This window comes from Takifugu rubripes, chromosome 19, assembly GCF_901000725.2.
Source record: "Takifugu rubripes chromosome 19, fTakRub1.2, whole genome shotgun sequence".
Classification (NCBI taxonomy): Eukaryota; Metazoa; Chordata; class Actinopteri; order Tetraodontiformes; family Tetraodontidae; genus Takifugu; species Takifugu rubripes.
In genome coordinates, this window is record NC_042303.1 from 11,169,228 (window position 1) to 11,309,341 (window position 140,114).

A 140,114-nucleotide genomic window follows, 5' to 3' on the forward strand; every position below is an offset into this window, starting at 1 on the left:
AGCTGGTGGCCTTTCCTAACAGCACATTTAATGGATATGTGTGATTTCTATAAATAATTAAAGCTTATGACCTTTTAGTGGGCCACAGGTGAAAATGTTATCAGCACAGCCTGTTTCAGCCTCTTAGACGACGGGAAAGGGATTAAATATAGCAAAGCAATCGGCTGAAAAATGTCACTGTGAGTTGGAACTGCTTGTCTGTACGTTCAGAAACACTCACTCAACGTATCAAACCGGAGGGATGAACCATCGCCATGGCGTTTCAGGGGAACCGGTCGACATAGACTTCTCTTTAATACTTAATGTTCCAGTCTGGTTCGCCTGTGAAACCAGTCTGCCTGGAGCACGGAGACAAACCTCACATTTATCCATACTTCAGTGCCCCCCCCCCCTTCACACACACACACACACACACAATAACAACACCTGAGCAGGTGTGTGTGCGCTCACATAAACAATTGTGTTCTGACACAATCGTTCACACTTAAACACACTTAGATGCAGTGCCATAGTTGCCATGGTGACAGAAACGGAGCCGTGTGTGCGTTGTCACACTTCACCCTCTCCCAGATTGTGCTGAGTTTCTGATGTGTGAGGATTTCTTCGGTGCCTTGTGTGTGTTACCACACATCTTGGAGTGTGTGTGCGGAACAAAACAGAGGAAATACTTGAAGCCGTCTGTCAGCACTCTGGCCAGAAATAGGACGCACCAACACCTACTCATCAGATAAGGGCCTCTTTTCCATTGAGCCACAGACTGTACATCATGCTAACTTCTATGACTAAAAAATTACTAATTTCCCGTTACTGACCTCACCATCTGCGAGTTTCCGACTTCAGAGAAGGATTGATCAAGCCTGAAGAGTCACTGGTGATAAAGATTATCTTTGGCAGGGCTCTTATTGACGTATGACTGCTCCTATTGTTTGACTGTGAGCAGAATTGGTAAATTCTTTATTCATAGATGTGCAAACATGAGTGGATCGTTGTTAATGTGCCTTCATTTTTGGTTTTCCTCCAGTCATGTGTTGAAGTTATTTATCTTGGGTTTCATCTCACCAGGAGAATTTTAGTAACGCATACATGTGGCAAGTATTCGGAACTAAGATGATTTTCTAAATTTGATTCCATAACAGTTTCTGAGAATTGATTCGCTATTTACGCATTTAAAGTGATGCATTCTAATAATGATCCCTGTACGATACATTTTTCCACTCCACTGACTGCCAAAAACTGATATATTTCCGAGTACTGTCAAACAGGGATACTATCTACAGTGATGGACAGACTATTAACAGCAGACCATGACAGGAAGAAAAAGACAGACGTACTCATCACATAAAAACTGAAACTTGAGCATCTTATTTCTTCTCTTTCCTCCGGCGACTGCGGGGAGAGACGGCAAGACCCTGACTGAAAAGAAGCTGAAGTCAACAGAATATCTATGGATCCATTTAATCCCTGGACATCTGAGGGCATCCAGTGTGTGAAACCCAAAGAGCAGATCCAGATCTTGAGTCAGCACACTGACTGGAAGCTTAGCTACAGATACCTGGCTAACTCCTGGACCAACACAGGCAAAAACTCCAAGGGACCACCTGAGATCTGGATTCGGACTTTGAGCTTGAGTTTGTGATGTAACACTGTGAGGACAGCCGCTGATAGCCTTTAAACAAATATAAGACAGCTTTGTAAGCTGCTTTTCCCCATGATTTATGCTATCAACCTCACTGCAGCAAGTAAATGTCCAATTTCGAGGTAATGAAGAGAAGTTTCAGGTCAAGAAAAACCAGAATAAAAAGATTTCCAGGCAGGAGAGGCATCAAGTAACAGCAATTCCACCATTATTTACTGAGAAAATATAGCTGGACTATGGTTTTCACTAATAACTGGTCTTTATTGATATAGAGCTCGTTGCTAGCATTTTTACTGGAAATAATCAGTTTAAACTGATCCCACTGACTGAGAGGAAATCTGTCCTTATTTCTGAAAGTATTGCAGAAAATGTGTTTTCCTCACATTGATAAAATCTCTTGAGCCTAAATGTGCTCTGACAGGAAAACCTGCAGTTAGCTTGTCAGATATTATTGGCGGTAGTATCTATTTCCAGGCTGCTTTGCTGCAATTCGAGCCATGACAGCTGTGTGAACTGAGACTGAACCTCAGAACAGGAAGGCAGGTTGAGGGTTTAGGTGAGGGCAGGAAACAGACGTGGACACCTGAGTCGTCCACTGCGGACGGAATCTGTCACCCCTTGGTCACATGGCGAAAGCCGCGACACCACAAGACGAGCAAGACAGTCCCACGGGCGGAGGCTTAATCACAGAGAGGTCAGTGGGGTCAGCCTGGCCAAAACATCAGACAGAACCATGCATCCTGCTACATTAATATTGTTACTGTCAAGTCCTGGACAAGTCCTGGCCTACAGTTGTCCTGGTCTGAAGTGATTAATGAGAAATAAGTGAGGGGGAAAGTGCAGAAAATCTCAAACAGACCTCCTTCGCGAGACACTGGACCGACCGTAGAGCACCTTTGGCAGCACAAACACTCCGCTGCCTCGCTGCTGTCTGACTTTTTCAACTCATTATCCACCATCCGGCCTCTGACCGCTGAACTGGACCAAAATAATCACACCTTTCTGCAAATAAATGCAATTGTGCTATGCACCCTTCACAGTTTGTGGTCCCGGCCAGGTTTCAGCACCTTCCCATTTCATATTGTTTAAAGAAGACAGATTGAGGCTGCAGACACAGGTAGGTGTAACGTCTCCATTTTAATGTAGTAAAGGTGCAGGCAGCTGTGGCTGTGTGTGCTGCCTACCTGTAGTACGTTGCTGGATATATAATAAATAAAGTATGTGTGGCTTTTGTTGTACTTTATGAGGATTTTGTTGGGCTTTGACACATTAACAATAACTCTAATGCTCACTGTAGCATTGTTTACCAACTTGCAGGGGAAAATAAGGGTATTTATTCATCGGCTCTTATTTGTTAAAGATTGCGGGAGCACTTAAAAGCCAAGCAGAAAAGGTATCGTTTTCCACTTTTTGGAAACCGTTGAATTGTTGAAAAGACTGCAGCTTCCATGTCAGGCCACTAGTTGGGGGGGGTGTTTTGTTTAGTGCCATTTTTCAGGAAAATGGAGAATGGCGCATTTCAAAAATACTTCAAATAGTGCCCTTTTAAGGGACTGAAAAGGCCATTACCATGGAAACGGACAGCCAAAACATGACATGGTTCTGGTGTAAAAGAGGCTGAGAGTTGCACATATGCAGGCTTAATTCTTGGAGAGTGACCCTGTGGCACGGTTTCAATCAAAAAATTTAAACATGAACATAAAACCCTAAACAAAATGATCCAAAACAGATCAGACAGGTTTAGAATTGTATAACAACCGTGTCCTCCTCCTCCTCCATTAATGATCTGGTTTCCACTCACAGCGAATACTGTGTGTCAGTGTCACAAGTGTCAGGCTTGTTAGCAGAGAAAGTGAGAGGACAGATGTGGCTTGACCCTGTCATGTGTTAACACAGCGAGGCAGGAGCAGCAGTGGGCCCCAACCCTGACAGAGAGGAAACAGAAAGTCCACATTTGTGTATTTGTCAAATCAAAGAGCCAAACGGGCTGACATGTGCTACACAATGGGATTGTGTTTGTACATGTGTGTGTGTGAGTGTGTGTGTCTTCTCCTAGAAAATACAGCCTGGGCCCTCCCTTGCATTTATATTCCATTTTATTCTGGTTTTAGGAAACACATATTTTATATTGTGCTGGTTTGTATCATATATAATGTGACCAGTGTATTCAGACACACCGTGAGTTTTTGTGGCGACACATAAATTCCCTCCATCGTGTTAATTTCAGGCCCTTCAGTATCTCATGAAGAACCCTCTCAGTGAAGTTTCTGATTAGACACTGAGGAGCACATGTTCCCATCAGCACTTAAAGGTTTTGTGGATCCAGACAGCTCTGGTTAACTTGCAGCTGTTAGTTTAGCTGGTTGGATTCGGTATGGTGGATCGAGAGAAGAGATCTAACTTTGCTGATATGACAAGGATCAGCACATCGTTCCGTGACATTAGGACTTTAGATTTGTGCATAATCTATTCACAATTGTGACCAAATGTAACATTAGAGAATTTCCGATGGCTACGTTCACACTTCAGGCCTGAAGGCTCAATTCCCATTTATTGCTCGAATCCAATGTGGTTATTTGTTTGTTTGGCTGTCCGGATTACATGTTTGAATGTGGCCTGTCTACAGACCGCGATGGGGATGCTCCTGAAGTGACCTGCATGGACATTTGAATATTAGTGACATCGCGTACAGCATGTTGATTATGGCAGCAGCCATTAAAGCTACCTGTGATTATGATGAGACCCTTTAAGTTTGGCTAGCACCGAACCGTCGCCCAAATATTAATTAAGTCAAAGACTTCGTTATTCCTCCACTGGCGAACTTCATCTTCGCTGTCTTCCGTGTTTGTCATGGTGACTCCTCCTCCATTGTTGTCAACGTCGCAGAAGTGCAACGAACGTCGCACCAGAAAGACGACAAAGTCACATTAAACGTGACCCGTCTGTCTGTCTGTCTGTCTGTCTGTCTGTCTGTCTGTCTGTCTGTCTTAATTGTACTTTATTTTTTATTAACTGCATAATGTCAGCATTAATTATTGTGCAGATAAGATCCACACTATCACTGCGTACTTGCGTTCTCTGGTTTAACACCAATTAAGGCATGTATACATACATACACACACACACACACACACACACACACACATATATATATATATGCCAGAGAAAGTTGATTTTCAGTTGCATTATCCGCGTGTCTCAGTCAGACTAATGCATTTACAAGCAATTCCGTTGTCCAGTTACAGTCAGATTAAGGCAATAAATCGCTTTTTCACGTGTCATGTCAACGTACTGTGAGAGTCATGCTGAAAGGACATTTTGATGAGAGAAAGGGGAGGAGGAAGTGCGGAAAGGGGGAACTGATGCTGCAGCCACATGACAGAGAAACAGATATGAGATGAATTAGCCAAAGAGACAATTAACAAGGCTTGAATGAAACAAGAACACTATGTGAGCACATAATGAGATTACAATGTGGAAAGAACATTTATGATTACTCTGAATTCACTAGAGAGCTCTCGTCACACCGGCTGACACCCAAATGCGTGTCCTCCTGAGTAATAAAGCACTTGACATGCAGTTTGCACATGTCTGCTTCACCCGAATGCCGAAAGCAAATTAATACTGTGTCATTTGCTCCGAACTCAAAGTGATGAAAGCTTTTTAATCACATTTGAATTCTGATCCAACCCACTGGTGCTTCTTTGCATGCAAATGTCACTGTGCAACTTGTGCACACTCAGGTCAACACGTGGATGACCTAAGTTGACTGAGGCCACGTTTACACTGGAACAATCTTCAGGGACCGATGTGGGTCGCACACTGTCCTCCAAGAGTTACGCATTCTAATTGAAATGACCCGTAAACGAGCCTGGTGCTGACGGCAACCATAGTGCACATGTGCATGTAGCCACCATTTCACATTTTCCCCATTTACTTGAAAACGGAGGTGTATTTATGGAAACTCTGGAATAAGTCCCGTTTACACGGGGACACGCGGAATGCGGGAAACGCTGTAGTTGACATGCCAGGCCAGCAGGTGGTGGTGTGTTTGGAGTACCACAATAACACACACTCCTACTCGAGCATGAGCAGAAAATGCTCCACTCTCCTCTCTGGAAACAGCCATCGTTTAATATGTTAGTTACATTAGTTAGACTGAAGGTCGATAGCTTTATCAGCAACATGCAAACAAAATTTCAAGAAAGAAAATGTAAAAAAATATCATTCTTACAAGCATTTGTACCGTCTTCAAACTGAAAGCATTGAACGGGACCCCTGGTATTATGTGACACGAGTCAATGTCAAAGTCGAGCCATCCCTCAATAACCAGCAGAGCGTGGAGCTCCATACTCAGGTCATAGGAGGAATTCTCCTTTTGAATCCAGCACTTTAGGGAGAAGTGCTTATCGCAGGATTAACAAATAGCTGCTTCAGTCATTATTCAGGCAGCAAAGAGGCTGAGAAATATTTTTAACCCGGGGAATTGTTGCTGGTCGCAAAGCTTTCCGCACAATTGGCTTTTCTGTTTGTTTTTCTACATGTTCAGTGTGTAAAAATGGCAGAAAAATACACAGATTTCAAATGGAAATTATTACCACCATTATTATTTTCAGAGGAAACACAACTGATTTCTGATGGAGATTTGGGGTAATCTGTCTCGACTGGACGACCTTAGAGGTTGTGACAAATCTGATTGTTGGTGTAATTTCTGCCGTGTGCAACTTGGACTTGGAAATTGCTATTGCAGTGGAGTAAATAAACCACACCGAATTTATCAGAAATACCGGTTTCTGCTCGGCCGCTGTGAAAGTGTCACACACGTGAGTGTGTGACTGAATGGCCTGAGTTCTGTGATGTCCTGTCCTGGGTGTATTCCAGCCTTTTGCCCAACACTTCAGCACTTTTTGTGACCCAGATCAGGATTAGACGATGTGTATGTATAGATAGATGGTTGGTGTGGACGTTTCCTGCCCTTCCTGTCAGGATCTGGACAAATTATGCAGGAAGCAGGGTTGGACCCACGTGCTGACTGGAGAAGTGGAGGTTATTAAAAAAACAAGTGATAATCCGTATGACAGAATGTAAAGAGGAGAGGTGATCCATTAAAGTGGACATTGATTCAACAACACCAAAGTTTCAAATGATCTAATGAAACACCGGGAGCACCAGAAGAAAAACGTAGACTCAGCGACAAACTTACAGAATCTACTAATGACATTTGAACTCCCAGACATCCGACGATTAGAAGGAGGCTGAAAGGAGGGTCCAGCATTCAGACACGAGAGTAGAGATGGGACAGCGAGGCACAGGTGAGGCGGTGGTGTAGCTACAGTGGCGCTGCGGCTGTTAGCTACATGTGACTGGCTTTTTAAATAAATATTTGTTCCGCCCTCAAAGGGGAAATTAGCCTATCGAATGAGATCAAAGTACAGTTTCTGGTCGAGAATCACAAGACCTGAGTGAAAAGACACTTCAGCGGACTGCACTTTACCAGTGGTGGGAGGCCAGATCAATCTAGCTCCACGCTGACCACTTGTATCATCAGGATACGGGCTGCTGTGCACGGTCTCAGTTCAGCTGATTCTGGCTCAGCGCAGCACCATTCAGGTCATTCAGAGTTTGTGTAGGCTGATTATGCAAGCTGATAAATAATCTAATGAGGTCAGATAAGCCTGTCTAGAGTCCACAGCATGATAAGAGCACACTGCGGTTACAGCAGCGTGCTAGCGCGCTAATATGAAAGCCCTAGGACTTTTGGCCTGTGGGTATCACACTCTCACAAACCTTAGAGAACGATCATCCCTCTGCTCTAATCACTCGTCTGGGTTTCCGCCTGTGGTTTAGCTGACCCTGCTGAGCTTTGCAACAATTTCACTTCCTTCCTGTTCCAGTCACCATGGTAACAGTAAAGGAGAACTCTGCTATCAGCTGATGGATCGGTCGGCAAAATTATTTTTATCCGTTCTTCCCTGTCTTGCTGCTTCCCTGCAAGCAGGAGGGGAGAGAGCAGGAGTTTCAGAACGCCTCCATTTCAAATGAACATCAGTGCCTTTAGGAACACATAAAAGGCAGAGGCTAATTGCTGGCAGAAACACGCAAATATTTATCAAAGCTTTCAATGTGCCAGAAGGAAACAGCTGAGTAAAATTTGAAAAAAACATTAAAAATGCTTGAGCGGCAGCTGCAGAGCATCGTAGGAACGCATCACGTCTGATGCTCAGCACAGAAGATGAGGCATTTCTCAGACGGGAGACCGAGCTCCTTTGATTTGGAAATGAAAAACATCATTTTGTCTGGCTATAAAAAGCCACAAAGCAAAAAAGGTTGACCAAAAATGACAAAAAATGTACCTTTCCACACAGGAAATGGTTATTATTTTAATGAATTCTAAAAAATAATAACCCTACCAGATCTCGCAAGCTCATTAAAATCTCCACGTTATATTTAAAATGGAAGTTGGCTAAAATGGAAGTTTAGTAGTAGTAGTAGTTCGACTAGGATATATGTCACCAATGCACCAGTATCAACCATGTTTAGCCATCGCAACAAAACCCTGGCAACATGAAACATCTGCAGCTAAAAATATAAATGTTAAATCAGTCAAATCAATCTCTTTATTATTCAGAGGCACATTTAGTCTCCGCAACATATGTGGAGTTTTCACTTGACCCTGTCATCCCGTTTACATTTAAACAGTTTCATTTCATCTCTTGGTGGAACCCAATGGGAGCCGCATGGGACAGTGCCGTTTTCGACCATAACTAACCAGCAGGGCTGACGTTTCACAAGCTGTGTCCTCTCAAACTCTCGCAGCAAATGTCGCTTGCTAGTTTGCTCTGGAAACAACCCACAGCCAACTCCAAACTGAACATGTAGTCAGACGATCTACCTCCAGAGAACAGATAGCCGAGGAAGCCTGGTCCACCATCAAGAAGTTGAGTTCCAGCGCGATTCAAAGGCACACAAGGGGTGTAAAATAGCACATGCAGGTGGACATGAATACGGAACCAAAAGAATAAATTAACATACTAGCTGCACTATAAATTATGTGCTCGCAGGCTTTGCCTTTGCTGCCATCCGTTTCAGCCAAGGAACCAGTGCAGCTGCTCCCCAACAGGACTGGAGAAGGCCAATCTGTTTCTCTGTGTGCTAAACCTCAAAGCGTTCTTTAGCTGGTCAAGTGCAACCCTTTTAAACCATGAAGGCAGCACATTATCGATCCTTAATAGCCCCTAAATGTGACAAAAGGTGCATGTTCTAGGTAGCTAACAGATCTCCTGGAGTTTCTTTTTGGTGGAGCAGGAATAACCAACGAAGTCTCAGCAGCACCACATGAGCACTGCGAGGATTGAACAGTGAGAATAATTACACTCAGGGGGAAAACGGCATTACTTCATTTAATACACAGTGTGGCCCGTGATCATTTAATGCGTGATAGGTGAAAAACAATCAGATCTCTGTCCTGACATGAGTAGAGAATGAATAAGGGTCTAGTGAATTCATCTGATTAGACTGAAATTTGATATAACGATCCTGCAGCATTGTGGCCACAGTTTGAACGGCGCTCGCACAGAGGTGTGGTAATCAATCAGTTACTCTTTATCTTTGGAGCGGATGTGCAGTAAACTTAATGATCTGGGGAGAATTTCACCCTCGTGCCATCTGACCAGGAGCTGCTGGGCAAAAGTTCAGAGAGCGGGGGATCAAAAACATCACATCACTGAATCTCATTTAAACGTGTTTGTGTTTGAGCTATTAAAATATATATATGTTATAAGTTATAATATATATATGTTAAATATCCCAACATTTACCGGTTCCAGATCGGCCGCGCGTGTATGCATGCGTGACCGATGACATCATGCATCTTTTACCGAGTGTGGAGGCTGTATAAACCTACCAGCATGGAAACACTTTTTATCTGATGGTGTGTGATTCTGGCCCCGCCCCCGCCCCGGATCGCACAGGTACGCCCAAACCCCACCCCTGCGCTGGTGAGGTGAGCCTAGCAAACAAAGGTAGTCAGGAGCACTAACTCAATTCTGTTTTCTTGTAGAAGAGGTGACCACTCATTGAAATGTTACAGCTGAACGGAACACACACCTTGACCCTGACCCTTTCTACCCTGTTAGCCTTCTCCCTCTTCAAAAGGCTTTCTAATTTTCCAATGACCACATGATCTCCCTCCACCTCCCCCGCCCTCTCCCAGACCCCCCTTCCCCATCCCTCGCCTTCATTACTCTCTCGAAGCGGCACGACGTCGCAGAAAGCGTTGCTCCGGCTCTTTATGTAAGTGTACAGAGAAGAGCACAGCACCACTGACACAGTGGGAGGCCGCCGCTGGCCTAAGTGCGGCGGCTGGAATCACGGCGGCCATTTACCATAATTATTTGAGTCCATTAAAGGAGGCCAAGCTTTTGTTAAAGGAACCAGAGCCCAATGCCCTCTGTCAGTGTCATAACTGTTCCACCGGTAATGTCTCCGGCTGCGGGTTAGTGTGTGTGAAGAGAATCTTGTCAAATCAAGATGGACGCACAGGTTTTCTTCTCTATATCTGACATTTACACCGTACATAAATGCGTTGTTGCGGAAAAAAGGAAGGGCAAAGGTGAAGGAAACAAAATACAGGTCAATATTTATTCACTGGGTCAGTAAAATTTTATTCAATTTCTGCATTGTAATCTTTACGATAATATTACACTTTTAACAGCTGTTTTGTCTAAAATAGTATTTAGCTTAGCAATTGTCACATCTTTAAGTCTGTAACTGGACACTTGTGACCTCTAACCCCTGAGCAGATTTATTCTTGATTTCTAATTTATGACCTAATAAAGTTCCCTTTTCTGACGGGGCCCTTCAGACCTAGAATTCACCGCTGTAGTGTTCTTGCTTATGAACCAGTAGCATTAGCAGTAGCTTCCCTGGCTAACGCTAGCCTCTAAATAAATGCTAAATTCAACTTTAAACCTGAAAATGGTGTCCAAAATATTTTGCCGTAGAATGCCATAGAATTATCTGAAGTTATTTTTTAAATAGCTTTGGAGCACCAGAGAGATGTTTGATATGATGATGATGATGATGTAAATGGACAACTCAGCAGGAAGAAATGAGTCCTTTGTGTCCATCATCCTGTCCCATGTCTCCAAACAGTACGGAGGCCTTCATTTCTGTAATCCCACCACCACTCTCTCCGTCATATCCTTGCTGATTTACAATCATCTGAATGGCTCACTTGATGACGTGATGACACAGAGTCAAAGATGAAAAAAAAACAAAAACCCAAGAGCTGTCAAAGAGGAAGGGGAGGGAAGTGAGGGCAACAGGGTAGAGATGAGGGTGAGGTATTTATAGAAGGCTCTGCTCACATCTCGCCCTCTGAGATCCTTTTATTTTCCTTTAAATTCCAACAAGCCCTGTGGCATTGTCACTTCTCTGATTCTCTCTCCTTCACTGGCAGCTTTCAACAGCACACGAGCACCTGCTAACTTAAGGCTTTCCGCGTCACACAGAACTGTAACCCTCAAATGAGAGATAACAATTAACAATTGTTGTTTGTTGGAACATAATTAGATACATAAAGGCAACAGTGAAAATTGAGCATCATCTCAATTAAAACACGTTTTGTGTCCAAAGGTTGATCCGCTTCAGCTCTATTTCAGTTTATGTCAGACACGGACAACAAAAAATGCCTTTATTTACACAAACTCTCAGGATGCTTCCTGTTCCTGTTCAGAACCAGCTTGTCCAATTGTTCTGTTCGTGGACACACGTGACGTCCTTTAAAATGAAGGGCTGTAATGTAAATCCTGGAGTTGCACCCTAAACTTTAATGGTGGGTGGAATATAGAACCTTTGACCTCATCCAGTCACAGTGAAACTATGAATAACGTAGTCAAACACACCACCACGCGCAGTCATACACCATAAAAGTTTAAATGTGTTCAGGGTCCTTCACGTTTCACCACATATACAAAAAAAGGAAGCGGCTGAATTTCAGTTTAAGAAATATGACGTGGCCCAACGTTAAAACCTCAAAAAATACAAGCCTCGGCACAACTTCTATTGAAGGATTTTTAACAAAGCTAAATGTAAGTGTTCACTGTTCTACTGTCAACAATGATAAAAATACAGGTCATTCAATGTATATAGCTATAAAATCTCTTTGCTGCTGCCTATAAAAAGGCTAAAATGTGGGAATTGAGAGCAATAGAAATAGGGGTGGTTTACACTGATTGAAAACCTTTCCATTAAAGTACAAATGGTGTTAATTATCTCCAAAAAACGTTGCCACGGTCAGAACTATAAACACTTGCATTTTCTGCTTTTTCATACAAGGATTGACCACTATTTGGCAGTATTTTTTTCATACTACGTCAGCTAGCTACATTGCTAAATCCAACCAATTTTAAATAAATTACCCGGAGATTGTACACTCGAGATCGTGCTTCTATATCTGCGTCCAAATTGAGGAATTTCGACCAATTACTGAAACCCTACCTGCCTGAAAATGCTTTTTTTTTTAAACAGTGGTTTTATGTTTCCGGATACCGATAAAGAGGAGACCTTTGATAAAGAAAAAAATATTTCAATATTTATTTGTGGTATAAACATGTTTTGTGTCGTTTCCACACACTGTACAATACATAAGGGTCAATCATATTTCCTTCAGCAGACAGAACGGTGAGACTGTCCCTGTTCACACGCCCCTTGTTTTTACACAGACAGATTGCATCTTTTTCCATAAAAGAACTGTTTACAGCACAATACAAAACAGCTATTCAACATGTGTTTGAAGCTGTAACATGACGCAAGATGCATTGTCAAAAAAATCCCTGAAAAATTCCTCACTGAGGTAAATTTTTTTGTTGTTTTAACATCATTTGCTTTTTCTTTCACCGCTGCCGCCGCTCCTCGGCCTCGGCGCCGACCGGCGTCTTTCTCCTACCGAACACATTCTCACCAAAAATGTAGCTACAAATTTAAGGACACGGAAACTGCCGTTCCCGTGATCTGACAAATTTACAAACAGAGAAAGGACGCCATTTCTCTTTCGTAGTTACAAAGACACAAAAACACAAGAAAGCAGCTTTAACTCATATTCAGTTACAAAAAAAACAAACAAAAGTTCTGCACTGAAATATTTTTAAATCCTGGGGTGCGAGTAATGAAGTTGTCCATGTTCTGATATGGCTACAGACAAGGGCAGCCCATTCAAGCATGGTAGTAGTATCTTTGATGCTATACTAGAGAGGAACTTTTGCATATAAATTCATGACATACAGTATATATATATATGTATACTCAAATATATATTTATATCGAAAGGCCACAGGAATAGCATAGAGCACGTTATATCAAAACAATACAAGAAAAGATATTGTATGTTGTCAAAGCTGGGTCATAACTGGCATGCTGAAACACAGCTTTGGCTGTCAAAAATGTGAGTATGTGTCGGTTTTCCTCCACATGTGGGGTCGTTTGGATTTTACCCACTATGTGGGGACCATCTTTTGGGAGGACATATATGATGGATGATAAAAATTATGGTTGATTGGCTAGGTTTTGTGTTGGTCAGTCACAAATGAAACATGTATGTGAGTCAGTAGCCCCTCCACAAACAGACCCGTGGATGTGTGCGTGTGAATGTGTGTGTTATAACCACTCTGGTTGGTAACAGGCACATTGGCCCTACATTTTTGACACCCCAGGTGAAATGTTACCTCAGTTGACAAGCTGTATCACACTGGATATTGTATACGTATAGAGAATATATATAGTACAAAAAAATGATTTTTTTTTCAAAAACTCTGAGGTCTTGAATGTAGAAAATACTGCAAAAAGGAGTTTGAATATTGCAGAATAACAAAGAGGACCTTGTGTGACCCGTCAAGGTGAAAAAGACAGCTATTGCCCACTATTACCACGATCTGACTCAAAGAACAAACTTTCCTCTTTTTTTTGTTTTGTTTTTACACAAGGTTTCTTTTAAAGTGAGATACAAAGAATGTTGAACAGTCAGCATTACAAACAAGTTAGAAAGATTATGTAAGGCCAGTTAAAACCAACCCTGTTTGGATTCACCTGCCATTCGCTCCAAAATCCAGGTTCTCGTTCTGCACTTTGGAACATGTCCATTAAATGTTGCTATGGGTGTCAAGCTGGAACCAGTCTAGTCTGGTGTCACAAGGTTCTCCTTTTAGTTTCAGTAGTGACATTTCCCTCAAATACAGGCACCAACAGGCCTCGGGAAGATCTGAAGTTTACCAAAAAGTCATTCATCAAAAGAAGTTGCCACAATTTCCTTGTGCAGTAACTCCTGTCGACGTTATTTTATTGCTTCCTCCTTTTTCTAGTTCTGAAATGAGATGAATGTGGACACGATTTTAAGCTTTTTCTCTCACTGTAGAGAAAAAAAAAGATTATTATAATCATGATCATCCTACATTCTTAGTGTAGGATTAAAATATGTTGCCAATATAATCCAAGGTCTTTCTTTGACCTCTTGAATTAGTTAATTTATTTCTTCGTGAATAATTTCTGCCAGGGGATCCGTTGGGACACCTCCGTCTTTATGTCTCCCACTTTAGGCCTCTTCAAGGACGACACAAACACAAACAACCACGCTAACATGTCTGCGCTGTCCCCTAATACCTGAATTACACTTTCAGTTAGGTCATTTTACTGTCTGTTGATTCTCTTTGTTCTTGAATTCGCCCACAGCAATTTAAAAAAAATGGCTTCATAAAATAAAAAGTACACAGCTGCATCAAGGTGACACATTTAGGCATTTTCACTTTCAAATCCAAGGAACATGTTCTTATATTTGTCTGCAGGGTGTTGCTGTTATCTAAGTGCTGCCTTGAGAAACCAAATCCTCTTTCAGTTCTGACTTAACAGTGTGATCCAACCTCTCCTTCTCTGACATCAGGGGTAAAAACAACTTTTTCAGACCCTTGTTTCTCAAAATAATCATCAAATCTGATTTGTATTGTTTCTGATGTATTCAGGGACATCCTGCTTTAATTAGCTCTGTGCTGTTTATCTAAGGCATGTCCCAGGTCTTAACACTGCAATCTCAAAACCGGGATACAACCTCAGACCCTAATCGGATTTTTATTTGGCAAATTTATTCCTGGAAGTTGGAAGGAACCTGAAACATTACAGGAGAGGCAAAAAGAAGCAAGGTAATACGTGAGTATTGAGGCACTTCTTTGCCCAAGGGTGCTAAGATAAACCGCTCCTAAGTGGTAAGCAATGCCTCAGAGCCCCCCAACACCAGGCCTGAATATTAGGAGATCCGTCTCAGAGTACAAAAGTCAAAGCCATTACATGCTGAAAACAGCCACGGAAGTTTAAAGTTCACTCCAGGCTGAAAGAATCTAAAGAGCTGGTGGAAATAACTGGCTGAACAGTCACGCGGGGGAGGAAGTAGGAAGCAGGAACGTGTAAAACGTAACCATAATTCATCAGATATTCCCAGCCCTGTGCTCTAGTTTTGCTGAGGGGGGCTGGTTTGTGTTCCCTCCCTGTTCCGCTGTGCAGCTGCTGGGACTAGTCGCAGCCTGGGACTGGTCTGTCGCCTCCCCTCGTCTCTGAATGTGTCTTTATCCGCCTGTGTCCAAACACTGGCTCCAAGTGCCAACACGTCAATGGCTACAACACTGTGCAAACTGCATTAGGTCATTACTAACCTCAAAGGAAAAAAACGTAGGAATATCACAATAAGGTTCTTTGTTGGCGCAGCCAAACCCATTCCCCTTCTTAAGATTTACATTCTGTTAAGCCATTACTGGATTGATAGATAAGATTTCTATGCATATATATATATCTTTATATAAGGTATAGAATTGTGCGTAAATGTACACAAAAATATACAAAAAATGCAGGTAGACATGATAAACTTGGTAAGGACTGCTCATACACGTTCTGCTATGTACGTAACATATATACGGTAAAAACATTTGCGTGTTAATTCCTTGGTTTGTAAAACTCTACATTCAGTAGAGCGAGATTTCCTACAGGCAAATCCCAGATTCTCCACTTGGCAACAGTCAGCCCTGCTCCAGAGCTGAGACACAACGTGAACTAAAAGTCTCGTCAAATGAGTACCGTCGATTTTTCAATGTTACCATCTTTGTATGAAGCTGTCTGTCCCGCGACCCTCTGCCGGGTACGTCTCCACAACACGCTGATCCAGTTCAAGCAACATCGAGAACACCATGGCGAACCCGTATTTCAGTTCCCAAGTTTGGGTTGGGAAAAGAATAGCTTCCCTTTCGACGCGGCCTCTGCGATGTAGCCCGTCCTGCCAAATGCTCCTCTGCGGACGGGCTCTGAGACGACGAGCCGCCAGGAAGGCAAAAACATTCATCGAAACCGGCCGCTTGCTCTAGCGCGGCCATTTTGTAACGACGCCACCGCGTACCCCCCCTCGAAGGAAAAAGGGAAGGTCCAGGCCGGGCTCTCATGTGGACTCCAGCGTGTCCAGCTGAAACACGTTGTGATTGGTCGGGGTTGTAAAGAAGAGCTGCTCGTGCGTCGGGGAGGTGGAGTGGTTGTCGCAGGGGCTGTTCAGGCCGAGCGTCCGTTCAAAGTCCAGCAGCTGGCCCATGAAGTTGAAGTTCGGGGAAATGTTGGACTTTTTCCGCTTGACGAAGTCGTAGGCGTCGTTGAGGGACAGGTTGAGCTTCTGCATCAGGTAGGCCACCGTGACGGTCACCGAGCGGCTGATCCCCGCCAAACAGTGAACCAGGATGCCGCACTTTTTAGACCGTGCCTCATCTGAGGATGATGATGAGAGTGAAAAGATGAGGAAGAGCAGAGGAAAACAAATAACCATCAAAAGCTCCATTTTAGGCGGCTGACATGATTTTCCTCTACAGCTGAGGCTGATTAGAGTTCCCAAATGTGAATATGTTTGGTGTTGGATAAACCAAGGTCCTCCGTGATGTCATTTTCAACATTTGCTTCCCAATTTTCCACCAGACATCTTAAAATAATAGCAGAGCATCGCATTTAACACAGATATTTAATTTCGTACTTAATTGGGGAGGTTTTGGTTTCGTGCGCTGCATTCTTCCATTTTGCCAAGAAATTTGAATTGACAGATCTGTTGAAAGTCTGTTTTAATGTGTTCTACGTGGTATTCTTTTAAGTCCCGAATGACATTGAAGCACATTTCATTCTGCTTTCCACCTCTCACAGGACTGAATACAAAACATTCTGAATTATTAAGTGGCTACACCAACCGGTGTTCTATCAGGTTCAAACCTTTGCACTCACATCACTACAGGCCATTAGGGTGGAACGAAAGTGCTTCTTTATTTTTCTCTGCGCGCTTCCCTTCCTTCGTGTCTCTCTACGCTACCCGTATCTCTTGTTGTGGGATTGAGGTCAGCTGGCTGGCGAGCTCGCGCTGCCAAGTGGTTACCGAATGAAATTCATATGTGATGCGTGTGTTCGCGGCACAGAGGGACTGAAAACAACCAAAAATGGTCACTTTATTTCTTGCGAGCTTGGATACTGCAGCAAGAGGTCACCTCGGGACCAAACACTCAACCATTTGGGGTTTTTTTAAAAAAAGACAGAAATTTTTTCGTTCTGACTCACGCTAAATTTCAGTTATTCAAGGAATTTGTAGTTCACAAAGAGCGGTGCAAGGTCACACCTGGGCCTCCTTTGCAGCTTAAGATTCTCTCCCTCACCTATAATTAAGCGTCATTTCACGTCAGCCTGACCCGAATCTGCCGTGACCTCTGAGCTCTGGGATATGTCAGACATCCTCCTCCCTAAGCACAGTCGTTTATCTGAGGGGGGGGGGGGTCTGGACCACCAGTGACTCATGACTGAGGGACTGAACTCAGTCTGGGGGAAATCAGAGAGGGGACGGGACAGAAAAATCTGACCAAGTGGGACAAATGGGGCTAAAATGATTGAGAAACTACAAGAACCCACACCTGTGTCTCATCTCCATGTTCTAATAATGTTTTTCCTGGTTTGAATTGCATAAATCACCCCGTTATGTGCTGGTATATAGATTATTAACATATTTGTGCTATGTTTACTAATATAAATGCACCTTTAAATAATGTGCTGATAGTTTCTTTGATGAAATAACAGAAAATGGTCTTACCTCGCTCTTACTTTCTCAAACTTTTAAATATTTCAAAGTGACAAGTTCATCGATTCTACTCAAATCAACTTAAGGAATGATTTTTATAAAAAGTGGGTTTTCTTTACTTTTACTTACCAATGAATGAAATGGCCTCGGGGAAAAACTGCGAGAGGTTCTGACTCCAGTGATCTGAGATGGGAATCTGTTTGTATTTGAAGTCGCCCTCATGTTCGAACATGTTGGGCAGGTTTGGCGTCACGTTGAGGATGTACTTGATGTTGTACTTGCTGAGCACGTCCAGGTTGGTGGAGTCTTTGGCACAGCCCAGGTAGAGATATGGCAGGATCTGTACGGGAAATGCTGGCTGGTTGTTTGGGAGTGGGCTCCCCTCAGACTCCGTGGCGCTGCCCGGCTCGCGGTCTGATTCGCCGTCTGAGCAGTCGGAGCTGATGCGGAGTCCTCCGAGACCGAGGACAGAGGCCGGCGGGGAGCTGCTGGGGCAGGAACAGTCCAGATTGGTCTCGCAGTGCTCAGGATATTCTGACTGGAACTTGTTAAAGCCCCCTAGAGAGAAAATGAATGAACCTGCATTTAATCAGCTGGTACCAGTTGGCATTAGCTAACAATGCTAACAACAACAGCTCTTGGATGGGTAATCGTTGTTCATCATAAACTGATGATCAGCTCTCTGAACTCATCCAAAAGTCTATAAACTGCGTTCAGTTTAGGATTAGAGGGAAATTTACTGGCCTCCTGTGGAGATCAACATAATCCTCTGGCTGTTTAACGGAAATGAGAAACGTATGGGGAAATGATGATCAAAGTTTAGTTCAAGATTCAGTGATCGCCAGTGGTGGCATTTCCAGTCTCCCTTTTAGTGAGCTAAAACAAATCCTGCCCTCTGCTGGCCTGGAGTGTTATGACCTCTGACATAAGCTCTCTGACCGACTCGGCTGACTGGAAATCTTGGAGTTCTGTATTCAAGTTTCTGTGATAGATGGTTGTCTTTATAAGCAGTGCAGGTGTAAAAAAAAAGAAACAGAACTTTTTAAAAACATAGAACTTACTCTTTGTCTTTAACGACAGGCAAAATGTGACCTGGAGATGTACATGAATTTACAAAGCACAGACAGTTGTTCACTAATAAACAATGGCACATAGAGAACTTCAATTCCCTTTTAAAACAAATTATTTTAGCATTAAGAATGGCATGAAAATTGTCTCCTTCCACCCGGATTTACTCAATAACATGACTTTTACAGCACGCCTGGTGCAGCAGAAGGCTGGACAGATGTGCTCCATTGAGAAAAGCTGAGGCGTGCGAGGATGGAGCAGGACACTACAGCACTCACTACTCGGCTCAGTGGACTTTTTGTGAATGGCAGCTCAGCCTCTGAGTCCAGCGAGACACATTTCTGCTATAACGCAGCTCTCAAACACATCCGGGCCTTCCGTTGCCATCGTCTCATCGAAATTAAGCTGATTTCTTTCCCAAGGGATTTTTTTTTGGGTGAATCGGGGTTCCTTTAGAGTGCAATGGCGTCTACTCTTCATTCATGAAAAAAATAGAAAAAAAGCACTTTTCCTGAAGGAGGACAACATGGCGAAGCCATTTCTGCAGCTTTTAATTGAAAACATATTTAACCCAGATCTTTCTATCCAGACACTGGCTTTTGAGGAATTGCTTCTCACAGGGTTATGAATTAATAAGATTTCAATCAGAAATGTGACTTCAGAGTGAGAAACTATATCTGCTCTGATAAAAACTGAATTTTTAAAAACATATATCACAGATACATTTAAATTAGCAGCCAAATCAAAAGCTACCTCAAATGTCCCTATATAACATACAGGTAGGAAAATATCTGAATCATTCATCGTTATTTAGGGATATTTTCATCATTAAAAAGGCGTTTTGATCAAAATCAAGTGAACTTTCAGGGGCGTTCGGAGGATTTAAAACTAAAACTACTGCAGTTCATAATAGAATAATTATATGAGCCAAGTTTTAAAGGGAAGACTGTAAACCGGGGCTCACATGTAAAGCCCCCGTACCTTCCAGATAGAAAGCCTTGCAGCCGTCGTCCCGCAGCTTCTGCAGCAGCAGCCCCAGCACGGAGCTCCCTAAGGCGGACTCCTGCCGCTCCGAGGTCGCCTCGTCGTACAGGACCACCACGTCCGTCTTGCAGCGCTTGACAAATTTCTCCTTGTCCTCGTTGTTGGGGATGATGGAGCGGATGGGAAGGTTGCCCTTCTTCAGCCTCCGGAGCATCAGGCCCGGGATGGCCAGATTGATGGCCGACTCGATGTGCGAGGACTCGTACAGCTCATGAGATCGACAGTCCAGCAGGAGCAGAGAGCTGGCCCCGGACTCCAGCTCCTCCTGCAGCCACTCCACGCTCTTACTCGACATCATCGCTATAGTCACGATCACGGAGCCTCTCCGCGGATGATGGGTTTTCATCGGGGAAACGTTAATCCGGCCGCCGCCTGACGCGACATGAAAACAAGCCAACAGTAGCCAAAAAGGGAGGAAAGAACAATCGCGTAAATTTCTTTTAAAAAAAGAAAAAGAATCACGGCGCTAAACTTCCCGTGTCCACCGCCGCCACCGCGGGCGCGCACACACACGCACCCAACACACACTTCCACACGCGCACCCACATCCAATGCCAATGTGGTCGGAGGAGGAAACTTGAACATGCAGAGGTTTCTTCTCTCTCTTCGCCCGTCAAACCGCTGAAAGTCGGGACTTCACTGTAGTCCATCGACGTCCATCTGCCGACGACTCGGTCCGACTCCCCGCCGACGCCGAACGACCGCCTCGGCTCGCTACTGATCTGAGCTGCGGGTGTGGGACGAGCGGCCGCTGCCGAAGCGCATGATCGTTGTCAGGAGTGGGACATGCTGGCCAGCGGAGCGCCTCTGGATTGTCATCTCTACTGGAAGCGCTGGAGAGGCTGAGCGGGCTGGTCCTCCAGAGGAGGGCGGAGCGGCGGCGTTAAAGGCGCCGCGGCGCGGGGAGGCGCGCAGACGCCGCCGCCGCCGCCGCCGCCGCCGCCTGACATTCATGAGTGTTCATTGATGCTTCCGCAACATTCTGAATGACAACTGCACATGAACATCACTACATTCGCTAATTCAACCAGTCCGTTTCCTTTAACACGTTTTATTTGGGTTACCTTTATTAGCTGTTTATAATCTTGATTATACTTCATATAATAGGTTATCCATGTTTCTTAAAATGTTCCGACGCACTGGAATGAAAAGGAAACGTCGAACCTGCCGATTAGTGCGTCTGTTTGGTTCACACGCACATTATTAATAATACTTTGCGTTTAAAGTCTGCGTTTATTGATCAATGTGTCGGATTTAGTGGCACCTAGCGGTGAAAGTACAGATGGCAGGAACTGTAATATCAGTGAGCCTTGAGCATCTGTAGCTCTGGAATTTTAACTTTATTTTCCTATTCGCTTACTGCATAACTGTTACGAACCATTTGAGATGATTGTAATATGGCACACTGAGGACTCAAATCCATGAAACACAGCAAATACTATTTCAATAAGATGTTCTGATGTCGGCATGTTTTAGTTTTGGTTTTGTTTTGAGCCAGATGTTTTTATGGAACATTAATAATTATGGACAAATCTTTGAAAGAGTGTGAGGCGGATAAGTTCTTTCAAAATAATGTGGTTCCTCTCATTGCTTTCTGCTTTGTGTTGCTTTCTCTTTCCAATTCTGTCTATTGGAAATGGCCATTTGCAGTTTGAATTCACAATTTAAATATTCTCAGAAGAAAGAAAAGGAATTGAACACATATCAGAAACAAAAGCTGGATGCTTTTGTTTTTTTAAGCTTAAACTATTTTCTCTGTACTTATTATTCCTGTGATTCTTTTCTTTTTAACCAACTTGCTTCTGGAGGGTTGGTCTTAAAGTTAACTGTTCAAAAAGAGAGTTTCATGTAAAATATGATGGTTTTGATTAAAACCCTTTAGAGTCCAGTGATAACAGATGTAACCTGGAATCAATCCATTTCGGTCCAGACTGAATTGCTCAGTAATTGTGGTGTTCCAGTAATATATATACAGTAATTTGCCACAGAAGAAGTTTCCATCACTGGTCTCAGGGCAGAAAGCGCAATAAAAGCCTTATGAAGCCGTTTATTTGAATTTCATTTTTATGTTTTTGTTCAGGAAACAAGCTAAATCTGGGAAAACGCGCCAAGTGTGAGTCACAGAACACTTTCCATGCATGAAAAAAATGAATGTGATTTAAACCTCTGCAAGCAATTCTCCAACTTTATGACTCAGCAGAATGAAATTCTGGATCCCCCCCCCCCCCCCCTTTCATTCTTTTTTAAAGGATAAATCTGGTTCTCCCAAAGCTTAATCAGTTCCAGAATTGCCTGGATGAAATAAATAAAAGCATGCACTACTTGGATTTCCATAAGAAAAAAAGTTATATGGCTCTATTTAATTTGGACAAGCAGGGACAGAGCGTCACCATGTTGGACGTCCTTAGAAAAGCCTGGAATTGAGTCGCCAGTTAGAAAACCTTGTTTCTCAGTTGGGTTAGAGCCTAATGTCTGTCCCACTGACTCCTCACCGTTACATTTATTTAATTTTTGCCACGTTGGGCAGAATAATAAACTGACCCCGACGTGTTTGTGTATCGTGTGTGTGTTATGTGATGCCATGGTTGACAGCTGATGTCACCAGGACAATGTGGCAGCTCTGTGTCCAGGAGCGCCGCGGTTTCATCTGAGACCAACAGGAAATACAACACCCATCGCTGGAAGCTCAGGGATGGTGGTAGCTCAGCCCGTTGGGGACTGGGCTGAGACACGGAGGGTTCTTGGTTCAAGCCCCAGTGCAGACACAACATGGAAGGTGTTCTGGTAGTAGGGGAGGTGCCAGAACACCTTCAGAGCACTGCCGAGGTACCCTCGAGCAAGGCATCTTGAGCCCTGCGATGAACTAGTGCCTCATCCACCCTCCCCATGACCCCAAAAGGGGTAAAGCAGTTAAGACAATGGGACCAGAACAGACCAGATGTGTCCAACAAAGCTGTTACCTCATGAGCAATTACCTCCTGCAAGGAGGTTATTTGACAGCCGGCATTTATTTATGAACAAAATAACAAAAAGAGATGAAGAGTTTAATAAAATGATTAGAGCCGATTACACTTTAGTGATGTTCTGAATTCTGATATTGCAAAGATCTTTGGGGTCTGATCAGAAAGCTGTTACGTAACCTTGCACCACTGCTGTTATATACAGTATTTAGGCCCCACTAGTCAGTTCTTTTATCTTAAACATCCCCCATTAAAGGTTGTTTTGGCTGCTTGGCCGAGGTCTTTCAGGCAGCAACCTTAGCGTAGCGGCAGAACCAGGGAACACTTCTGCTGCCGTGTGGCTGAAGTCGCCGAAAACAAGTGAAGTTCTTGGTGTTTCAGCCCTGATGTGATATTTCCTGCCCAGTTCTTCATTACGCTTCAGCGTGGATGACATAATCAGCGGGCTGTGACAGAAGTTCAGAGGAGGGAAAAGAGGAGCGTTTGACTTCCTCACAGCTGCAGAGGGGAGCAGCGGGGGACGCACCAGCTGCAGACAATGGCTCTCTATCCCTGCCAGTGCCTTCCAAACACACACTCACTAACAAAATACAGACACCAACTTGCATGAATGCACACGAGCCCACAAACTTTGGAGCTCTTGTATTTCCACTCCCTTCATGGACAACAAAAGACGCTTAGAAAGTGTGTGACCGCGCTGTGCAGAGTGTGTGTGCGCGCGCACGTCCGTCGTCATCACCCCGCGCACAGCTGTCTGCATCACTTTCTCCCTTTTCCAGGAATTTGCCCTTTTTCAGACTGTATGCTTGCCCGTTTAATCCCAAACCTCAGTTTGTTTTCATTTCTTCATTGGTTATGACACTCTTTTGGGTGTCCGGTGCTTAATATCAGCTGGAACTGTTAAACCGATAATAAGCTTGTTATTATTAGAGACATATAGAGTTGTTCACAGTTAAATCTGGGAAAAAAACATAAATAAAACCAAACAAATGAAACCAGTTGCTTTAGTCACCCAGATGCTTCACAAGCACAGGGAGGAACTGTAGCACTAAAGTTCCTAGGTTCTAAAGTTCCTAAGTTCTAAGGTTCTAAGGTTCCTGGTCACTATTTGAGGTGAGTCGTTGATTCAACACTGTTCGGGCTCGGACGTCACTTGTTGGTTTGGGTCGTGGATTTCTAGGGGAACTACTCTGATTCATGTTTTTGTCTGTGGTCTCCTTCAGGCAGCCGGTGGCTTCAACCCACTCGGCTGGAAGACGGCGTGAGGGGTCCGCCCCTCTCCCACGCCGTCATCAGCGTTTCCCCCCGAAGTTTCCTTTACCCTCAAACGGGCCACCTCCATATTAGAGGGCGGTCCTGGAAAACCCCCTCGGTGCACTTATTGGGCGTCCACAGCAGCAGCACGGACCTGTCTTCCCCTGCAGTGATGCACCTGCACATCTGGGCAGAGGTTACGGAGGAGTTCTCAGGGTCCCGGAGAAGGAGAAGGCCAATGGTTTCTCCGGTGGAAATGGGCAAAAACCGTCTGCTATGAATTTTTCAGGAATCCAAGAGAAAGGCCTGGTTTGTGCACGCCTGTGCGCACGTGCCAATGCTCAAAAGTGTCTCTGGGCCACACAGAAGAGCCTCAGTGTAATCTATTATTAAAGGACAGACAGAAGGATGGAGGGATGACACAACACACAGAAGAGGAGAGAACCAGGCTGAAGAGTCACGAGAGGCCTTGACAGGGTGATTCTACTACTGAGGCGCTGCACTGACCTCTGGAGCCTCCGCTTGTGCGCCCTTCGGTCCTCCTGTCGCACGTGATTTATTTACAAGCGCACACAAACTTTATTTACGCGTTCGCAGCATCCGTTTCTCTTAACGGCGTCCCAATAATAACAATAATGCTCTAAAATGCACCAAGGAGCGAACGTGCGCTGCTCGTGGGGTTGGGGTCAGCCCCGCCCCCCTCAGGTGACCCCCGTCAGGGCTGAGCGAGCCTGGTGGCTCAACAGGATCGAGGTCGTGTTATCGCTGTCAAAGAATCATGTTTTAGTCACTTTTAGCTGTTTCTCAGCACTAAATGAGCCCCAATGAAATATGCTTTTACATCTCAAGTGTAAGTTACAGTTTTATTGCTGCTGCTACTATCTAAGTGATTATTTATGCCGCTTAAATAAAAGAACACTATTAATTATTTATAACACTATATTAATTTGCTATATTTAAGCTTTATTTTGTTGCAGCATTATATCCAACATTCTGTTTTTTTGACACAATTTTAAAGGAAACACCTGATGTCGGTCCTACCTGGAAACGCCTCAACTTTTTTTTTGGGGGGGGGGGGGGTTGCCAGTGAATCAGCGAAAGCCGTCGACTCTTTATTTGAGCTGTTAAATCTGTTTATGTCACCTATATCCGTCACCCACCTACCACATTTAATGAACCTGCAGAGCAAACAGCAAACCTACGTAAGGATGCTTGTGAGTCACAGTGTTGAAAAGTATACACACACACACACACACACACACACACGGGCGCGTGCGCCTCACCCTGGTACATTACTATGACAGCAGAGAAGCACCATCATAAAGACAGATGGTCGAGGGCGGCCAAGCGACTGAATAAATATCTGTCCTGCTTTCTTCTCCCGCTTCAGCTCGTTTCGGTCTGGCAGGAATTCACTCACAACGAAGTTAATCCAGATTATCTGAACTGTGCACAAACAGATCAAAGCTATCCGGCGGACTCCAGGAAGACTCCTAACAACAACAACAAAAAAAGGCGTGAATGTGAAAGAATCTGTCTGGGATGACATATTTAATAATCCAATTAAATGTAATAGTTTAAATTAAAAATCTCCGACCATTCACACAAAGTTAATTTCATGTGCCCAATTCCAACCTTTCTGTTTTTGTCTTTCAGGCTTGAAAGTTTGTGAAGCCTTGTTTCCATCTTTCATAATAGATTAAAGCAAAACCATGCATTTCTCAGTCTTAAAACTAGCCATGTCATTTTAACATCATACCTTTACTTACATTATTTATTCGGCAGGTGTTGGAGACTAACAGAGGCCGTCCGCTGTAGGTTCGTACGTGTCGTAGATGGAAACTCTGACTTGGCCTGGAGGAAAAGAAACACATGGATTCTGACCTCATATCTGCTGCTCTTGAATAAATAGAGACTTGAAGGTCTAATTCAGGAGTTAAGCAGCCACATGAGGAAGAAAAAAAAAAAGAAAATCGGAAATTGTTCTTTTTTCGGCTCATTTCACGTGGATAAATTTGTTGCCACGTTAGAGGAAACTGTCATTGCAACTTGACACATCAGAGCAGACATGGAGTGAAGAGTTAGCGTGTAATTAGACATAATTATGGTGGGAGCAACTGGCTGCATTTGCCGGTTATTACGCTGTAATTGGACCATATTATAAAAGCCATTTTCTGAAAATAGAATAGGATTACTACCAATAATAATAATAATAATAATAATAATAATAATAATACCTGTGTTGATCCCCATGGCCAAATGTGGTTCGTTAGGCTGACGTCAGCCCAAATGAAAGCTAGAATTGCAGGAGGAATTACTCAAAACCCTGCTAATGAAACAGAACAATGCAGGTGAATTAGCAATGACAAAAACAACAAAGCTGCATGGGTGAAGCACGTGGGAGCTCAAAAGGTCTTGAAATCACAGGTGTGCAGCAGATGTGAGCTGTGACAAAGGTCATCTTTAACAATCGGTGCACATTTACACACCTTTATGGCCGGGGAGGGTGCAAGGGTTTGAATTTGTGGGTGCTGTTAATGTTCTGGGATTACGGATTTTATCAGACTCTATCTGGAAGGATCCTTGAAACGCACCGTTCAGCTGGTCAGCAGGACTGAAGTGGCATGAAGACCCCATGACATGTTTCCACCCTCCACTCATTCCCATCAGGAGTGGATTGGAAAAAAGTGTGGGTTGGAGGTGCACCGCGCCAAAACCTCAACGCCCGCCGACAAGGCCCGGCTCGCTCTCAGGAGGGGAAAGAGTAGAAGGTGAGGAGGAGGAAGGGGCCTAGACACAATAAGTTCTGCCAAACGATCAACGAGGCAAACGAGGCACTCAACAAGCCTCCGCTCCTTAAAGAGATACATGTTTTCTTTCCCCCTTTTTCGTGGTTTAGAGGTTGATGTTTACCTTTCTTTCAACTGTTGTCACATGAAGGTCTCCTCCCAGGCGCTGCTTTAACTGGGACATTGACAGGGGTTGGACAGGGCTGTCCTGTCTCCTTCTATGGTCGCATGTTTCACTCCAGCACAGCATCATTGTGCTACCCTGTGTGTTTCCCATGTTAGGCTATTAATGGAGCGAATACATGGAAGAGGTCAATCGCAGGGCCAAAGGTCAAATTTTGTACTGTTTATTTAGCCGTTGAGGGTGTCATGAAGCCTTGTTGTTGGTGGTCATTAGATCATTTCCATTCGAAACAGGCCACAAGATAACTGTTAATAACCTCCAGTTAAAACCAGTAAGTATTTGCTATAGCTCATTTTCGCTACACAAAAACGTTCACCAAGACTTTAAAGGAATTCTGCTGACGACCTGCGTAATTACACAACTCAATGCTGGCGTTTTAAAGAGAAATCTGGCTTTACATTAACTACAAATATGTTAAAGGACACCTGCTGGTTAGCTTGATGGTACCAGTTATATAATGAAGAAACATTGATTAAATGCCAAATAACCAGCCAGTCATCCTCTCCAGCCTGGTAAATTGCACCTGCTTTGCTGTGACTCACTGGAAACTTGGACATGTCTATTACATGTTTTTTTCTTTCTGCCCTGTTCCTCAGAACAGTTGTATTTTGTGTTCTGAAAATGCCTCATCATTTTCTGAGAACCGCCGCTCCACGCTGACCACCAAAATAGAAAAACCAGTCTAAGAATATGCGCCGGTGCCAGAAGAAGAAAAAAAACTGCTTGTTTTTCCTCCATCTGCTGCAACATGGCTGAAAGTTCTGACGGCGGGAGGGTCCAGGTACCAATCTGTCGGAGCCGCGAGGAGGGGATGCAGTGTAGCGGGAGAAGATGGATCCCACTCCCTGACCACGCTGAGCAGTGGCAGCAACCACAGCGCACCAGGAAAAACAGATCCAGATGTTGTCCTCCCAGGATCCCCCCTCCTCCCACACAGACACACATTTATGGGCCACACGTGGGCTACATATCATGGAGGGTTGGTCTCAAAGTTCCCATTTCTTCACATGTCCACATTTGTTCGCCTACTGTACATCTGCCGAAGCCTCCCGTCAGAACGGAACCTTTACAGTGATTTAGCACTAGGTAGACAATAGCGTGATTAGAAATGGCTCTGTAGGGTCTTAGACTCTTAAGCTCTTAACTTCATTGTGTGGATTGATGAGAAAAAGGAAGGTTCAGCCCTAAACTGGCCCATTTATCTGCCTCTTCAAATGAACTTCACGGGGAATTACTTCAGGTAATAAGGAGGCAAAAAGAGAAAAATGGCAATCAAACTGTCTCCTGAGCTCAACCTATTGTCACCTCAGATGGAAAAACGGGTGCCAGCACGGTTTAGATGAATATTCAGTGCATCAGCTGGATTTGTTTGAGTGGTTTGTTTGGTTTCACCCAGAGAAGATTGGACCTAAATTCAATACAGGCAAATCTTGAGTCAAACAAATGAGGAACTATTGAACCCTCTGTGTTCAGCCCCTCCTCCCATCTAGAGCTCCGGGCAGGCCGTCTGGTTGAGGCCCATGGTAAAGGGAGCACGCACGTGGGCGTGTGTGTGTGTGTGTGTGTGTGTGTGTATGTGTGTGTTCGGGCCCCAGACAGGAAGGAAAAGAGTGGGCTCGGCAGCACAGTTCCAGAATTCCGCTTTTGTTTTTCTTCTTTTTCCATCAGTGCAGAGCCGGGTCTTAAAGAAACAGTCATTAATATTTTCTTTTTTTTTTTAGTGACGCCAGCGTGCTCTCTGAGACAGCCCTCAAAAACAGAACCCTGACGGATGGGTTATTTCAGTCTGGGAGCATAATGATGATGAAACGTGCTACCATGGTTTGGGTAGATCCAGGAGCAGAAACCCTTAATAATAATAATAATAATAATAATAATAATAATAATAATAATAATGGCTGGTTGTCGGTGTTTTCTCTTTTCGGAGCTTACTACAAAAGTAAAATATTTCAAGGCACATGCCGTATTTACTGGAACTCTAGACTCTGGTGCTTTTGGGAGAAATCATCAGTCTGGCCCTGGCAGAAACTGTAGAGCCTCTTTGCACATTTGAACCGGCTCACAGGTCATTTTTCTAATGTCTGCTGAGGATAATAAAGACAAGAAAAGCGGTGATTTATGGGGTGAGGACTCAGACAGTTTCCCAAAAGTAAACAGTGACATTGTGGATTTGGCCTTAGGAAGATCCTCGTTTTAAAAGAACAGTTCAGATACAGTAAGATTTTAAATAACATTTTATTAACAACATAAAAAAGGTATATTGTCTGTAACTTGCTCTGACAGAACCTGTGTGTAACTAGCAGTGAATCAGGACAGACAAACTACATATTTTTGTTGGATTAAAACATCCAGGAGAAAACAAGACAGACTTGTAGCACACGTATAACGTCTGCAGTTTGAGCCAGTCGTTGTTTTTCTTGAGAATCCGGAACTATAATGTATATAGTCACTTTAGAATGACTGTCTAAAACAGAGAAATCCAATTTGCTAGATTTTATTTCAACATTTTGCTATGTAGACCAACATTTCTCTCTTTTTAAAAAAAAACTGCTTTTAGTTTAAAAAAGCATCTCCTGAGAACAGCCTAATCAGTTCTGACTGTATATTTTGGTTTTATTAAAAATAGAAAATTTTACTGCAACCCTCCTGGCACAATTAAGTTCAACCAGCCAGCCACGTGTCCAAAGTTTTGCGGCCACGCATATGCTCGCACATGCACGCACACACACACACCTATGAACAGTCGTGTCTAGCAGCAGGCCCTTGGTCAGCAGAAAAGGTCCTGCGCTCAGCACTGCTGCCCTGAAACAACTTCTCTAATTTTTAATTCCTTGTTTGTCTTAGCAACACAAACAGACACGATATATTCGCAGTCAGTGGTGGAAAAAAAAAAACTGTTTTCTGAGTGCATGACTGTTTTTCTGTGAATAAAATCGCACGGTTTGAATAATATTCTTAAAACTCGAGTGTTGTGACCGTTTTGCCTTTAGAATTTGATGGGACCACTGTGTGATGCCTCCGTATTTACGCCTCCTCTCTTCTCTTGAGCTGGAGGACAATCTCGCTCTAATTGTCCATACACTCTTTGAGCTTGTTCTCCGTCAGTGTCAGCCGCTGCTCCAAAATTGAAACCGTCTGAAAGGAGGAGGAGAGAAAGGAGCAGAGGGCAGTGAGACAAAAGGGGGAAAAAAGGAGATAAGAGAGGAGCATGTTACAGAGGACTGTGCAGCATCAGGCTGACAGTAATGGCCGTATAATGGCTGTGTTTGTGTGTGAAAGAGGCAGTTTGTGTGTGCTTGAAGCAGATGTTGTGCATGCAACACAATCCAGCCAATTATGGTACAGAGATCTGCTGCCTGAGCCCAAAATCACCAGTGTTTCTGGGTCTGGCGCGCACTCTCTCTCGTGCTCAGAACACAAGAAAGTCCCTCTCCGAGACAGGGTGGACATGTGTGGGCAGTGAGCTCACACTGTGACATACTTTTCCTCTCAGCATCCTCCACAGCCACGGCATTCGTTATAGAGTGTAACGTGTTTGTGCCGCCGGAGGTGTCGTTTTCAAGGGTGTCCTGCTCTGAACGAGCGCACGGCAGAAGATGGTGCACGTCCAAATCACGCCGATGATGCCAAGAGCTAAAGCGGCCATATATCACCCTAAACAGTGAGAAATGAGGGATTCTTCTTATCTGGACAAAGCTGAGTAGAAGAACGCTGATGAAAAAACCCCTATTTCACACTCTCGTGTGATAACGGACCACCACTTCATCCATCCACGCCTCATTTCAGATCTGCTCCCCTTGCTTTCATTTAATGACCACCTGATAAAATCGTAAAATAGTTACTTCCCTTGTAACAGCTTCACTGACAAAGGGAGATCAGGACTGACATTTTGTTATTGCGTTTTCTGAATACCTGCCAATACTTCATTAGCCGATTTAACGGAAGACAAACGCCTCATTACATCTCAACCATGCTGCTGGATTTGGAGTCATTCAAGAATGTAATAGTAACGCTGATTCAATGGATACCTCAACAGCTGATGAGGAACTAAATATGGAGTTCATATTCTTCGGCTGGGAGATATTGGGAAGGATACCAAAGGAGTGGCTGTGATTTTTGAATGATGGGAAGGATCTGGTTTGATTCTGGCCCCACGAGCTATTAAAGCAAACACATAACTTCAGGTAATCGGATCCTTCTGCACAAACCAGAGAACTGCAGAACATTCAACAGGCTCCATCCAACAACCCAGATGTGTGTGCTACAGTAATTGGCCATCGAGGTCCTCTGTTGACCCCGCGCTGCCATATAAACAAACACACATAGCCAGGAAGGAATAATCAAACACGTAACAACAGAGGAATGTGCAACGACTCTTAGATAATCTCATCCTCCAACACATGGAGAGGACACAGCGATGTATGGGCAAGAGGTGTTTTCTTTTAGGTCATCAAAACAGATAACATCGCCTGCTATTTCATGCGCCACGGGAGGGAAATGACTTGTATTTCCTTCTTCCTCCCTCTCTGTCTCTCTCTACCAGCCTCTGTTTTCTAGATCAATATTGTCCTGTTTGTACCAACCTGATACATCCACCCAGTCTACAGAACGGTCAGCCATTGGTGTTATTGTGCACGGTTCTGCACGTGTCCCCCGGCAGCAGCAACATTATACAGGCATATAGTTTTCATCTAGAGTGGAGAACAAATCTTTCTGCTCCTAAAAATAGAGGGAGCTGCTTTTCTTTTCTCTCTACAACACATTACACCCTCCGATGCCTTAAGCATTACTGGCCTCGGTTACATGCTCTCATAGCTTTGGTATGGCCCACGCTACAAAAGTCTGGCAGTCAAAGACTGATAAACTGTTCAGTAGAATACAAACGACCAATGGTGTTACTACATGCGATGTGGCTAACGTGTGAAAAAGAATAACAGACAGCAACACTGATTCAATAAAGTCATTCTGGAGTGAAAAATGAATCAAAATGAATGCAAACATGAAGTGAAACATTGTTCCTGTCATGATCTTTAAGTCTCTGTGCTATAAGCTAGTCATCAAAATGAATTTTAAGAGTAAGCCGATGGTTATAAAGTCCATAAAATTCAGAAAACAGCCGACTTGAGCTGCTTGGAGTGGCGCAGCAAAATGCTAGAAAAGGTACGACCACATCCTCCACAATCACTGTCAACACTGGCGTCCCTCAGGGCTGCATGCTCAGCCCATTCCTCTACACACATTCCACCACACACAGCTTCAACAGTATCATAAAAGTTGCTGATGACCCCGCCATCATCAGTCTGATCACCAAGGTCAATATGGTGTATAGAGAGGAGTTGCTACAACGTCGTGCCAGTAGAACCAAGGAGCGGAGGACACGACCCCATCACCATCAACCGGACAGCAGTGGCGGGAGTCCTCACCTCCAGGTTCATTTGGTTCCTTTCCATCACCGAGGATCTGACCTGGGCTACAACAAAACAACAAACAACAAAACAGCAGCTCTTCTTCCACAGAAGACCAAGGAGACACGATGGCCTACAAGGTATTCTGTAAATTTACAGGTGCAATATGGAGAGTATTCTGCATCACTGCCCGGTACGGCAGGAACTCTCTATACATGTGAGCTTGGTCAAGGCTGTGTGGCCCATCACCAGACCAGAGCTTCCAACTATGGTGGAGCTCTACAACTAGGAATGCAGGAAGAAGGCCATTATATCAGAGCCTCATGAGCACAGACCACCAGGCTCAGGAACAGTTGTCCCACAGTCCATAATAATCCAGACTGATGACCCCTGTGGCCAAATGCACACAAACACGAACAGATTTTCCAATGTATATTTCTGCAAACATCGCACACTTTTGAAAATAGGTCTCCTTTTTGGTCTTTGTGGTTGCAATAATTTAATATTCGCACATTAGTTTTTAATTGTTAAAACCTCTTTGACCATTGCTCTGCATTTCAATTCCAATAATGACTAATCCTGTGATGGGTATTCTCTATGAGGAAGCATTCGTCGAAGAAGGGAGGGACGGAAGGATCAAAACTTGCCAACACAGCAAACTGTGGCTGTGAAAGCTTCAGTCCCACGTTGAATAATTCATCATCTCCCTTCTTCAGAAGTCTTCTCGAATCTCACAGTTAGAAAAAGAAGCCTGAAAGTGTTAGAGGGAAAGTCTTCACAAAGAGATAATATCCTGAATGGAGGCACAGTTTATATTTCGGGGGTTAATCAGTAAGTCAACTGTATAAAGTGTTTTAATATTTCAATAAGAGCCTGTCAGCCTTCACTGCACAAGAAGGATGGGTTGAAATGGTAAATAAGCATTCTAATTTACCACAAAATGATGCAATTATCAAATTACAGATTCAATGGTTTGGAATTTTCTCAATGCTAAAATGGCTCCACTGGGTAGATTTATCAGGAATTTCAAGGGATTTCAGGAATCTCTGCATCCTGGATTTGCAGATGTTACAAGGAATCAAAACATTTCATAGGGATGCTTTAAGGAGTGGTTAAGCCATCTAAATACAGCCACAGTGTCTCTGCATTTTTTTTCTTTTCTTCTCACAGTGGAACTCTCACTCCCTCTTTCACCGATTATCTTTTCTTAGAACAGAAAAGAGCATTTCCACCCATGAAGAATGAAACCAAACAGCAAAATCTGAACGATGGAGCCACGGACAGACAATCAATCCGCGTCCAGAGTGGAGGTACAGTGTGTTTGAAAGACAAAAGGTCATCGCCACCCCCCCACACCCCCCAGAGGGGCTACTTACAGCCCTGCTGCTCTGGGCCAGTGTTAAGCACTCCCACATGCTGAGCTGCTGTTTGAAAGAAGAAGTAACAAAGACGAAACGAAGGAAAATCACGGAAAAAAGACAGACACACAGATGCGAAGGGCTCCTACACTTCTGTATGTTCAGGAAGCAAAACAACAGTGCTGCGTTCCTGAAAGTGCTTCATAGACGTCCTTCTGACGACCTACAGCTGCATCTATAAAAGTCTCTGTAGGCCGGTTGTGCTTCTCTCATCCTATATCCCACTTCAACAATCATAAAGATTATACAATTCCGGTACAAACCCTTCATGTTTCAGTCTAGCGCTACAAATATTATCTGTTAGTCAATAGTTTGGCATTCAGTGAAACTGTGTGTCATAAGGGAACATTGGTTATCGGATGATTCAAACTAAATATTTAGCGATTGCTAAAAAAAAGCAAAACAGATGAGGATCAGCCTGACCCTTAATATTTGCTGGTAAGTTGCTAAAAGTTGTATGATAAAACTACAAGAACTACAGGAGATTGAGTGTTTACTACATGTGTGCTCTACAGCAATGGCTTCTTGACACTGTAGTGGTTTGATATCCAGCCAACATCACGGCATGAGTTCTGAAACATTTGTAAGAAGGAATTTAAATTGTCCTTACCTGAGTGAGAATATCCAGCTGACTTACAATGTGTTCCAGGGTGCTGGTCAGATGAGGGGGGATGCTTCCCTCTGGTGAATGAGCCTGACCTCGAGGCAAGGGCTGGGGTAAGTCCTCACTGAGTGTGTGCTGGGTGGTCGAGGGACTGGTGCTGGGGAAATGGGTCGTTCTGCTGTTGCTGCCCCTCCATGGGGGGGCAACCATGTGGTCCTCTGGTAGTTTAGAAACCTGGGAACACGAAAGTATCTGATTTAATAACAACAGCAAATCACACATTTTTTCCGCACATTCTCTTTCTTTCCATTTCCTCCTCATCAAAAGCACATTTTAGATCATTTTATCTGTATCCAAAATCAAACGTAAAACATATTCTGAACCATTTGTTTCGTTGCTGCCACATTATCACCAAGGGATGCCATCTATTAGCGTCATGGTGTGTGTGCACATGTGCATCACATGACAGTAATTTTTATCTCAAGGCACTTTTCCCATGCATAAATGGTAAAGCTTGGCTAAATGTGTAAGACTGTATCAAATGACCGTTCCCTAAATGGAGCCCGATAGGCAGAGCTGTCCGTGTGAACGGACACCCAACTGCACATTAATACAGATGTGGTCACACGTGTTGCCCCAGCGTAATGTGCAGTGAGGCCCTGTAGTCATGTACAACGGACTATCTTTTGTTCTACTTAAGAAGAAAGTCAGAATTTAACCCACAACAAAGCAAATACTACACCAAATACGGTACATGTGACCTCCCTTGAGACCGCGTTAACCTGAAGGACAAACGGTGAAGGAGGCTTAAGCGGCAAAAGACAAAAGGATTTGGTTTTGTAGCCCCACCTCAACCAGGACCTGTCTAAAAAATGGGATCATGCAGCCAGGATGAGAATCTGGAACAAACTGTGATTCCTATCAAATTCTTGCAACTTGCAGGTTACAGAAACTCCAAAAAAATGGCCCCAAACCACCACACTACATGCTCCACAAATGGGAAAATTTTGTAACGCAATCCTTAAAGCTCTGGCTTTCCTGTTGAACGGAATAATAAACAACAGCAGTTGCAGGTGGATTGTGCGTCTGACTTTCATTCAAAAACGAACATGTTCCCAAACCTTAGTCCCCGTTAGTTGATAAAACAGTTGCTCAATCACACCTGATTGTAAAGGTATCCCCTAGTTTAAATCACACCCATCTGTGATTCAAATGAAATAAATATGTGGATGTTTACTCCCAAACATTTCAAACTGTTCACTGCTGAGAGAGTCTGTGACATTCCTGCACCTGCTCGGACACTGGCTGATGATTGCAGTCAGTATTTTAATAAACTATTGAAACATGAACTTTTGGTCTTTACCAATTTATATATTGAGATATTTTTGTGTCGGATGTGTAAACATCAACCATTGGAAAAGCAGGAAAATAAGAAATATGATGTGCTAGAAATGTGTATTCAATTTCCCTTCAGGGATGAATAAAGTAAATCTTGAATCTGAAAAAATGCAAAGTCCATATGTGTGTGTGTGTGTGTGGGGGGGGGGGGGGGGGGGGGATCATGGGAACTTATAAAATGCACAGAAGTAGACGCATGCATGGGCATGAATCACCTGGAAAACCAACAGTGGAAAACATCCTGCAGCCCAAATTAAACTCTGTCTGACACTATTAGATACCAACATACCCCACATCCTACATCCAAAACTGTTTAATGCTATGTGCCCTAACACACACACACACACACACACACACACACACACACACACACACACACACACACACACAAACTTGAACAGCAGTTTTAGCACCTATCTGTTGTGTATGTGATTGTGTTGTTGTTGAGAAAGAGCAAGCGTCATGCCATCTACTCAACGTGCAGAAATGTATTCACCTGCACTTTTCCTCTTCCACAGTGACATTTACGTTCTGCTGTACTTGTACAGCAGAACTTTATAACACATATTAATTCAAAAGTATCCCAAACTTACACAAGAACCACAGTCTGAAAAAAATAGGCATGCATAATATATAATACCCCAGGAGGGAAGAGAAAAGCCAAAAGTTTAGATATAATAAATACATGAAATACGGAAAGAAATAGGAAACATAACTATCTATTTTAAAATGTGACATGGAGGCTCATTCATGGTCAGCAAATCATCAGAACCTCGTACAGCTTTGCACTCTCTTGAACCCACATTCTTCTTGCGTGCCGCCTCCGTCTCCCCCCAGATTGATTATTTCCCGTTCCCATATCTCGACTGTGTACGTCTGACTTTAGAATGCTGATGTTCACGTGCCGAGGCTGTTTTCTCCACTTTGTTACCTTTCCCTCCCTGTTGCTCAGCGATGCTCTCTTGCTCCACTAGACCATTAATCCCTTTATCTCTGCTGTTTTCTTGTCTAGAACGCATCCTTGTAGGGCAGTGATTTCTGTTTGAATTTTGGTTTGGCACACTTATTAATGTCTAAAAATCTAACTTGGTTGCATTTACGAACATATATGCAAAGAGGAATGACTGAAGTGGCCATTTTATGTTCAGCATATGATGTGGAATGTTGTTGGCACATTTATGATGCTAATTTAGGGTTTTTTAAAAATATTTTTTCCGTTATTACCCAGAAACTACACGGGCTAGTTTCCTTGTCGAATCTCCTGCCTTTTTCTCTTCCTCGTTCTCCCCCTGCTGTCAAATGCATTCAACTCCCGCTGTCAGAGCAATACTTCCTGCCTTTTATACGGTAGCAGCACTTAAAAGAGCACAGCAATCACACGGGGAATCTGCAGCTAATAGGTGCAGCGCGGTCTGAAATCACCTGGGCTTTGTGGAATTATATATTGCTTCTGTATTTTGTGCTACATGGTTACAGCTACTGTAAATAAACAAAATAATCACAAAGGGGAATGAGGCTCCTGCTCTTCAGCGCACGTCCTAAAGCTGCAGCAAGCGGTGCAGTGATGTGTGCGTGTGCCGAGCTGTGAAGGGAAGCCGTCTTCGAACGTGCAAGCTCATCTGTCTGCACACGTGAGTGGGAGAAAGACCCAGATGTGAAGCTGGAGACAGAGGGAGGGGGGGTGGATGGAGGGATTAGGGTGGATGTGATTAGAGGGAGCTGATGTGCCTGTCAGCAATGGTTGGCACTCGCACACATGCCCACACGCACACGTCGATACATCTATTCTTGCACACCGGAGCAGTGGCACTAAAAGATTTGCTCAGCTTTGTGGAGCACAGACTGCTTAACAATCCGTTTTAAAGCTGGTTAATGGTGTTTAACGAATAGGCTCAACATATTCCCGGAATAGTCCCCATCGCTGGGAAATTAATATGAAGCCTCGCATTCAAGTAGATTTAAGATCACATAATCACATTGGTTACTTATGAAAACGCTGTTGGACATGATTGTGAGAGGGCAGCAGCTACGGGTGGCCTGTGGATGGAAAGACAACATTAGTGCTTCATTACTCAATTTCCTCCTGGTGAACTGGATTCTTACCAGATGTGCACTATAATGGGTGAAGCAAGCAGGGGTAGTTTTAGCACCCATCTCATGTTAGATGATTCAAACTGATGTTCTATTCCTCTGTCTACTTCTTAAGCTGGGCTCTGCACCACAAGCTTCCTTTAAGAATCAATTTAGAGAATCTTTGCCTCTTACACAGTGTGATTCATGTACTTTCTAGGTATTTGTTTTCAAAAACCGCTTGAAGTAATACTATATATTAATAGTCAATGCTGCTGGTCAATATTCTCCTTTTAAACTCATAAATCCAAAAAGATCTGAGGGAGCTGGTGACATCTTTACTCTGCCGTCTCTTCAGCAACACGTGTCTGGGACTTGCAGCAGTTTACACGAGATGAAAGGGGCTGTATTAATAATATATCATAAATGGCTAAATTATAAATGAAAAGGAAAATCTTGGAAGATGCATACAGGTAGAGTTAGCGCAGCATCATTTTTAGCTGTGGTGTAAAGATGGACAGATCACTTTGCATATAAAGTACAAGACAGATCAAGTCCTGATGTCGACCTGCCAACAGCCAAATTCACCGCCACAACTGGCACCCGTCAGCCGTCGGAGACCCATGACTGCCAGGAAAAGCTTGGTGAAAATTACAGGCCGCAGCCACTTGTTCCCACTTCGAGGTCTAGACCTCCGTGCATGTTAAGTGTGTGAAGAGACCAAAGTTGCATTTCTTGTTTTGTTGTAAGAAAGGAATGCGAAACTGTCATTGACTTAAGTTATATGTGCCAAACTCCTGCAAACATCAGTGCACACAGACTTGAAGGAGCACTCCAGAATGAGATTGATCTGTATTAAATGTAAAAAAAAATCTAATTTATAAAATAATTTTAAACAAACTGCCTCTCTTTTACATTTCTATTTATGGCTATAAAGATCAATGGATACACACTTTTGCTTTTTGTTCGTGCTTTGTTGATGAAAAATCTTAATCTCCATATTTTCCATACAGCACAAAAGCAAAGCTGCATCATGGCGGGTGTGTCTCAACCTCCAACAGAGGTTGGATCAATAAGAGAAAGCAGACACCAAGTGTGGCTGCGATGAAGAGGAAGGATGAAGAGGAAGGACAAGGAAGATGGGGAGGGCAGCTTCTTGACTTTGCCCCTGTTGATGTAATTAAGACTAGAGGAGTCCTAATTAAAATGTCTGCAATGACAGCCGCTCCCTGATGTTCCAAAGCCAGACTGTGACATCCTGTCCTACCTGGAGCAGGTACGGTACCTGCCAAGGTCATTTAATATTCAAAAACAAACTAATATTTGTATCTGACTGAGCGTTGTTCTAAATTACTTTTGGTATATTGCTTCGCTCCCATACCCTCCAAGTCCTGCTTCAATTACACTCACAGGGAACTTAATAAGTTTGTATTTACAGAAAGCGGGTTTAGAAGACGATGAACAGCCATAGAAGACAATGCGGATACTTTTGGAACCAACCTTTTTCTTCTTGCGGGGATGCCAATTTTGATTTTATTAAACAAAAGAAATTAAACCATTTGGATGCATCACAAGAATCCATGTCTTCTTCAAACGTTTCTATTGAACATAATTACTCTGCACAATATTACAGAGCCTGATAAAGAGGTGAACCTCAGTTTTAGATGATTTGTAAATCTAAACAAATTTAAATGATAAACGTAATACACGGACAGAAATATCATTTTTAAAATTAATCGTTTAGTTTCATTCAATAAATGGAACTGAATTTACTGGATAAAGCATCAAACTACTAATTTAACAGCAGGCTAATAGAGCCAATTTAAATGTTCCCAATGTGACAAAAGCAGCGCCTGGAACCCATTACCTAATTATCAAAGCAATTATCCAACAATATCTTTTCGGAGAGATTTACAGCAGTCAGAAAGGGAGCGGTGGAATCGGTGCAGTTGGATATTTGTTTTGAAACACAGACAACAATCTTTTATTGAATCATCCCAATGAGAGAGGGGGGGTTCGTCCATAAATTCTGTTTTTAGAGTCTGGAAGTCTGGGCTTCAATCTGAATATTTTTTTTTTAGCGTAACTGATTTTGACATTTATGGAGTTAGAACATCGTTGAAATCCATTAGTTGTCAAATTAAATAAAAACAGCAGTGTCACATACACCACCGGAATATTTGGAATAAGCTATCAACTTGAAACTCTGATTAAATCAAACAGAATGAAAAAATAGTAAATATATCCCTTAAGTTAAACATTAAAGACAAATGTAAATACACAAATATGTATTATGACCCACAGCAAGAACAGTGAACACAGCCACAGTATTATCTGCCAGTGTTTTTGTGGGTGTGATATACATGAAATATAATATTAATATTTCATTTTTCTCATGTGGTCAAAAGGTTTCTCCTGTATTAAAGTGTGTCAGTGGGAAAAAAACGCAGCAATTTCTCACCCTGCGTGTGAGATATGAATGTAGCTTTGGGCAACGCTCCTGACTTCAAAGGATGGATCTGCATGGAGGAAAAGCTGCACTCATATCTGCACCACTGCATACTGAGAGAGCATGTTGCTGTTTGCTATATGTATTTTAGAGCGAGGCAGTTTATGTATGTATGTATGCACTTGCACGTTTCCTTTTTGTAGTGCAAATTTTCACGCAGTACCTCTGACAAAAAGAAGTTGGACGCAGTATTTACTCCAATAAAACAAATTCACATGAAAAAGAGAAGGAATGCAGAATGCTGTCTGAACTTGCCTGTCGGTGGTGCACAGATGGCGCCGTGCTAAAGGTGTCCTGGGCTGTGGAGCTGGCTGCTCTCGAAGGCATGTTGTGCACTTTTGAAGAAACTTGGTGCTGTACACTGACAGGATCACTACTCTCAGAGTCAAAATTGCTCTTCCACACCAATACCTGCAAAGTAGAAATTGTTCTTTAAGCCAAAGCCTCACTAAGATACACACATAATAATTAGATGCAGTGGACAAGTGGCGTTTCCCTCTCTACTTTAGTAATTTTTGAGAGAATTACTGTTCATAAAAGGTTTGAAAAAGACATTACAAGAATATCAAAAGGCATATCAAGTTCTTAAAATAGCCCAAAAGTTCCATAGTCATGAATAAAGCCCTTACCTGCTTATCAGATCCCCCAGAGGCAAAGAAATCTTCTGTCCTGGAGAAGGTTACACAGTTCACTGGGGACTAGAATGAAGCAAAGGAAAATCAAGTGAATAATGGAGGGCTTTGTCTTTGATGAGCAACTTTCTAATTTATCAATATATGAAAAGGATCTGCAATTCTGTTATCAGTCAAATCAAAACCATTGTGAAAGTGTCCTTGTTTACCAATTAACCTGTTTACCACAGGGGTGCTCAACACGTCGATCGCCAAGGTACGATCGGTAGGACGCGTGACAATAAAAACACAGACGTCAGCCTATCATCCGACCCATCACTTGATTGATCTGCAGGGCAGCTAGTCACATGACATCTGAAGTTTGTTAACGCTTGGGCAACTGCGCATGCACCAACAACGACAATAAGCGCAGTAAAGCTAACAAGCTAGTCAGTTTGTTACCGCGATTATTTCGCTTTTGTCTTTTTTTGGGGTAATTATAACGGGTATTATAATGGGTGGGGGAACTGGACCAAGTAAGAAAAATGAAACTTATCACTTTCATAAAGAATGGGTGCGTTTGCCTCATCTGCCAGTCTACCATCACAATACCAAAGATGGGAAATGTGGAGCGGCATTTCCACCAAAAGTCCCAGTTGATTTCACAATGGCGAAAAATGTGCATAGTTCAATGTACAATGTTCGTTATGTTGTGTGGTGCAACATTTGCGGTTATGCAACATACATCAACATAAATACAATTCGTAGCCGGAAAATGTTTAGGTTTATTATTATTATTATTATGAATGGCTAATTTGGTAAAATGTACATGTAAATCGGACACTAAAATTATCTACAGGGTAGCAGCTTGCACGTGTGTGGGAGTGTGTGAAGGAGGCGCACGTGAGACTGTAGCTCAAGCAGAGTGATCAATAACTAAAGACTGAAGTTGATCAAAAACACTACCTCCTCAGGATTTAGGGAGGCACAGAGAGTGTGTGTGTGTGTGTGTGTGTGCGTGCGTGCATGTGTAAATTCATGAAAATCATGGACATGCGCATGAATCCCACTTTACTGCACAGCGGTAAACAAGTCAACACCTAAAGCCTGACCTCTTATTTCCTTCAAAAAGAGGATGAAGAAGAAAGCAAAACACAACAGAAGAAAAGAGAACAGGGAGGCTGGGAAGGGAAAAAAGGAGCCGCGTCCTGCAGCTGACATCCAGACAGGCTGGTTGGGGTGAGGAATGGTTTCCCAGAAGCACCTGAGAGAAGCAGACAGCGTCACTATGGCAACGCAGCGGCCTGACAGACAGCATGTTCTGTCTCTGCTCTGACTAATGCCTGCTGCCAGGCGGGCACTTGCCATAGCCAGACACACACACGTATACAGTGAGTCTGACAGGCCAATGAGTCCAACACATTTTACGAACTGATACAACAACAGCCAAACAGGTCCCACATGGTACTGTTCAGAAAGTTAAATCAACAAAATAACACTCTCATAACCATCAACTCTAAATATGATCAGGTTGGATAATCGCACCACTGCCGTGCGCATCTGTTCTTTGGACGTCTAAGCATTTTTGCTCTAACTTCTCCCTTCTGCAGTACATCACAAATTAAAGCCAGGAGCAGATTCCAGTCATTTGATCGTGTTGGGGTGTTTGTGTGGTAAAATCTGCTTCTCTTTATCAGCATTATTGTGCTGGTCTATGATGTACAGAGCCAGATTTATGCATCAGCATATTAAACACTGTGTGTACCAACTGAGAAATGCTATGCTATGTTTACATGCACAGTGCGTGCTGAGTATGAAAATGAGCATTTCTGTGATGTCAGGAGAAATGCTTGGATTACCATTATGGAACATTGATGAGGGTACAGCAGGTGTGAACGCGGAAACACAGTTTTGATGGAACTTTCCAATGAGAGTCACAACACTGAAATCAGGTCTTTTATATAGGTTTTATATTAATGCAAGCTGTGTTTTATTCTTTCTGACAGGCTGGCTATTAATTCGATATAGATAACGCTCTCTTCTGATGTATCGTAATATTTATCTATAAACGACTGGATAGAAAAATAGCAGATTGAGAACTCCCTGCAGCCACAGATCGGTGGAATCACCAGCAGGCCAAAAAGAACAGCCACAGAGATAAAGTGCTAAAGATGCCAACTTTGGAGGTGTGACAACCAAAGATGAAATGAAGCGCAGGTGTCACAGGCACAAAAAAAGCACAAATTAAAAAGCGGGAGGCAACATATACAAGGGATAGTTAAACAGATGGATGCAAGTGGTGTTGGCAGGGCAGTGGATTCCACGAGCAGACAGCAAATTGGTCCATCAGCTAAACAAACAGGAGCAGTCGGAAAGCTGTCCAGCCAGACAAAATCTGACAGCAAGTCTGCAGAAGGAACGGGAGGTGGTTGGAGGAGACTGGAAAACAACGGTGCGGAGGCTGGAATATCACAAGGACACTACTTTGACAATGGGAGAAAAGGGGATGATATAAACCCAGGGAGGAGGTAGAAAGGTTCCAGAGGAACGGGGGCAGATCCAGCTTCCTTCCAACAGCCCTAAGAGGAGTCATCACGAGTGGGCTGCCCACTCGCCTGTCAAGGACTAAAATACACCACGTACAAAATGAGGTATTGTACTCACACACACGCTTCAGACAATCAAACGTGCACAAAAGAGATGACAAATACATAACTGTCCTCATCAAATTTCGGCTACACTCACCCACACAAGGAGTAAAGACTAAACACACAATCACGACTGAGGAAGCTGCATCACCTTCGTTCATTCCTCAGTTACTCTACTCCTTTTGTTCTCTTCAAAAGCAGGATGATCATTTCAGTATTTACACAACTGGCTTTGTTTTGCTGACTTGAACGTGTCTGTACCTTGTGCCCGTGCAGTGTGTACAACAGTTTCCCCTCAACCAGGTCCAGGATCTTCATTGTAGAGTCACTGGATGCAGTGATAAGGAAATGACCAGCAGGTTGGAAAGACAAGCTGTTCACCACACCACTGTGGACTGGAAACCACACACACACGCACACACGCACACACGCACACACACACACACACACACACACACACACACACACACACACACACACACAGTTACTCAGGAGTATCTCAGAATTAAAGAGCAGATTATCGGCCTGCAGTCATGTTGCATTTATACTCTCACCAGCTGCGTTTGACTAAATGTGACATCCATCCAGACAAATCAACCAGGATCTCATCATTTTAATCTTTTTCTGATATAAATGACGGGTATGGTGTGTAACTTGAAAGTGAGATCAATCCATTTCAAGTTAACTAAGTCAACTAAGCTTTTGAAACATCAACAAATGACATTTAACAAGCGATATGTTCCCTCTGGTGGCTGCATGATGGTAGGACTCTGCTGTGTTGTATATCTGATTGGAAAGCTCCCTAAATACATTAGGAAAAGGTATTATTACAGGCTTAACTTCTACTAATTGGATGTAAATAACAGCATAATAATTATTGATAATGACACTGGCTTTTTAACAGTAATTTTAAGACTTTTAAACCACAGGCTTAAGGCCAATTGTGTGGAGTGAAACACGTGGAAACTGAAAAGGGCAGAAGAGCAAAGAAGCTTTTAACGTCATCCTCCATCTCTTCAGACAAATGTGATTATCTGTTATTAAATCTTACAATTTAGATCCATTTTAAGGGCTTTTCAGATCAATCAGACTGACTGGCAGTCTAAGAAAAGGCTCGACATTTGATTTGTTGAACACAGCAGAAAGCATGAGTCTTGGTTATGACTAGAATTGAAAGCAGTTAAGTTAGGCCTCAGCTGTACTTTCCACAGTTAAAAGGTGAATGGTTTGAACTGTGCTGCAAAAGTGATACAATTATGACTCTTTCCATCCTTGTTTTAAGGTTTTTTCAATTCACCTATATATATTTTCTTTATTGCTATAAACTATTAAACTGTAGTAAATTCACTAATTCAATTAAGTGCCACCAATTAATATTTACTATAAATGTGACATTTCTTCACAACCATCCTACTTTGCAATGAAAATCTGGAGCACCTATAAAGCACCAAGTTGTTCACCAAAAGAACTGAAGCATATTAGCATATGTTGCATTATATGGATTGATATTCATCACACAGACAAACGTCTTGCAAAGCCTTTGTGTCAGGGGGTAAAGGGTTACTTCCACGTGTCTTGGGGGTGCGTACCTTGGTATTGTTGTAGCATCTTGTGAGTTCTGATGTCCCACACCTTCACAGAGTGGTCTGTGCTGCCAGAAGCGATGTATAGTCCACTTGGATGAAAGTCTACACAGGTTGAATAGCTTAAAAAAGGGGATTTTCTTTTAATGAGCATGGTATTTGGATCAGTTTTTGCATAATTTCAAATTAATTTAGAACACCCAAATAAAATCTATACTCAAAAATACCTAACAAATATCGAAACATCGTCAAAGAGCATTTTAAATATGAACACATAGAATTCCTAATCAATAAAGAGAACATCTTCTCCTTAACTGTTATCTATAAATTACCACAAGCGCAGCTTGTTGCTATGGATGATTGCAGCCTCAGGTACTCACCCTGTGTGCTCATAGAATGAATGAATACACTCTCTGCTGTTCATGTCCCACAGTTTAACTGTTTTATCATCACTGGATGACACAATCAATCGATCATCTGGAGAAAATCTATGAGAAATACGACCTAAATTACTTGATCAGGCCTCATGGCAACATTTTCCAGCCCCAAACAAGCACCACACAGACGAATGTGCATGTGAAAATGTGTCATTTGTGCATACTTGGCACAGCGGACCCAGTTGATATGCCGGCTGAGAGAGAAGAGAAACTTCTGCCTGTGGACCGTCCAGACTTTGATGGTTTTATCATCAGAAGCTGTGACAAGAGTCTGTCCATCACCTGAAAAGTTAACGCTGCGCACGGAGGCAGTATGAGCTCTGAAGGATGTAGACTCAGCCTTCCTGTATGTACATATAAGCACAGACACAACAATAAAACTGATATGTTTCATTTTCTATGCTGGCAGAAACAAAGAACACATCCCAACTAATCCTTTCATGGAAAATATGTTAGCGTTATATTGGAAATCAAATGTGTGACTCACAGACTGGGCACCCACAGACGTACAGTCTTGTCTCTGGATGAGGAGGCCACCAAGTGACCCGAGGGAGAAAACTGGACCGACAGGACTGCATCTTTGTGTCCATTAAAATGATAAGCTCGCATCTGAGGTTTCATGTTCCAGATCATGACGCAGGAGTCCATAGAGCCGGTGGCTATGAGAGGAGCGGACACAGGTGAGACAAGATGGTGTTTTGTAGCTGACCACAGGAATATACATCAGAGAAAATTAAATAAAAAGAGATTGGCAATGGTTACCAATCTGTTTCATGTTGTAGCTGATGTCCACACTTGTCACACTGTCCCTGTGGCCCTTGAAATGCCTTTCCAAAGTTGGATCAGGCTGGAGAACAAGGAGACAGACACATAAAAACTGTAGGAACATCCCTTTTTAAATACAGAATGCATTACATATTTTTTATAATTATTCTTAAAAATTATAGTTTTTCTGTACATATATTTGCTATCACTTTAGTCTTTCCTGTAAAATGCTCCAGCATAGGTTTAAACCCTAAGGATGGAGTCTCCCTGGTGTATAAAGAACCTTATACATCACACTGAGAGGAAACAAATCTGTGGTGGGTCTTAGAAGTGTATGCACTGGAAAGGATCCATGATTTTGTGAGTGTGGAGCCAACTGTCTGCAGTTAGAATAGTTAAAATAGGTGGTTTCCATTACCTTAAACCAATATATTGATGTTAATTCTACTGTGACAGAGAGACTGAGATGGAGAAACTTTTTTCAAACTTTTTTCTCACTGTGGGTTCATTTAAATACTTGCATCAAATAGTTTTAAGTAATTGGATGAAGTTGAAATTCTGGCATTAAATGTTGGCTGTATATTACTGAAGAGTTTTAGCTTAAAAGTCCGACTGTGTTGTTATAGCAATGCAATATCTTATTTATTTAATATACTGTATTAGTATATATTCCGTGACCACAGGATGGCGCTGTTTCACAATACGTGGACAATGGTGCGTTTTTTAAATAAATAAAATAAAATACAGAAAAATCAGTAGTTACAAATACAATTATATTCCAAAGCTGTCAAACATCGAGGTTTTTTTTTTTAAATACACCGTAATTTATCATTTGTCAGTACGAATTTGGGGAAACTACGTCATAAAAGCGTCTTTGATATTTCTCTTCCCTATGTGAGAACTGTCAGGACACATTTTTAAGTTTACGCCGCTAACAAAAATCGTCAGATTAGGATAATTATCATCGTGTCAAACGTGTAAGACTGATCTTTTAAAAATAGACTCGATGGTAGTTCGTTGAGTTTGAAAATAATCTACCGGAAGTGTAGCCTGTCAGACATTAAAGAGGGTACACAAAAACAGAAATCTCAGGGTTACCAAGGAAACGTGAGCTGTGGCCATGGTGCTCCTTAAGCCTTGCAACAACCGTAAAAGTCCGCCGGAATGAGCAAAGACTTCCTGGATGGTTATGTATAAATAGATGCTCATAATATGGCGGAGCTGCATATTATCGGCCAGATTGTCGGCGCTAGCGGTTTCCCAGAGAGCAGCCTTTTCTGTAAATGGGGCGTTCATACTGGCGGAGCATGGCGTCTTCTCTCGGGGCTTAAAGAGGGCCAGACCCAGGTGGATATCCCCCAGATTGGCGACATGGCGTACTGGAGCCACCCGATTGACCTGCACTACGCAACCAAGGGCCTCCAGGGCTGGCCCAAACTGCACTTACAAGTGTGGCACCAAGACTCGTTTGGACGCAGCCAAATGTACGGTTACGGCTACTGCCACGTCCCCTCCAGCCCCGGACATCACCGGATCAGCTGTGTAACCTGGAGGCCGCTCGGTTCCTGGCAGGAGCAGCTGGCGCAAATGTTTATCGGCGGAGGTCCCCAGCTCCGCAGCCCGGACATCATATACAGCGGGGCGGACAGATATAGGCTGAACACCGAAGCAATGGGAAGTGTGGAGCTGGAGCTGGGCATCATCATGAGGCACTTCGACAAATATGGCGTCGATGGCTGAGCCCAAACAATGTAACGCAGAATAGTGATGGACATGCATTATTCACAGAAAACTGGTTTATTTTGGACTAAAAATGCCAATTTTCCCCACACTTTCTTTGATATGTAAATAAATATTATACCTGCCATGTCTCTTCTGTTAACGCAGCCCAGCAAACATCACAATTTACACATTCTTTTGTGTTTAGAGATTCAGGAAAGTTGGAGTTACTTTTTAATGAAAACTTTTACATCATCGTGATTAGAATTGTTAAAATAAAGACATGTTCCTATAATTTAATGCTAGTGTGCAAGGTTCTAACAGTATTTTTCAACGTTAACATTTCAATGTTGGTATTATAAAAACGGATGGGTGGCCGTCGTAAAACACTACAGGCGTTCTTAAATAAAAATATATAACAGTGTGCATGTCATTGCGTATTCACTGTAATACTATTACAGACTTACGTAAATTTATAGTTGTAGGTAAAAATCTACGCAATATCCGTTGCACAACTTACGGTTTACCTGGAGAAAATTGTCACGTGTAAAATGTTAATTTTGTGCTCAGTGCATCACTTGTAAATACAAATGTATAATGAAAACAGATCTTTAGGTTGTAATTTAAACAAAAAAAAACGCGATGTATCTACATATCCGTATATTCGATGTCGCTCACGTACACTCACCATTATGGAAGACATTTTTCTTGGATTGTGAAATAGAAATATGTGGAATGTTTCTCACTTCTTCCAGAGATAAAAATGACACTTTAGTGGAACTTTAACCTATTAGTAACTCACATGCTAACGCTAACTAATGGTAACTGTTAGCTGCGGGCAACAACAACGATTCAGTTTACGCGCCCCGGTTGGGCGCTGAGCTTGGGCCGCGCTTCTTAAAGGGGCCGTTGTTTTCTACAAGCTTTCTGAAATAAGTAATTCACACAGTTGTTATAGTTATTGTCAAAATAATTGTAATTGCAATAATATATTTTGCAAATGCTCTTCGATCTTTGATTATAAAAAGAATGTCATACTGCCATGACCCTGTCTTACCGCCAGGTGTCAGTAGTGTAGCATTCATGGAAATGATTCGATTATGTGGCGAAACAAGTTGCATTATGAAAGATAACCTTCTTTTATTTATAAATGAGTCTTTAAATATCCACATAAGTATAGGGAGGGGAAATGCTTTCTAATATTTGTCATTAATGTTTATTTAATATTAGATCTATTAAATTTATACTTGCAAAGTAACAGAGAACAACAGGGGTTTAAGTATGCTGGGAAGGAGTTTTTTTTTTTTAATTGTTCAAATTTTACATCAGAAGGTTACTTAATACACTTAAAAACAAAATGAGTCACCATCAGTCTCATTAAGACAAAGAGTGTCCATATCCAAAGCGTGCCTTCTGAAGAGAAAGGTGACTTATGTCTCATTAATTCTGGCTTCTACATTATCATACTTATCCTTTATACCAACAAATAGTCCATCCTTACGTTTTATGATGTCAACATCATTAAAATGACCTCAGGGTTGCTCAACATTCTACATTCAGTTCTGGTGTTTGATTGTGTTTTGCAAGGCTTTGATGAGATTTCACCCTCTGTCCTACATGTATAGAGTCCTTTGTTGTTACAGTACGACAATCTCTCACAGGCTAACCTGTTGTGTTGCTTGTGTCCCCTCAACACAAAACAGTGACATCACGCTCGTCTCCCACAGCAGCCAACGTGTCACACTGCAAATTGCTTGTTCCCCACAGCGGCTGCATGTTGTGTGTTTGCATCTTGCTGCTTTTGAATCCACAAGCAAAACACAACGCATTTGTAGTTTAAAGTTGAAAGTGGTGGGAATTCTAATAGGATTTTGACAATGTCCTCATTAAATATGCACAATGGAATTTAACTGGAATTCTCAAAAAAAACTAGTGAACCTTTTTAAACATGAGAAGAAAACAATCATAAAACTGTAAATGAGGCTCACGGCACCCTTCCCTGAACTTATTAAGAGTTTATTGCTGTAGTAGATAAAGTAAAACTACACAGCTTACTCATAAAAGCTGGAGGAAGGAGGAAGAAGAAAAACAGACTGTTCAACTGGAACCCTGTAAATTCCCTGTTAGTCATATTCCCTGAAGAGCCACATGCATGCGCACAATTGTGCACATGCTAACACACTGCAGTTGTTGTGATAGGAAGTGTAACAGAAATAGAAACTAATATTCTTAGAAGAGAAGGATGTGGTTAATGTTAATTACTTGATATCTTCAACTCTGAGTTTTTAATGAGGCCCATTTTTCCATATCACCCCTGTTCCTGGCAGCTCTCACCAGGAAATCTGGGATTTCTGTTGAGATTAAAACCATAACTTTTCAACAATACCAATGATGATCTTTAGCTGTTCCTGAAAAACAAAACACAACATTCAGCATAAGAAAAAACCTTGCTAATCTCAATCGCAGCAGCTTGAAGCCTTGTCTCATCATACGTTAACATTCCTAAGTACAATATAATAGTATACACCCCACAAAACAATAATAGATCATCAAAAATGATAAATGAGAACATCTATCGACTCAGCGTGAGTTGCAGTGCATCATTATTGGTGTGAAACCACGTGTCATATGAATGTCTGCAGACTTGAGATTTGGGTCATGGGTGTTCCCACAGAGCAGGTTTGTTGGAGGAAAAAGGTCGCATACATGAGATCTTCCTTCTCTTCCTTCTATGTGGCTGGTCTTAATTCAACTTCCTTCTTCCTCCATTCAACAAAAGCTTCCATTCCACCTCTAAGACATTCTAAAACCCGGAATGTTGCTCAATTGTCCGACGGCCTAAATGTGGAAAATGTTGCAATGTTGCAAAACCCAACAGTCACAATTGCTTTTTCATGCTCAATTATGAAAAAATAAAAATCCTCGAGACGGATGAGAAAAGTAGAGTCCATTATTATAACTGGGCTGTTGAAACTTTAACAAGTCAATGATTTAGCTATATTGAACTAAAAACACCTTTTATTTGCATTTTTCTCCAAAAGACAACATTGGAATTATGTAACTGCTACTACGCATATGACCTTTGACCTTTGCAAGAACTTTTCTGTGATTGTATCTAAAAAGGATGCTTTCTTTAATGCTAATGCACGGAAACCTCTCTAAGGCTCAAAAAGCTGTTGGTCAGACGCCCAAAGAGGTTCTTGAGGTTTTGATTGTTTTCCTGGCCACACACCCAATAATGGGTGATATCGCTGAACACTTTTTGAACCGCTGTGAATGAACTATGTGACGTTTCAAAGTACACACTCACTGTGTCCTTGATTTGATTCTCAACAAACCGACCGATCAACAGACGCTGACCGAACAGAAAAATCCTTAATAATATCCTGAAATTGTGACAGGTTTATATTTTAAAGTATTAGACCCTCCCATCGTTATCTCAGGCTTGAAACGTAGACTTGAAGGTCTTTTTCCTTCTGCTCCACATTCCCACCTGCAGAGGATCAGCGATAAAGCTGCGTCTGTCATCCATGCAAACTGTATTTTTATGATGATTTTCCCCTGAAGGAATGTGGGGGGAACTCTCTGCGTTCCCCAGTTACATTCCTGTTGTTCGTGTTTGATCAGTCAGCAGCCTCCAGCTCCGCTTCGTACAGCGAGCAGTAAATTACAAACGGAGATAGACTGTAAAATCACCCAATTTGTGGAAAACGTTTACCCAACAATAGCACCAGAACCTTTACCCAACGGGGGTAAAGGTGTCCAGTGTTTGCCTGATGCACTTTTACCAGGTTCCAGAAGAGGAAAGAGCAGAGTCATTATTGTCCTGTGATGGCTTCTCACCCAGAATGTTATCAGAACAGTCACAGAGTTCTGTTTAACCTTTATATGGACTGTTTAAGACTGGCCACCGTGTCTTATTATCTCCTCTATGCACAGGTGCTTCACAAACACAACACAGCACCCTAAGCTACCTTATGCTAATGTGCAGCTGCTTTTATTGTTGATTCTGATACATGCTGAAAGGTTTGCTATCTGGCTGGGATTAAGACTGTTATGAGGGTTAGAACCTGTTTTGACAAGTTTCGCTCTGAAATCCACACTGGGATTGGCACATGTTCTTAACTTTACACCTGAATTTCCTGCGCTGACCTCAGATGGGTGTGACCGGAGTAACTAGAGGGAAGGTGAAACCAAGTAAAACGGACACTGCGGCCGCTACAGCATTAAGATAATCTTGTTTTTTCCCACAATTTCAGAGCAAACGCTCAATTTTTCAATGCCAGATGAGCTTTCCAGACCTAATCAGACGACCCTGTGGGTGTCATCAAGGACAGCCTGGGCGTCGAAGGGCCGCGAGGTGAGAGGAATGTCCAGCAGCTGCCGAGCCTGGGTGCTGGCCAGCCGCGTCTGCGCTTGTGCAAGCGCACAAATGTCAACACGTTCTGCGTAAGACCTTCGGAGAGAAGTGTCAAACAGGGTCTGGGCAGTTCCCTCAGAATGAAGTCTTCCTCATTCCTCCTGTGATCCAGCAGAGCTCTGTTTGATCTCCAGTGAAACCACTCCTGGCAGCCGGTAAATCAAAGCAGTTCCTCTGACATTTGCCCTGATGAGTGAAACGAGTGGACGGGGCAGAACTCATTAGGGGTGTGTTTCTTTAAAAAAGACTGGTGTTCTTCCTCCACCGCTCTGCAGGAAAAAAAACCACACAGCAGAAGTAATTACACAATAATTAACGCAACCATCATGTGTAACAGGTTCTACAACCCCTTTACATGACACTCGGACTTTTGGTGCTTGTTCGAGCACAAAAGCGTCATTTTCATAGTTAAGTCCAAGTAAAGGTCATCGTGCTGTGGTTGCTGTGGTCCTGTTCTTTTAACCCGGCAGTCAGTGGAGACACACATTTATATTACAGCTCACTAATACAGGCACATGTAGGTCATCCCCCTCAAGCATGCAGCTATTGATCAACCTTCCTGACTGTAATACCAGTTTTTCTTCATCTTTTTTCCACGCGTGGAGGAAAATAATGCTGTATGCCTGAGCCCAGCACAGCCCTCTCAAGTGGACATGTGCGTCATTATGGAAAGCTGCCATCTGGGCAGAACATCGGCCGGAGTTGGGTTTTTTTATAAACGCCGCCGGTGCAAAGACGAGGAACACGAGTGCGTCTCCTTTCAAGGCGCTCTCACCGGGTAATTGAATAAAAGTACTTCTGTGTTCAAAAACCCAGCAGCTGCGGCAAGAAACGCACACAGGGACGCCTCTTTTTGGATCAGATGTCCACCAGACAACCACAGAATGACACAAGCAGAGCTGCAGATCACATGACACACTCCAATCAGTGTGAGGAAGGAGCTGACGTTTCTATGAAAAGGTGAAGTTTGGACAGATAATATTTATTAAAAGATAGGACAATCTGTTGTTATCCTCAAAGGCTGTCGGAGGCCCGGTGGGAGCCGCAGGCTGAGGAAGACCAGAATCAATCCAACAAAGGTTCTCTGCACTCTGGTGGTGTGGAAATAAAGAATAACAGGTCCGACAGGCTCAGAGGAAGGAGGAGGAAAGTTGAGAAGTAGCCAAATGAACTACACTGAATGGAAAGAAACACTTTGGTGATCAATTCTAAGGCTTTGTTTATCTTTATCTTGAAATCTTGAAAAAGTAGCACCAATTATTACCCAGTTTATACTACACAAGCTAACAACTTTAGCAAATTATATATTTTAAAGTACTTTGTGCAGATAAAATGAAGGCAGCCACAGGGTTAGTATTTATACAACCAGGGCCCTTCAGACTTGGTCTTTTCCGGCTGGGAGTACTTGCTCCCACTAGTGATTAGATAAGATGTGAACGTTTCAGAAAGTTAAAGATAATATTTACACACAGACGACTGAGGGACGCAATCTTCAGTGTCCTCTCTGGTAGTATGAATACACACGTGCATAACAGCCTTTTTAAGAATTTCGGTCATCCAAGACCAATTATATTTGTGACGACTGTGTAATATAGAATTACTGTAGCTCATTTATCGTCCTAGTGAGCGCTGATAAAAATGCTCACTGGTCATAAACTCTGATTCCGGATTTGCTGGAAGGAAATTTAACCTCATCCTGGAATGTGCTGGACGAAAATGGAGAAACAGTTCTTTAAGGCCCTCAAGGTTCTCCCTGACCTCTGCCCATGCTACCCTGCTTGTCTGCATTCATGGAATAATTTCTACTAAATTACTACTAGGTTAGTACAAGTTACATTTACTATGTAATATTAATATTTGTAACATCAGCATTTCCTCTCTGACTACCACAAACAACTGTACTATTGTATTTTTACACGTTAAGGGGGATAAAATCAAGTCAGCCCCATTCCAGACCAGTGCAGTGAATAGAAAAAAGCAAATATGAGTGGGTTTTTTTTTGTTTGTTTGGACTAAACAAATTTGGACTAAATAGGAATGGCACAAGGTGATGAATTCAAATACTGAAATGTTTATTCCAGTAAGGGTGCGATTAGAATCATTCCTGTTACTCCTCAAAACTGTTGCTGCGTATGTTCTGATCATATTTATGCCTCGGTGCTCCGTCGCCTCACGTCTTGTAACAACACTTACGCGAATCATTTTCAGGACAGCGGGTTAGTGGGTCACAGCGGTGGTGGGCATCAGGCTACTGTTTGAATTGTGATTTAAAATGTCACCTCAGGAGGAGGCTGGACAGAAATCATTACACCGTTCAGCCGTTTCTTTGACCACCCGACCATTTGCTCTGACCCTTTTTGGTGCTTTTTTAAGTACACTTGGGTCATGTCTTCCAACAACAGAGTGAATAATCCATGAACCCAGTTTATTCAGCGCCTGGCAGCATTTGCAGCTTCATTAGCCTTGTGTGAAAAACATGAGCCCCTCTAACTGGTTTATTGTATTATACTTCACAGACCAACTGCTGCAGTATATATTCACAATTATACAATTAAAGAAAACTGAAAACATCTTTTTTTTAATTCTGTACTTTATTTGGTGAATATAGAATATAAGAACATAATATATTTTAATTTCATATATACGTGTGTATGACTCCAAGTAAATGAACACACAGACGGTGACCGGGGAATGGATATTAAGCTTGTGTGTGCCATCTCTCTTTAGTGTTATGCGCGGGCAGAGATGGGATGACTGAGGCCGCTGAAGTACGACTTCTCTCGCTCGCTCATCAGCTCAAAATGCAGCGGCTGCTGGCAGAAGTTGCATTCGGCCGAGGAGTGGGGCTTCAGCTCCAGGCCCACCTCCTTCCATGTATCCACAAGCCTCTCTGTGGAGGGGAAAACACAAGAACTAAGATTGAGCATCATGAATCTAAAATCCTCAGTCTTCACTATTACTCATCGACTTACCGACAAAGTATTTCATCATCTCAGGGGTGTGGTGAGGTGTTGCAGCAATGCGCAGAAGCTCCTCTCCCCTGGCTACAGTGGGATAGTTGATGGCCTGAACGTAGATGCTGTGCCGGCTCATCATGAGGTCACACACCTTCGTGTTTTTCTCAGCATCAGATACCTGGATAACACGTTAGAATGAATAAACACACACTCTTATTTCCTCTAATTCACTGGAGAGTCAAGATCCAGAGGCTAAACAGGCGCTTACACGAACTGGGATGATGTGGCTGGGGCAGTGAACCACAGGCAGACCTGAATCCATCAGCATTTGTCGGAGCAGCTTGACGTTCCGCTGATGGTTGCGTCTTAAGCTGCGGCCCTCTTCGCTCTTGAGAACCTGGATCGACTGCCTGGCTCCAGCTAAGAGCATTGGAGGCAGCGAGGTGGTAAAGATGAAACCAGCAGCGTAAGAACGCATCGCATCCACCAGAGCAGCAGTGCTTGCAATGTAACCGCCGACGCAGCCGAAGGCCTTGCCTGGAAGAGAACAGGTCGTAAACATCAACGTTTCCTCAGTATAATGAATTCATCGGGGGAAAAAACCCCAGGTGCATTTGAAACGGAAGCGCCTGAAATCAGAGTTGAAGGGAATTACCGCCCTCAGCTTCACAGTGACACAAGTAATTTAATAAGGCTACAATGATAGCCCTCTGTCGCTTAGCAACGGTAGAGCTGCTCCACCTTATGTAAGCCCTGACATATTAAATGACAAACCCGATTCTGTGTTCAGCGTTGAGGGAGAAAAACTGGGAGAGGAAATGGGCCAATAAAGGCCAAAAAAATACACAGATAATCGTCTTAGGTCAAATTGTCATGGTGAGCGTTGCTTGGAAACTAACCGAGTGTCCCTGAAATGATATCCATCTTGTCCATGACGCCGTCCCTGTCTCCGATGCCCCCCCCTCTGGGCCCGTACAGTCCCACTGCGTGAACCTCGTCTACAAAGGTGATGGCACCGAATTCATGGGCCGTATCGCACATTTCCTCCAGTGGACACACAGCACCTGATTTAAAAAAAAGCCAGAGAATGACAATCTGTTTGTCTTCAACTTCAGGATCCAAACGATTAAAGGTGATGTGAGCAACTTTAAACTCACCGTCCATTGAATGGACAGTTTCAAAGGCCACGATTTTGGGTTTTGTGGGATCTCCTTTCTGCAGAAGCTCTCGAAGATGTCCGACATCATTATGGCGGAAGATGAATTTCTTAGCGCCGCTGTTCCGGATTCCCTGAATCATCGAAGCGTGGTTGCCAGCATCAGAATAGATCTCACAACCTGACACAGGACGACAGAGGAACAGATATTTTATTGTTTGCTGATACAGGCAAACAAAGTAAATGTGGTTTTCAGTGCTTAGCCTACCAGGCAGCATCTTGGCGAGAGTGAACAAGGTGGAGTCGTTAGCAACAAAGCAAGAGGTGAAGAGCAGCGCTGCATCCTTTTTATGCAGGTCAGCCAGCTCATGCTCCAGTTCCACGTGGAATTTACTGGTTCCAGAGATGTTCCTGGTGCCTCCGGCCCCCGAGCCATGCTTTCGTAAAGTATCCCTTGAAACAACACAAAATACAAGTATGAATAACATCTTCTTAAATAGATGTTTTTGTCTTCTATTACTCCTACAGAGTCAGGAGCCGATATGTTTTGAGTGAATGTATAAAAAAACCAACAACTGTATACACACATAATGGCCTGCATGACTCTTGGGTGACGACTCATGCCGAGGTAGTCGTTGCTACACCAGACAGACACCTCCCTCTTGTCGTCCAAGGAGACCGTGAAGTCGTCAGCCATGGGGAATTCAGTGGCCAGGCGATTCACCGTTTTAAACACGCGGTAAGTGTGGTCGCTCTTCTTTTCAACAATCTTCTTCTCGAGAAAAGCATCATACTTGAAGCAAGACACTGTCAGAGAGGAAGCAGACAGAGTTGGCTAAACTGAATGAAGCAACAACCAAACGGATGAAACCTTCAGTTCTGCTTATAAAGAAAACCCCCAGCAGTCATTTTAAAAAGGCCTATTTATAATATATTTTAATAGCACTGACAGGGCTGTCAATACATAAATAAAACTTACTGTTGCCTGGCAAGTTGTCCTTCAACAAGTGGGAGACTCTTTTAGGTCGCTGGTTCAGGAGAGCCTTCATCAGAGTTGTTTCCCTATCTGCACTGCCTGCAGAGACACCAGGAATTGATGATTTTAATAATTGCTTTGTAAATACTTCTCAAAATGGTTCAGTAAAGAACACCTATAGGTTTTAATGCATGTACTAAGAATCCCCATCAACTACTACTTTTTTGATATATTTTACCTTTTTGGACTGTACGGACTTCCTCGACATCCTCTTGGAACTCCATGCCGACCTGGCGGACCACACTACTGTTCTTCTGACCCATTTCAGCAGCCAGGAAAGGGCATTTAGAAGCCAGGGCTTGACCGGAGGGTGGCACGGGGTGGCCAGCTGGGAGCTTGGACTCTCCTGCCAGTTTGGGGGCTACATTTAAAGAGAAAAGTTTTGTAATTAACAGCGAAAGATTAGATACTATTTTAATGTTAGCCTTCTGGTTTCTGTCTTTGCCTCACATACCTCCACTTGCAGACATCTTCTCCTCAGTGTTTGGGTGGGAGGGAGATGACGAGGAGCAGAGGGCCCGTGCCATTATCAGAGGCATGGGCTTAGAAGCCAGCTCCATCATAACTGGGCACTGCTGGGCAAACCCAAGCACAGAATTTTTGGTCTGCTGAAGGAAGGTCTGGGGCATGCGGGCCAGAAATGGGCAGCGACGCAGAAGAACATCCATCTCTTCTCAGGTGGTGATAGTTGTCGCTCTACGGGAGACAGTTAACAGTGAAGCCTAAACCATATTCAAAACATGTCCTGAGCCAAATTCCAGACAATGATGAACTCTGCTAGAGTAACAATTTCTAGACAAGTCATGCCAGTGAAAAAGAAAACAGAAGGCAATAACTATTTAACTTTTAAGTAACTGGAAGCAGAACAAGGCTCAGAGGTCATTAGTACAAAAGTATTGATTTGCAATTCGGATACTTAAAAAGGTGATGTAAGTAAAGTAATTATTAGTTTACTTTGAGGTGAGGGGTCGTTATAACGATCACATTACCGTAATAACAAGATTATTATAACCTTAAAGACGAGAAATCACGATTGCGTAAAACAAAAAGTCGCGTTACGTCAATCTCTCTGACATTCCCCTCGACGAGAAATTAGTTAGGAATACAAATATAAATTAACCAATTATTTTACTAGGTTTTTTTAACCTAATTTTTTCTTGTTGAAGAGATCTATACATGTAACCTATCACTGGCCTTTAAATGTAGTGTTACGATATGGTCCATTTAACATCAACGCCCATATCATTGTACAGTAAAATCCTTTATAGTTAACAGTTGTAAATAATTACAAGACTAAGGGTGTCTTTTCCCCCGACAGCTTTACGCGTCACCAGTGAGAGTTAAACCGATTTCTGACATTAGTACTGACGCTCATGGTCCTTCACGGTTTACTCAAGCGAATGTTAGCTCGAGTGCTACTCGAGGAGCTAACCAGAAGTAAGGACAAATAAGGAGAAACAAGAGACATACCTCTTAAAATGTACGCCTTAAGCCGTAGTTTTCCTGACTGTGGATGTCAAACAGCAAAGCTGTGAGGACGCTGTAATGTACTTAAAAGAGAGATTAATTCGAGCGGCTGAGGTATAGCTTCCGTTATCCTACACTGAGGACGAACGAAAAGGACGCGGACACCCGGGTTCTTATAAGAGCCACAGACCGGCCGGAAATATCGCGATACTTTGCAGGGTTACGTCAAAGAAGCTAAACTTGCTTCTTAATCTTCACGTTTTTCTTAAGAATGTTTCAACTTTGCACGGATCAAACCATCTTTTTTAACAGATTGATGTATTGTTTTATTGGGATGTGCTGTGGTGTATACACTATGTGAAATCGTGTGAGTTTGGTGTATATTCACGAGACAAGATTAATGTCAACGCATCCAAACTATTGGGTCTAGTATTATTATTATTATTATTATTATTATTATTATTATTATTATTATTATTATTATTATTTAATCCTTAAACTATACGCGGTTGCATCATTTAAACGATGATGCTGACATACACATCAGAAACTCATTCCTTCCCGAGTACGCACTTGGTTGAGTTTTGTGAAGAAGAGAGATTGCCTGTGTAATTCTGCCACCTGGTGTCCAAAATTTGTACTGACACGTCTGACCGTGCTGCTTTCTTGGGACTAAAAAGTAATAAATCGTGAGCTCCTCTCCTGTCCTCTCCTCTCCTACTTTTTACCATGGAAAGATAAATCATGAATGTAAGAAGAACAGACCTTTACTCTAGATTCATAAATGATATCATCACCAACAAACAGAACACAATTTTGTTATATAAAATAATAGATACACACATACTTAGTCGTCAGTGTTTACCACACAGCTTGTACAAATATTTATATTTTCAGCTTTATTTTTAATTTAAGGACGATAGAAACCTTTTATTTTGAATTTACGAACAAATATCCTCGATCGCGGTTTCCTTCATTTTGAAGGAAATGCTGTAGTAGCCTAAGCGTCTGTGTGTGCACGGTGCAATAAGAACACCAGGTTACGGACTTTTCTTTGTAGTGCCTACGTTGGAGAGGAAAAAGGTAACTTGTCACCAAATAATTTGTTCTAAATGTTAGGTTTATTTAAAGAGTGTGTGTTAAATGGATATCTGTTTACTGCACAGCTCTTACGGTACGAAGGAAATTAATAAACTCCGGAAAATCTGTAGAAGACTTTGACCTTTTATACCTGAGGAAACTACACTATTAACGGAAGATAACTCAGATATAAAGTGCCTTGATTCCCTAATCAGAATCACAGTATATAAAGACAAGCGATATATGGTGGCAGACCTCATTGAAGGTATTTTAGGTATATTTTGTTAATTTCACCCCAATGTATTCGGATTCGTCCGCCATTTACTTCTGTAAACATGGCGCGCCTGCCTGGGCTTTTATTTTCTGTACTTCCGGTTGCAGGTACTTCCTGTGATCTAAGGTAGTTTTCTTTGTCAACTGGACTGTATTTCTTCTTCTCTTTGAAGACGTTTCACCTTCTATCCAGAATGCTTCTTAAGTTCTGAACTCGCTGGGGACCGAGCTTGAAAATATAGCCATTGGGGACCATTAGCATTTTAATGATCTGGGTGGTCACCTGAGAGTCGTTGGCAGGGTCGTTCACCTCGTTCACCTACTTCCTGTGAATTTTCCTTTTTTACCTAGATATTTAGTTTTACCCGAGATTTACATATAATATTTATATTTACTATCTACCTCTAACATTTAATATTTGCACTTAACTAATATCTTTCTAAAATGCCAATTTCTGTTATAAACATCCCTTTTTAAAAATAAAAAACACAACTATATTACGTGTTTTGAAACGAAAAGTGGCAAAATGCGGTAATTGCTAGCGTGGGCTATTTTACAACCGCCACCCCATAATAACCACCCACCCTCAAATGGAAACGGCAAATTTAGACGGAGTGACGCAGCATCGCTTTTATTTCTTCTAGACGATCTTTACGCCCACGGACAGACGAGGCGGAATCGCCTCCAGATCCTCCCTTCCAGAATCCGGGAAGCTTCACAGAAATGGCGTCGGGCCTGTCAAATGCATTTGTGCTGGCTCTTTTTGTGACCTTAGCCCCAGGAATATTCGGTGAGTCCCACGTTTCAACACTCCCGTGGATGACTTCTTATTGTTTTGCCGCTTTGTTACTACCCGTCCATGGAGCGTTGGCTCCGTTTGGACCAGTTTAGCCCAGCGGTGGGAGTGATGTTAGCCCGGCCTCAACTGGAGCCGCTAATGTTAATGACAACTTCTTCTGGTTCTGTATTTTTGTTCAAAATGTATTGTCATAGCGTCAGTGTAGCAGAAAAATGCGCAGACAAATCTAGAAATCCTAGGATCATTGTTAGGGAGTAGAGTATCTTGGTTGGTGCACATCCATATTGTGCATTCTGTAGTCACCCAAAATTTGAAGGATTGATCATCAGAATCTGAAAATTCAGTTCCTGTCAATGTTCTGAACAATCTGTTCTCCATTGTGCTGCCATGACACTGTAATAAACTCCATGAGACGTCTGTAGTCAGTGTGGTTGATCTGCCTGTGGACAACTGAAGCCTGCCTCTGGCTGTCCTGTCTGATTGTTGTTTTGTTACAGGGGGCACCAGTTGTGAATCTTACAGAGACCGCAGTAACGTCTACCATCTCCAACAGAGCTGTTGGCTAGGCTTCTGCTGCGGCGACTGCTACAACAGATACTGCTGCTCCAGTTCTTTTAGGCGGTTGACTGAGGATGAGCAAGATGATTGGTACTCTTCTTTTTGATTTCAAATTCTTATCAGCTGATCAGTTGGCCTTAAAATGTGTTCAGCTGTGGTATTTGTATGCAACTTGCCTACGCAACATGTTACTCCATGTTGCAATTCTTCAGACTTCAGTTACTGGTGTTTCTAACAGATTTCTAGTTTGTTTGACTGCAATCCCCCTTTTTCCCTGTTTCATGTTAAAAACCAAGGTTAAATATCAAGGTGACTTTCTACAGTTAGTCAGTTAAAGTGAGATTGTTAAAGTGAATTTGAAGACTATTTTGCAAAGACCAGTGTCCAATAATTGGCTTAGCACTGTCGTTAACTATAGCTGGCAGTGATACTTCTCAGAGGTTCTTCCTCTTCCTATAATCACGGTATTGATAAGTTCCTGCAGCCTCGTATGTGGTGCTAAAACAGCCGGGTGCTACAAATCCAGCCTGCAACCATCTAATCCTTGAACTAAATGCAACCTGCTGCAGTATTCTCTCTTCATATAAGACACAAAACATGAGGCCTCCAACTTTACATTCATCAGTCATCAAAATAACACAAATAATTCAACAAACTGAGAAATAGCAGATTAGGAAAATATATGGTCACCACATTTATCCTTTTATGACCAGGAACCTAATAGTAATACAAACGCTGTTTTCTGTAATTGTTGCTTATGTCTGTCCTCCACATCTTTTACAGCCCATCTGACAACCAAGCGCCCTTCATTGGTTTAGGTGTTGGAATCCTTATTTTTATTTTGGCCATCGTCATCTGCTGTTGTGTTTGTCCCTGCTGCTGCCTGTACAAGTTGTGTCGCAAGCCAAGACGTGAGTACCAACAAGTGCACCTTCTTCTGTTGTTAATGAGGTTGTTGTTATACCTGTTGTAAAACCCAGAGTTTTTCTCAAAAGTCTTTCTGCTGAAATAAGCTATAAAATAAAAAGAACATCTCTCCGTTTATGAAGAGACGTAACATTTCTACAGACTTAATAGCGTCGCGTCGTCTGTGTAAAATGAATGATTTACATCCCCAAATATTCCCTGTGATCCTGCGAGCTGGGTGTGCGTTTGCTTATTTTTTTTACTTAACCAGAACTTGCGATTGTTGTCTGATTGAGCAGGAAACTCCATCTAACATCTGATAAGTGATGCTTGAGTGCTTGAACGCTGACTGGCCGATCTCCCCATTTAACGACGTGCAAACATACAAAAACAAGTTTGTGTCCGTGTTTACTGTCAGTTCTAGTTAGTGAAAACTGTAGACGCTGAGAACTAAACCAGATGGTAGTGAGGTTACCAGCGCCAAGAACGAGCACGTCTTCTGACAGTGCTCCGATCTGCAACCCGAAAACTCGGGGTTTTACACCGAGGTGACAGTCAGAGAGAGGCAGCCTGTTTTTGCTCTTCATCATGACAGGGGGAGCACGGCAGCAGTTAGGATTTTGGTTTCCCTTCCTCTCATCCTTGCTGCCAGATATTCATTTTATCTAGACACAGATTGGTGTGGGTGTCACTCATCTATGTGTTCCATCCTTTAATCTGCTTGTGTGCTGATGTGGCCTCTCGGATTTCTTTGTTGTCTTCTTTTATGTGATTCTAGTGCTCATAACGAGCGTCTTTTAGCCGGCTCGTTTAGTTTGCTCATGTTTTGTGCTGAGGGCCTTGGGATAATGTGGCTTCTCTACAATGTGACTGAATCCCATTCAGGAATGTCCAAGCTCCACCTCGGGTGACTCATTGTTTCCAAGACGACCACAGAAGGGAAATTTCTAGACTAGCCTCACTGACAGGAAGTGGTTATAATGTCTAATAAAAAAAAAAAAACATGGTGGCGCTTCTGTGTGGTTGTAATCCAAAACCTTACTTTCAGTAACGCTTTTCACGGATTTTGTATGTGTGTGTGTGTTTCATTTGACTTGCCGTAATTAGCGCTCGCAAATGCAGCATTTCAGGTTACAAGTACCGTCTGTAATTTTAACCACTTCCTCAAGGTGACTGTGCTTCCTATCCTTGTTCCTTGTTCTAGTTTCTGCATTTGGTAATGAAGAAGTACAAGTCTTTTTAAAATATAAGCTCCCACCCATACTCTTTTGTGACTCTTACTTTGGATTACAGTACTGAAAGTGATGGCATACGTAATAAAAGCTGTTATTCACCCGTCTGATTTTTCTCACAGCTGTCATAGCAACTACCACCACAGTGGTCACCTCAGGCCCTCAGCAGTACCCACAGCAGCAGACTGTGCCACCCGGGCAGCCCATCCAGCATTATCCACCGTACCAACCCATGCCAGTGCAGCCTGGATACCCGTCCCAGCCCATGCCCCAGGGTTACGGTGCTCAGAACATGCCAACATCACCCTACAGAGGACAGCCATTCGTGCCAGGACCACCACCAACCTATCAGGAAGCCAGTGAGTGAAGATTTGAAAGGAAAACTTAAAAAAAAATAAAAAAAAATTAGCAAATGCATTTTGCCTTTGATTGACCTTTAAGGCTTGAACAGAACTGATGTTTTGGCACTATTAAAGCCTTTTTCATCATTTCCTGTGTTGTTTTTCTGTGTTTAGCTGGACCTGGATACCCTGTGGCGCCGTACAGCCAGGCTGCGTTCAACCTTGATCATCCTGCATACCCCCCGCAGCCGCCTGTACATCCGCAGCCGAGCAATCCGCCCACTCAAACCGACTTCCTCGCCCAGCCGGCCTACAACCCAGACTTTGTTGCTCCTCCACCTAAGACAGGCTAATGCTCCCCCAACACAGCATGATCGCAATGTCAATGTGCTGCAAGCTTGGCAGGACTAGAAATAAGTAATCTGAATGAAGCCGGCATTTGTTTGTGGGCTGCTTGATCTGTACGTTTGATGGTGCGTTCCAGGAACCTTCTAGTGTCGTTGTAGAGCATCTGTCCCTTCGCCATGTCAAAATATCATTACACCTTAAGTCATATTTATGGACATAAAAAGTACTGGAGAGTCTCTTCAATATTTCTTCATGGCTAATTCTTTGCTTTCATTTGTCCGATTGAACATGTCACAATGTGTAGCGCCACCTGGCTGCCAGTGTTTGTGCTGCACCAGCAGAGCCTTCTTTCCCACAACCTTCAGACATTTTGTGGTGGTTGCCAACATGTTTCTTTTAGAGACAATAGTTCTTTTTTTTAACTTCCTTTCACAGTACTATATAGAGGGAGTATTCAGGAAGATAAGGATGTCTGTAATATGTCAAAATATGTCATATATGTCAAAATGTAATATCTAATATATGTCAAAATAAGCCTTTCTGACAGGGAAACTAAGAAGATTAGGTTTTGTGTAGAAGGGTTTTTTTTCTGTTCCTTTGACTCAGGTCACATTCATAGATTTTGCAAATGTGCGTAAACTGTTTGCATTGGAGGAGCAGCATTTTTCTCCTCAATAACCAAATATCCAATGTTCTGCTCCTAATTGCTGATTTAAGACAAAGCTGTGCCTTTTTCCTGTTTGTACCCCTGTCAGTTACAGCAGGCTCATTCTTTTTCTCCACTTGTATTTGCAGTATTTCTCATTTCAAATCCTTCTGCCAAAAACCTGCACGTACTGACTAAAACAGCCTGTTTTTTGACTTTGTTCCCAGTTATTTGATGTCAGCCTTGCCTTTTGATTTACAATTAGAAAACCAATGATGCCTTTTGGTCAGGACTCTTTTTATTTTATTTTTTAATATCCTCACTGCAATACCTTGGCAGTTTTTTTTAAAGTGTCCTTTTTGGTGTTGATGGTCTTACTTGACATTACTTGTGGGTAAAAAACATCTATTTTATTTCAAGAGCCTTATTTATGAGTAAGCCGAATGCCTTTTCTACAGTGACCACATCATTTCCATAGTTTTTATTGTCTTCTTTCAGTCCTTCAGCCTGATGTTAGTGAAGACTTTGTACCAGGTGAAACACTGATACATCTTTGTCTTTGTTGCTACTTTGGACTTACCGGTACTGCATATGCACATAAATATTCTATTCAGATCCTACCACTTATGCTGCAGAGTACAATAAAAATATATATTTTCTGTTTTTCTGGACACGTGTTTATCGACTGGTTGGAACTGTTTTTTGTCTCATCATGCCAGAATTCACATTATTACCCACATTCTTAATCACAGGAAGTCATCACTGATTCAGAGCGCACTTCTTTGTTTGAAGTGGGTTTTTATCAATTTCATCACGTCTTAAAGCGTAATCCTTAATATAACAGCTTACTGGAATTTGTACAATGTAGCTTTCCGAATTATACATTCTTTCAAGTGAGGAAAAAAGCATTTGTTTATATAGATGTGCCTATAATCAGGAGCAAACAATTGTTTTTAACTGATTTGGGTGGATATTTTTGGCACGAGATGTTAGGCTCTGCTAACTGGCCTCAAGACTGAATCCACAGATCGTCTATCACTTTAGAAGAAAATAGGTTTTTAGGTTGGAAAGGGAGGGTATTAAAGTGTTGGGGAAGGAGTGAGAGGACACGTAACCGGTTTACACAAACCAGGGTGGAGTTGATGCTGCGTTCACTTATAATCTTCTGTGTTGCTCAACCTCAACAGATGATGTCATTTCCACTCAGGTTGGTGCGCCCAAAAACATACGTTTGTTCATGTATATTAATTTAAGCACACATTTAACTTCTTGGTTCTGTTAGAGCGTTAATCTTTATTGAGAAAAATGAGTTAAAAAATACTGACATAAGCCGTGTGCACACAAAGGAACGCTGACAAATGAATAAATTTTGAACGCACAGCTCTTTCGTAATGACATGAATGTTGTAGAGCAAGTTACTGCAAAGAAGATCAGACAGACCAGTTGTAACAGTCAGTTGCTCGTTGCCTCCTCAGTTATGGGTTCACACCACTTGTCCATTCTTGTGTGTGTTTTGTGTGCGGCCTTGCTTCCATCTGTCTGGGGTGAGTTCATATATTTTCATTATAAACCGATTTATGGAATCACAAAGGACGGATCAGGTCAGGCGGTCACGTCAGTCATGGCAGGACCTGCCGTGAACGCGGCGTGCTCAGCTGTTGGATTGTTGAGTATCTGTTTTTCAGGGAAATCTGTTTCCTATGTTTCAGCGGATGTGTGTAGCAGCTACTGGGACAAGAATGGTGACTTCCATCAAACCCAGCAGTGTGGCTCCAAGTATTGCTGTGGAAGCTGCAGCCAGCGATACTGCTGCGGTGAAAAGAAAAACCGTCTCACCCCAGAGAAACAAGAGGACTGCTCTGAAAGGTCTCACCCTCACTGCAGCTTCTTTTTACCTGTAATGCATAGTCAAAATATATGCTGTTCTGTTTTTTTTTTCAACAGGCCTGTGTTTGACAAATTTGATAAATCTGGGCTAATCACAGCAGCCATCCTAGGTACTGTTATTCCTATCGTCTGCTGCGTTGGTCTCATCATCTGCTGTGTGGCTCCTTGGTGTTTGTTCTACAAGAAGTGTCAAAAAAGGCGTGACCGCCGAGCCCAGAGTAGGACACATCTGAATCATCTTGGCAACTCTTGTTAATGCTAAACTCAAATCTTGTGCAATTATGTGACTGGATACTGGTGTCTCATTTACAGCTGTGGGACATGTTACCACTGTTGTCAGCACACCCCAGCAGCCGCCACCCCCTTCTGGATACCATCCATCCTACCCAGGCTACCAACCCGTACCAGTCCACCCTGGACACGGAGGCTTGCCCAACCCCACCGCACCTCCGCACGAATACCCTGCAGCTTGTGAGTTATTTCATCAGACACCTTGTTGACTATTGGCTGAAAACATGAACTTTTGGAATGAGATTGGAGCAAAAGCAAATTCTTTGGCACACATTAAAATCAGCATTTTATTTTAGAACCAACTAATTATTGTTGTTTTCCAGTCAATCCTCCACCGACTCCAGGGCAGCCACCATACTCGGTCCAGCCTTATCCACCCACACTGCCACATTCAGATAAACTCACACAGCCACCCTACAACCCTGCCTATGACCCCAACGCCTAAACTGGACATTTCAGATCAAAGTTTCTTTCAAATGAGTGTGTCATGTTGTGTCGCCCTAGCGCCAGTTTTAAAATATACATTCAGTATTTTGTGAAAATTCTAATGAGTTAATAAAGAAAAAAACTTTTTGGTCATTTTGTGTTTAATAGACACATTTTATTTATTTATTTATTTATTTACAATAGCCTGATTATTTGTCAGAATTCCATTAGATTTCTATTTAGTTTATTTGAGATTGTGTCCACTAACTAGAACCGTCTTTGAGAAAATACGTTTTCCTTGTTTGTAACACTATTATATCTGTATCAGTCTTTTTCTGTTGGCATATTTGGATTAGTTTAAGTTTGAAAGTTATGTCTTAATATAAATGTGAACAGTGAGAACTTCTCTTTCAATTACATTTCTCTAACCTGACTGAGCTATTACATCAGCTGTGTGCTTTGACGAATATTCACGTTTATTATCTATAAATCTTAGTTTAAAAAAATAAAAATAATCTGACGTCATCCTTAAACGCGTCCATCTAGGAACCGTTACTAATTACCCGGTACATTTACAGGTTGACCCGCAAAAGCGATTCAGTCAGTTTTGGTATATATTACTTTATTAAAGATTAAGAATGTGTTTTAACGGTACCAATGTACATATGGACAAACTAGACCAAATGCGCAAAAGACTCTGTTTATTACAGTTTATCCAGTTACTATGATTCAACTACGAAAAAGACGTCAGTCAGTCAATTTAGTGACGAACCCTACATCCAGCCATGTGTCGTGTTTTTACCGTGAGCTGCCGAGCTCGTCTGCTGCCAGGCCACTGCCAGTAGTTTGACCATCACAAATTGGATCAAAACCAGTGACTTTAATTAACTGAATGCCAAAATGAGGTGAGGCGGACTCCCGGTCGCATGTATTTATTAACCTATACGTTTTCCCCGAATCTTCGTCTGACATGAAGTGAAACCGAAAGTAGACGTTAACGAGGCGCTTTCGTGTAACTTGGATATGAGTTTATGTGAGAAAATCCACATCAAGTAAACGCAGAGAACATTAGTTCAGGCTTCTGTGAGACCATCTCACCTGCTTTCATTAAAGTTTCACATCAAATCTTACAAGCTTTCAATTTCAACGTTTGAACTGTCATTGTTTAATTGTTGTATATCTTTATTATTTCCCTCCACATGTATGAAACAGCTATTTTTTCGAACTGGGATACGGCCTAGGGTTGTTCATTATCATTTTCATCTGTGTGGGTATCGTCGGTTGCTGTGTAGCTCTCTGCTGCTGCTGTTGCAAGAAAAGAAACCCGCAAAGGCACCAAAGTAGGAAACGTTCTTGATTCTTCTTGAAGTTCTTGAAGTTTGTCTTTAGAGAACAGCAAGTGAGAAATAAATGCTTCTTCAAATTATAAAGCTCGATAATGTGTTTTATCCAAAACAACTACAGTAACAATTACTAAATCTTTTATAAATAGTAACAAATAGAGCAGCCACATGGCTGTGAATTCACAGAAAATGTCAGAGCTTTCCTATTTTTCGAGCTATTGTTTTTCTGATACTATCAGTATTTGACTTTACAGATGTGACTACAGTAGTGTACACACATCCGTCTTCTTCCCAAATACCCGTTTCTGGGCCTCAGCCACAGTACCCAGCTTACCAGCCAGTACCTCAGCAAGCACACGGCGTACCTTACATGACAGCACCTCCACCATCATACCAGGAAGCTAGTGAGATAACACACACACACACACACACACACACACACACACACACACACACACACACACACACATATACTTCTGAGGTGTTTAACACAAAATTGTGTTTTGTGTTTTCAGCTGATCCAGCTCTCTTGCCACACAACCCAGGGATGATGTTCCTCCACCCCAGTCAGCCTTCTGGGCACTCAGACGTGCACACACAGTTGCCCTACAATCCTGCTTTTTACCCAAACACAGCCTCATTTAACCAACCTGTCAATAAGTACTGAGTACCACTAGATGGCGCCACCGTGTTATGCATTCCATTGCATTCCGCCACCTTCTTATGCATTCCAAACAGTCACAAAAGGGTCAAACCTGCTGATGGTGCTGTAGCTGTGAAGAAAAATGCCCTCATAAATAATGTTTTGTTTACGTATTGCTTGCAATCAATCGATATAGGATTGATTTACACAATTGTTGGTCAATCCACACACAAAGCTTAAGAAATGAAACTATTGCCGTGGCCTTGATTATTGATACTGTTAAACATCACTATTTAAGGTCAGTAAAGGTCAGGTCAGTATAGAACAGCTTTTATGCACTGTGTAAAAAATATTATTGATGTCTGTCTGCCTGTGCTAAAGTGAGTTATGATATGGAGATTTGTAGTTTGGTATGATTGTGTCAATTATGGCTAAAACATGTACCGTATTCTGTATGTCTGCAGCATGGGAGGTGGGGCTTGATGGAAATTCTCATATCATGATGATCAAAAGCCAAATACTTTTCTACTGTTTTTTAATAGGTTTGTAAAACACAAGCATTATGTCTTAAATAGTTCCCATAATGCAATAAAAATGTTATTCCCTGCAGTGGGATGAAACTGCAGTGTTCTGTTCCCGTTCTTCCTTTGGGATCATGTGTGGTTGAATAGCTTTAGTGGGTGTGCTTGCATTTAATCCCATAATGTCCAGGGCCACTCCCTCTTATTGCATCCCCCGCTGTCCATTAATCAATACAGTATTAGTGCTGACCCCACAAAATTCCTTTTCCTCTTTCTTTTTTTTTGCCTTTCCTCCTGCTGTCTGGTCAATGTAAACACAAAGACAGGGCGGTGCTCCTGTGTATCAGAAATTAACATTTTGATCTGGTTTTAGATGATTTATTCAGGGCTCTTGAGTGAACCAGTGAGCGCTGCGTGGGAGCAGCTGCTGACAAAAGTCAAAACTCCCCAGTGAATGCCGTTGCCCACAGCCAAGATGCTCCAAAGAGATACGTGCCAAACTCCCACACATACTTGAAAAGACAAACACATTTGTCACAATATTGAGTGTATATTTTGATACAATAAAAAACAACAACAATTGGTTCCTTTGACAAAGAAAGTTTCAGCTAAAAAAAAGAGTCAAAAATACTGAGCTTTGGTTTGTGCAAATGAATAAAGTCAGAGTGCCACTCATGCTTGTCCTCTAAGCAGGTAATTAAGGTCATTCCACAGTTTAAACCTGTTAAAGGAGTTTCTGTTCATTTCTCATGACAACTAAACCAATATTTTACATGGGCAGATTTGTCTTTGCAAAAATATGCTTAAATATTACATTAAATAGCACCAGTTTTAAAATATGCATTCAGTATTTTGTGAAATTTCTAATGAGTTAATTAAAAAAAACAACTTTTTGGTCATTTTTTGTTTAATAGACACATTTTATTTATTTATTTACAATGGCCTGATTATTTGTCAGAATTCCATTAGATTTCTATTTAGTTTATTTGAGATTGTGTCCACTAACTAGAACTGTCTTTGAGAAAATAAGTTTTTCCTTGTTTGTAACACTATTATATCTGTATCAGTCTTTTTCTGTTGGCATATTTGGATTAGTTTAAGTTTGAAAGTTATGTCTTAATATAAAGTGTGAACAGTGAGAACTTCTCTTTCATTTACATTTCTCTAACCTGACTGAGCTATTACATCAGCTGTGTGTTTTGACGAATATTCACGTTTATTATCTATAAATCTTAGTTTAAAAAAATAAAAATAATCGGACGTCATCCTTAAACGCGTCCATCTAGGAACCGTTACTAATTACCCGGTACATTTACAGGTTGACCCGCAAAAGCGATTCAGTCAGTTTTGGTATATATTACTTTATTAAAGATTAAGAATGTGTTTTAACGGTACCAATGTACATATGGACAAACTAGACCAAATGCGCAAAAGACTCTGTTTATTACAGTTTATCCAGTTACTATGATTCAACTACGAAAAAGACGTCAGTCAGTCAATTTAGTGACGAACCCTACATCCAGCCATGTGTCGTGTTTTTACCGTGAGCTGCCGAGCTCGTCTGCTGCCAGGCCACTGCCAGTAGTTTGACCATCACAAATTGGATCAAAACCAGTGACTTTAATTAACTGAATGCCAAAATGAGGTGAGGCGGACTCCCGGTCGCATGTATTTATTAACCTATACGTTTTCCCCGAATCTTCGTCTGACATGAAGTGAAACCGGAAGTAGACGTTAACGAGGCGCTTTCGTGTAACTTGGATATGAGTTTATTTGAGAAAATCCACATCAAGTAAACGCAGAGAACATTAGTTCAGGCTTCTGTGAGACCATCTCACCTGCTTTCATTAAAGTTTCACATCAAATCTTACAAGCTTTCAATTTCAACGTTTGAACTGTCATTGTTTAATTGTTGTATATCTTTATTATTTCCCTCCACATGTATGAAACAGCTATTTTTTCGAACTGGGATACGGCCTAGGGTTGTTCATTATCATTTTCATCTGTGTGGGTATCGTCGGTTGCTGTGTAGCTCTCTGCTGCTGCTGTTGCAAGAAAAGAAACCCGCAAAGGCACCAAAGTAGGAAACGTTCTTGATTCTTCTTGAAGTTCTTGAAGTTTGTCTTTAGAGAACAGCAAGTGAGAAATAAATGCTTCTTCAAATTATAAAGCTCGATAAAGTGTTTTATCCAAAACAACTACAGTAACAATTACTAAATCTTTTATAAATAGTAACAAATAGAGCAGTCACATGGCTGTGAATTCACAGAAAATGTCAGAGCTTTCCTATTTTTCGAGCTATTGTTTTTCTGATACTATCAGTATTTGACTTTACAGATGTGACTACAGTAGTGTACACACATCCGTCTTCTTCCCAAATACCCGTTTCTGGGCCTCAGCCACAGTACCCAGCTTACCAGCCAGTACCTCAGCAAGCACACGGCGTACCTTACATGACAGCACCTCCACCATCATACCAGGAAGCTAGTGAGATAACACACACACACACACACACACACACACACACACACACACACACACACACACACACACACACACACACATATACTTCTGAGGTGTTTAACACAAAATTGTGTTTTGTGTTTTCAGCTGATCCAGCTCTCTTGCCACACAACCCAGGGATGATGTTCCTCCACCCCAGTCAGCCTTCTGGGCACTCAGACGTGCACACACAGTTGCCCTACAATCCTGCTTTTTACCCAAACACAGCCTCATTTAACCAACCTGTCAATAAGTACTGAGTACCACTAGATGGCGCCACCGTGTTATGCATTCCATTGCATTCCGCCACCTTCTTATGCATTCCAAACAGTCACAAAAGGGTCAAACCTGCTGATGGTGCTGTAGCTGTGAAGAAAAATGCCCTCATAAATAATGTTTTGTTTACGTATTGCTTGCAATCAATCGATATAGGATTGATTTACACAATTGTTGGTCAATCCACACACAAAGCTTAAGAAATGAAACTATTGCCGTGGCCTTGATTATTGATACTGTTAAACATCACTATTTAAGGTCAGTAAAGGTCAGGTCAGTATAGAACAGCTTTTATGCACTGTGTAAAAAATATTATTGATGTCTGTCTGCCTGTGCTAAAGTGAGTTATGATATGGAGATTTGTAGTTTGGTATGATTGTGTCAATTATGGCTAAAACATGTACCGTATTCTGTATGTCTGCAGCATGGGAGGTGGGGCTTGATGGAAATTCTCATATCATGAAGGATCAAAAGCCAAATACTTTTCTACTGTTTTTTAATAGGTTTGTAAAACACAAGCATTATGTCTTAAATAGTTCCCATAATGCAATAAAAATGTTATTCCCTGCAGTGGGATGAAACTGCAGTGTTCTGTTCCCGTTCTTCCTTTGGGATCATGTGTGGTTGAATAGCTTTAGTGGGTGTGCTTGCATTTAATCCCATAATGTCCAGGGCCACTCCCTCTTATTGCATCCCCCGCTGTCCATTAATCAATACAGTATTAGTGCTGACCCCACAAAATTCCTTTTCCTCTTTCTTTTTTTTTGCCTTTCCTCCTGCTGTCTGGTCAATGTAAACACAAAGACAGGGCGGTGCTCCTGTGTATCAGAAATTAACATTTTGATCTGGTTTTAGATGATTTATTCAGGGCTCTTGAGTGAACCAGTGAGCGCTGCGTGGGAGCAGCTGCTGACAAAAGTCAAAACTCCCCAGTGAATGCCGTTGCCCACAGCCAAGATGCTCCAAAGAGATACGTGCCAAACTCCCACACATACTTGAAAAGACAAACACATTTGTCACAATATTGAGTGTATATTTTGATACAATAAAAAACAACAACAATTGGTTCCTTTGACAAAGAAAGTTTCAGCTAAAAAAAAGAGTCAAAAATACTGAGCTTTGGTTTGTGCAAATGAATAAAGTCAGAGTGCCACTCATGCTTGTCCTCTAAGCAGGTAATTAAGGTCATTCCACAGTTTAAACCTGTTAAAGGAGTTTCTGTTCATTTCTCATGACAACTAAACCAATATTTTACATGGGCAGATTTGTCTTTGCAAAAATATGCTTAAATATTACATTAAATAGCACCAGTTTTAAAATATGCATTCAGTATTTTGTGAAATTTCTAATGAGTTAATTAAAAAAAACAACTTTTTGGTCATTTTTTGTTTAATAGACACATTTTATTTATTTATTTACAATGGCCTGATTATTTGTCAGAATTCCATTAGATTTCTATTTAGTTTATTTGAGATTGTGTCCACTAACTAGAACTGTCTTTGAGAAAATAAGTTTTTCCTTGTTTGTAACACTATTATATCTGTATCAGTCTTTTTCTGTTGGCATATTTGGATTAGTTTAAGTTTGAAAGTTATGTCTTAATATAAAGTGTGAACAGTGAGAACTTCTCTTTCAATTACATTTCTCTAACCTGACTGAGCTATTACATCAGCTGTGTGTTTTGACGAATATTCACGTTTATTATCTATAAATCTTAGTTTAAAAAAATAAAAATAATCGGACGTCATCCTTAAACGCGTCCATCTAGGAACCGTTACTAATTACCCGGTACATTTACAGGTTGACCCGCAAAAGCGATTCAGTCAGTTTTGGTATATATTACTTTATTAAAGATTAAGAATGTGTTTTAACGGTACCAATGTACATATGGACAAATAAGACCAAATGCGCAAAAGACTCTGTTTATTACAGTTTATCCAGTTACTATGATTCAACTACGAAAAAGACGTCAGTCAGTCAATTTAGTGACGAACCCTACATCCAGCCATGTGTCGTGTTTTTACCGTGAGCTGCCGAGCTCGTCTGCTGCCAGGCCACTGCCAGTAGTTTGACCATCACAAATTGGATCAAAACCAGTGACTTTAATTAACTGAATGCCAAAATGAGGTGAGGCGGACTCCCGGTCGCATGTATTTATTAACCTATACGTTTTCCCCGAATCTTCGTCTGACATGAAGTGAAACCGGAAGTAGACGTTAACGAGGCGCTTTCGTGTAACTTGGATATGAGTTTATTTGAGAAAATCCACATCAAGTAAACGCAGAGAACATTAGTTCAGGCTTCTGTGAGACCATCTCACCTGCTTTCATTAAAGTTTCACATCAAATCTTACAAGCTTTCAATTTCAACGTTTGAACTGTCATTGTTTAATTGTTGTATATCTTTATTATTTCCCTCCACATGTATGAAACAGACATTTTTTCGAACTGGGATTCGGCCTAGGGTTGTTCATTATCATTTTCATCTGTGTGGGTATCGTCGCTTGCTGTGTAGCTCTCTGCTGCTGCTGTTGCAAGAAAAGAAACCCGCAAAGGCACCAAAGTAGGAAACGTTCTTGATTCTTCTTGAAGTTCTTGAAGTTTGTCTTTAGAGAACAGCAAGTGAGAAATAAATGCTTCTTCAAATTATAAAGCTCGATAACGTGTTTTATCCAAAACAACTACAGTAACAATTACTAAATCTTTTATAAATAGTAACAAATAGAGCAGCCACATGGCTGTGAATTCACAGAAAATGTCAGAGCTTTCCTATTTTTCGAGCTATTGTTTTTCTGATACTATCAGTATTTGACTTTACAGATGTGACTACAGTAGTGTACACACATCCGTCTTCTTCCCAAATACCCGTTTCTGGGCCTCAGCCACAGTACCCAGCTTACCAGCCAGTACCTCAGCAAGCACACGGCGTACCTTACATGACAGCACCTCCACCATCATACCAGGAAGCTAGTGAGATAACACACACACACACACACACACACACACACACACACACACACACACACACACACACACACACACACACACACACATATACATACTTCTGAGGTGTTTAACACAAAATTGTGTTTTGTGTTTTCAGCTGATCCAGCTCTCTTGCCACACAACCCAGGGATGATGTTCCTCCACCCCAGTCAGCCTTCTGGGCACTCAGACGTGCACACACAGTTGCCCTACAATCCTGCTTTTTACCCAAACACAGCCTCATTTAACCAACCTGTCAATAAGTACTGAGTACCACTAGATGGCGCCACCGTGTTATGCATTCCATTGCATTCCGCCACCTTCTTATGCATTCCAAACAGTCACAAAAGGGTCAAACCTGCTGATGGTGCTGTAGCTGTGAAGAAAAATGCCCTCATAAATAATGTTTTGTTTACGTATTGCTTGCAATCAATCGATATAGGATTGATTTACACAATTGTTGGTCAATCCACACACAAAGCTTAAGAAATGAAACTATTGCCGTGGCCTTGATTATTGATACTGTTAAACATCACTATTTAAGGTCAGTAAAGGTCAGGTCAGTATAGAACAGCTTTTATGCACTGTGTAAAAAATATTATTGATGTCTGTCTGCCTGTGCTAAAGTGAGTTATGATATGGAGATTTGTAGTTTGGTATGATTGTGTCAATTATGGCTAAAACATGTACCGTATTCTGTATGTCTGCAGCATGGGAGGTGGGGCTTGATGGAAATTCTCATATCATGAAGGATCAAAAGCCAAATACTTTTCTACTGTTTTTTAATAGGTTTGTAAAACACAAGCATTATGTCTTAAATAGTTCCCATAATGCAATAAAAATGTTATTCCCTGCAGTGGGATGAAACTGCAGTGTTCTGTTCCCGTTCTTCCTTTGGGATCATGTGTGGTTGAATAGCTTTAGTGGGTGTGCTTGCATTTAATCCCATAATGTCCAGGGCCACTCCCTCTTATTGCATCCCTCGCTGTCCATTAATCAATACAGTATTAGTGCTGACCACAGCAATCTCAGTCACCAGATTGGCTCTGGGCTGTGATGGGAAAACGGCGTGTACAGTACTTCCACCTTAGTGTCTAAAATAAGAAGCTTTCTCCTTGAAGTGTGGCTCAGACTGCTAATGAGCAAGGAGGCCAGGCTCATGGACGCTGTGGCAGATAATCTTTACAGCCAGTAAAACGCTGCTGTTCTCATCCTTTTAGCATTTTCAGCCCATCCCTGGGTCTGTGCTTTGTTCTGTTTGAAGGCCTTCCTGTCTGGCCCTCTGCCCAAGAAGCCACCACACTGTTTTCCACGCGTTTTCCACATCCCACAAAATTCCTTTCCTCTTTCTTTTTTTTTTTGCCTTTCCTCCTGCTGTCTGGTCAATGTAAACACAAAGACAGGGCGGTGCTCCTGTGTATCAGAAATTAACATTTTGATCTGGTTTTAGATGATTTATTCAGGGCTCTTGAGTGAACCAGTGAGCGCTGCGTGGGAGCAGCTGCTGACAAAAGTCAAAACTCCCCAGTGAATGCCGTTGCCCACAGCCAAGATGCTCCAAAGAGATACGTGCCAAACTCCCACACATACTTGAAAAGACAAACACATTTGTCACAATATTGAGTGTATATTTTGATACAATAAAAAAAACAACAACAATTGGTTCCTTCGACAAAGAAAGTTTCAGCTAAAAAAAAGAGTCAAAAATACTGAGCTTTGGTTTGTGCAAATGAATAAAGTCAGAGTGCCACTCATGCTTGTCCTCTAAGCAGGTAATTAAGGTCATTCCACAGTTTAAACCTGTTAAAGGAGTTTCTGTTCATTTCTCATGACAACTAAACCAATATTTTACATGGGCAGATTTGTCTTTGCAAAAATATGCTTAAATATTACAGCTCAACTATTAGTCTGAGTTGAATACAACAGAAATGAAACGGACCAAAACAGGATCCTAACTTTTTTAACCTAATAAGTTCCAGGAAGTACTTCTTGAAGTAATTCTTGAAATGAACTACAACATATAAACTCAGTGTAGTGCAGTGCTGATCGACTTATGACATGAAGGCTCCAGGTATGTTTCCAGATCCAGGCCTTCCCATGTGTATGTCCTGGCCAGGTACAGATTTCCTCCCACAGACCACAAACATGCACGTTAGTTTTAATGGAGGCTCTAAATTAGTTATGAATGAGTAGTGATGACTGGTGACCTGTCTGGGGTGAACGCCTGCCATGCAGTGACTGCTGAGATAGACCCATCGACCCACATTATTACTTTAAAAATACAGTTAGGTGAAAAGTAGAATAGGAACCTGACTGATTTGTGCTAAAGACCACACCTGTTGGATCAGACTGGAGTTTTTTTTTTCCATCAGCAGAAGGAGGTGGAGAAGATTTGGGTATGGGAGAGTTATCGCTGAATCCAGCCAGGTAAGCCAAGAGGAATTTAGCCTCATCCTTCCAGAAACCTGGTCCGTGTGTGTGTGTGTGTGCTTGTGTGTGTGTGTGCTTGTGTGTGTGGATAGTGATGGAAGTGCAGGGAGACATATACTTAAGTTTTAATCTTCTTTAATGTGCATGTTTGTGGGTCAGAGAGTGAAGGGAAATTCCAAATATCTTAAGGTTGTTCTTTTATTTTTTAAATGTGATCAAATCCAGGTTTGGTCCTCCCACCCAGTCCTCCCACCCAGTCCTCCCTCGCGTCTGTTGGTGCGGAGCAGTCGCGGTGACGGTGTGACAGCTGCGTAGGGCCTGACACTAGACAAACAGAAATCAGCTGCTTGAAACAGCAGCAGCAGGACAACACTGCAGGAGCCTCGGAAAGACAACGAGGCTGAAGAGGTCTCTGCCCGAGTGTCTCCCTCCCTCTCTTTTCCAGAGGAATTAGAGGTCTGCAATAAACTTTCTTGGGTCACTGCGCATTTTGCCCTTTTGTCTGCAAGATTCCTTCTAGATCACTGCTGCTCCCAGTCAAAGCTGCAGGGATTTCTGGAGCTCACGGCAGAGAAAAAGACTTTGAGATTTTCATCTGATTAACTTTTTGACTCTTGAGATTGCCCCTCGTGTTTACTCGCTTGGTGTTTTCCTTCTTAGGAGCACCTGAGCCTACAAGGGCTGTGTCATTTTGGGCCGTGTGAACTCGGCGGACAACAGTCTGCTGTCTTTTCACCCTCTCTCTCTCTATTCAGTAGCCGCTAAGTATCTTGACAACCTTGCCTGGTATTTTGGCAGCAGTCCCCTGAGTGTTGATGTCAGCTGAGAGGAGGACGGGTGGGAGGGGAGGGAAGGGTGATGGAGAGGCAGAAAGAGAGAGAGAGAGAGAGAGGAGGGGGGAGGAGTGAGCGGGCTATTCAAGGCACTTGTCCTCTCTCCCTCAGAGCTTAGAGGAGGGGGAGGCGCACATGCGTTCAGAGAATCACACACACACACACGCACATAGTAGAGGCAGCCACATTTTCACAGCCTGCTCTCCAGACTGACAGCGGCAAACAGAGTTTAGGGCGAGCACGACAGGGAGGAAGAGAAAGAAGGCTGGAACCTAGAGTCATCCACACACAAGAGAGGACACTGCAGTGGATTTGCTCTGTTTTGCTTCTTTCAGGGAGTTGTGGAAGGAATCTGCCCTGTACCTTTGCTGAACTGAACTTGCTCCTCTGCACCTTGCTATGGCAGCCTTGCTGGGACACGCGGAAGCTCCCTGCCACTCATCTCACTCCTCTCACGGTTGGACTTTCTTCCTCTGGGCACTCTGGACCCTTTCAAGCCAAGCTTGGGGCTTTAACCTGGATACTACCCACACACTGCACAAGTTGGGAGATGGTGGCACCTTTTTTGGTTTCTCTCTAGCACTTCACCAACAGATCAGCCCAGAGCCTCAGAGCTGGTGAGTGACTGCAGCACGTCCCTCGAGCCTCTGGCACAATATTTCATTTAGGCATCTACTTTTACACCCTGTTACCAGGTTGAATCGTCACCGTGCACCTGCTCTTCATTCTGTACTTTTCCCCCTCTTAAGCTTGTCAACATTAAAGTGAAATCTGAGTAGTGCAGCTTCAACAGCATTGCTATGCGGCACCAGTCTTTGCTTAATCACTGTTACATCCATAAGAGGCTGCGGGACTCCCAGCATCTCCAGCATGAGTTATCAGACCATGATTTGCAGCATGTGGAGCGGCTGAGAGCAGGTTTGCTGAATCAGCTGCCAGGCTATAAATTCCGGCCATAAGAGAAACGGTTTTAAGGATTTTTTGAGGTTTTTGTTTCCAGAGCTGTGCTGATGTCCTGATGCAGCCTTCACACAAGGGGAATGCAGATCCTGACAGCCTGTACGGCTGTGCAATCGATGCTTGTTTTATCATCTTTACTCAGTAAACTTCTCAATATCTTGTGGTGGATCTGCATGTGCGTTCCAGGAATTTGTTCCTTTGTGACTGTGCAGTAATTCATTTGAGACGAACATAAGTCAAGGGTCTTATTAACTCACTTAAAGCATCATAAATATCACACATATAGGACCACTTGTAAATTATATATTGTGAGAAGAATTTGACTGCTACTAATCTCCATTTACATCCATTATACTTGTCGATATTCAAAGGTAAAAGTGATGTGAAAGATGTTTGAAGCATGTTGGAGGTCCATATTTAAGTGTTGGCTCCTCAGTTTAATCGGGCTGGAGTCATCCTGTCGCCCGGTAAGACCCATGACGTCAGCATTTACAGTCCGAGTCAGGGTCACGTCTCCTGCCGGAAAGTAGCTCGCTGTCTATTACATCTATTTGATGCACCATGAGTATTTACTGTCATCACTACTCTGTGACATCATATTTACAGTTCAGATGACTTTAGGATGACATCACCTTCATCATCACTAGGACTGTTTCAGTAAAGCTAATGAAATTAGATAAGTTCTCATCTAGCAACAATTGATAGCAAAGCTTGTGCCATAAATCTTTTAAACAAGTTTGAAGCAACTTTACATTTTTTCCATTTGTGTTTATCCTGCAGCCACTGTGCATCACATGTATTTCTATCATAAATATTCCGAATAATCTCCCCTCTACTTCTGAGGGATCCGACTGGCTCCTTAGCTTCATATTTGGTCATCAGCAGAGAGTTTAGGGGCTTATTCTCTAAAAGGTTCCTGCACTGATTAAAAAAAGACTCTAACCTTTAAAATGGGAACCAAAACATTGAACCTGAATGTCAGTGAGCTTTGATTTGCTGAACAACAAAAAGCTCACTGCTCAGTACATTTTCGAGGTTTATCACAAACAATACCCAATAATCATCTGTATAACGTACCTTGATTCTTAAGTTCTGCTGACTCTTTGAGGGTTTGTAGTTGAAAGACCTAAAGTTTATATGATTACTCTTACAATTTGAGAAATGTATTATTCAGATAGGAGTGCAGCAATTATCTCTCCATCTAAATAATACAGTTCCATTAAGCTTTAAGATTGCATTCTTGGCATTGCTGCAGTTTTAATGTGGGATTTTGGCTTCCATTTATGCGCCCCTCTTATCACCCCTGTGCTTCCGTCTCCATACTAAAGTTATTGTACTAATGACTCATTTTCTCTTCGAGTTTGGAAGGTTTGGGTTACATATGCCTGTAGTCATGTTGGGTTCCGCTCATTGTGTTTAATGCACCTGGATTCAGAGGTGAAAATGATATCAGAGCTTTGATGCTCACACTCTGAGCTGAATCACACATCGCTAAAGAAATGAGCCCAGAGAAGAGCAAAAGCCAGGGCAAAAGCCAATCCACATGACATTATGATCTCATATTGACTCATGCTGTAACCAAACCCTCTTTGGTGACCTGCTTGGAAGACTTGAAAGAGTGCCACCCTATTTTCATGTTAACAGCTACAACGCACTCTCCTTTCATACAGAACCTTTCATACTAGGCCATAATTACTGTTGTCTTGAGGCAGGGGTTCCCAAACTGAGCCCAAAGGTCTCGTCCTGTTGCTGTCACTGCTGATGCCAGACAGATGAGGGTATTTCTGTCTGAGTTATGCCTGTGCTGTCTATTTATACTCCCATGAGAGGTGCTTCCGCTAATAGTTGGCGGTGGGGTGAAGACAGGGAGCCCACTGAGCTTAGCTCAACCTCTGCCTATCTGCCTGAATTCAGATAAAGACGTTCATCTCCCTGGCCGGATGAAAGACTGTGAAAAATACTAATGATGCTTTTGATCAGGTGCTTCCTGCTGTGGCTGCTCTCCCTGGCCTTGACACACATGTTGTAAAACCCACCGACCTGGTTTTTCTTGCATGTCACACATTCATCGTCAGTGTTTTTGAGGGACATTCACACACACCAGTGGACAGGGACAGAGATCTGAGGCCATGTCACTTATTTTTGAATGTGAAGAACTGCAGAACTCCACCTTTATGTATTGGCACATCGAAAGAAAGCTGACGTCAGTCATCGGCGTGTCACAACTATGGCGACTGTTTAGAAGTGAAGACAGTAAGACAAAATGTTCAGGTCAAACACATTTCCTGATATTTCAATTTACGTAATTTAAACATAAAGTTCAACAGTAGTGATGTCATAAAGAAAGTGGGCTGTTACAGGTCGCGGCTCACTTTACATCCAAGACTAGTTTTGAGTGTTAGTACACTCAAAACAGAGATGCTCTCTCTGAGCCAGTGGTCTGACAGTGGCCCAGAGGTCTGAAAAGGTCCCAGAACTCTACTCTGAGGTTTGGATTGAGTGGCTGAAGAAGAGACTGAAACAGATTTCTGAAGCTGAACAAATCCTCTTCCTCAAATCCTCCAGTCTTCATAAACACTAGAAGACAAAACAAGAAGTGTGCTTTCCATACCGGCTCTTAAATGGTAGAGATTAGACTCAAATGGAAGGAAAAACAGTTCCCTGAGCTTGTTTGGAGGACACACACTGTTGCAAAGTTCCACTCAATTTAGCAAGTCATCTTTAGATGCTAAAGAAGATGTGCTCAACCTATATTTTTCCCAGTAAATTTTGTAACTCCCATATTTGGGGAAAAAAAAATTAACACCCCCTTTGTGTTTAACCTCTGTGACCTTTTTTTGTTTAGGGAAGAACACAAGTTTAAATGAGGTCGGCCATAAATGTGTGCTTATAACACAAAGATTTTCTGAAAGCTAATTTGCATTAAAATACCCACATAAAGGCTGCTTTTTCACCCTCAGCTAAAGAGCTGGGAATGGACCGTCCCCCATCACGCTCCTTAATTCAATTCATGAGTGTTATCCCACCTATTTTCTCCCTCAGTCTTGTTGCCAAAGCTGCCAGAGACCATTCATCTAAAAGCCTTATAAATGTAGGAACAAACAGCAAATTTATATGGGAGAGCAGAAAGAGCAAAGTGTATGCACGCACACACATTCACTCACACACATACACACATGCACACACAATTAATGCTGTTTGCTAGCTCTTACTTACTCCCCCTGTGTCGTTAGCATTGGCCCATTCCTCCACACCAGGCTGCCCGCCTGAACTGGACAAAAGCTCTGTGGGATGCAGGGCTGCTCAGGAGCTTTCAGGAATATTACTCTGGGGAACACGTGTTCACCAGGGGCAGAGCAGCGGGCTGCAGGATCAGCAGCGAATGTGGTGCAGAACAGTTTGTCAGAGCAAAGGGAAAACAGGCGGTAATATCTTGATGGGCAATATCATATAAATTTCCTTCTTATTCATAAGAAAATCAAAGATGTTTTAGTACTTAAAACCTTACCGCGGACTGACAACACACCAGTTAAGTCTCTGTGTGGGGGAGGGTCTGGTGGAAGTGGATGAATAAATCACCCCCTTGATTAAATATATGTGTGTATCCATTTGGAGGCAGTTGGGTGCACTCTGGTAAAGATGCGGTTCAATCAATCAGCAGGATAGCAGAACTGAGGGCAGAACTGTGGCTACAGCGCAGCATGTGATAAGCAGAGATGAGGAGGAAATTGCAAACGATGGAGAACCTTTTTGTGTTTGCTTATCAGGATACACAAGATCGTTGATTACAGCACAGTTGGCTTTGCACCGTGTTGGGTTTTCATTTATCTTTTCTCATTTCAGTTCAGATCCATTAGCTTTGGGGGTTAGGTATTGGATATTCGGATATGTCGGCATTGTGTGGAGTTGAATCATAGTCTGCTGATTTATATATATATGTAGCTACATATGAAAGGTACTGGTGTAACATCAGCTTGGCAACAATGACATGTTTAGACTGGAGTGAAAGAGGCGACCTGATCAGTCCATTTCCACGCCGGTGCAACCAGCTTACCGTCTGTGAAAGTACAGAAAAGACAGTCGTAATTTACCCGACTGTTTATTTGGTTTTAATGTTTGTTCGTTTTTTTTAACCAAAAGAGTTCAGCAATAAAATGTAAAAGACCAAAAGTAAAAGATAATTAAAATAGAGGTGTCACATGAGCCGTGTGCAGATCAATAGACATATGAGTGGCTAAGAGGGGAGCAGAACAGCAGGAGACTAAGGGACAAGAAGAAAGTCTGTGTATGTGTGTGCATATGTGTGTGTGTGTCTGTGTGTGTCTGTGTGTGTGTGTGCCAATCATCCGCTAATCTATGTCTGCAGATGGTCAAACGGTCTTTCATTTATTGATCAGTGGCGGTTCAGGTGGTGAGCTGAGGGGTTGTTAAAAATTCATCTGAAGCAAAGACGGGGGTGGACGGTGGGGGGGTGGGTGGTGGTGGTGGTGGTGGGGGGGGTTACAGCTGCTCACAGCTGTTGTGCCCCTCCTGCTTGTAGCATAGTCGCACGGTCACGGATATTAGTTCAATTCAAAACTCATTTTCCTCCACATTTGTTATAGTGTCGGTAAGTATTCCCTCGCTGGCATCACCGGTGTTTAAACGGGAAGTTGAGTCACGTTCGGCAGCAGTGAACCACAGAATCCCAGAGGGGTTTGGGGCAGCTGTTACCGTGTGTGTGTCTCTTTGATTTTTATTGTGCGCCAACCATTTCTGTCGTCCTGAGAGCAGGTTGAGATACTAAAAATCTGATGAGTCACAGCTTCGTCACCTCAGCCTCAGCTGTCATCCTCTTCTCTGTAAAGCCAAAATGAGAAGCCGGGGGTCGGGCGTGGGCGCGGGTCTCTTCTGACACCCACCGCTTTTATGATGGTCACAGTTGATGTTGCTGGACACGTTGCAGCCAGTGAGTTTACCCAGTTGTCCGACGTCTTCCTTGGGGTGATCTTCTGTATTCCTACATGCCCAAATTTGTCCTTGCAGCCCCTCCATTGATGTCTTTCCTCTGCATGAATGTGCACATGAGAGTGTGTGTTTGAAGGGCAGAGGTCACAGTCTTGCCCCATGACAACAGAATTCCTAAAGAACCCCTGGCCTCCGTGCTGGTCCTGCAGAGCCACTGTCTATTGAGCCACGACCTCACACCACTCACAGATGTTAAAGGGGTGCGAGGGAGGATTCAGCTTTTCACAAAAGAAAGAAGAAAAGATTAACTTTTAGAAGGGGAGGCATGTGTGGGTCACAGCTGAACTGCCTCAGTCTCTCCTCTACGTCTTACATAATTATATATCCCTCCACTTTCTCCTTTTTCGGTCTCGGCGCGAGCCGCCTTCTTCCATAAACAAGCAAATCAGAATTTCAGGAATTATTGTTGGATTACAACAAGGGAGGTGTTGGTGTCTCTCGTTTGATGGAGTGTTTACATGAGCACTTTGCAGGTGAAATCCAGGCACGTCCGGCACTTTTCCCTGGGACGACAAAAGCCCAACTCTGGTGTTAGTTCATGTTTAGTTTGGGGGAGAATTTGGCGATCGATTTAGGGAAATGAACCCACTGGAATTTAGTTGCTGTAGGAGTATAAACACTATCAAAATGCAGTAAATAGAGGATTTGATCTACATCATGTTTGGTTTTTATCACCCCGGTGAATCAACACTAGGATTGTTTTAATATTCCAGCAAACATTCTGACCTGAGTTTGTGGCCCTTTATGGTCTCATTGGAAATGTCTGTGTGGGATTTTTTAGGGGTTTCTGAGGGCGGGTTGGGGGGAGGACTGAGGTGGGATGCATGTAAGGGTGGTACTGGGGGGATGATTGATCAGACCCATGGTGGGAATTAATGTGTTTTGGGGTCAGAGCACATAATCTCCCTAATGAACGCACCACTCTGATTGTGGGGTAATAATATTCCAGCGTGTGACTATAAGTCATAAGTGAAAATTAGCTGAAAAAACCTGTGCACATCCATCAGTGCTAGGTTATTGAATAATTATTACAACCAGAGCCTGTTTTATGACTGGAAATGTGCTTTAGATTTTGGAGTCACCATTTTAATATTTACAATACAAAGACTGACCACCAGGTGAAAAAGTGGCGGTAAACAGAATGTTGGAAATAAGCTGAGTTTGAGGTAGAAATAAATGTATGTTCAAAAGATGTTTACACTCTAGCTAGTTTCCATGTTCATTAGGGCTGCACAACAAAAGTAGCAGTCTATTCTCTGTAACTTTTCAAAAATGTTTAAACAGGTGATTATATATAATGGACAGGATGTACCAAACCGGTCCTGATATTTATACCTTGACATTATAGTTCCTCTGCATACTCAATGCTAATGATGTGCTCTTCTGCTTGCCAATGTTTATTTGGGCTCCTATTAATCTGATTACCTTGTGTTGGGGAGGGGTTGGGAGGTTTATCATCAAACCCCCTCTACAGTATGTGCATCATCACACTCACGCTCCGGTTACGCTGCTGGCTCTGCCGTGATCCGGGTTCATGTGGGTATTTCACGCACGGCATCGTCACGGTAACACCCCCTCATATTCCAGCCCAGCCTGCAACGGGAACAAATGCAGTTTCTCGTAAAGATGAAAGGTGATAATGCTGTCTGGATCCCCCCCCCAGAATGAGAGTGGGACAGCAGAGCTATTACTCAGCCATCACTCTTCTTCTGTGGTAAACCCAGGACACGCGTGACAGTACGTCAGGCATTCCTCAACTTATAATAACTCGATGACTTCATACAAATAGATTCATGCAGAATACCCAGGCCTGCCTCTTCTGGACCACCACACAAACTGTCCTTGTTCGACAGTTGACTGGCGACTTCCATTTTCCCCATAAAGGCGTCTTTCATTTTAGAGACGCCTCAAAATAGAAGCACGGATTGTCTTCCATTTAGACCCTTCTTGCACCCTGCTCTTTGAAATAATGCTAAAGCTGGCTGGATATCATATGCGGGCGAGTGTTTGAGTTCGGGTGACAAAACATCTCAAAATATTGGTGGTTTAACAGCTTAAAGGACCCCCCACCTGACACCCTGACACCTGCTTGTGAAGATAGACATCACCTTTACCCCCAAACATAAGCGAGAGCACTTTTGGTATGTGAATCTATAAGAAGGATCAGATCTTATCATTTTGTTTTTGTTTTATTTTATTTCCTTCTTCCATCCATTGTCTGGGTCTTGGCATAGAGTACCGGATAGCCGAAGCCCTCATCCTTAGTTTGGGGTGTTGTGACTTGAGATGGTTCCTGAGACACATGACTGCAGAGCAGATATGAGTAGAGGAGGGAAAGTGGAGCTGTCTGATAATGTGGCTGCGTTTCCACTGTGTTTATTGGGCTGGAATCTTCTGCTAGAACAAAGCTAATGCTTGCGGTGCATTTGTGTCTCCATGTCGAAACATGTCCCACAACCAGTCTCAGTGGGTAATCCTCCCTTTTTGGAATATGGAATTCTCTAGGAACATCAAATCTGTTCCAGCCACATCAACAATGTGTGCAAACGTAACATTATGAGGTAACTTAATTATAACACTAATGATGATGAAAAATAACAACATTTTTAAATTCAAGAGGCACTTTTCAGGACAGTCACGGTCACCAAAACACAATCGCAGACAAAAGAGGAAGAAATAAATTAGATGAAATCACAATAAGGTGCAAGAGTTGAATGAATGAATCAAAGAGAGAATGCTAGTTTGAAAAGGTGGGTTTTGAGTTGTGATTTGAAGCTCGAGGGAGAGTGTGAGAGTCGGCCTTTACTTAGGTTGTGACAAGACCGTCCATCTCTTACTGTAAAAGCCTCTTTCTTATTCAGTCTAATGATAATAAAAGAATTTTGGGGAGTGCCTTGAAGCTATTCTTGTGATCTCTTTTTTTTATACCCAAAGGCCATGCTAGCTCCTGTTGAGTGCTCCTGCTACATTATAATTAGGAGATTTTTGTCCCGTGATGAATGACAAACGACACATTTGGCCTCTGAAATATCTGCACTATAACAGCAGGACGACTCTCAGCTCAGGCTGTTTGTTGACAGTATCGGTGACCACCCAACCGTCTGTTTGTCTGTGCCTGGTTCAGGCAGGGCTATCAGTTGGCTGCACAGTATTTATAGGCAAAGTTCTCCCACAGAGATGGTTCCAATTTAAGCGTATAGAACTGAAGGGCTGCACCGTTATGATAATTACAGATAATCGGCCGGCTCACAGGAAGCGCTGTTGTTGTCTGGGGAATCTTCGCAGCCGCTCTCAGGCTGGTTTACAATATGTCTTTTATTTTCCTGCGTCTCTTCAGGGCCTCTACTGCTGGTCTTGGTGGGAATGCGGCACAAGGTTCTGTTTTTAAATAGCGAGCTAAGTTGAATCAGCCGCTCCTAATAAGGCAGAGGGCAGTGACCCGGCGCTCGAAATACGAGCCTCCATCGCCGAAGATAAACCTTTCTTCCTCCTGTTATTACAAAATGATGCGAGACCGCGTCAGCCTGGTGCTACCAACGTGATCAGAACAGATGTGCTGTATTTTTAAAGCTGAACTCGTTATTGATGGCTGAGCTATGAGGCCGCCGAGGTCGGCCAGCAGGCGTGACCGCGACTTTATGGTGTGTTCCTCCAGGATCCTCGTGGGGGCGCCGCAGGCAGCAGGGCAAGGCCCGCTGAGGGGCAGTCGACCCGGAGCTTTATTCAGATGCCCCATCACGCCAGAGGAGTACGACTGCGAGAGGGTGGACATAGACGGAGAAGGTGGGTGGAAGATGACGCTTCATCGGCGGCTAGAACAAGCCCATCAACGCGGGAGCGAGTGGGTTTACGGCTGGGCCTATTTTCATGTATATACTTTTAATTTCCCTTTTTGTTTTATCTCAGTGAGTCTGAACAGAGAGAGCAAACACAACCAGTGGCTGGGAGTTACTGTTAAGAGTCAGGGGATCGGAGGGAAGGTGGTGGTAAGAGACGAACACCTCATGAAGGCACCAGGCCCACAGGCCACCGAGATCCAAGCTCAAAGTCAATAAATGATGTCCTCTTGTACCCCACAAGACCTGCGCGCACCTCTACGAGCTCAGGCAGCGTGTGAGTCAGCCATCAGAGACCCGCGACCCCATCGGCCGCTGCTACGTCCTGAGCGACGACCTGACGGAGCGGGACGACCTGGACGGAGGGGAATGGAAGTTCTGCGAAGGCCGCCCGCAGGGACACGAGCAGTTCGGCTTCTGTCAGCAGGGCCTTTCAGTCAGTTTCACCCCCGATAACAACTTCATTCTGTTTGGGGCCCCTGGAACATACAACTGGAAAGGTAACGCGTCCCACTGAGCTGAGGACAGCTGAGCTGCTCCCTCTCAAAAGATTGGAATAAAACTAGCGACATGGCCGCTGCAGACAGCTTGTGAAGGCTAAAGAGCTAAAACATATGTTGTTAAGATATATACAGAACTAAATGTATGAATGAGCTGGAGAATATGGCTAATTTACACCAAATGCTTTGTTGAAACAGGTTGAACAGGAGGGTTTTGTTGCAACGTCATAAATGCAGACAGAATTTTAGGAGCTCTAATTAAAGAAGGCAGATTTATGAGTGGAGCTGATTGATTTTACACTCTCATGCAGGAGATCAATAATATTATTGACTGTCTAAGCTTTTTAATTCACAAACCTCAACCAAATGTAACTGAACATGCTTTAATAGGTGTGTAGGTATCTGTTGTTGTATATGTTTTATGATCATCTGATGCTGGATTTGGGGAATTTGAGCCTCTCTGTCCTTGATGAGGGCTACCTCTGAAACATACCCCCCCCCCCCCCCCCTCCCCCATCCATGTTATTTTGCTGTGCCCCTCGCCCGTTTCCATTCCAGGTGAGATGCGCGTCCAGCTCCTCAACCAGACTCTGCTTGACCTCGGTCTCTATGACGACGGACCCTACGAGGTGGCAGATCAGAAACAGCTAAACGCCCAGCTCATCCCCGTGCCCTACCACAGTTACCTGGGTAGGATCTGCCCTCCCCGCTCACTGTTGCCCGTGCACAGGAGAGGACCTGAGGGCCGGTGTGGGGGCGACACCAGGGGCCAGACTGCACCTCAGCATGCTAGAGAAGTCAGCTAATACCAGGGGGGGCTCTGCCGCTAACTGGTGGTTTCCTGTCCAATGTTTTTCTTTGAAATGAACGTGGGTGGACGGATGTGGTAAAGTTCCAAGAGCTGAGTCTTGAGACCTAGCTCTCATTCCTATGATTTTAATATTTACTAAGACTGGGATGGCCTGCCTCCAGCTTTGGAACAATCAAATGGAAACGAGAAAGAGGACGCAGTCTGGGCCCGAAACGTCGGCTCCTCACCAGTGCTACCCAGTGGTTTTACAGGAAGCACCGCTGCAGCACCAAAGAGCAGAAACCAATCAATCACAGCCTGTCTCACCCGCACAACCCTGTCCCCTTTGTTTCTCTCTCTGTCCACTCTTTTATCCCCCTCACCATTCCACCACCCCATCACTCCCGACCTCTCTCTCTCTGTCCTTCTCCTCCTATCTCGGGCCATGTAGGGCTCTTGTTCATGGCTAGTCCCATTGAAGATGCACTGCTGTACAAAACTCTGGAGCCCTCCAGTCGACCCACACCATTTGAGGATGTAGCTCATAATAGCTACTTAGGTTTGTAGGCGTGAGGTGTTTTTGTTTCGGATCAGACTTGGGCTTGTAGTGAAAGTAGTTCTGCTATCTTATCTGTCTTTGTCTTAATCCTTACCGCTAATCCCCCCTAGATGTTTGGTTTTAATCTGTCTTGTAAATTAGACTGAACCACCTTTACTGCTATAAAGAGACGGCCATCCAATTTAATTTAACATAATTTTTATTTTGTAATTAATTTAATATTTCATTTATATGATTTCTATTGTTTGATTTTTGTTTAATTTACTTTCAATACATTACTTTCGAATATATGGGATGGTTGTGTCTGAGTAGCAGCAGGGTGTGTGTGTTCTGTCTGTAGGTATCTGTCATCATTAGCGTGTCTGCGTGCATGTGTGTGTGTGTGTGTGTGTGTGTGTGTGTGTGTATGTGCGTGAGGCTTTCCTGGTGGCTGAGGTTTTTTTAATTGTTTTCCCAATCAAAAGTTTTACATAACTCATAGACGACCCTATTCGTGGTAGCGGTCCTGTGGCGAGAGTTTAGCGCTCTAGTGCTTTAAGCTAATGCTACTTTACGGCTAACCAGGTGAAGTATGACCAAGCAGATGGAATTACAGAGCTCTTTTTCATTTGAACTATACTGACATGAAACTGTAATTAACTGAGATTCATTCTCCTAAGTGCGTATCCAGCGGCACAGAAGACCTCATTTGACTTAAAATGAACTACTTAGTTTAATTAGCATCATTGCTACAGCTAATGTTTTTCATCTACCGTTTAAAGCTAGAGCGTCTGCTAAGGGCTATAGTTCCATAGGTGCTGTATATCCTGAGTAGCTGGAATTTGGAATGTGTTAAATCTGTGTTATTTTGCAAGCTTAAATTAGGAAGATATAAAGCGAGACACCAAAGTGATCTCAGATCCTGAGGAACCAAGATTCGTGCTGCACTTTTTGGTGTGATATTTTAAGGAGTCTGTTGCTGTTCGGTCTCCACTGGTATCAAGGAAGAACTATTTATGTTGTGTTGACTGTTCCAGTTATCAGTGTCCACTAAGTGTGTGGATCTGCTGTAAATCTTTTCATTCACATGCCTCCGAGCCTGCTCACCCTCTTGGTCCCCACATTGAGCCGTCGCCGTGACAACACTAATTCCCACGTGACCCCTGATCCTTCATTTATTACTCACATGCTCCCATTGATCCTAATCAGATGATATAGCAGACATACGCATGCTTACTAAAACAACCCCCCCAACAGTGTTGCAGCTAATTTAGATGGTGTGTTTTCTTTATGTGTTTATCATTAAATTGGAAACAACATTTAAACTAAGTTTAAGCATCTTGCTAATTGAAAGCATACATCTTTTTACTGACGTACCATTGGGCTAAACGCTGGTATGTTACAACAAATGCGTGTGGAGCTAAATTGACTCCATGGTTGCTGTCAGGTTATCTGGAGGCCACCTCCAAGACATAAAGATTTCAAATGAGCATGGCGGTAAAGAAAGACTTACATAATATGAAAGCTCAAAATAAACACGACAGATACATATTCATGCTTTCTATTTTTAGAATTCTAATCGGCGGTGGAAAGAAGGTAGCCTATATTTCGCACTAGTTTAAGCTGGAGGTTTATAGCGATGACCTTGTTAAAAGCCACCCAGTGTGGAAATAGCGGCGCCTTAGTCTCCGTTCAGGGGTGTTTACAGGATCTGTGATGCTGACAGTTGCATTCCACACCTGCCACCATGGAGTTTGTCTCTGTTGTTGTCTCCCTATGTATGTTTACTCACCCCCCCCTCTCTCACACTCCCTTTGCATGTCTTTAAACTGGTGCATGATGGATGTATAAGATTTAATCTGATTTGCAGATATTTACTGCTTGATAACAAACTTACCCATGATGCAAACTCACAACCCACATGCACACAAATATACCCCCACACACACTCCTTCCAGCTGTTCAGTCCTTTACACTCCCTGATTTATATGCATCCATACATTCCCACACACACACATGCAGAGATGTGCTTAATTCACAGACACACAAAAGCAGAGCTGCTCTAGGTGATAAATCCGATGAATGCTCAGCCAACTTGTTTACATGCTGACTTCCCGAGGCAACTGAAAGCAGCAGCATCGTGAATCTCAGGAGACGTTAGGCGAGTCTCCAAACATCTCTCCCCGTTACAAACTGGCCTTTTTCTGCTCTTGGACTTAAAATCGCTCCAACAGCAGCACACAGGTCGTTTACACTCATCAGGACTTTGACATCTAATCAATAAGCACTCAAATCGCACATTTCATTAGTAAAACGATGAGCCGAACATGACGCAGGGAGGAGATGGCCCCAGTCCCACGGTCGATACTCACCTCTGACCCCTCCCTCCCCCATGCCGTCGTCTCCTTCCAGGATTTTCAGTGGACTCAGCCATGGACATTATGAGCCTCGGGGAGCTGACCTTCGTGGCGGGGGCGCCCCGGGCTAATCACACAGGGGCGGTGGTGCTGCTGAGGAAAGACAATGTGTACCGACTGGTGCCGCAGCACATTTTCTGGGGGGAGGAGCTGGCGTCTTCCTTCGGGTACTCGGTAGCCACGACAGACCTGAACAGGGATGGGTGAGAGGAAAACGAAGCTCAAGACAGTTTGTGCTTCTGAGAAAGTTCAGGAACTCTTCGAAGATCTCTGGTTTTGTTTCTCGGCACAGATGGACGGATCTGATTATCGGAGCTCCGAATTTCTTTGACCGCAAGGCAGAGATTGGCGGGGCTGTGTACGTCTACCTGAACCCCTTCGGCCACTGGGATGATCAGGCCCGGCCGATCCGTCTCAACGGGACCTACGACTCCATGTTCGGGATGACAGTCAGCAGCATCGGAGATCTGGACCAGGACGGATATGGAGGTGAGAGCGTGTGTTTTGAAGCTCCGCACATGGAAAAATCCCTCATTTGCTTGTGATTAATTATACCAAACTGCACGTGTGTGTAGATATTGCAGTGGGGGCCCCGTTTGATGGCGATGGCAAGGTTTTCATCTACAGAGGTTCAGACGCTGGTATTGAAACAAAACCTGCTCAGGTGATCCAAGAGAACCCTTAAATTTTCCTTTTATTGTCTAAACACATCTGTCAACAGTCATCCATCTCTCCCATCAGGTGCTGGATGGTCGGGACTTTGACGTGAGACGTTTCGGATACTCCATCTCAGGTGGTTTGGATATAGACGCTAACCATTACCCAGATGTTGCCGTGGGCTCCCTCAACGACTCTGTGGTTCTCTTCAGGTGTGAGAATCTGACTTTGCAGATGTGGAAATTCAACATCTTTCCCTGCTAACATTGCTCTCATCCTCCTCCGCCGTCGTTCGTGCGCCCCCAGGTCTTGTCCCGTCATCCACGTGATCAGAGACGTATCCATTGATCCTCAATACATCGATCTGGAGCAGAGCAACTGCAAAGGCAGGACAGGAGTGTGGTGAGGCCCGAACCCACGCCCACACAAGCAACTGCCGCTGAATCTGCATCACAGATAATGTTCTTTTTTCCCCTGTCCTGCTGTTTTTAGCGTGGAGGTCAAGGCTTGCTTCGCCTTTATGGCCCACCCAGAGCACTACTCACCCCACATTAGTAAGTCACCACCTTTTTGGTTCTCCCATCATGGGGGACTTGGGCTCAAAGCACCAAGACTCTATTTAAAGTGGAGCGTAACCTTATCCACGGCGCAGCGTTAACGTCGTTTTGATGACATCACAGCTACTGTCCTCTTAGATGGTTGGATTATATGGGATCGGTCCCCGGTGGGCACCTTAGGCGCCTGCTCTGTGTGTGTCCTGACATTTCTGTTTCCCTTCATGCCTTGCTCCCACGCTCTTCCCATCCAGCCCTGTTGGTGCACTTTGAAGCCGACACGGAGCGCAGGAAGTTGGGCCTCCCGCACCGCGTCAACTTCCTGGGCCGCAGTTCCCTGGATCCAGAGTACACTCAGACGGAGGAGGTGGAGCTCCACAAGCAGCACCACCACGTGTGCACCAGCGCTGTGTTCCAGCTCAATGTCAGTAACGCCGACGTGCTCTAGTCGTGCACATCAGAGACAGGACTTACACGCGACAAAGCTTCAGGACTGATCATTGTTCCATGCAGGAGAACATCCGGGACAAGCTGCGGCCCATCTCACTGGAGATAACCCACACCATTAAGCCAGTTCCACCGCGCAGACACTCGGCTTCCAAGAGGCTGGAGAAGCTGCCGCCTGTGCTCAGTGTTTCTCCCTCCAACATGCTTTACTCAGAGGTCTGAATCCAAATTTCTAGACTGAATTAGTTTTAAATGGCTTCACTGCCTATGATGCTCTTAGTTTAGTAACCAGTAGATTTAAATTCATATTTGATGTGTTGTTTTCAGGTTTAAGTAGCCCCAAAAAACAATGTATGATATATTTTTTTTACAACAAATTCTAATTACCCCAAGTGTGGGTCGTTTTTCTTTGATTAAGAACAAATAATGCATGAAAATCCATATTTGCTCATCACTGACTGATCCAGAGCCTTAAAACAAAATTAGATATGTATCAGTCTTTTGAAATAAAATTGAAACTTTTTTTTTCTGTACATAGTCTAGGTTGTCTCATAGAAATATCTTTTCTTAAAGGTTTTTTCCAACACTAAAAAGCTTAAATAACATCAAACGTTCTTGTCTAATGTTTCTTTCATGTGGCCATTGAACATTCTTTACGTTTCCATTGCAGCGAAGCTTTTCTGCCTCATTAATGTAGCTGCGGCGCTGATCCATCTCTCCTCTGACTTCCACAAGGTGAACTTCCTGCGAGAGGGATGTGGAGCTGACAAAATCTGCCAGAGCAACCTGAAGCTGAGCTACCAGTTTGGAACGCGGCCTTTGACCTCTGACCTCTTCACGCCTCTGCCAAAGTTAGCATCAGTCTGGCTTTTTCACCCTGCAACATCTCCAACATGAGAGTGGAACCTGAATTTGGTCAAAACACGAGGCTGAACGTGTCGCTGAACGCAACAGTGTGCGGCTCTCCTTTTTTGCAGGGATGAGGACGACGTGCAGGTCTTCTCGCTGTCAGACCAGCGTTTGGTGGTGCTGGAGATCACCGTCACCAACACGCCATCCGACCTCCCTGTTTCCCGAGGAGGACGGCGACGACGCTCATGCCGCTCAGTTGTTCATCTCTCTGCCAGACACGCTGTCGTACGCAGGCTCCAGGATCCCGGCACAGGTACAAGGTCAGAAATATCATCCAAAGGTGGAAATGTGTGAACTTGCATTTTGTTATCTGTTTAAATGCAGATGAGATGCCAAGCAAACCAGAACGGCTCCCATGTTGAATGTGACCTGGGGAACCCGATGAAACGGAACACAAAGGTGAGGAAAGGAAGTGGCTCTCAGACACTTTTACTTTTACTCTCATACATTTTGATGCGCTCATGTGTAAGAAATGATCAGGTTTTCCACCCAACTGTGTAGCCAGACTATAATTTTCTTGTCAAACATACCCACCTTCCAGCTGAAGTTCACCATCAACTTGAGCACATCTAACATCACGATCGAGACCACTGAGTTGACAGCAGATCTCTCACTGACGACGTAAGCCCACCGTCCCTAAAATCTTCACACCTCTGTGGCCATTTCAGCATTTGAATATTTCAGCTAAGGTAGCGGCTGTTTGTGGTGTCGCCTCCAGGATCAGTGAGCAGCCCGACCTGGTCCCCGTCACAGCTCTGGCTAAGGTTGTGATAGAGCTCCCTCTGGCGGTCAGTGGGTGAGTAAAACCTTACTCATAGCTGGTGGTCACCATGAACCATAAAAGCTTCTGCTTTTATGGGCTGCTTATTTCGTTTTTTGCAATCCGCACACTTTTGCTGTGAAGCCTGATACAGGTGCATGACAGGTGCACGGCTCGGTTCGAGCGTCTGACCCGCTGACCTGCTCTCTGTGTTCACCGCAGGCTTGCTGAGCCTCATCAGCTGTTCTTCAGCGGGACGGTGAGAGGAGAGAGTGCCATGAGCAGCCTGGAGGACGTCGGCAGCCCTGTTGATTTTGAGTTTGTGGTGAGAAAAAAAATGGTGTCGTGTTTGTGTTCAGGTGCGTCCTTCTGCGTTTAGTGTAACTGTGACGTGAGGAAGGGCTCACTTTGCTCTCTGCCTAAGGTTACGAACCCTGGTCAGGCCCTGCAGACACTCGGCTCGGCCTTTCTTAACATCATGTGGCCCTATGAGCTGTCCAATGGGAAGTGGCTCCTGTATCCGGCCAGCCTGAATTTGGACGGCTCTGCAGACGCACGCTGCACCTCGTCAGGCGCCCTGAATCCTCTGATGCTGCACAGCTCCTCAGCTGCAGGAATCACACCTGTCAGTCACCAAGTAGGATTACAATCAGTCACGCTCAAACTGAAAGTTCGGCCACGTCAGTGGCTTTCAAAGGCAGTTACACATCGATGTGTTTCGTTAAATGTGCTGCTTCAGCAGGCTGGACGAGCCCGCCGCTCCTACCCCGAAGACGTGGGCCATGTGAACACAAAGGGGAGCATGGGAAGAACCACCCCGGCCGTGGCCGCCTCAGATAGACGCAAGTCCCTCAAACTGGTGAGAGGGTGTGACAGGAAGAGACGGGGGAAATGCATTTGTCTCGTTGCTCATTGGTCCTTCTCCCCACCAGGACTGTCTTCTAGGGTCGGCCCGCTGCATCCTGATTCAGTGTCCTCTCCACAGCTTCTCTGGACAGGCTGTCCTGAAGATCCGTGCCAGGCTGTGGAACAGCAGCTTCATAGAGGTGGAAAGCATGTTTTCATCTTTCTCTCTGAACTCGAGCGCAGCTCAATGTCAGATAATCGTACGTCTGTGAGTGAACAGACGGTAAACCGGAGCTTTCGTAGATACGAGCGACAGTTTCAGCGTCGTTCTTCCGTGTCTGTCAGGAGTTTCCAGCTGTCAGCGCTCTGGAGCTGCTGGTCAGAGCCAACATCACCGTCAAGTCCAGCATCAAACACCTGGTCCTGAAGGATGCTGCTGCACAGGTTTCAGCCCCCCCACACGCACCCACATTGATGAAAATTTCTCATTTCAATATGGACCTTTGGTCTCCATCAGATTCCAGTCATGATCTATCCCGAGCCGGGCATGGCTGACCAGTACTGGATCCCCTGGTGGATCATCCTCATCGCTGTCCTGGCAGGCATTCTGTTGCTGACCCTGCTGGTCTGCCTGCTGTGGAAGGTAACCCACACACACTCCTGTCACACCAGTGCTCTACGATAAAAAAAATGATGCAGCAGCTCCTCCTAGTGTCACCTCTTCCCCCACTTGATATCTGGAACCGTCTCACTCTGTTAGTCCAGTTTTTTCTTTCCTCTTTCTTCTCTTTAATGGTCCTATTTTCACGTGTCCATGACTCTTGTTCATCCTCTCATTTCCATTTTTGTTTTTATTTCCCACTCTTTTCCCCATTCTATCCCCCCCCCCCCTCCTCTGCTCTGGCCATCTGTTGTCCAGTGTGGCTTCTTCAAACGCAACGAGCCGCGCCGCCACTATGAGACGGAGTACTACCGCGCCCACTTGGGGGTCCAGCCCTCGGAGGTGGAGAAGCAGGTGTCAGAACTATAATACAAAGAACATTTCAGTCTGGCCTGCTCTCCCCTCCTCCTCTTCCTCCAGGCGGTAAAAAACATCCCCGGCAGTGTCTCCTAGTTCACCTCACCTCGGTGGCTGGGGGTGTTCATTAGCATACAAAATATTGGCACATTTTTGCTCACCCCTACAGTGTAGCTGTGAGGTGGGGGCCAGCTGAAGTGTTGTGATGCTTCTGATGTGTTGATATTTATGCCAGCTGCCCTTAGACAACACAGATACAACAAAATCTGTCAGTTGTAACCAAAATTGCAGGCGGCGCTGCCTTGTGGATTCATTTGCTAGCTGGCTGATGACAACATTCCTAAACTTCAAGATAAATTGGATGATGAAGGAGGGCAAAAATGTGCTTCTTTGTTGCGTAAATATATTGCAGAGTGGTTGTTTTGTGTTTGTTGTCACTGAACGCCACCCAGCCATCGCCCACTCTGAGCCCTCTGACCCTTGCAGTGATGTGCAGCGCGTTTTGCTTCAGCCGCCGATCGCCTGGTTCATTCTGACACCTGTGTGTGAGCTCGCAGTGTGCATTTCAGTCCCCTCCTGTTTGTCATGTGTCACATGACCAAGTTTCCAGGTGCCAGAATAAACTGGTTTGGATAGTGTGTGTGTGTACCTTTAGGTAACAGTGGCGTTCAGGGAACATCTACTGACGCTGAGAGCATGTTGATGTGCTTTTTGGGTGGTTGTACTTCCACTGGCGATTCACCTTGTCTGCACAAAAACATCAGATAATCTCTTCTGTCTGAGGAACTACTTAAGTGCATCAGAAGCACTCTTCTAACTGCTCACAGTGTGTGTGTGTGATAATGAAAAACCGATTAATCTCTCCTCTGTCATCCTCCAGTGTGGCTTCTTCCAGCGGGCCCACTACAAAGACAAATTGCCCCAGCACCACGCGGTGAAGATCCCTCGTGGGGACCGGCCGCAGTTCCAAACAGAGAAATCGGGGAAAATCCATAAAAAAGAATGGGCCACACACTGGAGCGACGGGACCTCTTAACTTCCTCCGTAGCAGCGACAGACTCAACCCGATCACCATGTGAGGCACTGGCGCCGTCTTTGCTCCGGTGACATCCCAGACTTTTCTGTGCCGGCCTCGGACGGTCCATTTATAGCACGCATTTCTCCTGGCGTGACGCGGTAGATACTGAAGGCCAGCATCAATAATGGAACCAGGGTAGCTACCACTGTATGTCCTTACAGCCCTGGACTAACCCTCATCGAGCTACAAGAGAAGATCCCAACTCAAAGACGAGCAGAATAGATGCAGACTGACACACTGGCCGCTGTAGAAGCACTGCCCCTCACAAAAGACTACTTTTGCCTTAACTACTGCAAGACTGATGACTGCTGTGGGCCAAGGGGAGAGCATTTATATAAGGAGGATGTTTGGGGATTTATTTTTAGCACTGGTTGACATTGGGAATATATAAATCTGTAAAATAAGATGTTGAATGTGTTGTGTCAGTAAGCGGGTCGAACAAGTTCACCAGGTTGTTTAGCGTCATCATTAAATACTTTTTTGTGTCAATATTTTTTTTCTTAATCCAGTTAGATGTACTGTGTTTGTTACCTGAGTGAACTTGAATCACATATGGAAAAATAGACAAGCAGCCTAATTATATATATATAAATATATTTAACAGCCATAAAATAGTTATTGTTGCATGATTAATTATAATATATTGATACCTTGTAAAAATACAAGGCTGGAGCCTATGTTTCAGTGTCTAAATTTTGAGCTCTTCATACATTTTTTTAAATGTTAGAAGGAGAAATTTCACTGTGAGACATCCGATTTGGTAGTTTCATTTGCATTTCTACTGCTTCATACAAGTGCCTTGTGGTGAGAGTGAGGGCTGCTGACAAAACCTCAGCTCAAGCAGCCATGAAACAACAGCCCTGTGACACATAAACAACATGAAGACGGAAGAGATGAACCTGATTATGAACCAAAAACCGAACTGCAACATATTAAGTAATATTTTTTATCCCCCTGCCCTTTACATTGCTGGACAATCTTGTATTTGCTGCATGAAACGACGCTGCAATTCTGCCCTTAACTCTCATTTAATTAATGCTTGGCTGTTTTAATGCTGTAAATAAGAACACAATGAAAAAAAAAAAAAAAATCCTTCACCAAATACTGCCAGTTGCCGCCAATATTTTAGCTATTTGAGCCGTTAGGCATGAAGTTCAATTATATAACGCTAGATGGCAGAAAAACACAGAACATAAAATATGAAGTTATTGGATAATCGAATTAGAATGCTAAATGGCTACAAATGTGTAAAAACGCTTTGCCTTAAAAGAAATGAAACTTTTTTCTGACATTTTCTGGAAATGTGTTTCTCCTTATGTCAAAATAAATCAATTGGATTTTTCTTTAATCCCAAAGAGGAAAATGTGTCATCACGGTTGCCATGACAGTTAACAGCTTGTGATAAGTAACTTTCATCAATGCTGGATGTGACATCAACAGATTTAGCACTGGAAAGGGCCTAAGGGATGAAATCCTCTTAAACTGGAACTGACACACACACACACACACACACACACACACACACACACACACACACACACACACACACACACAGACTTGTTAAAAACAAAGCTCAATTGAATTGAAAACACTGTGTCCTCTAATTGCCTGCCTTGTTGCAGAGCAGTTAAGTTCTCAGCATCTGCTGAACATTTATGAACGTGGATCATCGAAACTTCTGAAGCAGCTCTGGATGAGAAGAAACGGATCATTAACTTCAGCTGGTCCCAGTCACGGCCGATAAGATCATCTTCTCGCTTTTCTTTCACATCTCACTGAAAACAACTTCAATTTTCGAGTTGTGTGAAGTGCGGTGCCAGAACAGCACTGAAGAGCGAGCACGAGCGTGTAACAACTGAGACACTGCAAAGATCTTCATTGCTATTATGGGTTGGACGCTTGTGTCACCAAGAAAGCGTCTCTTCGTTGCACAGCATCAATGTGTCATTAAAGCCTTGAGTGTCAGTGACTTTCCTGCTGATATATTCATTTAATGGCCTACTGCTTGTAATCAATAGCAATGTCACACATCGGAGCTTCCCATTGAGTGGAGAGATGACTGAATTAGAACTATTACCTGGTTATTTAATGCTCTCTTCTCCACGACAACGTCACCAAAGAAAGTGAGTTGCGGCCCTCTGCCACCTACTCGAGAGTAGTCATTAATAAGAGAAATAAATTACACAGTTGCCCTCTAGTTCAATGCTTCACCACTAACCCAAATCTAAAACCAACGGTACTTTGAACAGACCTGTTTTGGGTGATAATTGTCTTGTATTGTGTGCCTTGATTAAGTGGTTATTGAACCCTCTCTCAGATGGTTTGTCTATGTATAATTTGGGACTTGTGGACAATAGGGACCAGTGGATGAGTGCATTTGTGGGGATTTATCTGTTTAATAACTAACAGAGTTGGGCTGCTTTGCCCTGAGGGCCACATAATAACACACTCGGGCGCTCGATCATCACTAATGCACTGATCCTCCTAAATGGACCAGGTTGGATCTCATATTAGCAGACTTCTTTTATCCTGTTGCCCATTTCCCTTTGTATATTAGCATCGTTCTTCACGTCTCCTGGGGGCCTCTGGCCAGACGCTGGCAGGCATATATTAGACCAAGGGAGATTGTCACCGCCACAAGACACAGCCGAAAGAGGACCTCCAAACCCAAACAGAAGGAGTCAGTTTCTGAGGAGCTCTTGAGAACAACAGGTGTGACTACCACCGACATCTCATCCTGCCTTCCTTGTCCGATCTCCTCCGCTGTTCCACGACATGGACACATCCGCGCTGGTGACGCTTCTGGCTCTGGTCGTGGCGATGACCAGCGTCAGCCGGGCTCTTCACATCCAAGACGTTCTGGACAAGGAAGACCTGCCAGGGTCAGAGGAGAAGATGGCTGACAGCATGCTAGAAATGGTGAGAACTTGAAAAATAATGCTTTCGTATTCACCAAACCTCATTTCCCTTTCCGATTAGAGCACATCTTAGTCTGGAAATACAATGGCATCTCATAAAAGATGTAAATCTTTTCTGCACTCTGAAATAGGCTTTGAAATTGGTTTGATTGTTGTTTAAGGGTGGCAGAAACGCTGACAACAGCATTGATGATTATCTACTGAACACAGTGCTGAGGGCTCTGCTGCTTGGAGCTCAGCGAGAAACCAGGAACTCCGTCCTCCATCAGCCACAGAGGTCAGTGTCAGCACAGAACACAACCGATGTTTTATCATGCAGGAATATCTTTTTTTTATTTTTCAGCAAATATCAAAACAAAATACTGAGGCTTCTTCTGCACAGTTAGACTTATTATGATAGAATATCTGCTTTTCCACTCCACTCAAAATGTGCTTTTGGACATGTTTAAATTAGTGCTTATGAGACTTGGATCAACTAAAGGAACAAAAACAAAGTCTTATCATATCTGATATTCCTTTAGATCTAACAAACACAGAAACGATGTGTTACTCTCTGGAAAGGAGACCCCCCCCTCCCCTGTATAAATTGCTTTAAGTCAGATCTCTGCTCCCCCTCCATTTTAGATTTGGACGTAACTCCAAGGGGCAGGTGATGCTGGAGAATGAGATACATCCCCGTGACTGGGAAGGTGCTCCCGGTCAGGTCTGGAGCATGGCTGTTCCCCAGAGGTTCGGCAGGAAATAACCAGACAGGCGGAACCACAGAACACTGCTAAAGTCAAACTGCAGGCACCTGTAAACACACTTCATGTAAAATGCGTAAATTCAAGCCTTAAAATGAAGATTTCAGTCATAACAGCTAGTTGTTTTCTTTGTTTCCAGCATTGTCAAGCATGCTAACAAGTGCCTAATAACCGCTTCATTCCCCAGCCTGGATTCTTACAGGGACACAAGTGTTTGCTTGAGTGTTACTTTTTTCACCCACTGAGCTTCTTTTCCCTGATCAAATAAACATCTTTAAACTTTAGGGTTGTATTTATATCTGCATGTGGGCTTAGCAATAATGGTGATGCTGATCCGTTTTCAAAGCTAAAGATTACGCATGTGTGGCGGGGTGGGGAGAGGTGGAACGGTTGACGACAACGCCACCTGGGGAATTTCACCCCAGGAATTAACCGGAGAACAGGCACGTGCAGATAAGTTCTATTCCAGAGGCAGAGACGGGATCGAGGGTTATGCACTACAATTTTATTTAATCCAATACTCAACAAAATATAACTCGGCTGTATAAAAGTTAAATTAACAAAAGGGGTGGACAGGGCTGGGGCCCCACCAGCAGGTAAAACTCAATTAGGGGAGATAAACGAACTAAAAACACCCGTGCTTCTGCAAGCAAAACCACACACGAGGGGGGTGATGAAAACGCCCTCCACCAGGGGTTGGGTCCCCGCCGTGGCCCGCAGCACCTGTCCACAAAGAAAACAATTAAACTTTCAGTGATAAACAATTTGACGCGACGAGCACACACGCACACACCTCACACAGACAGGCAAATAAATTGTGACCAGATCGTCTAAAAGAACACAACGTCAACTAAGAAACGAAAAGAAACAAAACCTAAAAAGAGTAAATATAGGTTGATGATACAATTTACACGCTGTTAGGAGTCTAAAATGAAGGCAATAACTCCGTGGTCGCCTCGGCGGCACCACTACGTCTCAACGCCGGACGGGGCCAAAGCACCGAGCCAAAGCAGCAGTGGGTCCAGTAAGCGAGGTGATCTACTCCATGAGGGGTTCCCGCTGGGGCATCGCGACCCACTGACACCAGCCGGCAGCCAACTGCCCAGTGCCAACTAGCGCGCACGCCCTTACGGCAAAGCGTTCTGGACGGAAGGATGGCGGGAGGAAGCACCAACCTTCTTGGCGCTGCCAGACAGCATGCTCATTCTGGGACAGGTTCAGTTGGTCGAACAGCCCAGATAAGCTGCAACCACACTACACCTTCGCCGAAGGGGGAAATCAACTAAAGCCAGCTGGAGGCAGTGCCTTATATAAACCTTTTTCTCCCCACCCACCAATTAAGGCACTACCTCCATATGGCACCTGTTCGGAGGGCAGGCCACGCCCTGCCACACATGCATTTATAATCCTAAATATTTGTCACCAGGTTACACCTAAGAATAAACGCTAAGAATAAAAACGCTTCTATAAATACTTCAACATTCGGTACAGCACTGATGAGTTTATCAGCAATGTGTCACAAATCTCTACAGGTTCATCGTTAATAACTCTAAATATTGGCCATTGTTTGGACAAAATTATCTGAAAAAAGTTCAGTTTTTAAGGAAACCACATAGTAGAGTATTTCCCACCGTTTAACACCACTGAATTAGAGCTTCACATAAACACACACATCAGAAATGCACATCAGAGCTTTCCTCCCACTTTTCCATGCTCGTTTGGTCTTTGACTTGCTTTAATATTGGTGACATTTGATTGGTTGTGAACCCACATCATCTGATTGCTAAATGTTGGTAATTTCCACAGCATGAACATCTATTAGACGACAAATGTGTAATTAACACGGACGCTCCTGCAATGTTAGACAGCTCCCTCAGATGTCAGCAAAGGATTCTCACAAATGGAAAAGATAATCATCCATTTGCATTAGTGTGAGTAGACTCTGGTAGAGAGGGTTTAATCCAGCCATCATTTGATGAAGAGATCTTTACCGAGCTGCGGCTGTTTGGTTTTGTCTGTGCTGAACTTACAGGCCACCTGGGAAGCAGCAGGCAATGAGTCTCAGCACTAATTAAAACTCAGCAACATGCAATTACTGTACGCCTTCATGGTTCCGGAGGCAATTATTGGGAAGGGAAGCTCTTCCATCCCTCTTAGGAGGAGTCTTTTATTATCCCAAATCTCTCATTCTTTTTCTTCATGAGCTCAGAAGACAAGAGGAAGACTAACCAGACTGGAGACCCAGGACATTTGACATTTGTCTTCCCCTTCCTGGAACCCTTTGACATTACTGAATCAAATCAATCTTTAGTTATATAGTGTATGTTACGATCAAAATTGTTTCTCGGCGCTTTCCAGAATCCCAGGGCCTGACCCACAACAAGCAACAGTGGCATGGAAAAACTCCCCTTTTACAGGAAAAAACCTTGAGCAGAACCAGGCTCATTTAGAGGGACCCTCCTGCTGATGGCCGGCTGGGTAGAGAGAGAGAAGGGGGAGGACAAGCCGAGGAGAGAAGGGGAGAGCTCATAGAGATACATTAATAGTACAAGATGGTATAAGAGTAGAGTGGATTAGCAGGGTCAGAGGTCGGCAGGCCAGCATACAGCTATAAAGGCGGCTAGACCTGTTGATGGATACAGAGACAGGAGGGGTGGGGGCAGAAGCAGTAAAACTATACAAGAAACAACATCATCAATGATCTACTCGGAGAGGAGAGGAGAGGAGAGGAGAGGAGAGGAGAGGAGAGGAGAGGAGAGGAGAGGAGAGGTGAGGAAGCCATGACCCAGTGGGGTGACAGAGGCCTGTCAGGTGAAGCTGATATATTTATTATGTTAATTTTAAAATATATATATATGCTGGCACATGACTGAAATACAGTCTTACCAGAGTCTAGTGAACAGTATTAATATTTACAACTGATATTGGGGCTTATTCATCTTCCTGTCCTCAACCAACGACTGTTTATCTGTGCTGTCATAGATACATTTTAGAAAATGCTGCATGTGTTTAATATAACTGAATGTAATCTAGTTGAATGTGCACTAGACATGTGGTTGCTAGGAAATATCACTGGTCGTATAGCATCACCATAGCAGCCCCTCTCACAAGAGGACAACAATAACGACACTTAAGGCTTTGTTGATATTCATGGAAAAGATTATTGCTTTATGTATCAGGATGAGTGAGATGCAGTAAGGCTGCAACATTTGGATGGAAGCAGGAGGAGCAGCAGTTTGGGTCAAAGGTGCCTCCTAATGTCTATGTCAGTAATGTGATATCGTAGTTTTCTGGTTAGCAGGATGCAATATGAGGCGTGCGGCGCTGAAAATACAAAGACGGGATGTAGAGGCTGCAGTGGCCACGGCGGTGGCCTCTAATCTGTGCAGTCGAGTGCAAGAAAAAACACAACTCATCTGAATTTCATGAGTCTGCAGGGGGTTCAGGCATGAAGGACTGTGTCCAGCAATTAAGACAGTCAGACTGGGAGCTGCAGAGGTTTCTTTTTTCTGATTTTATACAAAAATGACTCACAGGCCTTCAATATCTACGTCCAGCAAATCAATCCCTATTCTCCTCCCGCTCCTCCATCCAATTTAGCCCATGGTCATCCACTTGGAAGGCAGCCATCTTAAAAGTGTGGAGTGAGGACTCAGCCATTAGTGCCCTGGCCATTAAATGCTCCAATTTATCACTCAGTGTAGTCTTCTAGAGTCAGCTGAAAGGAGGACACTGTTAAAAAGAAAAAAAGCAACAACAGCACAATGACTGGCTCTTTTCATTTATATTGAACCATTTTGGAGTAACATTAATTTCCACCTCCTATTCACATATTCATCAGCACATGAAATACAAGGTAATGGTTTAATAAGAGAAGTTAGACCTTTTAAAGAGAAGTCAAACTGGTCTTCTGGTGGTTGGCGGCAGCAAAAGTCACCACACTTGAACAATGATGCTCATGTACACGACCCCATCATGATTTTGATGCTTTTGTGCTCATGTAAAATGCACTTTTTGAAAAGTCAAGTCCCACATGAACTGTTCTTGGTCACTTTGAAACAGGCACATCCCAAACCTTCAGGAATCCTCAAGTAAGACCCCTTTTCGACATAGAAAAGTGTCTGATGCATTAGTGTCTCCCCAAGTTTCACTCTTTGATGAGTTGGGAAAGCATTGCAAGGTGTGTAATATGTCACACAAGAGAACTGTAAAGCAAATGTTCAAACATATGTCTGCTGCATTCGCAGTACCTGCTGGAAATGAAAGCTAGAGTAAATTTCCCAAGCTTAGTCTGAGTCTGCGAGTCTGAGGTTTGTGTGTTTTTTTTTTCTTTCTATTAGCTGCCTTTTGGCTCTGCGGCTCCTTAGGGCGCTCATATTTCTCCTGTTGTTGACAGTTGAATAGAATGGCTGTAAATACACTCTAAATACACAATGCACTGAACACACTTGTAAGAATGAACAGATGTCCAGCCCACGTATGCTTGTACATTATTTCCTGCCCCTATATGGACACTCATTAACCCCTGTTGTTTCAACATTAGGGTTATGGTAGGGTAGCTGGCTAATGTATTATGTCTATGAACTCCTACACATAGAAACGTGTGTGTGTGGGTGCTTCATGAATATCTTTTCTCAAAAATTTAGGACAATAGCTGACAATCATATCAGATTTTATTTCATTTTTTATTCACCAGAGTAGAAACACAATGAGACATATACACATCGGCGTATTTCAGAAGAAGCAATGGAAGATGTTCCTCAACAGTCTGACCAGTCGGGAAAAAAGGCCACACTTCTCTGAGTCAGGCTGGTTGTTTTCATTGCTCCCCTCTGATTCTATATCCAAACAAACAGTTTGGGCATGGGCTCCTTGATCTGAGGAGGAACCCTGACTGCTGATATGGGAAATTGAGTTCATGTTTCCCTCACAGTAGCCGTAACCACTGTGTGTGGAGGTGGTTTCCAATTGAACATCGATATCTAAGTCATCGGGAATTTCAATTGCACTGTGTGTGGAGCTAGTTTCCAACTGGACATCGATATCTAAGTCATCGGGAATTTCAATTGCACTGTGTGTGGAGCTGGTTTCCAACGGAACATTGATATCTAAGTCATCGGGAATTTCAATTGCACTGTGTGTGGAGCTGGTTTCCAACGGAACATCGAAATCTAAGTCAATGGGAATTTCAATTACACTGTGTGTGGAGCTGGTTTCCAACTGGACATCGATATCTAAGTCATCGGGAATTTCAATTACACTGTGTGTGGAGCTGGTTTCCAACTGAACATCGATATCTAAGTCATCGGGAATTTCAATTATAATGTGTGTGGAGCTGGTTTTCAACTGGACATCGATATCTAAGTCACTGGGAATTTCAATTACACAGGAGTCCCCCTCCTGTGCTCCTGGCTGCCTTGAAGAAGACTCTAAACTTACATCCCTACAGTGCTCATCAGGGCCTGGCAGGCTGACAGCATTGTTCTCCAGTAGACCCTGAGGAGAGCTCTCATTGAGAAAAGGATGCTGCAGGACCTCCAGCGGTGTGATGCGTTCATCTTGGTCAAGCTGCATCATCCTTTTAAGCAGGTCCGCAAACAGGTTTTTGTCCTCCGGGTCTCCATGAGCCATGATCATTGGTACATCATCCAGCCTGATGCTCGTGAACGTCTGGGCCTGGAGACCTGTTTCTTCCTCATATTCGCTAGGTGTCTTGAACCTCCAGCGATGTTCACCATCGACTTGCTCGCAGAAGTAAGATGCAGTGTCCTTCCCCCGGTCCAGAATCTCATCTGATGGCTGGCCGTGAGACTGGATGATTTGGCTGAGCTCATCGTATTCCTCTTCATTTTCAAAAATGGTCGACGCTGTAGCGACTTCCACAAGTGTTGCACCAGTAGACCATATATCTATTGCTTCTGTGAGGGGGTGGATGCCCAGCAGCACTTCTGGAGCTCTGTATCCTGTAGCTTGGAAAAAAGGACGGTCTCCAATTTGAAATGACAGGCCAAAGTCAACGAGACGAACTCTGATTGGCTGTTGTCTCCGGTCCACAATCATAATATTTTCAGGCCTAATGTCAGCATGAACAATCTTGAACGAGCGCAGATGCTGCAGGGCCGTTGCCACCTGTCGAATGACCGATTTCAAATCCGGAATGAGGAGGCCTTCTCCTCTGGCCTTTACATAGTTTTGCAGGTCCTGATCCAGAAGCTCATAACTCATGCACATGTGATCCTGGTATGTGAAGCTCTCCTTCCACTTTATGATATTGGAGGTGTCCGGATCCAAACTCCGCAGCTGTTCGAGGATGACCACCTCATTTTTCTCTACAGGAAGACCAGGAAACTTCTTAATAATCTTCACAGCCTCCATCTCACCAGTTTTAGTACTGAAGCATTTGGTCACATGACCAAATGCACCCTCCCCCAGCAAGTCCATCACCTGGAGGGACTCTGAAAGGAAAGTTCCTACACTGAGGTCGGGCTCCTCTAAAAATGCATAGGGGTCATCCATATTGTTTGACATCCTGTTGATCTCCATTTTAATGTTTCAGTTTGCTCAGCTGTTGAATCGTTTGCTACAACCTCTGCTACTATAATTTCCTCTGCTACAATACTATAATATTTCAATGCCATAGTTCAGTATCAGGCTTTTATACCAAGCGCTGATTTGCTTTGGTGAAATCTCTCTTTAATCTTTATCATTAGTTTTTTCAATTAATTTCTGCTTTCATGTATGTTTCTACTTTGTTGCTATAGCAACCCTGCACATGGGCTAATTTTGGAGAGCATTAGTCCTTACAGGGGCTGCTCACCTTTTTAAATTTTCACCTTTTTAAATATTTTCCTCATTCAGTCAGTAGAATCCTGCAACAGCTTTTACAGATCAAATGTTTTAGTGAACCTCTGTTTTACAAACCGGATCTTTTGCAACCCCCCTACTGGTGGAGGGGGAATTTAACACTTACAGCAGTCCACCACATTTGAAATTGTAATCCAACTAACAGACTGATTGGAACATATCTGCTGGTTTTAAACTGAAAAATAATAAGAAAAAAAAGAAGTTAAAATGTGGCTTCACATTGACCTTCATGCAAAAATCATGAAATTGACCTTTTAGCATGTTTCCTTGTTGCATCACCAACATCTGCTTTTCTGCCGGTCTGTTAAAGTATAAATAACTCAAAAAGAACAAAAATGGTATTAAATGAAATTTTTAGGAATTGTCGATAATGGGCCAAGAATAAGCTGATTAATTTTTAATAAAAAATTTTTTCTCTCTCTCAAGTACACACACACACACACACACACACAAAGTGTCAGGTATCGGGACCCAGCAGACATGCGATGTAAGAATAAATCAATGAAGTTGTGCTTGCAAGACAAATGTGAGGACAATGGTGGTCACAAATGAGCTGAGCTGGGAACAAATTTAACTTAAAACGGCTCTGAAACATTTGCTTTGGTGATTAAAGAAAGGCTACACACTCAAAATTGTGTTAACTATAAATAGCTGGCATCAGATCTGCTGTCAGGAAAATCATTTTTTCATGAACAAATTGAAAATTGAAAAATGAAAGCACACGTGACCATGAACGATTTACAACAAAACAGAGAGACGGGGGAGTTTTTTTTTATCCTATCTCATTTGTGCAAGGGCTGCTGCAGAACAATCCTCATCATCCAATACAGACAGAAAGAAATGTGACAAGAGGGAGGGACTTGTGTGAGAGGGAGAGAGGCACAGCAAATGAGAGTGAAGGAGAGGTGTTCCTCGCCTAGAATGCCCTTGCCTCTGTGGAAGCTGGGAGTCAGAATCAATTGAACAGCTTCTCAATCTAAAAAAATGTGTTAAAACACAAGTAAGAGAGAAAAAAGTATACAAGGAAGGTAATGGTTTAATAAAGACCTTATAAAGAGAAGCCAAACTGGTCTTCTGGTGGTTGGCGGCAGCAAAAGTCACCACACTTGAACAGTGATGCTCATGTACACGATCCCATCACGTTTTTGATGCTTTTGTGCTCATGTAAAATGCACTTTTTGAAAAGTCAAGTCCCACATAAACTGTTCTTGGTCACTTTGACACAGGCACATCCCAAACCTTCAGGAATCCTCAAGTAAGACCCCTTTTCGACGTAGAAAAGTGTCTGATGCATTAGTGTCTCCCCAAGTTTCACTCTTTGATGAGTTGGGAAAGCATTGTGTAACCCAGGTCCTGAAATAACAACCTGTTTTTTTGTTAAAATGTTAAAACAAATGTAGTATACCCAGGGTTACTCCGCTTAGCCAATCAGCGAGCTGCGTGAGCCCCAGGTGAGCAGCTCAGTAGTCTGACGTCCTGTCGCGACTTCCTGGTTCAGAGCGTGTTCATGCTGCTGCCTCGTTGCTGCCTCACGTGAGCTGATTCAGCGGTCAGGTTTTTTTGTTGGATGACATCGGTTAGAAGAGGTTGCATCCACGTTCCATCATCCATCGGAGTGTTCCTGTGGATTCGAGTGAGGCTTCCAGAACCCAAGATTCCCAGAGAAAGCTGGGTGGCGAGCCGCATTTGACTACTGGTATTGAACTTGAGCATCGTGAAGGATTCCGGACCCTCCTTCCTCATGGATGGTGTGGTAGGACAAACACATACACTTATGCACAGACACTGATCGGAGGAAAATAAACCCCCACACTGACTCCGGGTAAAAAAGGGTTTTTATTTTTGTCGGCTTTATTATTTTTGTTTGTTATTTTTCATTTAATGTTTCACAACAAATGGTTGTACTTTCACTGTGTTATTAATATATAATAACAAGTTACACACAAAAAACCTTTAACCATTGTTGGCTGTGTTTTTTGGGTACTCAATAGTAATCACGTCATACGCAGCAGCGAAAGCCCATCCCACCTTGTTGCTCCAGGTAGGCTTCGAGATTTTTCAGGGAGGTATCCACGTCCTAATAATGAAGCGGATTACGACACGTGGCGTGCTAGTGTTGAAGTCCTGATGAAAGACTCTTCAATCTCTGACTCGCACTGTGCACACCGCATCCTTGACAGTCTTCTCCCTCCTGCTTCTGAGATGACTAAGCATCTTGGCCCACAAGCTAAACCTGCAGCCTATCTTCAGCTACTTGACTCGGCTTACGGAACAGTTGAAGATGGCGATGAACTGTATGCCAGGTTTATGAGCGCGCTTCAGAATAATGGGGAAAAGCCATCTGCCTTTTTGCAGAGATTACATGTAGCATTGAGCACAACTATGCGAAGTGGTGGTGTCTCCGCTCATGACTTTAATCAGCAGCTTTTAAAGCAGTTCTGCCGTGGTTGCTGGGAGAATTCCTTGATTGTCGACCTCCAGCTTGAACAAAGGAAGAAAAATCCACCTTCTTTTGCAGAACTGTTGCTGCTTATAAGAACTGAAGAGGATAAACAGGCAGTGAAAATGAGCCGTATGAAACAGCATTTGGGCAGTGCCAGGCCTGCTTATAGTGCCAGTAAACAGCGTGTCATGTCTCATTTACAAATGGCACATTCCACAACTGATTCTGAGTACAACACTGAAGTTGAGATGCTGAAGAAACAAGTAGCAGATATTAGTGCCCAGCTTGACAGCTGAGAGCCAAAAACACAAACTGCCTAAACAGAAAACAAAATCCTCTGCTTCCTGTGTCAAAGCCAAGATGCACACTGTGAAAAAGAAGGGTGTAGGTCAGCAGAGCCCCACTGTCAAGGCAAGCAGCAAACCGCGCCCTTGGTACTGTTTTCAGTGTGGGGAAGATGGTCACGTCGTTTCAGCTTGTGAAAATGAGACAAATCCTTCCCTTGTAGCAGTGAAGAAAAAACAACTAAGAGAAAGACAAGCCATGTGGGAGACCTCTAATTCACTTGCCAATCAGGCTCGTTTAAACTGATGTCCACTCCCATAGAGGGACATATGGGAGTGACACCTGACAAATCTAGTCCCGAAAGAACATGGCTAATGTTTCTAGTGCTTATTCTGAAAAGTACGTCTTTATTGAACAGCCATCAGTCTCCTCCTTACCCAGCGGCCTCTTGGTCTTAGCCAGCTTGGTCAGCTTGCCAAGGACGCAGCCTTGCTATGTACCTGTTGTGTTAAAAAATGAAAGAGAACATGACATTGTTATTCCATCCAAGACAGTATTGGCAAACATTAATGCTGTGCTACGAGTAATACACAAACAGTAAAGGAACAAAACACGCCTGACCTGCAAAGGGAGTCCCCCCAACCAAGAAAACTGAGTTTTGATTTTGGAGACTCACCCTTACCTCCTGAATGGAAAGACCGTGTGACGACTATGTTGAACTCTATGCCAGAAGTCTTCTTCCATCACGATCTGGATTTTGGACATACAGACAAAGTCAAACATCGGATCAGGCTCAGCGATGAAACACCTTTTAAGTACCGACCCCGTCCGATACACCCTCATGATGTGAATGCAGTGAGGAAGCATCTTCAGGAGCTCCTCGATTCAGGGATTATACGGGAGTCTGAATCCCCGTATGCATCTCCTATCGTTGTCGTTAGGAAGAAAGATGGCTCTGTTTGTCTTTGCATAGACTTCAGAAAGTTAAACCTTCAGACGATCAAGGACGCATATGCTCTCCCAAAACTCGAAGACGCATTCTCTGCTTTTGCTGGGTCGAAGTGGACCTTAAATCAGGGTATTATCAGATCGAAATGGAGGAATCAGACAAACAGAAGACAGCATTTGTTTGCCCATTGGGGTTTTGGGAGTACAATAGGATGCCCCAGGGCATCACGAACGCGCCATCAACATTCCAACGATTCACGGAGAAGTGTGTTGGAGAAATGAACTTAAAGGAGGTCCTAGTGTTCATTGACGACCTGATAATTTTTTCATCGTCCTTGGAGGAGCACGAGCAGCGCTTTAAGAGTGTCTTAGAGCGGCTGAAGGAGTACGGACTAAAGTTGGCGCCAGGAAAATGTAAATTTTTTCAGACCTCCGTCTGATACCTTGGCCATGTGGTTTCCGAGAGGGTCGTGGAAACAGACCCTGAGAAAGTAAAGGCCCTGACAACCTGGCCTATCCCCACGAATCTTAAGGAACTCCAGTCCTTCTTAGGTTTTGCGGGATACTACAGAAGGTTCATTCAGAGTTACTCTCATGTCACCAGACCCCTTACTGAATTAACATCTGGGTATCCACCCCTTCGGAAGGGAAGCAAAAAGCCTAAGAAAGCCACAGGCCAGGAGTATCGTAACCCAGAGGAGCCTTTTGCTCAAAGATGAACGCCCCAGTGTCAGGAAGCATTCGACCTGATAATCAAAAAGGTAACTTCAACCCCAGTTTTAGGTTTCGCTGACCCCCAGCTCCCGTATGTTTTACATACAGATGCCAGCACCCTTGGTGTTGGCGCTGCACTGTACCAGGTTCAGGGTGGTCAACCAAGGGTCAATGCATTTGCCAGTAGAGGGCTCTCAAAGAGTGAAAGGAAGTGCCCTGCCCATAAACTCGAATTTCTGGCCCTCAAGTGGGCAGTCACTGAGAGATGTTCGGACTATTTATATGGCACGGACTTCACTGTGGTTACTGATAGTAACCCGTTGACTTACCTCTTTACCTCTGCAAAGCTCGACACCACGGGTTACCGTTGGTTGTCCAGTCGGTCAACCTTTTCTTTCGGACTGCAGTACAGAGCTGGCAGGCGAAATTTGGATGCAGACGCCTTGTCCCGCCGTTCACATGGTCCACCAGAAGACGACCCTGCATCACAAAAGGAGATGGAAAGGATTTGTCAGTTTGCTTTGCACCATCTGAGTGATGCTGATTCTGTGCCTCAGGAGGTGGTCCAGGCTATTTGTGATCGACACATGGTCGCCAGTGCCCCAGATGCCGATGATGAAAGTTCCAGCCCTGGGTTAACATTAGTAGAGTCCCTTTCTCATCAGGCCACGGCAATTCCCGACTGTTTTCAGGAAGAGGAAGTAGATGGGTTCCCTTGCATTCCCTCATTTTCTGAAGTGGAACTAAAGGAAAAGCAGAGATCAGATCCTCCACTCAGTCAAGTGATTGTTCAGAAGGAGACGGGAAGAACACCGCCTCCCAGCGTTAAAGCGGAGCTCCCTGAGCTTCCGTTACTGCTGCGAGAGCTCAACCGGCTGGAGCTACGAAGTGGAGTACTCTATCGACAGCGGCAAGATGGACCCAATGCCACTGCTCAGCTAGTGCTCCCAGAAGAGTTGAGAGAAAAAGCCTTGCACAGTCTCCATAATGACATGGGCCACATGGGCGTCGAACGGACAATTGATCTGATAAGAGCCAGATTCGACTGACCAAGAATGTATATGGCCGTTGAGAAACTGATCAAGACTTGCGAGAGGTGTGTCCGGCGTAAAAGTCTTCCAGAGAGAGCTGCCCCGCTGGTTAACATAAAGACTTGTCAGCCTCTCAAGCTCATTTATAACGATTTCTTAACGTTGGAACCAGATAGATCCACCACAAAGAATGTATTGGTCATTACAGATCACTTCACGAAGTATGCGTTAGCCATACCAACCCCAAACCAGCGAGCCCGTACGGTAGCCAAATGCCTTTGGGATAACTTCATAGTGCATTATGGCTTCCCAGAGCGACTACTCAGCAATCAGGGCCCTGACTTTGAGTCGCACACCGTCAGGGAAATTTGTGAGCTGGCTGGCATTAAGAAGGTGCACACATCCCCATTCCATCCCCGAGGGAATCCGGTTGAGAGGTTCAATCGTACTCTCCTCCAAATGATTGGGACACTGAGTCAGCTGGAAAAACTGCATTGGAAGGACTTTGTTAAACCCCTCGTGCACGCTTATAACTGCACCAAAAATGAAACTACTGGATTCTCCCCTTATGAATTGATGTTTGGGAGACAACCCAGGCTTCCCATCGACCTAGCCTTTGGGCTGCCCACCATCACCAACAAGCTGTCTCACTCCCAGTATGTTAGCAACTTAAAGCGTAGCCTGGAACAGTTACAGGATTGCGACCTCCACTGCACAAAAGAATGCTGATCACAACAAGACTCGATTTGACAACCGTGTGGTGGAATGAACTTTGAAAGTGGGTGATAGGATCCTTGTTCGCAATGTCAAGCTGCGGGGGAAGCATAAACTAGCGAATAGGTGGGTGGATGATGTTTACGTTGTCCTCAAGAAGGCTGGTGACATGCCTGTTTACACCGTCTGAGTGCAAGAGTGGGCCAGTGCACACCTTACATCGTGAACTGCTCCTTCCTTGCGGCTTTTTGCCTGCAGCCATAACAAGTGAGCCTGTCAAACGGTGCCCTGTTAGGAGACAAACATCAAGGGCCCCAACACTGACTCCGGGTAAAAAAGGGTTTTTATTTTTGCCGGCTTTATTATTTTCGTTTTTTATTTTTCATTTAATGTTTCACAACAAATGGTTGTACTTTCACTGTGTTATTAATATATAATAACAAGTTACACACAAAAAACCTTTAACCATTGTTGGCTGTGTTTTTTGGGTACTCAATAGTAAGGGCTCTTACAAATTTAAGGTCTTCTGTACTGGTCTATTCATTATTATAGTTTGTTACTTACCTGTGCTCTGTTGTTACATAGTAACCAGGGTTACAATTGCATGGTGTGTAATATGTCACACAAGAGAACTGTAAAGCAAATGTTCAAACATATGTCTGCTGCATTCGCAGTACCTGCAGGAAATGAAAGCTAGAGTAAATTTCCCAAGCTTAGTCTGAGTCTACGAGTCTGAGGTTTGTGTGTTATTTTTTTCTTTCTATTAGCTGCCTTTTGGCTCTGCGGCTCCTTAGGGCGCTCATATTTCTCCTCCTGTTGTTGACAGTTGAATAAAATGGCTGCAAATACACTCTAAATACACAATGCACTGAACACACTTGTAAGAAAAAACAGATGTCCAGCCCACGTATGCTTGTACATTATTTCCTGCCCCTATATGGACACTCATTAACCCCTGTTGTTTCAACATTAGGGTTATAGTAGGGTAGCTGGCTAATGTATTATGTCTATGAACTCCTACACATAGAAACAAGTGTGTGGGTGCTTCATGAATATCTTTTTTCAAAAATTTAGGACAATAGCTGACAATCATATGAGATTTTATTTCATTTTTTTCCCCACCACAGTAGAAACACAATCAGACATATACACATCGATGTATTTCAGAAGAAGCAATGGAAGATGTTCCTCAACAGTCTGACCAGTCGGGCAAAAAGGCCACACTTCTCTGAGCGAAGGTCAGGCTGGTTGTTTTCAGTGCTCCCCTCTGATTCTATATCCAAACAAACAGTTTGGGCATGGGCTCCTTGATCTGAGGATGAACCCTGACTGCTGATATGGGAAATTGAGTTCATGTTTCCCTCACAGTAGCCGTAACCACTGTGTGTGGAGGTGGTTTCCAACTGAACATCGATATCTAAGTCACTTGGAATTTCAATTACAATGTGTGTGGAGCTGGTTTTCAACTGGACATCGTTATCTAAGTCACTGGGAATTTCAATTGCACTGTGTGTGGAGCTGGTTTCCAACTGGACATTGATATCTAAGTCATTGGGAATTTCAATTACACGGTGTGTGGAGCTGGTTTCCAACGGAACATCGATATCTAAGTCACTTGGAATTTCAATTACAATGTGTGTGGAGCTGGTTTTCAACTGGACATCGTTATCTAAGTCACTGAGAATTTCAATTGCACTGTGTGTGGAGCTGGTTTCCAACTGGACATTGATATCTAAGTCATTGGGAATTTCAATTACACGGTGTGTGGAGCTGGTTTCCAACGGAACATCGATATCTAAGTCATTAGGAATTTCAATTATACTGTTTGTGGAGCTGGTTTCCAACTGAACATCGATATCTAAGTCATCGGGAATTTCAATTATACTGTGTGTGGAGTTGGTTTTCAACTGGACATCGATATCTAAGTCATCGGGAATTTCAATTATACTGTGTGTGGAGCTGGTTTCCAACTGGACATCGATATCTAAGTCATTGGGAATTTCCATTACACTGTATGTGGAGCTGGTTTCCAACTGGACATCAATATCTAAGTCATTGGGAATTTCAATTACACTGTGTGTGCAGCTGGTTTCCAACTGGACATCGATATCTAAGTCACTGGGAATTTCAATTACACAGGAGTCCCTTTCCTGTGCTCCTGGCTGCCTTGAAGAAGACTCCAAACTTACATCCCTACAGTGCTCATCAGGGCCTGGCAGGCTGACAGCATTGTTCTCCAGTAGACCCTGAGGAGAGCTCTCATTGAGAAAAGGATGCTGCAGGACCTCCAGCGGTGTGATGCGTTCATCTTGGTCAAGCTGCATCATCCTTTTAAGCAGGTCCGCAAACAGGTTTTTGTCCTCCGGGTCTCCATGAGCCATGATCATTGGTACATCATCCAGCCTGATGCTCGTGAACGTCTGGGCCTGGAGACCTGTTTCTTCCTCATATTCGCTTGGTGACTTGAACCTCCAGCGATGTTCACCATCGACTTGCTCGCAGAAGTAAGATGCAGTGTCCTTCCCCCGGTCCAGAATCTCATCTGATGGCTGGCCGTGAGACTGGATGATTTGGCTGAGCTCATCGTATTCCTCTTCATTTTCAAAAATGGTCGACGCTGTAGCGACTTCCACAAGTGTTGCACCAGTAGACCATATATCTATTGCTTCTGTGAGGGGGTGGATGCCCAGCAGCACTTCTGGAGCTCTGTATCCTGTAGCTTGGAAAAAAGGACGGTCTCCAATTTGAAATGACAGGCCAAAGTCAACGAGACGAACTCTGATTGGCTGTTGTCTCCGGTCCACAATCATAATATTTTCAGGCCTGATGTCAGCATGAACAATCTTGAACGAGCGCAGATGCTGCAGGGCCGTTGCCACCTGTCGAATGACCGATTTCAAATCCGGAATGAGGAGGCCTTCTCCTCTGGCCTTTACATAGTTTTGCAGGTCCTGATCCAGAAGCTCATAACTCATGCACATGTGATCCTGGTATGTGAAGCTCTCCTTCCACTTTATGATATTGGAGGTGTCTGGATCCAAACTCCGCAGCTGTTTGAGGATGACCACCTCATTTTTCTCTACAGGAAGACCAGGAAACTTCTTAATAATCTTCACAGCCTCCATCTCACCAGTTTTAGTACTGAAGCATTTGGTCACATGACCAAATGCACCCTCCCCCAGCAAGTCCATCACCTGGAGGGACTCTGAAAGGAAAGTTCCTACACTGAGGTCGGGCTCCTCTAAAAATGCATAGGGGTCATCCATATTGTTTGACATCCTGTTGATCTCCATTTTAATGTTTCAGTTTGCTCAGCTGTTGAATCGTTTGCTACAACCTCTGCTACTATAATTTCCTCTGCTACAATACTATAATATTTCAATGCCATAGTTCAGTTTCAGGCTTTTATACCAAGCGCTGATTTACTTTGGTGAAATCTCTCTTTAATCTTTATCATTAGTTTTTTCAATTAATTTCTGCTTTCATGTATGTTTCTACTTTGTTGCTATAGCAACCCTGCACATGGGCTAATTTTGGAGAGCATTAGTCCTTACAGGGGCTGCTCACCTTTTTAATTTTTTTACCTTATATTTTCCTCATTCAGTCAGTAGAATCCTGCAACAGCTTTTACAGATCAAATGTTTTAGTGAACCTCTGTTTTACAAACCGGATCTTTTGCAACCCCCCTACTGGTGGAGGGGGAATTTAACACTTACAGCAGTCCACCACATTTGAAATTGTAATCCAACTAACAGACTGATTGGAACATATCTGCTGGTTTTAAACTGAAAAATAATAAGAAAAAAAAGAAGTTAAAATGTGGCTTCACATTTACCGTCATGCAAAAATCATGAAATTGACCTTTTAGCATGTTTCCTTGTTGCATCACCAACATCTGCTTTTCTGCCTGTCTGTTAAAGTATAAATAACTTAAAAAGAACAAAAACGGTATAAAATGAAATTTTTAGGATTTGTCGATAATGGGCCAAGAATAAGCTGATTAATTTTTAATACATTTTTTTCTCTCTCTTAAGCACACACACACACACACACACACACACACACACACACACACACGAAGTGTCAGGTATCAGGACCCAGTAGACATGCGATGTAAGAATAAATCAATGAAGTTGTGCTCGCAAGACAAATGTGAGGACAATAGTAGTCACAAATGACCCGAGCTGGGAACAAATTTAACTTAAAACGGCTCTGAAACATTTGCTTTGGTGATTAAAGAAAGGCTGCACACTCAAAATTGTGTTAACTATAAATAGCTGGCATCAGATCTGCTGTCAGGAAAATCATTTTTTCATGAACAAATTAAAAATTGAAAAATGAAAGCACACGTGACCATGAACGATTTACAACAAAACAGAGAGACGGGGGAAGGGGAGTTTTTTTTATCCTCTCTCATTTGTGCAAGGGCTGCTGCAGAACAATCCTCATCATCCAATACAGACAGAAAGAAATGTGACAAGAGGGAGGGACTTGTGTGAGAGGGAGAGAGGCACAGCAAATGAGAGTGAAGGAGAGGTGTTCCTCGCCTAGAATGCCCTTGCCTCTGTGGAAGCTGGGAGTCAGAGAGAGGAAGGAGAGTGGAGAGATAGTAGAGACACGAGCAGGTGCTGACGGGAAAAAAGAGAGTAGAATCAATTGAACAGCTTCTCAATCTAAAAAAATGTGTTAAAACACAAGTAAGAGAGAAAAAAGTAGAAAAATAATCTCACTTCTAAACTGGAGCCCATTTTTTGTTCCTCACAGTCTCACTCGTTGAGCTTCTTACCCTCTTTTTCTCGTACGGATTGTCTTTGCTCGGATCACTCCGTCACCCTTTTTGACAGACAGAGCCACCATGGAAACGGGGAGCCCCAGGAAGATTCAGTTCACTGTTCCCCTGCTGGATACCCATCTGGACCCAGAAGCAGCCGAACAGGTGAGCAGGAGGACGAAATTAAAGGGTGGGAGGCAAATTTGGGAATAAGGAGGATTCCTTATCTTAGTTTCAGCACATGCATAGATTTCAATAAAGTTAGAGCAGACTGGCTGGTGAACTGGTAAAAGTACATTTTCAGAAATACATCAGACCCCAACACTTAATGACCACGGCGTTTCTGCTGAGCAGCACTTGAAGTGATCACGATGAGGATGGATTTCTCCACCTCCAGCCACAGTGGAGGAGGCTCCTAGATACACAGTAGAGTCTGGGGAGTGCTGAGCAGTGTTGCAGCCTACCATGGCTGCAGTACTTTGATGTTGTTTGGGGTTTTAACGACTGCCTGCTGTCTTTATACAGCTGGGATATACCTATAAAAAGTGCCATATGTTACAGATTTCTTGGCATGGTCATTGTCAATGGCACCGCAGCATGATAACTACAGGGCATAAAGATGAAGCAAAGGAACGATGCAGGAGTTAAAGGCTGAGAGCGGTTTGAGTGACTTTGCATGTGGCGATATGATGTGTCCCACTTTCCCGTCGTCATAAATATAAGATGAAGAGGACAGGCCATTCATAATGGATGAACCTAGAGTAAAACCAGTCGAGATCGACAAATCTCTTTAATACCTTTTCAACTCTTTCCTCATATGTTTGATTGAGGTGTGTGATGTTTGAGTTGGTGTTTCTACACAGGGTCAAGGCAGAAATCAGGTGTAATCAAAGGTTCTGGATAATCATGTATTTTAACAATGTAGGCACAAAAAGGAGTAAAAAAAAAGCCTTCACTTCGGTGTACTTCAGTGATGATTGCACAATTATTACATTACTGTCAATGCTAATTCAAGGGGGAAAGGGCAAAAACTTGACTAACATAGGTAGGCAGCTACTATACACCCCAAATCTGACCAGTTTAGATGCTCCTAATGGGGAGAAACTATAGGATGGCACAATGTTCTTTCAAGAATTTCTTGCATTCCCATTGTTTAGCTGTTAATTTATTTCTTTTTGGCACTTAATCCACTTTCCTTCATGACCACACATCCTCCAGCTGGTTACCTCTAGTCTTGTAACCTGATCATTTAGTTCTCAGCCATTTCTTATAACTCCTTGTTCAACGTCTTTCTATGGCAATAAAAGGGGTTAGCTGGAAGGGTTAGAAAGGGTGAACTATTCACTCATAATTTTTTAATACTTCTTTTTCCCTTTAGGTTTTTGCTTCAGCCATTTATACCAGTTGTTTCTGTTGTTCTCCGGCTGTTTTTTTCAAGTATCAGGATTCCATATCCATTCAGGTATTTCCACCTTCCAGCTGCAGGATTTTCCTCATAGTTCTGTTCATTGGGGATCCAGTTTTTGCATTTCCCCCAGCTGTAGAAATTTCCTCCTGTGGCTTTGACTGAATGCAGCAGCTTTACCTTTTACTTTGAACGAAGTCCACCTCAGCCATTCACTTCCCTCTCAGGATCACCTGCCTGCGGCGCCTCAGATGAATGCTTGAGCTCTGAGGAGTCTTCACAAACATGTGCAATGTTTTTTCTTGCAGTTTCTTCCCTTTTATGTCCCCAGCGATGGTGCGTGTAAGAGACCTCAATGGTCTGCACAACAATTTAAATCCCAGCAGCAGCTGCTGAGTGCTTTTGGATGCCTGGAAATACCTTAATGTTCACATTATTCTGGAGTTGCTCAATAGATCCACAATCTCCTCATGAAGCTGCCCCTTCAGCCTCTCATAGTGCCATAAGGTAACCGGGTGTTTTGGATTTTCGTGTTTCTAAAAGTAGACTTTTCTGTAGTGATTAATGAGGAAAATCATTTGCATCAAACACAGGAAGGCAAGAGTCAAGAATGGAAACAAAGTGTTGAAGACTGTTATTGGTGAATGCAATTGTAGTTGCTCAGATGTTCCCTTCGCCTCAGTTTGACTCAGAAAATTGATGCCTGCTGTCTTTATTTAAATATCCTGGCTGCAGTACACAATCATGTGTGTCTCCTGCCCTGAACATCATCTGCATAAACCCATGGGAGTTTTCAGCCCTCATTCCCATTGAGACCAGACCTTTAATGACTTCTTCTTCGCCCACAAATTCCCGTCAATGTCGCTGAGCATGCATGCCCGCTGTGATTTTACACTGTGATTAAAAAAATGAATGACAGACATGTCACTGTAAAACACAATTAGAACACAAAGAGAAATGCATCATACATACTGATACGCTTCTCAGTGGGTCTCATGAATGTCAGGCTGAGGGGAGGGTGGTTTTCCAGTGCTTCATTAATCTCTGACACCAGTTTGATAAAACAGCATCTGTGGGCAACCACAGATTGGCTGGAACAATCTCACTGGCATCAAACCGTCATAACAACGACGGACATTATCCGGACTGATTCTGGATTATTCATGAAAAGTTTTCTCCTCCAAACCTTTTGATGTGATGGCTGTATTTTATTTTTTGATGAGCAATTTTAATGGCCGTCAGTGTTCCTATGTCCCTCATTCCAGGCTGCTGTAGAAATGCGTTCACTAAATCCCAACCCACAGGGCCTTTGTCTCATAATCTGCAGCAATTTACTGAGCATGAACACAGTTTTCTTGTTCAGGCTGCTGAGTCTGCAAACACACTGACCTCACATATTGGATGAAGGTAGGAACCATCTCGGATTCTCTCAAAGGCAGATCAAGGACACGGGCTCCATGAGTCACAGTTTCACACAGAGCCACTGCGTAAGCAATTGGGTGGGACAAAAACTACATTAAATGTCAACAAAACACAACAATGATTATCTCAGCCCCAACCTTTAAGCCACATTTATCCATTACCCCACAACCCGAGAATATTCCTGCCTGGCTGTTGTTTTCTGAAAAGCTGTTTGTTGCTGTGGGTGTAGCTGTGGCCTGTGGACTGAAAGGCAGACGTGGATATTAGGGGATCTGAATCTGCCTGGTTAGCAGTGGTATTTCTGTGAGCGAGGATTCAAGGAGGGTGTGAAGAATAATAATGACTTGGGACATAATCTGCGGTGGTGGTGGTGGTGTGTGTGGGGTATTTACCAGACAAAACTCATCCTTGAAGGGCACAGGCAGAATGCTGAATTTAGGTCTCCAATAAAGAGTCCTGATGATACTCAGAATGTCCTGCTGATTAACCTCAGAATGGTACTTTTTATAAAGTGTGGCCATTTTTCATTACACTATATTATTTCTGCTTTGATCTAAAAATAGAGCTCCTGTGTGTGTGGGGGGGTGACACATATGAAGTAGCAGGAGTCCCGGTCCTGATGAAGGACCACTTTCCTCAGACTTTACTCATTTTCATTCATGCTTTGTTCTGCACATCCGGCCTCAAAGACAAACCTGAGAGAAAAGGTTTGCTGTTATCTGCAGTGCAGTGGGATGCATCCCTCCACCGTCGGAACAGACCTGTTTTATATCTTAAAAATAATCTTTTTGGTTGCGTCTGAAAGACCCCAGGTGCCTACAGTATGGGCTGAGCTTCATGGCTGCCAGAGCTGAGCTGCTGTTCGGACACGGAATCTCTGCAGCATCTGGCAACACCCAGCAGATGCTTTTTGATACACATCTGCGTATCTTCACAGATTTTAAGGTCAAAAAATGGCAAAGATGAAGTAATATCTGTTATGGGCTTGGATCACAATCCTATTTTAAAGTATAATGAAAAGTTTTTGATGCCATCCTGGTTCATAATGTTTGGACGGTAACCTTAACTCATGACCCCAATCCTCCACCGCTAACCCCAAAATTTTCAACGCTTAATGGCTGTTGATCAGGGTTAAATGTTCTAATCCCAAGCATATTTGGGTGTTGGATAATTAATTGACAACTAGGGGTGAGAACAAATCCACCTCGTGCATCCCCAACCTCTGCAGACTCTGATCAACAACCCAGTCATTAATGTTATATTATATATAATATATCCATATTATATACTGTTTAACTAATAATAATTCAGCATATTGTCCCCTCTTTTTCAGATCAGGAGACGTAGACCCACTCCCGCCACTTTAGTTGCATCCAGTGATCAGTCATCACCCGGTAAGACAATTTCATTTATTTACAGGTGATTAATATAATACTGTCTCTCTAACTATTTGTTTATCATAAAGTTTAGGTTATATATTTGTGCCAGCGCTGCCACTGGGCAAAGAAAACAAGCAAAGACAGAATAAAACTGACCCACAAATTTTTGAACCCTTTAATTGTTCAACTAAATGAGGTCCATGTTCTGTCCAGTTGTTACAGAGGAGCGCTCACAGGAGATAATAACGCATAAAATCAGTCACCAGAGCCTCAAATTTCCAGGCGCTGACTTTATAATTTTCAGTTGTTTTGCTGATAGCTCGCATCAAATTCAGCAGTGAAAACAGCTGTGGATCCTGATTGGATCTTAATGATCAAGCACAGCAGTGATCTTGGTGATTATTTTTCTTACCCATGACTCATCTATTTACTCCCAGCTTCCCTCCGCCTCTGCCTCTGCTTCAGTGTGTGGAGGCTCTAATGTGACCCAGCACTGGATTAAAAAATAATCAACTGGAAATGTGTGGGGCTGGCGGATGTTTTTTAAATCAAGATTTGATGTGTTTTCTGAGTTCGAATGGTAGAAGATTTAAGTTGAATGGGTTTGGGTGGCACTTAAACGGGTAGAAAATGAATGGAAGTCAATGTGAAGATCCCACAAAGCTGCTAAAAATCCTCCATGTGAGTGATTTTCTGCATCTGCGTGTATTTCAGCTGCGGATGCTGAATGGGCAGAGCGTCAGAGAGAATCAGCCTTGATCTGCCAATCAGCATCCTTTCAGCAATCCTCGATCTTTGGAGATGAGAAACAGAAAAGGCAAAGGAGAGAAATGCACCTCAGTCTAAGCTGGAGAGAGAATCTCTGACGTTAACGCAACCGTTACAAGAGCAGGAGATTCAGCCCGCATTTCTTGGCTGGTGTAATATTCCATGTTCTTCTCTGATGAAAGAGTGGGCTCTGTCTGTTCAGCTGCTCGTTAAAATGATGCTATTTTTCCTCCCCATTTGTCTGAAAAAGAACACAATAAATGTTGGTCCAACTGGTTTTCTTTGGCCCAGAGTTGAAATATAATTGCCTGGGACTTTTCCAAGATAAATCCCGACACATGACTTTGATGTATAAACAGGCACAACTTTTCTATCAGAAATACTGTTGGTCCCATTTGGTGCGTGTGCTCGGACTATCATCATCATCATCATCATCATCATCATCATCATCATCATCATCATCATCATCATGAGGTGGATATTGGAGAGGATTCCATCAACAAATACCTGATAACCTGGAGTTATATTTATGAGGCCCATTCCACTTTCTGTTCATGCAATTTTAACATTTGCAATATGCATTTTCACTACATATGGAGCCATACAACAGATAACTCATTGTGAATCATTTTTATATGATTAGTATATATACTGCAATCATATTTGGAGTTAATACATTTTAAGCTCGATTTTTTGACAGTGTGATTAGAGAGGGACTATATATAGGAAATAACCTATACTATTATACTACTAGTCTAATATTGGTGTATTTTTTATTGTGCGTGTGTGTGTTTGTCTGCTTTCATAAATTTGTGATAAGGGGAGAGGAATGGGAATGGAATAAATATGATAATAAGGATAAGGAGGAAAAGCAGAGCTGTGCTGGTGTAGACTTGATGTGCTGACCATCCAGAAGGGTGTCCTGTTGCTCTGTCAGCTGGTCGTCCTGACCTCTGTGACCTCCAGTAGCTGCAGCCAAAGCTGTAAAGATGAACAGAATTGACTAAAGGCTGAAGGAGAGCTCACGATGACAAAGATTTTCTAAAGGACTGTTCTTACTAGAAAGAAAACAGTGAACATTCAGGTATTCAGAAAACATGATGTTTCCGTTACAGCGTAGATAAAAAAAGGTTCTTTTCAGTCCGACTCTTGTATGTTCCAGCGCTGGCTGCTATTTTAAGCGCAACCCTTTAACTGCTTCTATTAGAAAGTTCTATTACATCAGATCAGTTTGCATTTGTGACGAGGTGAAAGTCTGACAGACGTGTGAGGATGAAGTTTTGATCACCCGCGCTGTTCGTTCACTAGACTCAGAGTAACCACGCAAACAACTGGAGTCCTTTGCAAAGGGGGAGCCGAGCAGCAGTTCAAGCTTCCTCTGTCAACTCCGTTCGTCTGCTGCTCGCTCACCTCTTTTATTGGTGCAAACAGAATGGGTGTCTAAACAGGATATCGTAATTCATTGTCTTCTGACATCTTTACAAACTTCTCTAATCCTGACCAACAGGATACGTCTGAGTGCTGAGCTTGATAGTAAGCAGCTTCAGCACTTTTACGACACTCTCATGTTCTTCCTTTCCTATCAACATTCCTCAAACACTCAAAGTCTACATACAATAGCATTTAAAGATAATACTAATAACAACAATAACAATAATCCTTCTCACAGACGTTTTCATCAAGACGTTTGAACAACCAAATAAAGAGAATGGCGATCATTGAGTCCTGATGCTCAAAATGTTGCAGCAATAAAGGGGACAGCAGCTCGTCACCTTCTGTTTCTGTGCCTGCTAATTGAATATTAGTAAATAATCCACATTTGATTTTCATTTTGCTACTGAGATCAGACTTCGGTGGCAGAAACGCTTTGCTAGATTAGTCATTATTGATTAGAACTACTGATAAAGGGAGCAGTCCTGATAACTGACACCAGAAGAATCATCCTATTTCCTGATATTCTAGACGATCATGACAAGTGTTCCTGCTCTCTTTGGAGTTGTCCTAGCAACAATAAGTAACAGCAACTGTAACCTAGCTCAAGATTTTTTTTTCTTCATCCAGTTTCTTATCAACTGCTTCCTAACTGACTCCGCCCACAATCAAATATATTTCAGAATCTTTTTCATTGGCAGAAACTGCAACAGGCAGCGAAATGAGAGCGGCCTGGCTGAAAAGGGCGGGAGGCTCATCTCTGTTCTCGTCTGGTGTGGTGTCAGACCGCCGTTCAGCTGGGAGTTGCACTGATAAATTCATCTGTGCTCTGTTTTATTGGCCATTTATCTCTGGTTCCGCAGCGCAGATGGGCTCAGGGCTGAAAACCATCTCGCGTCAGGGATGTGAAGTTTTTCCATTGACAGCTCCTACTTTTTGGCTTTGCTTTTAAACATTTCTGTTTTCTTTGATTGTTTTGATGATCCTCCTCTTTTCAGACTGATGTATAACAGCTTATGAAGTGTCATTTGAGGGACAACCAGTGACTATCCAATTTCCAGGGAGTGATTTGACGCTAAATCCATAACTGGCCTATAAACTCCAGAGAGATTCCTAAAATAAGATTAGTTCGGAGCCCGACTGTAATCATCCATGTTCAAATACAATTTTAGAAGCAAGCTTATGATAAGCTGATTCAGAAAGCCTCACATAAGCATCTATATCTCAATAACATCTTCTAGGTGTACGACTTTCCACTGCCTGGAGATGTACAGCATGAGTTGCCAAGCAACAAGATGGTGTAGAAAAAAAAGTTCTAATGATGGAAACCCTCAGATTTGGATCAGCCTGCTAATTGCTGATGAATGTTGTTTATTTAACTAGTGTTCTACTAGTGTAATAAATAATATGGTTTTCCTTGAGCTTCGCATTAGCGTTCATCAAATCAGCCTGGTAAATAAACATCTCCATCACATTTTTACAATCTGACACTTTAATATTCCTCTAAAGAAAACATGTTGCCACACTCGTGTATTCATTTGCATTCTAATGAAATTCCACATGAGTATAAATTACTTCTCTTCTTCTCCTGAGAGGTTTTCGCTGAGGCCTTTTGTTTTTTACTCTTACCTAAGTGGACGGTCCCCTCTTTTGTTTTAAAAAAAGACAATGAATGTGTATAAAAAGCCTCTTTCACATATAAGAAAGGATCAAATTAACATTATCTATGTCCAGCATGATTGTAAAAGGAAGCAGAAGCTTAAGTCCGCCTCGCTCTGCGCTCTGGAGACTAACGTCACTCCGTGGGCGCTATGATGACAAACTGACCAAATCATGTTTTATCTATGGAAGCTATAAATAATCCAGTACAAAAGTGAGCATCCCATGTAGTATCTGTAATGCTTTTCAAGGAAAAGGGTTGCTTTCAACAAGAAAATAAGGCAGTTTTTGTAATATTGTGCCACAATATATTTCATACAAACCTAAAAAAAAAGAAGAAAAAAGCACTTAGTTAAACTGATTAACAAAATGTCCCTTTCAAGGAATAGCACAGCCATGGATACCCTTCCCTGATAGCTTTAATTCACTATTTGGCTCTGTAAATTGAATTTGGATCTTTAAAACAGATTTTTTCTTCTTTCCTCTTCCTGACAGAAATAGATGAGGACCGTCTACCCAACCAGCTGTACAAGGTAACCTTGGGAGTCTCTTCCACTTAATTCCCTCTTTTTCTTTCTGCCTTTCTTACTGACATGAAATGTTTTACAGGCAGCGTTGCTGAACTCTCCCCGACAACGACGAAAAGGACAAAAAGGGACTCCTACAATGAAAGGTGAATATGACCTATGCATACTTTGAGTTACAATAATTACAATGCTATTTTTCCCTTATTACATGTTATTGCTGTTAGATGGGGAAAACAAGCTTTTCATTTTTAAGTTACCTCCTGTCAGTCACCAGGATGTTTAATACATATTTCTCAGGGACTTAATGAGTTAAGGTCAAACATCCAACTAGATTCAGTCCAATTTAGGACATCCATGTGGGTTATTACGGGTTAAACGTGAGACTATTAACCACATTACATCTTTGTCTGCTAGTTGAAAATATGGCAAAAGATATTGTTGATGCTCTTCCTGCATGTCCGCCGATATGGAATCTATCATTTGATTCTGCTTCATCACCATCTTTGGATTTAGAAAGCCAAATCTTTAACCCGTCTATATCCCATCCCCATAAATAAAGTGTCCCACTCAGGATCCAGTCTGGAAACACAATTGTAAAAAATGCTGAGGTGATTATTTCCTATATCTCTCTTTTTGTTATGCAAATCGGGCTGTAACTGCAGGCACCAAAATGCAAATGTTTAATACTGAGAAAACAGAAGCCTTATCCAAGAGAGCAAGGAAATAATAATAACGATAAATAAGCTGAGAATTGTTGCTGCGGGATGTTTAGACTTCAATTAGTTCCACAGCTCTGTGTAATAAACCGCTTCGGCACGAGTACGCTTTAGTTCCCCACTACAAGCAGATTACCGGTTCTAAAGCTTGCATGAAGGAGGCTGAGGGAGGAGATTAGCCTAATCATCTCCAAACTTCGATACCTGCACCCTCCGCTCCCCCGCTCCAAAAAAAAACAAAACTGCTGTGTGCTAATTAAATCTTCACAAGCTTATTCCAGCTTATTTTATATAAGTGCTGGATTGCTTCACCTTTGACAAGCGCTGCTCTCCCATTGGCTGGCTTCATCTCGCACCACTTTCCTACCACGCTCGTCCTAGTTCTCCCAACATTTCCCCGCAGGAACTGCTCCTCCCATCCTTCCAACTTTGCTTTTATCGCTCACCTTTCATCTCCACTTCTTGCCGCTGCTCCAGAGCTGCAGTTCCTGGTGGAACACCATCTGTACAGGCAGCAACAGGGAGCGGCGGATGAGTGCTCCTCAGAGAGCTGCCTGTCAGACCGCCCCAGTCCCGACTCGGTTCCCGCCGGGGAGGAGCTCCCACATGACGACGAAGCCACCGCAGAGGCTATTGAGAAGCTGCGCTGCCAAATGGAGGGTATGTGATGAAGACTGAACCTTTCAGTCACAGTGAGCCAGTAATAAGCATGAAGAACACTCATATTTATGAGCCCAGATGGTGTGAAGGGCATCAGACCAGTGATGAGGTCAAATATTGACAGCGCATCAACACCACCAGGACGGAGACGCAGAGGAATGGGAGGACGTTTAGGCGAGCCTATTAGCATTTGAAGAGAGCTAAAAAGTAAGCGGAGGCTGAGGTAGACTGCATAAAAAGGGCTGGAGGGATGTATGTAAATGCACGGTAGGGTTCAGAAGAGAGCCTAGAATAACAAGCAGTGGGACAAAAAGAACAGGGGGAGGTGGGAGAGAGAGGAATGATTTAGTTTCATATTTTGGGAAACAAGCTTTTTGGCTGTTTTGCTAGGATGACATAGGAAGATGAAATTTGGCATTCTTGGAGTAGTTTGTGTTAACACATAATACACACCAACACTCTGCTTAGCCTAGCTTAGCTTACTTTGGCAAGGTCACAAACACATTTGGTGTTTTATGGAAACATCCAAGCAGGGTTTGCTTCTCTCAGAGGAGCTTTCTCACCAACTATTTCTGCACATGCACACACATGCCATGCTTTTGATTACAACTCAGTGGTTTAATCGCGATGTGCAATGACATATGTCACGAAAACCCTGTTATCACGATAGAACTAGGAAGGATATGCTAAGCTAACTAAGCTGGCCTCATAGGAAAGTACAGACCGGGTGGTTTGACCTTGTCTTCTGTTGTAAATCTTCATCAAAGTGAACAATCATTTTGATGATAACATGGCACAGTGCCCTTTTTTTTTTTTTAAAGCTGAGGACAAAAACAGCAGCCAGCATTTCAGCTCAGGCCAAATATTACACTTGAATGGCTGATGCTGAGAGAGATGCTTCCAGCACAAAGGATCCTCGTCTTCCCCGTCTGCCTGTCAGAGAGGGAATCTTCGACACGCAGACAGCTGCATTAGAAGGGAATCTGTCAGGATGAGGGTTTACAAAATAAAATAATTTAAAAGCAGTAATGCTGCAAATAACTTTGGTGGCTCATCAAAAAAGCTGCAAAACAAGTCAGAACATTTTTACAAGACAAAACCATTAGCTATATTTTTTAAAAGAGGTTTTTCTCATTTTACTTTATAACTCCACTCTCTGCTATGTGTCACTATTCTGCTGCTCATATGGTGTCCTGGTTCTGTGTGTGCCCCCCCCGCAGAATTCTCCAGGGAAAGTGTACTTGACGCTGGTGGACTCAAGTGTCCCCTCTCCAAGGACAAAATGGACTGTTCCAACAGCACTGATGTGGCAGATCCAACCTCTCGACAGAGCGCCACACAAGCAGGTACACTGCAGGAGTCAGACGAGCTCCCTGGGGAAGGTTTTAAATCCTTATAAGACGCTGCATCATCAACACACTTAGATGTGGTTTGCTTATTTATTTATGTTAAACAGCTCTGGCCTCTTAATCAACAAACATGTGTGGAGATACTTTGATCCATTATTCATAGCTAAAATGCCTTGAGAGACAATGATGAGTTCATTTCTACAGCTTACAACAAGCTAGACGTGCTACCATTAAGCAGCGTTGAGTCCTGCGCTTGAACCTCGTCAAGTTTGAGCAGAACGAAGCAGAACCATCAGCCACCATGACTGCAGCGGCGCCCCGCGTGACCGCTGCGTTCTCTGAGCCGCAGACTGCAGTTAATTAAGGAGACATCAGTAATTTAGCTCTGATTTGTGACCTCTTGTGTTCAGAGATGTTCTGTTTTAATAAACCATTTAATGCTTCAATGATTGGAAAATTGGGGGCTCCATTGGCACCAATTGACCTCAGACATTCTGAAATATATTCAGTTTAGAAAAACAAAAGGTCCTGCCAACAATTCGGAAGACTTTCGGGGCTCAGCACGAAATGTTCTATTTCTCATCTCGGTTGAAGGTTCAGACTGTTAAAACATTTATTTTAGAGGCAGCACGAACAGAAATTCAGTGGGAAGCCCAGATGTTTGCCCTCCTTCACTCTTTCTACCATTCCATCTCTATTTGACAGATATGGAAGACGTGGCGTCCAGCGTGAGTCCAACTTCAGAGAAGACAAAGAAGTAGATGGAGCGGGGGAGTCTTCTGTGGGACACAGCAGCGCTGCCCTGCTGTGCTCAACCAGCCCAGCGCAGGGACGAATGATTCGCCGTTATTAGATACCCCAGGTCATCGTCAGTGCGACCCTACAGTCAGCCCAGAGGAGGTCCAATGTTTTCACTTCAGCCTGACACAAAAGGACCAGATCATCAAGTCAAGACTCTTTTTTTTTTTTTACTTTTTATTCACACAGTTGTGTCGTTTAAATATCATCCTAAACCTCACCTTTCTCACAAAAAAGCCACTTGAATACAACCAGACATTTGCATTTTCATGCTCAAGTCATCAAACTTTAGCAATTGACCCTCATTTCATTTTTTTTAAATCTAAAAGAAGTTAAACTTTTAGCTGACCATGCTAACACAGGTGTTATTTCGGTGCTAGCTCAAAGCAGTTTCTATCCCAACAGACGCGGTTGCCAGGGGGTGAAGTTTTTCCACAATCTGAAGCGTTTTACTGAAGACTCCGTCCACTAAACACAAGTCAATACCTGCACCTTATTTGCTCAATGACATTAGTGGAGAAAAGTGACCACATGACGTCAAACCATAAATGCCTATTTTCAGCCTGTTCGCTACAGTGCTTTAAACATCACGTAAACACTGGAAAAAAATTGATACTTGAACGCAGTCTAAGAATGTCCACCTTCCAGCCTGCAAGTGGAAGTGCAGCAAAACATTGACTTGTAAATTAATCGAGGATTTTAAAGCTCCCGTGAGTGAGAGGATGTTAAAAAGTCAACAGTGTGTGATGTCCCCTCATTTGCATCAGCAGATTTATTATGTATATAATGACAATCGTTCCATAACGTTCACATTAACACAATAGGAAACTAGAACCACGTTAGTTCTGATGTCACTGGAACAGCTCAACTGCAGCGCGAACACTAACCACAATATCCACAAAGAACAATAGAGGCGAAAACGTCCCCACACGCATCATTTAATCATGGGTAGTGTGATGTTTGCTTTTTTCTTCTCATTTTTCAAAAAACGGCAACAGTAACTGGGTTAAAGCGACGGTGAATTTTGTTCAGTTTTACTTGAATTGACTGTTGATGATGTATGTAAACTAAATTTGTTTGTTACAATAAAAATATGTAAATTGTTACATTGGTGTTTTGCCATTTTTGACCTGAGCCAAGTTTTTTGAACTGATATCGTATAGTCCCTGATCATCATCAGTAAAATCTTTATCGTCTTCCTCTAAGATCAAAATATTCTGAAAAAGCCCCCAATGACATTACGTCACTGGTGTTGCACTTAGCAGTTGCTGACTGTATTCTAAAAATAGAAACTCTTACAATAAATAATTCACTGTATTCAGTTAGGGGCATAAAAACATACATTTTTCATATGCAGAACTGCATTTGCTGTCTACTTCATGACACTGCAGAAATTTAACTTGATTTCAGCACAGATTTATGGCTTGAAGACAAACTCCTGTGAAAATAAGTACTGCAGAGAAAAGCTAAAAATTAGATAAAGAAAGCTAGCTAAGATGATTGTGAGCTGCTGGAATAATGGTGCAGGAGGCCTCCCCATCTGGCCTGGAATCCTGGAGCCACAGCTCCCAGTTTGCACCACAGCTCCTCCAGCTGGGAGAGCAGAGAACTAACACCCATGTTAAATAATGAAATAAAGGTTAACTTAGGATAAATGAAGTCAAATGATGAATTGCAGCTGTCAGAGCAACATCCAATGGCTTTTCATAGGTTTACTATTTACAATGGAGTTATTGTAGACTTAATCTGGACATTTCTAGTATAAGATGTGAAAAACATTTTAATTAAAATGGACAATTTTAAATTTGTCTGAAGGGAGATCGGCAGGTATGAGTGTGAGTTTCAACAGTGTAGAGATCAGGTCACAACACACATTCATTTCACGCTGCATTTGAACGCTTTGAAAATGTTTTTAATCAAAACACAGCATCAAGAAAACCAACCTCTTAAGGAACGATGAGGAGACCACAATGTCGATATTAACTGCTTGGTTAAAACTGAGCTGTGTACAGGCCAAACTACAAAGATATGAGTGAGAGGTGGCAAATTTAAATTAATCCCATGCACATGGCTGTTGAACATGACCAGCATGTAGGCTTTCTGTTACAGCATGAGACATAAGACGTTAGGACATCAATGTGCTGCTAACCTTAAATCCTAAAACCGCCCGTCCAACCCCCTCAGTCATTAACAGGACATGTCATTATAGCCATGTTCTCTTTGTGAGTCAGCATGAGCCTCAGCGAACCTCGTTCTAGAACGCATGGCGTCTACGGTTCTGTGTCGGTGGTGCGGCCTTGCGAGAACTGGTCTTCTTCCCTGGATCTCTCGTCCTTCGTCGCGCTGGGGTCTGAGAAGCCTGCAGGAGGCAGGAGATTGGAAGAGGCATTGGAAAATGTTGTTAATCGCCGAGGGGAGCAGTATCGGTATCTGCTAATCTCCTTGTGACATCACCGCAAAACAACCGCCGGTCCCAAATCTAATTAGAAAGATGGTGGAGCAGAGGGATTATTCTGTCAAAACAACATACATCACTCGCATCTTTAGAGCCGATTCACTGAAGTTCACAAGCTTCCTTTGGTGGAATAAATTTATAAAATAAATAATCTCTGAGGAGCAACAGAGGAAAACATGACCAATAACAAAAACAGGCCAGTGCCAGGGGCTGCAGACTACCAGGGGGCCCTGAGGACTTAACATAGAGCCAATTTTTGTTACACGCACATATGTCGTTTGTCCTGCGGTTCCAGTTCGAACGCTATCTAATGGTCGGCTTCTTATCAACTCTCTGTGAACTTTCAGTAAAATGGGTGAAGCAGACTAACATATATCTAAAAAGTCCAGAAATGGAATGGAATTTGTCCTCTAACCATAACCTTGGTTGAGGGACTTGATGGACAATAATTTTATTGGGTAAAACTGATGACAAGCTGCACTTTGCTACTTATTAAAACCATGTTCATCCTCAACAACGTAAAGACGCGATCAAACATTGTGTGAGGAAGAGAATCCCTTTAACCAACGGTATATTTGCTCATGCAGTGAAACAACTGAGGTAAATTTCTAAATGTGCCCTTTATATCAAGAGGGAAGTAAATTTATCATTCCATGGAAAAGTCTAGTAAATGAACACGATGCTTTATATGGCTGGGATTTGGTCTTTTTAGCTAAGCTTCCGTCGTCATCAATCAAGCGTGACGGTCAGATTTGTTACAGAGCAGACAAGAATTTGGAAGCTACCATTGCAGCCACTCTCCTTCCATTTGAACTTGTTGTCCTCGGTGTGTCGTGTCCACGTGGAGCGAAAGCTGACCAGCTCGGCCGTGATGTGGGCGAGACTCCACTGCAGCCCTCTGGAGCTCTCCCTCCAAAGATTACTGGGGAAAATAGACTGGTAATAACCTTTCAACTTTGCCTTTTTTTCTATATGGTTGAGGTGGGCTGCCCCAGCAAGGTGCAAGCCTATTATGTGTGTCACCTGTGTCTGTTGCAAGGGTCTGGTGGCCCTGGATTCTCCTCCACCAGAGGTATAACGATCTTTTCAGCCATGTCTGTCAGCAGTGAGAATGTGGGGTATACGATGAAGTCTATGAACCCTGCGGGAGTAGAACAAGAAATAATAACTTGTGCATTTCAGCTGACATGATGCAGGACGCAAACACGAACAGGAAGTAGATCTTTTAGCAGAAAGTTTGGTGAGAGAAGGGTTTGCATACCGATCTGGGACTCGGCTACCAGCGTGCTGTTGCGATCACACAGAGGCGAGAAAGGCAGGCCGAGCTCCGCCTCTCTATCGCCCTCACAAAGACAGACAAGGAGAGAGGAGATATTTTAAAGGGCATCCCACACAGCCCTGAAAATAGCTTTCGAAAGGTTATTTGATTCCAACACTCACCGCCTCAGACCTGCTGTCATGTTCAAATAATACCAATACGAGAATCACTTCAGTGTTTTAGGGCAAACTTTAAAGACTTAGCAGGAAGAGACTTCTCATGTGTTGTTTTGCAGAGTGAACAGCCCACACCTCCTCTATTCTATTTCTTCTTCCACTCCAGGGAGCAAATAGAGGGAACCATATTAGTCTTTCTGTACAGCTCAGCAGGCAACGGAGGTTCTAAAAACGCTTGCTTTTTTAGCCGTTCTTTTTGGACGGAGCGATGGGAATCTGACCAAATGTCACGTATGGGCTCATGTTTCCATGAAGGTTTCAAAAGATGCACCGTTTCAACGAGACCAGGGCGCTTTCGCGAGAGACTGAGTCATCAACAATATTGCGAGGTATTTCAGCCTCTTGAGTCATTATTCAGGTGAGGATAAGAGGCTGACAGAGACAGCCAGGATATGAAGGAGCAGCAGAAGAGCTGAAGATCGGAGTAAAACTCTTTATAGTAACTCAGCAGAAGAGAGCAGAACAGTCTCAGCTGTTTAGAACACAAATGCATCTTGTAAATATAAGAACTGAAGGAGAACACGTCTGTGGAGCAAAGATTACAAATGTTTTTCTTTTCTTTGTTGGAAATCTGTGCCACTTCATCTTAGATAACAACTTTAGGACATAAAACGGTGTCTCAACTAAAGAAATCAGTGACAACCACATGAACAGCAGCATCCTAAATAAAAAGAAATCCTAATCATGCACACAAACAGAACATTTTTGAAAATCATATTGTGCCTTTTTTAAAATAAAAAAAATTCCAATTCTCTGTATTAAATATAAACATAAGGTCATGTCTTCTTTTGTCTCCCAACTGTCCTGCACACCTGGTTTAGCACAACCCAAACACAGTGGCGCTGTTGTTTTATATGGTTGTTTCTGGTAGTGTTGCTAAGCTACTTGGATGGAAATTGATCTTAGCCACCCTCATATCCATCTATTGGCTAATGAGAAGCATAAATCAATCTCCTCATCCTTCAAACACCAACAGTCACACGTCAGATTTCCTACCTGCCGGAAGAACTCCTCCATCAGTGCTTTGGTCCAGCGAGAGTGCAGCGGCCAGGGCTTTGATGGGTGGCTGATGTCGGCCGTGTGGAGTAACAGAGACAGCGCTTTGGGCTTGTCGATCCTGTTGGAGAAAGCACGAGACCTGTTGGTCTTCAGTTTCACAGCACCTTTATAACGCAGACCTGAGCCACGCTAGCATCTCCCTCTCTTCCTCAGCTCCATCATTCAGCAACCTTTTGACCCACAGCAAAATTACCGCTCTTGCTGCTGTAGACAGGCCTTTATGGCTTTTACTTGGGACAAATGGGAGGACATGTCTGTGGACAGCACCATCTCGATGACCAGCGAGCGCAGCTCCCTGTGCACAAAAATGGGTGGTTAAATTGTTGACCTTGGATTAAGGAAATGCCCTGTGCGGCATGAACAGGAGGACTACATGAGGTTGGACCATTTATAGATGCCCTATTGCATTCTTTCATTCCCATGGCAACCCTGGGAGCTATAAAAGTCATTTTCAGTATGCTGCTGGCATTTATGTTTGGTGGCGTCTGCAGAGCTGAAGCATTTAGCTGATGGATTTAACAATATTGTCCTCGTCCAACGAATACATGTATAAAATAAAAACCCACTAATTGTACTGGGGGTTAATAAACACCAATTACAACCTTTATTAGAACGCTGATTACTTAGATTATCATTTCTCTCATTAGAAATCCATGAACAATGGAACAAAACTCTATACTGGATTAGGCCTTTGTCATGCACAGGGAATGTCTGCACTGTTAGCGTAGCCATGCTTGTCTTACATCCATTCTTCTCTTGTCAAATTAACGAAGATGTTCATTTGCTCGTTCTGCAGCAGGCGGAACGCTGCGCTCAGGTGATGGCTTTCCTGCACAGACCGGTCGTTGTAGATCAAAGCAAACTCTGACCTGGTGGAAACAAGAGCCAGATTGTGCATCAGTCCGTGAGATTAGCAAAATAAAGCTGCTCCATTTGGGTGAGGGGAGGCAGAGGCGCTACATGAAGAAGGGATGAAATGCTTAAGAAGCGAGATGTGATTAAACTGTGCCTGTGGGTACTAATAATACGCTAAAGCAAGTTGATTAACTACTAATTTGTGTAACTGCTAAACACGCAATGTAAAAACAAGCAACCGTGGCTCATTCTGATTGACAGATGAGCTCCTTCCCTGATTGTTAATGTGTTAAAATTGTTGCCATGGCGCCCAATTCTGGTCACGACAAACGACAAACACATGGCAAGATTTCGCACGTTCACAAAAGAGGAAGTGGCTATGCGTGATCAATCATCAATCCAGTTGCCTTCAGCTCTCTTTGTTTAATTTTCTACTTTATTTCGGCATGCTTTAATCAGAACCTGTTTTACTAATGTCTAACCCAACGACATACACAGCAGCATGTGTTGTTTTATTATACACAAATGTTTACACCCAAAAAAAGCACAGTATGTTGATGGGTGACAAGAGATTGCATTCTTCTACCCTCCAATGTGGGTGAAAAAATAGGAAATCTAAAAATACCGTGTCCTTCCATGAACATGTGCTTACATCAGAGTGCTTCTCCTAAAACTGCTGGACTATTCTACTGGTGGCTGACATAAATGTTATCTTTTATTTTTTAATAGCCCCTATGGTCGGAGTAACGGAAATATCTTTCAGTAAAACAAGGGGGGCTTACTTTGTGTGAATGTGAAAGTTGTTT

At 43.1% G+C, this 140,114-nt stretch overlaps 12 protein-coding genes and 3 long non-coding RNA genes across 20 annotated transcripts in view; 8 read left to right on the forward strand and 7 right to left on the reverse strand.

The window, feature by feature from the left end:
• Positions 1–12,208: 12,208 nt before the first annotated feature.
• On the reverse strand, positions 12,209–21,877 carry dusp7 (dual specificity phosphatase 7). 2 transcript variants are annotated; one of them, XM_029826734.1, is made up of 4 exons: positions 20,418–21,877; positions 19,809–20,243; positions 17,889–18,317; positions 12,209–16,420 (listed from the first exon to the last, which is right to left on the reverse strand). In XM_029826734.1, the coding sequence occupies exons 2-4, from the start codon at positions 20,215–20,217 to the stop codon at positions 16,104–16,106; spliced, it is 1,155 nt and encodes a 384-aa protein (XP_029682594.1). In that variant the 5' UTR covers positions 20,218–20,243; positions 20,418–21,877; the 3' UTR covers positions 12,209–16,103. The 2 variants fall into 2 exon arrangements, with proteins under 2 accessions (XP_029682594.1, XP_003973464.2); XM_003973415.3 differs by having other exon boundaries at positions 19,809–21,877.
• Positions 21,878–29,274: 7,397 nt separating this feature from the next.
• poc1a (POC1 centriolar protein A) lies at positions 29,275–49,116 on the reverse strand. Of its 2 annotated transcripts, none has more exons than XM_029827076.1 (11): positions 48,914–49,116; positions 46,504–46,588; positions 46,229–46,400; positions 45,906–46,085; positions 45,685–45,792; positions 45,311–45,426; positions 43,983–44,116; positions 41,092–41,160; positions 40,718–40,873; positions 34,492–34,719; positions 29,275–30,193 (listed from the first exon to the last, which is right to left on the reverse strand). In XM_029827076.1, the coding sequence occupies exons 1-11, from the start codon at positions 48,926–48,928 to the stop codon at positions 30,125–30,127; spliced, it is 1,332 nt and encodes a 443-aa protein (XP_029682936.1). In that variant the 5' UTR covers positions 48,929–49,116; the 3' UTR covers positions 29,275–30,124. The 2 variants fall into 2 exon arrangements, with proteins under 2 accessions (XP_029682936.1, XP_011612320.2); XM_011614018.2 differs by lacking the exon at positions 48,914–49,116 and adding an exon at positions 47,605–47,923.
• A 6,110-nt stretch (positions 49,117–55,226) lies between these two features.
• alas1 (aminolevulinate, delta-, synthase 1) lies at positions 55,227–59,425 on the reverse strand. Its single transcript, XM_011614019.2, has 11 exons — positions 59,265–59,425; positions 58,249–58,490; positions 57,973–58,155; positions 57,738–57,833; positions 57,346–57,565; positions 57,027–57,211; positions 56,760–56,939; positions 56,502–56,666; positions 55,871–56,139; positions 55,618–55,780; positions 55,227–55,535 (listed from the first exon to the last, which is right to left on the reverse strand). The coding sequence occupies exons 2-11, from the start codon at positions 58,460–58,462 to the stop codon at positions 55,375–55,377; spliced, it is 1,836 nt and encodes a 611-aa protein (XP_011612321.1). The 5' UTR covers positions 58,463–58,490; positions 59,265–59,425; the 3' UTR covers positions 55,227–55,374.
• A 782-nt stretch (positions 59,426–60,207) lies between these two features.
• LOC101068494 (protein shisa-5-like) lies at positions 60,208–66,115 on the forward strand. The gene is made up of 6 exons (XM_011614020.2): positions 60,208–60,344; positions 61,259–61,404; positions 61,911–62,061; positions 62,755–62,882; positions 64,232–64,468; positions 64,625–66,115. The coding sequence occupies exons 2-6, from the start codon at positions 61,338–61,340 to the stop codon at positions 64,801–64,803; spliced, it is 762 nt and encodes a 253-aa protein (XP_011612322.1). The 5' UTR covers positions 60,208–60,344; positions 61,259–61,337; the 3' UTR covers positions 64,804–66,115.
• Positions 66,116–66,632: 517 nt separating this feature from the next.
• Positions 66,633–68,201, forward strand: LOC105417847 (protein shisa-5-like). Of its 2 annotated transcripts, XM_029826966.1 has the most exons (6): positions 66,633–66,651; positions 66,920–66,988; positions 67,154–67,310; positions 67,389–67,549; positions 67,644–67,802; positions 67,946–68,201. In XM_029826966.1, the coding sequence occupies exons 2-6, from the start codon at positions 66,922–66,924 to the stop codon at positions 68,065–68,067; spliced, it is 666 nt and encodes a 221-aa protein (XP_029682826.1). In that variant the 5' UTR covers positions 66,633–66,651; positions 66,920–66,921; the 3' UTR covers positions 68,068–68,201. The 2 variants fall into 2 exon arrangements, with proteins under 2 accessions (XP_029682826.1, XP_011612324.2); XM_011614022.2 differs by lacking the exon at positions 66,633–66,651 and having other exon boundaries at positions 66,788–66,988.
• A 613-nt stretch (positions 68,202–68,814) lies between these two features.
• Positions 68,815–70,659, forward strand: LOC105417848 (protein shisa-5-like). Its single transcript, XM_029826876.1, has 4 exons — positions 68,815–68,953; positions 69,261–69,388; positions 69,646–69,795; positions 69,907–70,659. Exons 1-4 carry the CDS (start codon positions 68,949–68,951, stop codon positions 70,056–70,058), a joined length of 435 nt encoding a protein of 144 aa, XP_029682736.1. The 5' UTR covers positions 68,815–68,948; the 3' UTR covers positions 70,059–70,659.
• Positions 68,858–69,953, reverse strand: LOC115246920 (uncharacterized). Its single transcript, XR_003886028.1, has 2 exons — positions 69,866–69,953; positions 68,858–69,431 (listed from the first exon to the last, which is right to left on the reverse strand). It is a non-coding gene; the product is annotated as an uncharacterized lncRNA (long non-coding RNA).
• Positions 70,660–72,061: 1,402 nt separating the features above from the next.
• Positions 72,062–73,919, forward strand: LOC115246918 (protein shisa-5-like). Its single transcript, XM_029826875.1, has 4 exons — positions 72,062–72,200; positions 72,508–72,635; positions 72,893–73,042; positions 73,166–73,919. Exons 1-4 carry the CDS (start codon positions 72,196–72,198, stop codon positions 73,315–73,317), a joined length of 435 nt encoding a protein of 144 aa, XP_029682735.1. The 5' UTR covers positions 72,062–72,195; the 3' UTR covers positions 73,318–73,919.
• Positions 72,105–73,212, reverse strand: LOC115246919 (uncharacterized). The gene is made up of 2 exons (XR_003886027.1): positions 73,125–73,212; positions 72,105–72,678 (listed from the first exon to the last, which is right to left on the reverse strand). It is a non-coding gene; the product is annotated as an uncharacterized lncRNA (long non-coding RNA).
• Positions 73,920–75,301: 1,382 nt separating the features above from the next.
• Positions 75,302–77,189, forward strand: LOC105417849 (protein shisa-5-like). 2 transcript variants are annotated; one of them, XM_011614025.2, is made up of 4 exons: positions 75,302–75,460; positions 75,768–75,895; positions 76,153–76,302; positions 76,436–77,189. In XM_011614025.2, exons 1-4 carry the CDS (start codon positions 75,456–75,458, stop codon positions 76,585–76,587), a joined length of 435 nt encoding a protein of 144 aa, XP_011612327.2. In that variant the 5' UTR covers positions 75,302–75,455; the 3' UTR covers positions 76,588–77,189. The 2 variants fall into 2 exon arrangements, 1 of the variants encoding a protein (XP_011612327.2); XR_003886026.1 differs by having other exon boundaries at positions 75,303–75,460; positions 75,848–75,895.
• A 2,488-nt stretch (positions 77,190–79,677) lies between these two features.
• Positions 79,678–101,261, forward strand: itga7 (integrin, alpha 7). Its single transcript, XM_029827020.1, is given in 26 exon segments — positions 79,678–80,197; positions 89,203–89,330; positions 89,454–89,533; positions 89,628–89,883; positions 90,442–90,573; positions 93,624–93,831; positions 93,921–94,117; positions 94,204–94,292; positions 94,370–94,497; positions 94,592–94,687; positions 94,778–94,839; positions 95,094–95,263; positions 95,353–95,502; positions 96,022–96,137; positions 96,264–96,356; positions 96,358–96,451; positions 96,523–96,597; positions 96,740–96,819; positions 96,917–96,994; positions 97,181–97,283; positions 97,383–97,595; positions 97,701–97,817; positions 97,891–98,004; positions 98,150–98,248; positions 98,322–98,447; positions 99,703–101,261. Coding segments are annotated over 26 exon segments (3,378 nt in total). The 5' UTR covers positions 79,678–79,979; the 3' UTR covers positions 99,859–101,261.
• Positions 101,262–102,659: 1,398 nt separating this feature from the next.
• On the forward strand, positions 102,660–103,852 carry npffl (neuropeptide FF-amide peptide precursor like). Its single transcript, NM_001098646.1, has 3 exons — positions 102,660–102,819; positions 102,980–103,095; positions 103,443–103,852. Exons 1-3 carry the CDS (start codon positions 102,676–102,678, stop codon positions 103,561–103,563), a joined length of 381 nt encoding a protein of 126 aa, NP_001092116.1. The 5' UTR covers positions 102,660–102,675; the 3' UTR covers positions 103,564–103,852.
• A 17,107-nt stretch (positions 103,853–120,959) lies between these two features.
• LOC105417853 (protein phosphatase 1 regulatory subunit 1A-like) lies at positions 120,960–134,551 on the forward strand. Its single transcript, XM_011614066.2, has 8 exons — positions 120,960–121,185; positions 121,325–121,496; positions 125,492–125,552; positions 129,891–129,928; positions 130,005–130,068; positions 131,116–131,298; positions 132,519–132,644; positions 133,353–134,551. Exons 2-8 carry the CDS (start codon positions 121,416–121,418, stop codon positions 133,406–133,408), a joined length of 609 nt encoding a protein of 202 aa, XP_011612368.1. The 5' UTR covers positions 120,960–121,185; positions 121,325–121,415; the 3' UTR covers positions 133,409–134,551.
• Positions 126,263–131,201, reverse strand: LOC115246969 (uncharacterized). Of its 2 annotated transcripts, none has more exons than XR_003886076.1 (3): positions 130,951–131,201; positions 127,212–127,286; positions 126,263–126,546 (listed from the first exon to the last, which is right to left on the reverse strand). It is a non-coding gene; the product is annotated as an uncharacterized lncRNA (long non-coding RNA). The 2 variants fall into 2 exon arrangements; XR_003886075.1 differs by having other exon boundaries at positions 131,085–131,190.
• Positions 134,552–135,323: 772 nt separating the features above from the next.
• LOC101068938 (calcium/calmodulin-dependent 3',5'-cyclic nucleotide phosphodiesterase 1B) overlaps positions 135,324–140,114 on the reverse strand; it is a 9,211-nt gene continuing 4,420 nt past the window's right edge. The window contains exons 7-14 of the mRNA XM_003973438.3: positions 140,091–140,114; positions 139,197–139,322; positions 138,647–138,748; positions 138,391–138,511; positions 137,162–137,243; positions 136,924–137,041; positions 136,686–136,822; positions 135,324–135,804 (exon numbers count right to left, since the gene is read on the reverse strand). The exon at positions 140,091–140,114 is cut by the window's right edge and continues 77 nt beyond it. Of these exons, the coding sequence (XP_003973487.1) occupies positions 135,716–135,804; positions 136,686–136,822; positions 136,924–137,041; positions 137,162–137,243; positions 138,391–138,511; positions 138,647–138,748; positions 139,197–139,322; positions 140,091–140,114 (799 nt within the window). The 3' untranslated portion in view covers positions 135,324–135,715. The remainder of the gene's footprint in view (positions 135,805–136,685; positions 136,823–136,923; positions 137,042–137,161; positions 137,244–138,390; positions 138,512–138,646; positions 138,749–139,196; positions 139,323–140,090) is intronic.

Coding starts and splice junctions, on each gene's coding strand:
- alas1 (XM_011614019.2), bottom strand. CDS start 58,462: ATGGATGTTCTTCTGCGTCGCTGCCCATTTCTGGCCCGCATGCCCCAG. Junction 55,781..55,870: donor GCCACATCATCCCAGTTCGT/GTAAGCGCCTGT, acceptor CGTGTTATCCAG/GTATCTGATGCTGAGAAAAA. Junction 55,536..55,617: donor GATGATGAAATACTTTGTCG/GTAAGTCGATGA, acceptor TCCCCTCCACAG/AGAGGCTTGTGGATACATGG.
- LOC105417853 (XM_011614066.2), top strand. CDS start 121,416: ATGGAAACGGGGAGCCCCAGGAAGATTCAGTTCACTGTTCCCCTGCTG. Junction 121,497..125,491: donor ACCCAGAAGCAGCCGAACAG/GTGAGCAGGAGG, acceptor CCTCTTTTTCAG/ATCAGGAGACGTAGACCCAC. Junction 132,645..133,352: donor ACAGAGCGCCACACAAGCAG/GTACACTGCAGG, acceptor TCTATTTGACAG/ATATGGAAGACGTGGCGTCC.
- npffl (NM_001098646.1), top strand. CDS start 102,676: ATGGACACATCCGCGCTGGTGACGCTTCTGGCTCTGGTCGTGGCGATG. Junction 102,820..102,979: donor CTGACAGCATGCTAGAAATG/GTGAGAACTTGA, acceptor TTGTTGTTTAAG/GGTGGCAGAAACGCTGACAA. Junction 103,096..103,442: donor GTCCTCCATCAGCCACAGAG/GTCAGTGTCAGC, acceptor CCTCCATTTTAG/ATTTGGACGTAACTCCAAGG.
- LOC101068494 (XM_011614020.2), top strand. CDS start 61,338: ATGGCGTCGGGCCTGTCAAATGCATTTGTGCTGGCTCTTTTTGTGACC. Junction 61,405..61,910: donor CTTAGCCCCAGGAATATTCG/GTGAGTCCCACG, acceptor GTTTTGTTACAG/GGGGCACCAGTTGTGAATCT. Junction 62,062..62,754: donor GAGGATGAGCAAGATGATTG/GTACTCTTCTTT, acceptor CATCTTTTACAG/CCCATCTGACAACCAAGCGC.
- LOC105417847 (XM_011614022.2), top strand. CDS start 66,841: ATGAATGTTGTAGAGCAAGTTACTGCAAAGAAGATCAGACAGACCAGT. Junction 66,989..67,153: donor CTTGCTTCCATCTGTCTGGG/GTGAGTTCATAT, acceptor CCTATGTTTCAG/CGGATGTGTGTAGCAGCTAC. Junction 67,311..67,388: donor CAAGAGGACTGCTCTGAAAG/GTCTCACCCTCA, acceptor TTTTTTCAACAG/GCCTGTGTTTGACAAATTTG.
- poc1a (XM_011614018.2), bottom strand. CDS start 47,802: ATGAACGCCCCATTTACAGAAAAGGCTGCTCTCTGGGAAACCGCTAGC. Junction 46,401..46,503: donor CTACAACATGAAACAGATTG/GTAACCATTGCC, acceptor CTCCTCTCATAG/CCACCGGCTCTATGGACTCC. Junction 44,117..45,310: donor GATGCTACAACAATACCAAG/GTACGCACCCCC, acceptor TGTGGTTTCCAG/TCCACAGTGGTGTGGTGAAC.
- LOC105417849 (XM_011614025.2), top strand. Junction 75,896..76,152: donor AAACCCGCAAAGGCACCAAA/GTAGGAAACGTT, acceptor TTGACTTTACAG/ATGTGACTACAGTAGTGTAC. Junction 76,303..76,435: donor ACCATCATACCAGGAAGCTA/GTGAGATAACAC, acceptor TTGTGTTTTCAG/CTGATCCAGCTCTCTTGCCA.
- LOC115246918 (XM_029826875.1), top strand. Junction 72,636..72,892: donor AAACCCGCAAAGGCACCAAA/GTAGGAAACGTT, acceptor TTGACTTTACAG/ATGTGACTACAGTAGTGTAC. Junction 73,043..73,165: donor ACCATCATACCAGGAAGCTA/GTGAGATAACAC, acceptor TTGTGTTTTCAG/CTGATCCAGCTCTCTTGCCA.
- dusp7 (XM_029826734.1), bottom strand. CDS start 20,217: ATGAAAACCCATCATCCGCGGAGAGGCTCCGTGATCGTGACTATAGCG. Junction 18,318..19,808: donor CAAGGCTTTCTATCTGGAAG/GTACGGGGGCTT, acceptor TTTTCTCTCTAG/GGGGCTTTAACAAGTTCCAG. Junction 16,421..17,888: donor CGAGGCCATTTCATTCATTG/GTAAGTAAAAGT, acceptor CATCATCCTCAG/ATGAGGCACGGTCTAAAAAG.
- LOC105417848 (XM_029826876.1), top strand. Junction 69,389..69,645: donor AAACCCGCAAAGGCACCAAA/GTAGGAAACGTT, acceptor TTGACTTTACAG/ATGTGACTACAGTAGTGTAC. Junction 69,796..69,906: donor ACCATCATACCAGGAAGCTA/GTGAGATAACAC, acceptor TTGTGTTTTCAG/CTGATCCAGCTCTCTTGCCA.